The following is a 113,195-nucleotide window of genomic DNA, read 5'->3' as shown; positions in this document are numbered from 1 at the left end:
CCGACGGACAATACAACAAGCCTTTAAAAGGACTTTAATAAGACTGGCGGATGTGATGGGATTCCCGCGGGGGTGAAAGCGGGGGTCTTGTCTTGACAGAACAAGAGAGGAGGCGGGGCGGGCTACAGTTCTGCTTCTTGTCCCGAGTCTGAGGAGGCTCAGTTAGGCTGTAGCAGCTGAGAAAACATTTCACCGGGAGACAGACGACGCAAAGTAAAACCAATCTTTTTCAACCCCCGGCCAGCAGCTGGAACAATAAACGCTGTGATTTAGGACGGGTTGAATCTACCTCCGTCGAACACAAATAATCTGGAGGCTATAAAAGTAAAACAGCGGCGTAAAACCCCGGATTAGCCGGCCCGCCGTTTGGTTTTTAGCAGACGTCTTTTGACGATATATTAACCGACATTTTTATTCATTCGCCCGCTCCTGTTACACGGCGATTCTTCAGTGGCAGCTGCCTCCTCCATCGCGCGCCGTCTGTACTCCGAGGTCATTACGTCCACATTTCTGTGCGTCAGCTGTGGGAAGTAATAAAGTCCAAATACATTGAAGCACATTTTCCAGGTATCTCCAGTGCATCAATAACTAAATCCCAATTTTTGGATTTCATCTCCCCCCCTCACCTCAAATCCTTAGAGCTTTCCATTTCCTCACCTTTGTTTGGCTAATGAGGCTAATGCACAACAGCTAAATCCTGCTGACAAAAACTAATACAAATTTCATCGGAGAACGTTTTACTCGTGCGTAACTTAAATGAAACCTTACACTGACATTTTTTTGCAAAGGCCATCATATTATCCTGAGGTAATTGCAATATTAACCTTATTTATTCCTGCTGCCGCACTGTACACAAAAGCTATCCCGCTAGGCTATTTTCGTACATGCAGCGAGCTCCCAAAATATTTTTTCGGGCAGCCACAAGTAGAAAAAGCACATTAGTCAGCTGTAAAATTGACACGGAACTCTCATCAAGTCCCTCGGTGGAGGAAAATGACTTCCACATTACGTTCATTTTCATCGGAATGTGCCAAAAGTGCCACAGGCTGTTTAAATCACAACGTATGGGCTCGTGGGCGGGACATTATGGAAGTCCATGCCGTTCTGGAGCTGAAAAGACCTTAAATGCGGTCTGGGAGAAAACGGCCAGGCTTTTAATTAGTTTCCACGCCAAATACAGCATTGGGAACACAGACCCCGGCTAAGGTCACGGGGAGTTTGCGAGTTATTAAAATCTAGACGTGCAGAGCCAGCAAACGCTACGGAGGAATAAATAGAAGTTTTTCAACTCCATTTTGGATGCACTGTTAAAAAAATCAAGACCCCTGCCGGGAAGCCAAAGGCTACGCTGTCGTATCGTGGCTCCTTCCAGCGGGTTTACTGGAGCGTTTTTGTGCCAGATTTCCCTCAGCCTGGGACCAGTGACAGCTTAATCTCCCGAGAAACATAAATCCATCTCAAGATTTCCTCCTCCCAGCGGTTTAGGATAATCACCAGCAGCGTCTGCGCTGGGTCGCAGACAAATCAGTGATTATCAGCGCCGGCGTTGAAGTGGAGAAAAGACACATAGAGAACGGCGAGCCGGCGTTACGAGCCCAACGGAGCCGAGGGAAATCTCCATTGTACGCACAAACTGCACTGAGTCATCCGTCAGATGTTGGTCAACTTGTAATGAAATAGTCCACTCGTGTTAATAAGAATTACTTGTCATTTCCTGAGGCGCTCCGCATTACATTTCCTGCCATAAAGCCTTCTCGGAGGTTTCATTGATTTCACGTCCACAGCCGGCCGGCCGGCGTGTTATTAGACTCCCGGCAATTCAATTCTGGTTATTAAAGGCCAATCGCTGTGGCTGTAAACAGATTATGATTGTTTGCCATGTTTGGACAAGGCAAAAAATACTGTGGTTGTACTTTCTTCCTTCCGCCATGCATTGCTATAGCGCAACATTAAGAGTGTGGCGCATTCTGATATTTCCTGTTCGAGGCCTTAAATTCCCCGAGAAACCCACAAGGGGCTCACAGTTGTATGTTTGCAATCCCGCCTGCCGCTCTTAAACTTCATCTGCAAAGTAATTGGATATTTTTGAACGTCCGCGTATGAACGGAAAGTTGAGAAGTGTCAAGCTTTGCGTGGCCCGTCGCCACAAACGGACGCCAGGTCTGCGCTCACAACGCTCCGTTTACACGTCACGGTGAAACAGCGCCAGGAAGTCCTCGCCAGTCCAGCGCCGTTTGGTAACATGAGGAACGGGGATATTTCTGCACGGACAGAATGTCAAGCGTCAGGAATGTAATGAGCTTCACCGCCATAAAAAAAATACACACAAGATACTAAAGGAAAACAATGCTTTAAAATTCCTGTTACATTTTAAAGATTGGGAATTTCAAAATGTAAATAGTATAACTTATTTGGCTTTAAATATAATCATCCAAATATAAAATCGTATTTTTATTATTAAACATTTATCAGATAATTGTTTTTTTTTTATAATTTTTTGCACATATTACCGTATTTGTGTTCCTGTATTTTTTTTAAATTTATAAAACCATCAAGTTTCCGCCCTTAAATAATAAATAAGAATGAACTCCGATGGTATGTCGTTCTTTGTCTTTCTAAATCAGATTCTAAAAAAGGAAGATGTCAAGTGAAATCAATTCATCTCTGATTAGCGGCGACAACGGAGGAGGGCAGATTGGCGCGACGGCCTTAATTGGAGTCCCGGCACCCCGGGAGATGCTGCGACCTTGCTCTTATCTCTGCCACCTCATGCATGATTGATAAATAAAGAAGAAACGCAAGATGCTTCCCAAAGCCGAGCTATCTAAGCTCATTACGGGTCGGGCCCGGCCGTTTAATTTGCCGGGGACGGCTCAATAAACATTTCATCTCACCAAATCCCATATTTGCTCGCTGTGCCGCCGCCCAGTTCAAAATAAAACAAAAAGACAGCCGTTGGTTCCACCTTGAGAATGGCCTTTATTACACTCATGAATTATTGAAATTGAAAACGTCGTGTTTACCTCCCGATATCAGCGGGACCATCCCGAGCTTTACTTGCACATTGCGCAACATAAGTAGCACAGGCGCCTCTCCAAAGACTCCCGCTTTTACAGCCTTGTCACTGGCTGCGCGCGGCGAAATAAAACAAGCGGCGAGCTTTTTCTTTAGATCTTTTCTTCAGGCAAAATAAACAAATTTAATGCGGCTCCGGCGATAACAGCCGCTTGACGTTATCCCTCAACTCCTTTGGATTGTTTCCTTTATTTGTCAAGGACCGTGAACGGGGAAAAAATATAAATAACTTGGCTTTACAGATTCTTTGTATCAGATTATTACTTTGTAACAAATTTTTGTCTGCACTTTCCCATGGCAGGTAAATAAAGAAAATTAAAAGAGATTAGCATACGCAAAGGTAACGAGTGTTTACGCACGGCCCGGATGTTCACGTCATAAACCGTTGCAAAGACGCTTGCCGACAGTTTGATTGGTCACAAAAAAACTTTTCTTGCCACCAGGTATTTTTGAGTATATGTATATGAATTATTCATGTTACTGTGACATACTTTAGTCTGCTACACACTTGTTAGATAATTCAGATCAGAACAGTTGAGAAAAATAATAGGTTGTCACGTCAACTTCAAGATGAAAACGTTTAGGCATCCCATACTCGTCGAACGCGTCTGGTATAAAGAGAGATGCGTCACGCTCGGTATTAGAAAGTGTGTGTCGTGATCATGATAAATGATGCGGGTGATACAGTGAATGAGGATTGACATTTGAAATAATGAGTACCAGCGTGCATTAGTCACACAGTATACACAAATACCAATCGCACCACTCGCTCACAAATCGTGCCTTGAAAAATAAACTGTAGTTAAAAGGAGTCGATGCTGGCAGGCTTGCTTTCTTGAGCTGGCTTTCCAACCGTTAATCAATAAAGCCCCCCCCCCCCCCCCCCCCGGGCCAATGAGACTGTCTGGAAATGTTTATTCCAATGTGCTCATATTACCTGGAAAGCCAGCTGATAACTTCAAGATGAATTGCGCCCGCAAACGGGCTATTAGCAGTCGGCCCGCGTGCGCTAGCCCGCCCGGGCGAGGGCCTGTGCCGGTCAGCGTGTAAGGCGACACCACGCGAGGTGGCTTTGCTGTTCCCGGGAGCGATGATTGCGCGTGTAATTGCTTCCATGAACCAGTTCGCCATGTGTGCCGCATTATCTCAGCCAAAGAGAAATGAAAATACACGCAGGTGAGCATGTCGGTTGTTGTTTGAAATGATTCGCTATTATGTCATGGGATCTTGCCGGAGCCGAACCTGTGTGATGTTTTTAAATGCGGGGGGGAGTTTGTTCAACCTTTATATAATTGCAAGCCCCTGCAAACAAGATGGGACCACATGGAATTTGGGGGTCCACAGAGGGTTCTTGTTCTGGCTAAATCAAACACCTGAGGATTGTTGTTGCACGTCAACGCGAGGAGCACCTAAGTTTGGAATGTCTGACACGAGCTGCTGATGTAAATGAAGTCTAAAAACACGTCAAGAATCTTTGCGCCAGATGTAGCAAAGCGACCCCAGAACATAACGGGGTCCATTCAAACTTGCCGACATTTTACTAAAAGAATAGTGGTGAGGTTTTAGTTGCAACCTGCATAGATTCGAGACAGCTGGGTAGAGCGAAATAATAAAAAATAAATTCTTTTCCTCGGCCACCCCGTGGTAAAATAAAATCCTAGCTCCGCCAGTGGTCCAGCCTGAGCTGTTCAAATGAAACTTATATTTTTGTTTTAGCCAACATGAAAAAAAAGTGTTAACATTTCACACAGCAGGAGGTCTCACTCCCGCGGCATGGCAGGATATATATGTAAAAAAAAAAGTGTTTCGTGGGGAGGGTCACATGGCCACACTCCCCCCGACACCTGCGTGGATAACCTTTTGCAGCTGCAGCTCATGAATACATATCAGTTCAATTTAACACTTGGCTGCCTGTTTCAGTGAACTTTTGTATTATCTGCCCGCTGCGCACGCACGTGTCACGTCGTATATGTCAAACACAGAAAGGAAACTGCACAAAATGGAAAGCACTGAGAAGGCATTCCAATAGTTTGGCTAACTACATCGGGGAGAATTCTGAAGAGCTGACACTGAACCGCAACGATATGAAATAGAATGCCACGTGTACGTTGCCTTTACGACATTTACAAATAGCAGTTGTCAAGCGATAACGAGGAGATTGAAAATCTTGAGGATCCCCCCCAAAAGAGTCTCCAGCTCAGATGGTTTGAGAGAGGAACATAATGCAGTCAGTGCACGCGTTACAAGGACAACAGGACCTTCCACGGCAAAGCCCCGCCCCTTCACGTTCTGCGACCATATTAGCGACTCAACATTCAATCAGCCGGTGCGTTCGGGCGCCATGACATTTACCAACAAAGAGGGGGCTGGGACCCTCGTGTCACAGGCTAATTAAGGACCAGGCGCTCTCTGACGCAATTAAAAGCACAGTATGAGCCAGCAGAGCGGGCTTTGTGGATGACGCTACCGCCAAGGCGAGCTTCTCATTTGATCATCAATGAGAAAATCATACTGACGGGAAACATGATGATTTATTTGTCGAGCTGTGCAAAAAAGTAGCGACACAATGAACAGTTGCAGAAATACACATTCATATAGTAAAGATAACGTGTAAACTTTTTTCAAATGAATCGTTTTCGTTTCTAGGTGAAGTTCAACAGCAGCCGAAAGCCTTCGTTTGCCGCCTCGACTTTCAAAGCGGCAGCTATCGACACCGCCTGGTATGATTTACGATATTTCCCCCCCGCGCTCTAACTGCAAGCAGATCTGAACAACATCAATTCCTCCAGATGCTGATGAGACGGAATTTTAAAGCGTCCGCGGCGGTTCGATACTGATAAACTGCGTTGGCGCACACTCGCTCGGGTAAAAAAAAAAAAATAATAATAATGTTATACGCAGATTTATCGCGCAAATCTTTCGAGCTGTGCTATGGCACGTAGTAAATTTGGCAAATAAAACAGCATCTGCCGCATTTAAGCTGCATTTTAATGCCCAGACGACAAACGAGGTTGTGAGGGATAATGCGTTCATTAAGTCGTGCGCAAGTAGCACAAAAAAAAAAGGGGGGTAGGATGTTTTTCATAAACATTCATTTTGATACACAAGCACGGAAATTGAGCTTTTAGACAGTCAGTCGCGTGTCAATGACAATTTGCCAATTTCACAAAGACAACAAAAAGACACTCCAAGGTTTATTTTAACGATCGAGGCAACCAAACCAAAGGTGCCGCAACACGTGTAGATAGACAATTGAATAATATTCACGGGCATATCCTTTCCTAAGAAGATCAACGGCGCTGACTGCTCTTATGTGAAAACCGCTTTTAGACTAACAAGATTGTTTGGTGTAAACACTTTGGCCATTACGAGCATATTACGTCCCGTCGGCGTGCAACGGTTTATCACGGGAAGCCATTGCAAAAGGCTGGTTTGTCCTGCGTAAATTTGCCGCCGCACTTGTTTTAGGTTCATCCAAACAGATGCTTTTGTAAAAAAAAAAAAATAAAACAAGGCAGATCCAATAAGTGTCTAGCGGAGCGCAGCGAGCGGCAACAAACTTCCCCTTAACGCTTGTCGTTTGCAATTACGTACTCAATGCGAGTAGGCGGCAGGTGATTGACCCCGACGTGTTGATTTTTGGGGGTTTTGTTTTGTTGTGTGTGGGAACACAGCCAAAAACAACACCAATGATTCAACTGCATTGCTGCACATACTAATTGTTGCCTTCCCACACTTTCTGATATTGGCAATGATGGGGAATTTGGGAAAAGAAAAAAAAAAGAAAAAGCCCGGCCTTGGAAGTCGACTTTGATTTGCAGATTGTAGACATGACACAATGCTTTTGCTTTTCATAATAGCCTTCGGGATGATTGATGGAGGCTCATTTGGATCCGATTCAGCGTTACCGAAAAAAGGAAATTAAGCACACGCTTGATTTATTGACATAATTAACGGTAAGATGTGACGACGTACAAAGAGCAAGCCGGACAACTCTGCTATTATTAGATTCAAATGCTTGTTTATCAGTGGAATCCCTTTAAGTGGCCATTAATGTCACGTACAATTGGTTGAATCAAAGCCGGGATGTTTGGCGAGATGCCTTTTTGATGAATATTTAATCATTAATTATAGTTCCGTCTTCGCCTTTTCCGTCAAGCTGTTAAGGATTTTGTCGGACGAGATGGTTCGCGGCGTCGGTTTTCATCAAGTATTCATGATATACTGCCAGTTTGAAGGAAGTCACGGCATCGGGATAAGAATCGGCGGATTTTACCAACGCACGGAGTGAAAAATTTACAGTCAATTTCCATGGTAAGTTGATGGCAAATATTGAGGCTCATTTCATAGAAAGATTAGATTTCAGTCAAGATTTTGAACCTGACGTGAATTGCGAAAATATATTGAAGTTCGCAATTAAGAGCCAAACTTCAGATCATGACATTTTGACTTCAATGCAAAAAATGTTGTTTGTTTGTTTGTTTAGTTTGGTCGGGGTATCTCCGTGGCACCCGAAATCCCCGGTTATAGCTCAAGCGTCGCTGACTAGAACCTCCCACGCGGCCGCTTTGGCTCGTAAGGACGCCAGCGAGGAAGACGTACGCGTAATGGCATCCATTACAGGCCGGGCAGATCCAAATTGCAACGCGGAAGCCGAGCGCCGTCGACGCTGCTGACCTTGAAGAAGATGAGAAGAGGGCGTAATGGATCACACCGCTTGCACGCAATCATCTGTGAAATGCCAGCCAACGTGCAAAGGGCGAAAATGCTTCGGCGTTGATGACAAAGCGAACAAATCGTCGATGATCTGTTCCCGTGTGGCTTTTTCTCGCAGCGGTAATGAAGCTAGCTTAACAACGGTAATGAAGCTAGCTTATCGTCACCATTCATTGGACATGAATTTATACATTCCGTATTTTAAAAATCAATTCTGATTCGAGGCGAGCGTAAACTGGACTAATGCTGTGATCTCTCGGAGCTGCGGCTGTTTGATGCTCTTTACGATCATGGAGTTTCTTTTTCCCCCAAAAGTCATCTGGGAGAGACTCCATCGGTGGACGGACGACCCGCTGACCTGCCGTGTTTCAGGCTTATCTTTGATACCTTCCAAAACGATACATTCTATCTATCGTCATAAAAAACGGTGAGGAAAGACAGCGTGAAATAGCATAAAGCCCTCCAGCCGTGACACGTCTCCCCCCCCCCCCCCACCACTACCACGGTTCCCTCCCTCTACGCAAACGCGACTACATTATTAATTATATTGTTGACGGGAGAAGTCAATTGAGGCGCTAATGAAAAGATACAAAAGGCGCTCTTTGAGAATTCCAGCGTAAATCTCATTACATGTGCCTTTTTCAATTTGCTAGCATGCTCTGGGGGGCAGGGGGGTCTATGCTCTGAAGTCGGCGCCAGTAGACACGGGGACACACGCAGAAGGTTAAACACGCACTCGGATTAACGCCCGTCACTCACCGACCGCACATGCTGATACAAACCGGCTGACACTTGGAGACAACGACTCGTCTCCATTTTTTAAAATGTTTTTTTTACCTTGACAGTCCGTCTGCCTAATCGGGTCAAAGTTAGCGGGAGAACTCTCTTGGTAATTGGCGGTGATTTTTAATTGCACAAGACCAACAACATGCTTTCTTGACAATTCTGTGCGCTGACTGACAGAAAAAACGGTCATAAAAAAACTGTCGGCTGATAAAAGTTAAGTCAAAAAAGTTCTAAAAGAATAACTAACTCTATGTACTATTAAAGTTATCAAAAAAATTCAACTTAATCTAAAGTTTTAAAAAAGTACAGGTTTATTTGAAATCAGACACAAATCAACCATTAAAATAAAATACATAATAATAATAATAATATATTCAATACAAAATGTTCTCAGCAAAGCTGATGTGCCCGTAAATAAAGTTGTATTGTGTTTATCTAATCTGTATTTACACTAGGGGCAAATATGTGCATTCCATGAAAAAAAAAAAATAAACTCCTGATGATTTTGGATAGGATTTGACTCAGCTGGTCAAACACAAAGTGATTCACGTAAGCGTCCGTGTTTGTTAACCGTGATCGTCGGCGGCGACGATAGGCCGCTCTCCGCCCCGTCGCTCACGCCGCACGGCTAAGCATCGCAGACACTCGGCGCCGCATCTCGCTTTTAAAATAAAAATGCAAATATCATCATCATCGCCGCGATTGTCCGCATGCGAGCGTGAGATTAAAGAATTAACGGATTGTTCTTGTCATATGACGGCCAAGATGTATTTTGGTGCCAGTGAAATAATTATAAACACAAAGTGGCGGCTTGCCGATGAAAGGTGATTTAATACCGAGATTTAATGGTTGTAATTAGTTGGAGGGGGGGGGGCGAACCCCCCCCCCCATCCTTTTATGGCGGCTCGGATGTGTGCGCCGATAAGGAACTTGTGCATAAAGGACTCCCTCAAGCATGTAAACAGCATCCAGTAAGCCACTTTTGCCACTAGAAAGTACTTTTAATTAACTTGCTTTCCTTTTTTTTTTTTTTTCATCTGCTCACGAAGGCCACAAGGAGAGTCAAAGTCTTTCTTGTTTACCCAGCAAAAAGCAAGACGCGGGAGAATATTCGATGTAAATAAAGCTACCAAACACTTAATCCCGCAGGAAGATGAAAAGTGACTAAGCCGTTGTGGGCGACTAAGAGACGGCGGCGCTCCTGTTGTGACTCGGCGCGATTATCGAGTCGGGACGACATCGGGACGCTTCTCGATGCTACGCGAGGACACCGCCGAGCCGTCTTTCCAAATACGAGCAGGAATATAAATGAACGCTTTCTCGGGATAACGATATTTCTCAACGTGTGCCTTTCCGAGGCCGGATTTGGGTGGCAAACGTGTGTCCTCGGCGACTTGATTACGATTTGCATGCTAAGATGTCGCTTTGGGCGTAAAGTGTGTTTGATGAAAAGTGGTCTTAATAAGGACACGGAAGGTGCCATTGCTGCTCAAACTGATGGATGAGCTGCCGGCTGCGATGTGAAAGTGGCCCCGGCCTCCTCCTCCTCCTCCTCCCTCCTTGGCGGGTTCAACAAAGTGCTATTTTCTCCAGGGGAGACGCGGCGTGATTGAAGTCTTTTCGACAAGGCAGAAATGCGATGGCACGCACAACGCTGGTGACAGTGACACACGAGCGGACAGATTAGCGTGTACGGACGGACGGCGGCGGCGGCGGCGACGCTTTGCCTCGCTTTATTGTGGGAGGCCACATGGCTCACCCACTCTGGACAATCGCCTCCTTTTGATTGGCCGACCCAAAATACCTGTCCTATGTCATGATGCGTTTATGAAAACCTACATCGAAATGTATAGGTCTTAAGAGCTAATAGCGTCCGATTAAACAGGTTCGCCCATTAATCGGTCAGACCCTCATCGATAATTCATATTTATTATGAATTATTATTTATGACAGTATATCGCAGCACACTAACTCATTTTTGTCACGGGCCACATCGTAATCATAGTTTCCTTCTGTATCAACGGCATACATTGAAATCAGAGATGGGTGAAAATTGCACAAATATTTAAAAAAGGTGAAAGATCAAAATTGATTTATTTTTTGAACCCGTGAAGTCAATTTGCAATTTTAGCATTGACACATGAAGTCAATGCACAATTTGTCCTGATGATGCGACGGGCCATATCTGGCCCCCGAGCCTCGGGTTTGATATCTGACACTAACACCAAACGATGCCTATTGCTATTTTTGACCATTACTAACGTTTTATTCGAATGACTTGTGGTCGGTCGTGAGTTCCTTGAAGCTGCATCATCCATCCTTGAATGCGAGAAAGACGTAAGCGATATCCCGTCTCGAAGAATCAAAAGCGCGCTTCTTTCTGTCAGATGGATCTGATGCCGGCTGATGTACATATCAGTGTCGGCGTATAAATCCTACTTGTCACCGTCAGCTGCCGTGGCCGCTTTTTGTGTCGCGGGAAAATGAAACCATTACCTGTTAAGCCGACGCTACGGCCGCGGGGTCATTTTTCTTTTCCAATGAAAAGCAGACTTTTTGGACACTTGTGATTGAAAACACATGGCGGCCCGGCCCGTGAGTGACAGCTGCTGCGGATAATGTAGCTACACGAGGAATCTATATTTTTTTTCCCATGCAAAATGAGACAAATGCAAAAACTATTCTTAAAATCAAATATTTAAAATAGCGAAGATGATTTTCTTCGAGCGTCACTTTTTACGATCACGGAATGAGGCCGAGGCAATGTATCATGTTGGCCTGTCGCTATTGGCTCCTCCAGCCCTACCAAAAAGGGCCCCAGCCCCGCCCATCCTCATCATTTCTCAGCTTTTGACAAGCGGACGATATTTCGGGATCTGAAAGATATCTGCAGGTAATTGGTTCGGCACTTGGAGACCAGCGGGAGACGGCGCTGCTTTTTATTTTTTAAAGGTGGAATTGAATTTCGGTTGCTGTGGGAAATGGAGGGAGTGTGGGTCGGGTACTTTTGTATTTAATTTGACTCTGTTCCATTTGCTTACTTCTTTGTCGACTATTTCTTTGCATTTTTGAAAAGCGCGGGTTTTTTTTTTTTCCATTTGCACCTTGCAGCTGTTTGTATGTTTCCCCAAAGTTCCTGCCCCCTTAATTCACCTGTGAGGATGTTTTGCCAATAGCTGCCATTGATTTTGACTCGGAGGCAAGCGAAGCCTCCATCTGAAAACTTTGATACTTATTTTTAAAAGGCTTTTGGACAACTCCGAGACAGGCCACGACGCAGGGGAGATGCATCACAAGCCAGTGGTGATGTTTTGCTGTTTTTATTTTTATATTTTCAGACAGACAGTGTACGGTGTTAGGGGAAATAACCTCAAACATTTTTTCTTTGGCGGTGATATTTTGAGAATCTCGGTTGCGTTGAACACCGACGGACGGAGGAACCGCGCCCACTCTTGCATCTTGTGCCGCTAATCCCTTAACATGCGTGGCCTTGTAATGACATACGCTGACCCACTTAGTTCCACTCTCACTCCCCTCAGACACACTGACATTTACATTGCCGCATACCAGCCGTCCGCACTTTGGCCTTGCTTTCACCTTGCTGGGTTTAAGTGCGCGTTGTCGTATAGCTTTTAGTCACGGAGTAGAATACGCAATTTAAAGTGGAGTCCTTAAGTCTGAATTACGATAAGTTGGAGCTTTGTTCAGTCAAACCTTAGCTTTGTCAAATGGAAAACTTTGCTTTGGCACCATCTTGTGGCACACATAGGCAACTACAAATATGTTTTCCCGAGAATCGCTATTCATGGCAGGAATTGGTCGTGATCTGAAATGCTTTTTGCCACCGATGCCTCTTTAAATGGGTTTTAAATAAAACAAAAGAAAGCATGTCTAATTTAAGCTGTTTTAACTGGTGACCGCTGTACACAAATAAAACAAAGCCGGGCGGTGTACGTGGCACGTACGTAGTGGAATGAATTTTGAATGAAAGCTTCTTTTATCGGTCAATTCCGCAATTTCAAGCGGCTGTGATAACACAGGGGCAAACACCGGCGGGGCCTTGAAGGAATTTTGTCTCCCCCAGCATCCTGCCAGTTTTGTTCCGCTGCCCATTTGTCAACAGGATGTCCAATCGCTCAGTGCCAGGCGGGCAAATCAGCACCTTGTCACTTTTGACATGACAATCGCCGCGCTCAGACAAGTCGGCGTGGCTGGCGTGTGTCTCGCGGCAACGGGGCTCCATAAAAAAAATAAAGCAGGCACCCAGAATAAAGCCAGGCCCCAGCGAGCATGCCATCTGCCAAAGCAGACATATTAGAGTGGCGAGGTGCCTTTGAGATGGAGGACGTTTCTTTTATCACGGGAATCAGAATCCTGATTGAGCGGCGTGACCAAACCTTATTGGGTCTTATCGCGAAATGACAAAGACTTATGTGGCTTGGCATATGTGTGATATATGCAAGACGACTCGCATGTGACATTTACTTCGAGAGATCATGTGACGCCTTTCTGTGGGAGAAAGAACTTCAAATGGATCACTGGGAAAATGAGTCATCATTTGACCATGATTAAGAATTTCATCACTCTGTCATTTTGTGCTACGGTAATTCCTTGCTTTGACTTGCAAGCGCGACCTTGAGATACGAGCACGGCTAAAAAAAAAATTGATTTTGAACGCTATGCTAATCTAACATTATTTTCTATGCTACTGTATATCGACTTAATTATTATTATTGTTGTTTGTCAATAATTCAAATGATTTTCCCTTTCAGGGTTTATGTAGCTCATGGAAGTGCAAATGAATTGGACATGGAGAAAGTCTCACAGCGACGGTGGAAGCCTGGAGGCAAACATTGATAGCAGACCTATTTAGTGGCGACTTCACAGAAAGATAATTAGTCCCCCCCCCCACAAACACACACACACACTACTAAGTAATTGGCTTCACTAGTGTCCGAGTGAGCAGGAGGACTGCGCTCACACATAGGAGGGTGTCATTTCCACGGCGGCCCGGCGTGTTCTCGTATTTTTATGACACCCTCCCACATCTGCTTTCACATGTTGTGCACTTAGCAGAAAGATTCACATATGTTGCTCACACAATAAATCACAGAGCCCATAAAAGAAGCGCCGCAGATTCATAGTCCAGTGATTTAGTATCAAATTTCTCCTTGGTTATGAATGTGGGAAAATGTAGCAATATTTCAAAGAGCTGGAGTCTCTTATTAATTTCATGTGGAGATATATTTTTTTAAAGGGTCATTTTGTGAACAGGTGGATTACAGTATGTTGTTCTCTACTATACTGTTGTATGTCAAACAATGTATACAAAACAATGCTCCAATATTTTATCACGCAAATTTATACTATGCTACGTTGTGTCGTTATGCTACGTCATGCTATGCTAGAGGTTTCACCAGGGAGTTTTGTCGTCAAGCCGAAATACAGCAATTTTATGCCAAGATATTTTATGGTAACCTTGAGAAACAAATGTAATTTTTTTTTAATAACAGAAAACACTTTGCTGCCACCTGAGCACGGTACAAGACGGACAGATGACATTGGAGAACTTAAGTTGACCGCAATCACAGTTTGAATGTGTATTCTTCAAGTAGCTGGGGCAAAAGCATATGTGGCCAGCTGTACACAATTGGGCAACACAAACCGGTTGAAATGTGTGTGAATGGGGTTCCGCTGGATGCCACTTTCATTTCCGTGATGTGTTTTTAATGGTGCTTCAGGAAGGGGCTATTAAGGTTATGATGGCCTCTCTCGTTGGATGGCAATTTGTAATGCGCTTTTGCGCCTAATGTAAGCACACGTGTTATTAGCTAGGCAGCTAAATATGAGCCGTCGTTGTTATGATGTAATTAATGACTTGGCCATTTGTGCTCTGAAGACTGAACCAATGGAATAAAAATGAAAAAAAAAGTAAAGTAAAGCAACCTTCAGCTTTAACCTTGATGTTTATCGTGCTCCACCCTGGCAAACGCGTTGCGCTGGGGTGATTCATTGACGCCGAGTAAAGTCTGCAAACTCTAAGTGTGGGTGTGCGTGACGAGAATCTCCTCGGGGTGCCATTACCCTGACATTCCACGCGGCAGCCTACTTTTTTTTGCCGGTACGATGAACCCGCTTTTTCCTCCTTTAACATATTAAAGGTGTGGTCTCCAACCTGCCATCTTGTAGAATTCCCCCAACGCGGGCGAGGCCAGTCATTATCATGCAATGACTTGTTGTCCAGCCTTTTGTTTTCCCTGCCAAAGCGTTCACAGCACAAAAGCGACGGATACTCATTAAAACATCACTCTGCTCAATCTACTCGTGGCCTGCCAGACGGTTCTGCGCCAACGCCGTGGGCCCGTGCCACCTGCCTGCCACGCGGAGGCTCGCTCACCTCAATTTAAAAACAAACAAAAGACGCCTGCTAAAGTGCCTCCTATTCGTTTGAAATTCAGCTCTCGTTCCCAGAACGACAACGCGGCCCGACGCCCACCGAGGGACATTAAGTATTTACCTGCAAAGCCACCGCAGTTATTTCAGATCAATTTGCCCGACGGTGTTCCTTTAATACAAAGTGCCGGTGTGAGGAGGAGGTTCGCAAAATAGCCCGCGCGAGGTATAATCAACGTGCCTTTGATCTGCCAAATTAGTGGCGAGGAAAGATGTTTACGTTATAATCATTCCCCAATTAGCCCTTTTTGGAATAATTGCTACTTGCCACCATGTTGTGAAATGAAGCTACGCTACCTGTACCTGATTTAATAAGCTGCCTGCCAAGGTGTCAATGCGGCATACTTTATTTTTAAAAATGACAGTACCGTCATTTTTTGGAAAATTATCAAGTGAAGTCCGATAGGGGCCGAGCAACAGCACCCCCGAGGAGGCCGGGCCGCTCTCGGCTCAGTCGGCTATGTCGGCCCACCCTTGTCGATGAAGAACGGGTCGTTTGTATTAGCAAAATGAGCTTTTCTGCGCCTGACGGGACCTAATGACACCGAGAGGTGTACGTAATGTGCCGGAACCTCATTACGTCTTCATAATCAACTCGGGCCCCTCGCGGCCCGCTTGGCGAAAAGGACGTCACACCCTCGGCGCCCTTTGGAAGATGCGCCTATTAACCCGACATTTTCTGCCGCCGCGATCCCTTTTTTGGAAAAACTGTAAAGACGGAAAAGCCGTAAGACGCGGCAGCGATCTAATTAGCGTGCCGTCGTTTGCTGGTTTCCAAGGTCACCGTGAACTTTTCCCCTAAATCGGCGATGGTGATTTTCTAAATAAGCGGGCTGGGATTGCTTTAGCCCACTTTTGGCGAGGCCAACTCCCATCGGGGGGCGGGGGGGTTGCGGTTGCGAGTGTGTTTTTAATTAAAACCAAGTTACATTGTTGGCGTAATTAAAGTGGCTCCTAATAACGCATTGTTTAATTAGGAGGTTCCGTTGATTAGATGCCCAAATAAGGATGAAGCTTAACAAGATGTGACACGGGGAAAAAAAACAAAAAAAAACAGCAGCCACCACTCAAGTAAGGATTTTATGAGGGAGAATTTTCACCGCCCCTTTCCCGTGAAAATGGAAACATTCTATATGAAATTAATACAAAGCATATTTATTAATGACGCATGTGAATCATCCAGACGGGGGCGCGCAGGAATGCGAAATGATAAATAAAGCCGCTCAAATCCCAGCGCCTAAATCCAATTTGAGGATTCCATCAAAAGAATGCTGCCTCTATTACCTATTAATAATCAGCCTGGAACAAAAAGCAATTATCAGCCATTCAAGCACGCTGAGTTGTTTTTTTTCTCCCCTCAACATTGATTACGTAGGCAAAACGGGAAAGCGCTCTGTTGATTCCGCATCCTTCATTACGGCATTGGCAAAAAGGTCTCGCCTGCAGACAAGAGCTTGCTCGGATTGGGAAAGCACTCGTCGGCGCTCGTTTACCCGGCTGACCCTGAACGCGATTTACAATGCAATAAAGCCAAAAGCAAAATAATTGCGGCGTTGCGCCCGGAATAGAACTCGCGGGCCAAGTGTGGTCTGCCAGGCGACGGCAGGAAACAAAAGACCCGCAGGGGCTCGCCTTAATACGGTCCCATTACAGAACCCGGCCCGGATTTGCCTTCCACAAGTAGACAAGGAGCCCATTAAGGCTGCCGCAGATGTATTTCAGCACCTCAGAAAGTCTGGCGGAGACATCTTGAGAGGCATACTTTTGTGCGCTGGCCGCACGCTTTAAAGCAAATGACCTTCCGCTGGCCGAGTCCATACCGGACATTAGCTTTACATTTTGTATCGACGAGGCCTGTTTTATGGGGCTCGCAAAAGCTAGCTGGGTCAGCGTCATGTTTGCGTGAGGGCTGTAAAGCTCATGATGCCAAATAAAATATGTCCTTTAATGAACTTTTATAGAGGGGAGCGGAAGCTTTGGAGAGCCGACGTAAGCATGCGGCGTAATGCCAATTTCCACCGCTGTTCTGCAGAGAGAAATTTTAACGCACAGCGGCAATAAGAAAAAGGATCTCATTTGTAGTTACTGGTAAAAATTGTGATTTGGCTCATTTATTCATTTAGCAGCGCTGTGTGAAAGAGTGACGATACGTGGACGGGTTTTGTATGGAAAGCACCGGCGGACAAATGGCGGATATCTCCTGAGAAACGTCGCGGTATCTTTGAGAGGATGTTTGCTAGCTGGAAGGCAGAAAAGGTGTTCCATTAATGTGGCCCATTTACCATTCAGTCACTTTCTGGTGTTCACTCCAGTTTTTCCCTAATGAGGCGTTTAAATGTATGATCATTAAAAAGGTATGTCTTTTTTTATGAGGCCATTTACAGATTGCCTATTGGAGCAGATCTTCGAGCGAACCGGCGAGGGGGGGGGGGGGGGCGCGTCTGTTTTACACGGCGAATCCAGCCGGCGTTATGATGGATGATGGCGGCGAGGGAAGGGAAAGGACTGCTGGACAGGGCGCAGCCTTCCACCTCAGTAGCCGGGGATGGCCCGGCCACATGCTGCTTGCATCATTACACAGCCTCGGCCCGGACCTCGGGTGCCGCCCTGATTGATGGGCTCCGCCGGGCCAAATGGCCCAATGGAGGCATTTGGTCCAGACTACGGCCCGGCCCATCCGTCTTAGAAGAGGCCTTGCCGGCTTTATCCGGGCTGCTCCTCTTAATCCCGCCTACTGATTAAAAAGGCCCGCTGGGTGCCTTGATGAGTCAATATTGTGGCAATTGGGAAGAGGCTCGATGTCAAATTCATAAATCAGAAGCGTCACAGCCGGTGTGATCGGCACCGGCGCTATGTCATTAGTCATGTGACCGCGTCATGTGATGATTACCGAAAATCATCTGCCCGACGATGACAACAGATGGCGACGTGAGAGCGAGGCGCTCTTCGGTTTGTTTGCTTTATTTTTTAATTTTCGGTGGCCACGTTAAAGCACGCAAGAGTTTAGACGACAAAATTCAGCTGTCGCCCTCAGCGAGCACATTAACATGTTTCAAATGCCAAGTATGCCTTTGGTTACCATGACGACTAGAGTGTACCCAAGACGGTGGTCCTTGTTCAGTCCCCGAGTCTTCAGACCTAAGATCTCTTGACTGTGAGCCAGACGTGCTAACAATGACACAACTGTGCCGCACTGTTTACTAAAATGTAAAAAAAGAAACAACTCTCAGTTGATGCCAAAGTTTTGGTGCAATCGCTTCGGTAGAGTTTGCATAATCCGGCTAACAGTCACACAGACAACATAATCCCTGTGGTGGAGGTAATGACAGGATTAGGCTGTGGATTGTGGCCAAGAAAATTTTCATTGTGGGAAGAGAATTCAATAAAAAAAAAGCAGGACGCCAGGGAGCGACATACAATTGCAGCCAATCGACTCGATTGGCTCATTTTGCTCAGTCGAGGCCTCGGTCGGAATTCATTGCGCGTCGGCCAAGGCGACGTTCCCTGGCAAGCCGTTTGTGCGAGTGTAAACCAACGCGTCGCCGTCTGCCCGAATGGATAGCGTAGCCCCGTGCGGCCAGATGCGGCGAGCAGCTGCACGCAGCTTGCCTGCTACCTTAACGCCTCAATAACTCCCATTACGATAAGCGTCGCTTTATGTTTTCATCGTCTGCCGCTACCGGAAAAAACTGGACGGGAAACAAAAATGAAGCATATCAAACAAAATTTGGGGAGTTTTTGATTCCCAGTTGAATGAATGTATCTGTTATTATTTTAGAAAATCTGTGTGGTTTTTTTTTTTTTTTTTTGGTTTTAGTATTCAAAACCGTAATGAAGCAGGAAGCGTTCCAGCTGGCTGCTTCCCAGTTGCTGGTCGGAAAGCCGGGGCGCCGAGGCCGCCGCCCGCCTGGCTTAATGAGTCGCTCACGCGTCAACGCTGGCACCGGCTCCGGAACATCTGCCTCTCGGGTACACAATTTACTTACATTTCACCTGCGCCGTTACTCCCGATGAGCCATCGTCTACTTAGCTCTGGTCCGGGGCATTGCCCGATTGTCCGTCCTATAAGATGGCAGTTTTGCCAGGCCCGGGGGAGCTTCATCGGCAAGTCTTCATTGCTGAAGCTTCCCCCCCCAAAGCGATTATCGATCATTGTCTGCGATTCCAACAAAACGTTGCTAAAGAACAATTTGGGTAAAACTTGTATAACGATCTGTTAGCGTGTACTGGCTTTTCTACGGTAATGATGTGTGAGCACGGACGACGGCGTCCTCTAATTACATGGCACGCACGCGTAACCGGCCCGCCCGTGACATTTAGCGAGGGCTTCCTCCGCCGAGTCGCCGGGTGAGCCGAGAAGATGGCATTAGGTGATAAGCTTCATTTCCTGCCCACCTCTCATCAGCACTTTTTCCCCGCCGCCTTCAAGTGCGGACGATTAGCATCAGGAAGCGTATCAGGACGGACATAACAAATGCACTCTCAAGGTGAACCTATTCAGGCCGCAATCTTTACCCGACGTAGACGATCGATTTTTTATTTATTTATTTATTTTTAAGGTTTATCTGCGTTTTTGTGTCCCGAGTCCCTCGGTGCCCCCCCGCAAAAGGGAACGGCCTTGTTTATATTCGCACGTCGCTCCGAGTTGCTGTCATTCAATGAAGTCAAAGCGTGTCCTTCATAGTTTGGGCCGTGATGTAATGCCGCTGTCGAGGTTTATTAATTGATATAAAAGACGCCTCGGAATTAAGCCAGGGCCGTTTGTTCATCGGAACGACCCATTCTTTTGGCGGTCGCCCTTGGGAACGACGGCCGCAACGAGGTTGTTGCGGGAACGCCGCGAGCTTCCTCCGGCGGGGGTCCGCTCGGTTCCGACGCAAATAAGTTGATTATGTCAGCGAAAAGCACCTCCGGTCGTTGTTTAGCGCTTGTAACGCTTACGACGGCTAATTAGCCGGGTGGGTTGCCTTTGATTTATAGTCCCTCCTATCAGCTTTTAATCAGCCGGGAGCAACGATCCGTGTGCGGCCCCAAAACCCCGTTCAATTACTAAGCGTCTGATCGTGACGGAAATGCCAAAGACCGAGAAGATTGTCACATTTTCTGCATAGATAATTCAGATAATTGAGTCATAATTAGAGCCGACGTATCGTTCGCCGATTATGAAGATGACACGCCGGTCTATCATTTATTCAAGAGCGAGCACAACAATGTGGCCTCGCCGGAGCCGTAATACGAGATTTGGTATTTAGCCGCCTTCCCCCTTTTCACACACGAGCTGCTAAAGGTAGCGTACTTTGACTATTGTGTGTACTGGACTATTTCTGAAAATTGTTCAACAGTGTTGGTCCCATTTATACTGACCAGAAAATGCCGTTTTTACAAGTGGCATAAAAGGCCTCGTAAATGTAAACAAGTCGGCCATTGCTAGTCTAGCTCTCGAGTCTGCTCTCAAACAAACAGCGTCACGTGATCGCAGATTTAAAACAGGCGAGCCAATTCCTCGCCGAGCGCCGCGGCGGCCGTCGTGCGGAACGTTTACCGGATCCGCGAGATTATGAATGGTCATCATTACGCCGACGCTTCTGCAACGGCCGTGATAAACACAAAGCGGGAGGGACAAGTAGACGACTCATGAAACCTAAGAGACTCTCCTGAGAAAAAAAAACAAAAAAAAAATCAATCTGTGGAGGAAAAACAAGTCCAAAATGGCAGCTATGACTAAACGTTATGAGACAAGCAACAATCACCAATGTCGGTTTCCAGTACTTGTTTCTATTTTATAAGCAGTAACACGATGTTCTTTTCAAAACGCTGTCCTTCTCTCTGAGCTATTGGTACTCGAGAGAATTTTCCTCTTTTAAAAATCCAATAAAAAAAAAAGAGCTTGTCATTTTACCACTGAACAGGAGCACAGGATGGTAAAACAACATCATCTCAATGTCACGCTGCTTGTGATGAAGCTCCGAGCGTGGACTAATAATAGCAAAGGAGCGAAGCGAGCGCACCGACACGGTCTGCTGTGGCCCGCGTGAGGCTGCAGAACTCGATTGTGCTTCCATGTACACGTTCCTCCTCCGCCATGAGGCGTTAGCTCATGACCATTTTCATCTGTTACTCCTCAGTCCGACGTCTTTTTCGATTTTTTATTTTTTTTGGGGCGCTAACCTTGGCTGTGAACTTGTCAGTCATAGTTTGGAGTACAAATACACCGGCGTGGTGCTCGGCTACACACTGAGCCGAGTTGCCGAGGTCGATTTGCTCCCCCTTGCTCATCCACAAGCTATTGATTTTTCTCTTTGACGTCTCTGCTTTTTTTTTTTTTTTTTTGCCCAAAAACGAAGCGCACTTTTGTGTGAAGAAACGTATACCGTCGGCACAGCGGTTTCCCTCCCATGTTGTTATAGAGTAAGAAAAATAAACTAAAACGGCTGGCTGTGATTAGACGTGCCCTTGTATCGTAAGCGGCGGCAAGACGGGATTCTTCGTGGCCAAAGTCTGCCTCGGAACGATGATGATTATTATTCTGACGAGTGAATCGCTCTTTGAGGGTTTCGACATTACTAAAAAAAAAATTCAACAATTATTTGCAAGTATCCCGGTGAAAATGCATGCGACAGCTTCAGTGATGGACACATAGTTGGGTGAGCAGGACGCACTAAAGTGTCTCGAGGTGGCAAATTGAACAGGAATTCCATTTGGGTTTTAAGTGCTTTTCAGGTGAACCCCAGGGGTTTATTTTGATGAAGTTCTACTCAGGAATTTTCCTAGAGGAGCTCCAAATGAAAGCAGGTATCTTAAATGATCATTTGTCAAATTAATTCAACCATCATCATCAAATGCGGAGGACATTTTGTAATAATTCAATTAGAGAATCGTCTGTGCTTTTTTTTAGTTCTGACAAGATGCCAAGGATAACTGTAGCACTGACCGAATGGAAATGATTTTTTTTTTTCAGGGGGGGGGGGGGCTCTATTCACAATTTGATATTCATCCCCCCACTCTCCGAGAGTGGAGCTTTATGGGGCAATCTAAACCTACGTGACCCACACTTCCCCTTTGCGGCGGCAACGGCCCGCATGCTACAATTGTGTAATTTCTATCAATCACGGCGCGAGGGGATTGTCGGCGGGAACCGAGGAACTGAGAGACGCGAGGATCAGGCTGGATCCGGGGAGACTGAAGTGATATTTATTGGTTTGCGGCTGGCTCATCGCTACAACTCCTCAACCTGTGGCCAAACTCACGACTTAGGGGAACTCAACTGCAATGCAGATATGCAGCAGTGATAAACAGGACGAGGCTCCAAAAAGGCAGTTTACGAATCAAAATGTACAATTTGCGCCTGAATACAACACATTGAATAGTAAAAAAGCTAGCTAGCTTTGTCTGGCTAGCTTTTTAATGTCTTTTATGTCTTAAAGCTTTACAAATGTCAATGTAAAGTTGTCAAAGAAGTAAAGTGGAGTGATACATCTCCACCGATAATGTAAAAATGTGGGAAAAGTCACACTTGACATGTTAGAAAAATTCAGTTTTGACTTTGGAGGCTCCTCCGAACTCCTCCAGGTTTGATATTGTATGAATTAGCCCCGCCTCCACATTTGTGTATGTAATGCAGCAGTTCCCCCAATTTAATTCATAGGTGCCAATTTAAATATTATCAAAAGACAATGTACACCCAACAACAAAAGCCACAAAAGCGCCGTTGTGTTATCTCGCCAGCATTAAATGTCAAGTTCGCACGTACTACGAATACGCCAATCTATCTCATTATCACATTTGCAAGCGAGCGATAAGCCCCAGAAGAGAGAGAAAGAACATTCCCATGTGTTATTTAAGCATCGGGCTGTTAAAATATTTTCTGAAGCAGGTTTGACATTTCGCCAAATCTAATTGCAACCTCAAAAAACAAACGGCATTGAGGAAACATGTCAGACGTGGCCCTGGCAGCACATTTAAACATCCTTTTCATTCATGTCGGCTACTTAGTTCGCTCTCTGGCGATCTGGCTAAATCTCCGCCACATAAATGTCACGTTTTGCATCCAGGCATTGCTGAGGCGCCGAAGCTGCTTTTATTTGCATACGGGCGAGGAATGGGGACGGGGGGGAATGTCGCGTTATGAAAGTTCAGGTTCAAGTGGCGCACAGGCGACGTCACATGCGCGGCGGCCTCGTTTTAATTGGTCGCTGTGGCATTTTTTTTGGGATGGCACAGCTGTGCTTTATGGGGGTTCCTTCAAGGTTTATTCTGACATTTTTTTTTGCATCCATCACGTAACCCAGCAAGCTTCAGTTTGAGTCCAGCTGGCATAACGGTGTAAAATGTTACCACACGCATAATGGCCGAAGTCAATTTGACCATAAAAAGGGTTAGGGGGTTTTTTCTTTGTCTTAAATGTCTCGGGATGCAGCCACCTCTACTAAAATGAGCTATGTTGGTAATTACACAAATCATTCCATTTTAGCACACAAATATAATTCATGAATACAATCAGTGTTGAGTTCCATTTTTTTTGTTTTATGACAAAAAAAGTTCTACAAAATGACACGCCAATAATGTAGGAAGATGACAATATTAAAAAAATATATACAAATGTAGTGAGAGATTGCCACACTGTATGTACATGAGTGGTGGCCATTTTGCTTAAAGATTGAGTCTCAGAATTAAGATGCTGACCTTGAGTGAGGCTTGGCGAACAGATGAGTGATGGTCCTCCTCAAAATCACACTGTAGCATTTCCATCATGCCAGCGAGCTGTCAGGTTAGCTTAATTTCAGCTAGTGCTCCATTAGTTTTACCTGCAAATGCAAATGAGCGTCACATGCGGAAAGCTAACGGGAGAAATAAAACTTACTCCAGGTCGGAAGTCATTTAATAAATCCAAAACTACATGTAAATATGACACATATTTTGTCTGTTTACTTGTTCTCCGTAAAGTTAGCGCCATTACCAATTCCTTTTTGGTCAAGTGGCTTTTTAAAGTAAAACAGGGTGTGGCCGACTTCGAGTTCTAATGGGCGAAACCAAAGCGGCATGACATAATGGACCCTGATTACATTTAAATAAGATCAAATTTGACTTTGCAGATCACTCGGCTGTTATTGGTGACCACATCAGTCCGTCTCAGGATGTGGCTGGAGTCTTTTTAATTCACACCTGAAGAGGAGCAGCTCCCCATTGTGCCCTTCCTCCTCCTCGTCCTCCTCCTCATCTCGTGGTTGAATGGGTGACCTTCTCAGCACGCAGGCTATCATAATGTGTTGCGAAAAGGTCAGCGAGGAGCAGACTCTCACTCCTGATATTTGTGCCGACTGATAGAGCCTGCCCTGTGGTTACACACGTGCGCAGTGCCTTTCAGTCAATATTCATAAGAGGAGACTTTCTGGGGAAAAATAAAGGACTAGCATTCTAAGAACATGCGCTTCATGGAAGGCTCTTTTTAGATATGTTTTCTAATTATTTTGTATTGGTTTCCGTTATTTTCCCTTTTAGTTGTAGGGTTGTTTTATCATTTGTTTGTTTTTTCTGTAATGTTATAGTATTTTCTAAAATGTCTTTTTGTCATAATTATGAATTAGGATTTGTATGTATTAATTAAATTTAAATCATTTAGCTTTAAAGATGTTTGGGTTTCCCGTCAACTATTTTTGTCACTTTTGATGTATTTTTAACCTCTAATTATTTCGACTCTCATTGGTGCGCGAGTGTGCCTAATAATTTGACTTGTGCCACACCCATCAGCGAATCCCAAATGTATTCCTGACGGGTGATAATATTCGTAACAGAGTTTCATTCACTGTGAACGTGTGAATGTTTTTCGAGCGCCGTTTACTCTGGCTAGCAATCAGGAGTCTTTGTTGAGAGGAAAAAAAGAAAAAGGCTTTTGGTGCAAGGTGAAAAGCATGTGAGACAGATGTGCAACGTAACAGGTGAAATCCTCCCAACGGCCGCCATCAAATCGCTTCATTGACCAAACAAAGACAAATGGCTTACAGCTGTTCTACCAGCAGCCATCACATTCATACGAGGGGGGGTGCAATGATGCATTGAGATCGCAAGACCCCCCCATCCCCCCCCATCCACCACCACAGGCAAGCAAACAAACAAACCAACAAACTGCATTAAACATGAGATCACAGCGCAATTACTACAGTTAAATGCTTGAGTGCCTACATTTTAAACATGCATACCCAGCAATGGGTTCATTATGGTGCTTGGAGTTGACGCTCAGAATATTGCCTCAAAATAGGTATAAAAAAATCAAAAATAATACAAAGATTTTTTTTGGGGGGGGGAGAATACACACACTTGCATGTATTGATATGCACGAAGGCGTCACTATTGATACATCAATAAGACTCCATCGCAAATTGGCGGAAAGCTTCATCAAATCAAATCTCACACCAACAGTGTCTGATCCCCAACATGAGGGCGCATTAATGTCTTCCATTGACTCCAAACTCAAATGGTACAATCTGCATACAAATGCTGAAACATTACAGCCGGGTCACGCCCTGTTCGCTCGCGGGGAAAAATGTCCATTAAAGGACATTAAAGGTCAAGTCGACTGTAAGAACGCCGAAGCATTCTTCTCCGAAAAAATGTTATGCATCCATTGACTTCATTTTTAAAATGATCCAGAGAGTTTGCGCCACAACTTAGACCTGTTTCCATATTTTTTAAAAATGTGCGTTGACAAACCTATTTTCATCTAGTTCTGGTTAAGGAAGACAAATTTATCACTCCAAGAAAAATGAACCAGCCTCGAAATGTATCAAAGTGAATATTGAAATGATCATTTGTTCTGTGCGGCATCAAAGCAGTCACACATTCCATCAAACTTTGACTTTGGGGCAGAGCGACAGAAGGCGAACCTCACTGTGGGACGGGGGGCGACCAAAATAGACGTCCCCTAGATTCTTCCCCGTGATAAGGCGGATATCGCTGTGGCCGGCCGGTGTCCTTGACTCCCGGAGGAAACATTCCTGCAATTATGAAGCAGCCAATCTGAGGCCAGTCAGGATGTTTTTTTTCGTGTCTTCTTAGCTTGAAGCTTGTTATGCTTCTCTAGGGACGCTCAGGTTGTACTACAAAGTATTCTCCTTCCCATCACGGGGAGTACGGATTTCACTGCTAGCTACGCTTTAAAAATTCACTTTTTAAATGAATTCCAGATGCCAGAAAAAGATAAAGCAAAGCCTTTTTTTCCCAGAGTGCTGTAATATTTGTAGTTATTTCATATTTTGTTGTATTATTCAGGGCGGCATAAATGTCTTTGTGGTTAGCGATATCCGCACACATCGCACGAGAAGAACTGGACTGGATGTCTTGTCTGCAACGATAATTTGTTCCAGGAAGCGCGTTATTGCCATCGTTAACAGAAGACTAAATGAAAAACACATTTGATCGGCAGAGCTTCCAGCAAACTGAGCGTCCTGGAAATGTTAGCAGTTGAATGAAGAAAATAGAAAATTCATCAGCTGCCAACTTCAGATTCATCTTTTTTTTTTTCCAGCGAGGATTTGGAGGGTTAAGAGTAAACGCTAATGCCGAGTGGGTCGCTGACATTTTCAAAAGGAATGATTTAGCTCAACTAGAATGTTCCAGGGATAAATTAACATCCTGCCAAAAGCTTCTATTTGACTCCAGGGGCCCAGAATTCTTTTTTATTTCAAACTTCTTTGCTCTCATGGAGCGTGACCAACTACGTGGAGAGCAACCTTTGGAAACACGCCTTGTATCCTGACCCCATCCATGCGTGACCCAGACGTGACTGAACAGCTTTCAAGATGGACGGACGGACAGACAGACTCATTCATTCAGTGCTCAAAAAGCTAATTCATTTCAAGCAAATACTAAGAAGAAAAATCAACCCCCGCCTAGTCACACTTTGCAACAATTCCACAAGAGGGCATAAGCCAGCCAGGGTTTGCCAAAAAAGGAGGGTAGGAATTGGTGTCAAGGAAGTATTTCAACTGAAGGACTAAATATTCGCAAAACATAGTTTTGCCCAAAATTGCTAACCGTGAACTCTTCCTTGAAGAAGGAAGGAGCCCCCCCAGCTAACAAACAGACTTTGCCTTAGAATTGTGGCTGGCTTTTTCCGAGTCAAATCGTCAGCGTTATTACGCCCGGCGAAAGTGGTTAGCGTCTCCGCAAGACCTCAGAGGACCAAAATGAAAGGCAGCCACACATGAAATGCATACCAAAGAAATGGAGTGAAGCCACGAGCCACTTTCTACGTGCTGTGATAGCAGCCGGACGAAATCTAGAGAGGTCCGCGAAAGAAATATTAACGATGGCTAACTGTTGAGTATTGCGAGAGCTGAAGGCGTTTAAAGGGCAAGTGACAACCTGCGACCAAACCAACGTGAAATGACGGGACGCCATCTGCTGAACGTCGGAGAATCTTCAACTGACATAAAATTGAATTCAGCTGACAGAAAAATATAGCACAGACATATTGAATATTTACAGTTGATCCATTCCTGTGATTATGAATAAGGGACGCGAGGCCATGGGGAGTGGCTCAATTTTCTTATGGAATCTTACTGCCATCTTCTGGCCAATTCATCTTGGTTTGTCCAAGGACCCAGGGTAATTTCATGGAAATATGACAAATTATGATTTCTTTTTTTTCCAGTTTTTCCTATACCCTTGAGTTGAATTGTATCTGTTTATTTTCATCATTAAGACTTAAAAATATCAAATGTATATGCATAATTATTAGCAGTATATATAATTATATTTTTGATGTTTTAGCTCAAGATTCTTTGGGGTCTTTCAAAAGAGTTCATCTAAAGGTTGTATCTTTTTTAAACAATACCAAATATTACAAATATTCAACAAATAAAACATGACTACATGACAGATGCATACTTTCTATTTTTCATTATTCTGTTATTTTACTCATGATTAATACTCTTAACATGTTTTGAAACCAAGAAAAAAAAAAGAGGTTAAACATTGCAATACAGATTTATTGTATCGTATTTGAGTCTTTTGCTGTAGTTGCACAAAGCAAAAGGCAGTGGGCGCCATATTATTGGGTTTGATTAGAGCTGCTTTTTATGACAACTTTATGGGTGGACTTGGAGGTCTGTTTTTGGCTTCAATCTCATTGTACATTTGTTTTTAAGTTTACAAACCGCAGTTTGTTTATTCGGAGTGTACATTTCAAGTGCATTGAGTAATTATAAAATTATGGACCAATAACTGTGGTGTTTTTTTAATGTACTTAGATGAACCTCCATTTAACTGCGTATTAACTGTTGCAGGGAGTTAACAGTCCCTTCCTTTGTCCTTTTACATCCAAATTAGCATCATTACAAGACTATTTATCGTCTCAATTGGTTGTTTGGGGTCATTTACAGCTGGCTGTGGAAGATTAATCCACAAAAGCTGCCCGTAATGTCTATTTTGCGTACAGTATAAATGTCATAACAATTGAATTAATTCAATTCAGCGTTGGTTTAAATGTGTGCCAGCAACATTTTATAGTAATTGTGTTTCGCAGAACATTGATCTTATAAAATAAACGCAAATGTGGCTTTATGACTTGTGAACAGTGCCCAAAGTAGGTTGTGACTTATGTCAGCTGAGTGAGAGGGGATAAAATCAGTCAGTTTACACAGCAATAAAGACCAGCTTTATTTCATCTTGGTACAGCATTTAAAATTGATTAAAAATGAATTTAACACAATTCTTCCTGGGGTTTTTTTTATTTTATTTTTTTTAACTTTGATCATCACAACTTGAAGCAAAAAGTGCTCCGCATCAGTGCTTCAACAAAATGGCAGGCAGCCACAATTATGGTATTGTAATTTGATTGTGTCTGGCTTCTGCGACCTAATTATGAAATATCTTCCATTGAATTCAGAGTGTTAAAACTGTCAAGGGGCAACAAGCAAATATTTCCAGAATACTGTCAAACTTGCGACCAATTAAAGTCACAGTCGAGAATACTTTAGTTGGCATTTTGGGGGAAATGTTGAGACACAGGGAACAAAAACAATGTAGGCCTTCATTACCCATCAAAGCGCCAAAGCTAATCAAAAACTAAGCTCATGACTGTAGATGCTAACTGAATGTAGCCTCTTGAAAGGATTTGTAACTTTGTATCTGATCGTGTTGGCAAAGTTTGTACACCTAACTGTAATGCTGGCAGTGATGCTAAAGCTAACACTCCAAGTACATGATCCAACTAGGACATGACAAGCACCATCCTTGCTGGGCCTGGTTTAAGATCCGCCATGCCAACTCTTAAGCTAGAGGAGCGTCAACATCTTTTTGTTTTGTGCTATATTTTACGGTGACTGACTGTAATGCAACTTTACTACTGGGTTAGTGACAGGCTAAGGCACAGTTGCCTCACCACCCGAGGAAGAGACTCCATCGAAAAACGAGTCCACTACTTTTTTAATACCTTCGATCATTCCTGAGTTCTGCCGTTACAATGGCTCCTCCACATGCAACATTCCAAGGATAGAATAAGCCTGTGCTTACGGTTTTTATTTTTTATCGGATCTATGTCTTCATTCAAATGCTGACTAATTATATTCTGCGTCAGTGTATGTTAGTGACAGACTACAGTGCGTTCAGACTAATTCACCGCCATAAAATTCTGCCGAAAAAACAAGGACCACCTCTACCATAATACAGTCTTTTCTCAAAGAGATGAATATTGAGTCCTGTTGTAGTCATCGCCTAAATCGTAGTTGACCTGAGGTACAGCGCAGTCTGTGAAAAAGTTGGAGAAGGCTAACGAGCACAGCGCGTTATCCTCGATGCCCAATGGGGCGGCGGCCTCCGGGTGGCAGTAGAGTGGGGGCTGGACAGGCATTGGGAGCTTCCTGGCAAGCGGCGGCGAGCAGCTAGTCCACGACTCAGGGTAAAGGAGACCCCCGATGAAGTGGTGGCCATCGTAGGAGTTGGCGGCGACGCCGTCTGGGCCAGGCACGCTTTGGTAGAGTTCCTGTTCGGCCGCCGAGCTGATGTAATCGGGTCCCAGAAGTTCAAAGAAATCCGCCGCCTCTGGGTTGGCTCGCTCCAGGTCCCGTAGCGAGACTCCTGCCACGGGGTTGATCTTGGAGCAGTTGGCCGGCTCGGTGAAGAAGGAAGGCGGCAGGTTACGGTGGCGGAGGGGCGGCTTCCTGGCTTTCTCACTACGGATTTCCGTGGTGGGGCTGAAGAGGGCAGCCAGGCTACGGTTCTGCAGGCTGACCTGGACGCCATCGCGCTTGGGGACGGTCTTGCCCGCCGGGGGTGAGGACGCTGGGCCCTTCCCTCCCGCATCGGTGACGTTGATGATCCCGGTGCACCTCTTGATTTGCTTCTGCAGATACTTGCGGTGGTTGACTTTCCTCTTGGACTTGACCGGCTTGTCCAAGGCCAGCTTGATGTTACTGGAGGCTGAGTCCATGAAGCTCAGCAGCTCCTTAGTGGTCTCCTTGTAGTCCTCTTCCTTCTCCGGCTCACCAAGGAGACCCCCATCCATTCCCGAGCCAGGGAAGCAAAAATTCAGAAACTGCGGGTTCATGATGGCGGCCATTCCTCACCCACCGCAATCCAGACAAGTTCCTCAGATCATATTCACCACTATCCTGATGCTGCTCGACATTCCGGAGCACAAGTGAGGAGACGAAGAGCGGAGGGAGGGGTTCTTTCAGGGGGCCGGACCCCGTGATGTCAAGAGAGAGGGGGTGTTTCCCCCTTCAAAGAGCGCAGGACTTAACTCTTTGCTTGTCCCGGGGCCACCTGCATCCCCAGAAGGATTTTGTTTGAGATTCCATGCTGGGCAAAGGACAATAACCTCGCTGAGGAACACTCCTCTGTCGTTTGAGTTTGCCCAGTAAAAGTAAAAAGGAGACTGTGGAAAAAGACAACAAAGAACTTGACCACGCTCCCTCACTCTGGGGCCAATTAGAATTCCCGGGAAAAGTGGAAAAATATGCATAATTATTAAAGATAGCCTACTTTTTCATTCGCTGTTTTGACGACAAACTAGAATGTCATGCCAAAAGGAATTCAGAGGATAACTATTCCCACATGGCTCTTTATCCCAATCTGGGGATACAAGACTTCTGAAGAAATCAAGTATTACCACAGCCTTGTCATATTCAGGCCTACTTGCGTTTGTTGTGTTTGAGTGAAAAACCACAACATGAGATTTCTCTTTCTTCGAACAAAACACTCAATTTGTACTCATTAATACAATCGAGTATTTGCTACTGATACTCATTATCTGGTCAACTTCCCTTTTTACCGTTTGGACCTCAAACAAAGACACGAGACAACCCTTTGTCCCAAAGGACAACTACGGGACTGCGCATAAATAAAACCCATCCTTTTCATAGCCAGACAATCTTTCTGTTGGGTCGACCCAGAACTTGAGCGTCCCTCGCTCTGTCCAATACATCTCGTCATGGGAAAAGCCGATCGCCCAAACATATGCGAGGATTTTGGGACCAATTGGCTGCTTGTGTCTTAATCTGCCGGTGACATAAAGTTGATTTCTGGTGTATTCCCAGGCCAGTGGGAATTTGTGCCCCGGCCTGACAACTATTATGGGGCCGCCTTTGACATAAAGCCCTACAGGGTCTAAATAGCCCCCATTCTTCGTCTGGGCCAGTGAATGGGTGCTTTGTGCCAGAGATTCATTAAATTGCACCTCACAGCCCCTCGCTAAAATGCTCCTCCAATAATGGAACAGTCCATTTAACTGGAAAAGCTGCCGGAGCTGTTAAATAAAAAAATAAGAAAAAAGAAAAAGAGGAACGCAGGCCAGAAGAGTGTCGAGGCCGACTTTGAGAGAAATGCCGCGTATGAAGGCTCGGCGGGGGCGTCTTTACAGGAAGTCGCCTTGCCAGCCATTGAAAGGGGCCGCCGCCATGTTGCTTCCCAGTGGCAAAGGTTTTTGTTGTTGTTTTTTTTTTCCTGAGTCTGCTTTAACTATTTTGTGCCAGTCGCTCGTTGAATAATTCATCGGGCTACTCTTGGAAAGAGTGCATCTTGAGGTGAGGCGTTTTGGACTTGGAGTGAGGCTGTTAAAACATTCTTTCTCATGCTAATTGCGAGAGTGTGGAAAAAAAAGGACGACAGTGAAAGTGATGGCACTCATCTAATTTTGACAGACTTTTGAATGACTGCTCCACATTAAATATAAATTACATTACAGCCTTATTTGCACAACATGGTTTGCTAGCGATCATAAGAATTGTTTATTAGGGCAATCCTAAAATTGCGGTGACTGAAGTGTCACGCATGGCTAATTTAAATCTCTGACAGGATTATGTCAAAATGGCGTCATCGCAGTCACATGGTGGGGGGGGGCATTGACATCAGCAGAGCATGACGCACACATCCCGGAAACAAGCTGCCATTGTTGTGTCAAGGCCAAAAGGGCACAAGGTTAGGGTTCGGATTGGTTTTATTAAGGGAGGGTGGAATTTTTTCAAATATCCTTTGGGGATGTTAAAATGAGTTGCAACTGTTTTTTAAAGCACTTTTGGGATCTAGAAGTATCATGATTCATCCATAACCTAGAAACTTTTGAGCTGAGGTATACGCTTGCAATTTTCAAAAATAAAATTCAATTTTTAAAGCAAAACAAGAGCGCAGAAATTAGTATCATACATAACATGTAAATAAATAAATGCTTTTTTTTTTATTAAATAACAAGCTAATTATATTAATTATTGCTTATTATTTTGAGAATTACCCAGCTACAAGAAATTGTGAACCACTTGCATAGATCCCCCCCAAACAATAACACACTTTACACATGTTGAGGGCACACATCCATATTGTGGCAATATTGTTCCACATTGACACAATCCAAACACAAGAGAATTCACTTATTCAGCACCCCCCCCTTCCTTCATAGTGACACCCCCAAGCTTTAATCTCTTCCTATATAGTGTGTACGTGTTTGTGTGTGTGGTCCCCCCGGGACCTACTCCCGTGTTTGGCCTCCGGTGAATACTAAATAATGCCTTTGATTGATGGCCACTGTCAGACACTGACGGAATAAACGATCCCTTGGAGTCCTGAGAAAACTTTTTAAGGAGGGCCCTTGGGTGGCGCGGGACCCCGACGGTCCTCCCCTGCGCCGGGCAGTATATCTCGGTATCTGAAAAGTCAGCACAGCTCGCGACAAAGCAGCGACAAGTCCAGCTTTTCTTTTTTCTTTTAAAGGCAACATACCAGAGCTTGAGTTGTTGCCCATGTGCATAGTGTCAGCTTCTTCACTTTGAAGCAGGGGTCTCAAACTGCAGTCCTTGAGGGTGGTGTGTTGCAAGAGGGACATTTGGAAAACATGCAGGAATGCCACACACCGCCAGGACTGGACTTTTGAGACCCCTGCTGTAATGTGAATGAATGCATAAGCTAAATGTTAACAGACTAACTCACCTGTCTTGGTTGAAAGTAAACAAGGATCATTTACACACTGTAAATGGGTAGAGTGGGGGGGGGGGATGAAAAAACAGTTTCACATCTTACGGGCATAGAGTGTCATCAACCTTTACATAATTGTGGTTAATGTTACAGCACGGCAGATATTGAAGATTAGACGCTACAGAATCTAAGTCAGGACTGTCATCTTTCTGTTTGCATGGTTTAACTGTCATCTTTCTGTTTGCATGGTTTAAATGAGAGCGAACCAGTTATTCTGAGCTCGACCCAATGTTGGCATAATATAGATAAAAAGAGAGTTTACTGGTTTACTTACCTAATTCAAAACGGTGCGACACCAGCCTGAAGAGTCGCCGACGAAGTGAGGCAGGACTGAAAAGTCGAAGACACTGCACACGGCACGCAATCAACGAGTCTTAAATAAATAAATTTAATTTAATTAATAAATAACTATCAAATAATGCTTCAGGTACTTAAAGCATGATAATGAACTCCCAATTATGAATTAACCTAGTGTTACTTTTCTATAGAAAGAAAAAAAATGCATTTGAGAAGGAAAACGTATCTAATTGAGGCATACGCACGTGTGTGGCCTATGCTAAGCTAAATAGTAGCTGGCCGTTTACATTTGTATTGACCCACTGTTTCACTTCTAGTTTTACTTATCCAGTCAATGTTGGCATAAAAGAGATAAAAAGACATTTTACTGGTTTACTTACCCAATTCTTAACGGTATAACGCCTACCTGAAGGGCTGCCTTGAAGTATGTGAGGCCGGGAATTCGAAGACGCTGCACACGGCACAAGCAATCAACACGGTCCTAAAAAAAAAAAATCAAATAAAAAAAAAATCGTGAACCCGGAAGTGAACTGCAACCTCATTTCATGACATCATCTTATTTTATGACACCTGTTATTTTATGATTCTCTTTTTTTTTTTTACAAAATTTACAAAAGCCTAACTTGTCCTTAAACTATTGACAGAGGGATAAATGCCTTATTTTGTGTTGTTGCATATATCATATTGGTAAACAAGGTTAGAAGCTAAAAGATAAACTAATGACCTTAACACTACTGAATAAGCTAAACTGTTTGAATTAAGAATCGAAATAAATTAATGTTGTTGTTTTTCAATGGAAATACTGATAATATTTCTTAAAAAGTTGTGAAGCAGCTGAGTGACAAAAAGGTTGGTGGAATAATACCGGTATTTCTTTATTTGGGTGTTGAATACCATGAGAGAGGATTTCACAACAGTGAACCGGCTTCACTTTTACCCTTCACTCGCCCCCCTCAGGAGCTGTATTCATAATATTGCTAGCAAGCGGAACAAACAGCCGGAGAGTGAGTGAATAGTCACCGGGGAGAGGGATCCCGCAGGAAGAGGTCACATGGCAATAACCTCCCGCCACTGGCCTTATTGGCCTCCTCCGACTGTGGACTCTTATTAAATTTCCGTGCCATTGTTCGCGCTCGCTGTGGATGCTTCAAACGTGATAAAGATCTCCCCAGGTTGACTCTTAAAAGGCCACAATCCATATTAAAGAACACAGACCCAACCTGGTCGTCATCATTATCAGGGTAGTTGTGAGAAAAGCCTGATTTTAAACGCTCATAACTGTCTTGGGGAAAAAAATTGTTATTAAGCTAATTTGATGATGCAATTCGGTCCGCATCGGGTGGGCAAAACATCTCAGACAGTTACACAATAACAAAAGAGGCTGCAGCTCCCCCGTGACCCACATAAGGACAAATGCTATTGAAGATTTAAAAGATGAATCCCAATTCTGATTTCATAAAAGTTTTAGTCAGATTTGTAAAAAAAACAAAAAAACACAACAAATTACATCAAAAGCATTTGATTCAAAAACAGAATAAAAAAATCATCTCGGAGTGTTTCATCCGGACTCTGATGCCCTTTGGTGTTTTTTAGTGGCTTGTCTGATCCACTTCCAAAAATAACTCAGCTCCAACATGCGGGCCTCCCTTACGGATGGCGGGTCCAGATCGTTGGCGTAGCGCAGGTCCAGGTGATGCGCGCCGTCCGGAATCATAATGGACACCAGGGAGTCGGACAAGTTCTGCATCACCCCGCCGGACGACCAGGGGTCCAGTCCTCCATTACTGCGAAGTAAAGAAATGTTTCAAATCTTAATTTTCAAGATTCTTCTCAGCTTACCTGAAGATGATGTTGCTGTGCGCAGCGATGTCCTTCCCGCCGAAAACCACGCCCGCCCAGTCGGCTCGCGGCCTGACGCCGAACATGGCGTAGCACTCGTCCGAGAAGGCCTGGAAGTTCCACTCGCCGGGCTCAAACATGTCCATGACTCCATCGGTGCACATGGGCATCACCATCTCGGTGCAGGCCTGAGGAGGAGGAGGAGCTTATTATTGAACAGGAAAATGCGTGACTCGAAGAACTGGGGCGCACCTGATAGTCCCAGCCGAGTATTCCGAGGTTGCTGGTGGCCGTCTCGGAGGTGTTGAGGCAGGAGGCGCTTCCCGTGTAGTTGTAGTAGACCTTGGCCGCTTGGGACACGCCGTGAAGGAGCTGCTTGACGGAAGCGGACGAATCCAAGGCCAGATATTTGCACGCGACCTGGAGCACACAAAAACATGGACGTGAAGAGATGGCCCGATGAGTATGCAGGAATTTTTTTTACATTTCCACCAGTGTGGATCTTTATCAGCATTTTCTGAAGAATTTGGGGGGGGGGGGGGGGTAAAATAATTTATTTGCGGACCCCTTGCGCTATTCCCCCCGCAAGAAAAAAAACCGCTCCACTGCAAATAGCTCACTGTTGTTTTCCTTGCCAAAGTTGGTACTTGTTTTTTTTCCTCCGCATTGACCTCGGCACCTCGTGTTTCTACCTGACCTGGTCACGTGCTGCCCTCCCTGTTGACCCCCCTGACGTCCAACTCGGCAGGCATTATCTACTTTCCCTCTGGCTTCGTGTCTCCACAAGGAAGGCTAAACGGTCATCGGGAGTTTCCTCTAATGTTATGCGACCCCGATGGGCAGCGTAAGCGCTTTAGGCTGAGAAGCTTTTTTTTTTTTTTTTTAATGACAAAACTAATGTGATTATGTGAGCCAGTGTGAGAAAGGCCCATTGAGGGCTTAGAGGTGTTGGCAGAGATGAATGTATAAAGCTAATCCTGGCTGAAAAGTAAGGAGAAGATGGCACCCCCCAGCCCCACACCCGCTCACCCCTTTCCGCTGCTCTTTTTTTTTTTTTTTTTTTTTCTCTTCCACGGTGTAAATCTTCGCTTGGACGTGTCCTAGGCCGTCCTCATCCATCGACCACCACCGAGTCCTCACACAAAAGCCTCAGTAACAAAACTCGTGGGGTTACAAAAACAACAGGGCCCAGTTTTCTTTCTTTTTATTATATATGGGGGGTGTCAATTGGCATAAAGTAACAAAAAATGACAAAAAAGCTCATGCTGAAATGCAAGTTGGCACTTTTTAACTTGCCACAGCTCTGAAGGTTTGCATATTTGCATTTCTAGATTTGGAAGATTCTGTTTTGTTTCCTTGAGTTGCGAGCAAAACAATTGGAGTTACGAGCACTAGATGGCGACGGCGACATTTACCTTTGGCAGGTAGTGCGTGAATTCAATACTTTCAAAAAGAAGCTTTTTACTGCTAGAATTAAAACACCACAAACAAATCTGCTCGCATAATGCTAACACCCAATGCAAAATGCTAGGCTAACAAAACTAGCATGAATGTTGCTATCATAAGTACACCAAAACATCCCTCCGGTTAACGTGGGAGTATTTTTGGTGGGGCGTACACTGGGAGTGCAAGCGGTGATGGATGGAAAGCAAAGCGCTTTTTTGGCATTCTAATCGGGTCGGGACGCTAAAGCCAACAGCGGTCCCTCCTCTTGTTCCGACATGGCTGCCATAAATCCCGGCGAATTTCACATGCAAATCAGGCGCCAGCGCGTTTTATGTGACAAAAGCATTTACAGGCCGCCACAGAGCGAGTCTGCTGAACAACAAGGAGGCATTTGGACGCCTCCTTGTAACAACACACACACACACAACACACACACACACACACACACACACTAGTGGCTGGTCCAGCAGCACTTTAGCATGGGTACCTGGATGGGCCAGCGGGGCAGAGGCTGTAGAAAGTCGGCCTTGTAGGGGTAGTCCACCATGGCCAAGTTCACCCACGTCTCTTGGAGCCAACTCTTGAAGGCCAACACGTCCTTGTCGCTCTTCAGCGGCGCGCACAAGCTGAACTCTTCGGACAGCCACTGCAGACCCGACGCTGCACGACAAAAGACCAAAAGACAATTTTGCCCGTGTGTCGCTTGAACCGAGCCATCCTGCAATGTCTTACCAGTGGCGGAGAGATTATTGATTGCCCTCCAGGACGCGCGGATGTTTGCGTCGCAGTTGGGTCCGCTTTTGGCAAAGTCCCGTGTGACCACCTTGAAGAAGTCCCCGCATGGCACCATACCTGAGAACTGCCAGATTGGCGCAGAGGAGGCCAGAGCACTGATGGAGGGGGGAAAAAAAAAAAAAAATCATGCTTACTGATGTCGGGACACGTTTGTGTCAGTCCTTACCCGACAACCACGTTGGGGTACTTCATCCTGAACCAGGCGGCCAGCATCCCCCCGTAGGATCCCCCGATGCTGATGACCGGGCTGCGCTGGGCTCCGGCTCTGTTGACCTTCACGTGTTGGATGAGGACGGCAAAATCCGCCAGGGCCTGCTCTGCTGTCAAGTAGTTGAGGTGTTTGCTGTCCTGCAGACAAACGGTGGACATTTTCACCGAGGGAGGGGGGAGTGAGGGGGAACTCACTTCCAAAACGTAACACGATCAACCAACTGAGGACTTTGGTAGTCATACCCTACAATTAATTCCGAATCAGCATCTTTGACTTACACTGTAAGACTCCGCTCCAAAAGGCATGGACTCTCCGTAGTAGCGGTGTTCTGCAAAGATCAACATGGCGCCCAGCTCCCCGGCAACATCCCACATGAAGCCCTGGACCAGAATCGAGACTTGTACATGACATGACAAATTCAAAATGGAAACAGTTGCAAGGAACAGCCAATTTGGGGGAGGAGCCCAAATGGATCAAGGCTTACGGTGTTGTTGCAGAACCAGGCGATGTCACCTTCGTTGCCGGTGTAGAACAAAATGGGTCCACCCGGCGAGCGCCACTGCTTGTCGGCCACAAGGTAGCGCTGTTTGAAAGTGCCGTCTTCGACAAAGCCAAAATGATCAATCTGGGGGGGGGCAAAAAAAAATTCAGGTTACATCACACAGCATGTCAAAACATCCTTGACACTTCTCAAATGATTTGTTTATGTTTATTTTGCCCCCAACTACCATCCAAAGTTCCTCCCTCCGTAGTTACAAAAGGAGGCAGTAACTTTAGCAGGCGACAGCAGAAAGATTCAAAGCACGCATTCAGTCTCGCCTTGGCAGCGTGTGGGCGTTCCATAAGAGCGGACGGCCGGGGGGGGGGGGGGAGTCGCTTTGGCAGGTCGGCATGCTCCCGTGGGGTCATGTGCAGTGTAATTGTGAGAACAAAGCACTTAAATGCGGATGCGTGTCCTTTAAAAGGTCACCTTTTTTCTTTTTTTGCTTTTGATGTGAAGCTTAATCAAATGATGTCTCACTATTGTCTCTTAAAAAGGTCACACTATTTCATATCTGCCATGAGTTATGTAGCTGGATTTATTTTAAAACATGGAATCGACAAGCTGCTGCGCTCAGTGTTTTTTTCTGTTGCCTTTTTCTTGCTTTTATTTTGTTTGATCCTCGTATGCAATTGGGCAAATTCCTTAGTGAGATTTGCAATTGTTTTAAAATGGCCTCTTCAAACCAAAACAGCCAAATTCCTATTCAATTTTGGGCTTCAGACTTTTTCTGTGCGTCCAAATCATTTCATGTCACATCTGGTTGCCTGCGAAATAGTGCCACCGTGTGGTCATTTTGAGAATGACTGCTTCGCAGACATCTGTCTATTTGCTTGAAAGCGATGAAAGAGGATTTCCTGTTGAGATGAGCGTGGTGACATTATGCCTTGATTGCACGCAGACAGTGTGGGAAGAAGAAGGCGGCGTGACCCATGACCCTTTAGGGCTCCTGATAATGGAAACTCCTTCTGAGGGGGGAGAAGACAATCGGCCTCGGGATGGAGGAAGGATGCTGGAGAAAGGATGCTGGCTGGGGGTGACTGGAGCGGCCGCGGTAGTAGTTAGTAGCCAGTAGTTAGTGAAAAATGAAGCTTCTCTGTTATACATTTGTAGGTCATGTGCTACTGTTGTTTGCTTACGCCCATTTTTCCTCCTGCTCTGATTCAATCAAAACAGCAACCACAAACACGTGACGTGAATCTGTTGGACGACTTCACAACTGATTTGAAACTCATCAAAGACTAAATTGGCTTTTTTTTTTTCGTCTATTTTGGTCAAGAGAAGAATTCGGGGTACATTGAAAAAAAGTTCAACTCACCTTCTGGTCAAGGTAAAAAGTTTCATAGCTGACGGGGATGTCAGGAGAGTGAAAGGAGGAGGCTCCATGTCTGCGGAACAGTTGCGTTTTGAAGGCGTGCGAAGAGCCAACGAGCAACAAGAGCACCCAGGTGAAGGTAACAATGTCCAAACGTGCCTTCCCGGCCTCTAACGTCATCTTTCTGCAGCGCTGTCAAGACTCCCTCCCGTCGTCAGCACATTGTAGGGAAAGAAGACCGGATGATCCTCACTCCCTCCCTCCAGGAAGTGAATCTGTGCAGTCAGCCATTCTGCAAGTTGTTCTAAATAAAGCAAGATTCATTCTCACGGGAGCAATGTGGATGTGAAGTTCCAATCCTGCATTTGGGTCACATTTCATCATGAATTATTTGCTTAGCCGTCAACATATTGCAAAAGTCAGCAACCGCAAGGTGCTCCTGGGAGTTGTAGTTCTTAACGTGTCCTCAGTGTTCCGGTTCCCAAAATCCGGTCCGGGGGGCATTTTGCAAATACAGCACAGTAGAATATAAACTTGTATTATTTATTTAAATTGACTGGCAACTTCATAGAGGAAGTGGAGACTTCTTCATGGACCATTTTATTTTAATACTAAATAAATAATTGATTATCTTGCTGTCAATCAGTTACACTTCATTTAATAAGAAAATGCATCATTTTAGGCAAAACTGCTCAGATTAATACAATGAGGAAAAATATTTTAGTAATGCATACTCATTTTTAAATGTCATTCATTTAAATGTACATGTAACATTATTAATGGTACCTTTTACTTTTAACATGGGTCATAATGGTAGAACTTGGTTTCAAAGTTTTGAGAACATAAAGCCGTTTAGAGAAACATGACCACCATATTTAGTTGGATTATTTAATATTATACGTACAGAGTACTTAATGGTATGTTTTATACAGAGAAATCTCCCCGTAGTGTTTTCCTACTGCGTTAGCAACAATCCATTAGATTAACAATAAGTAACGGCAAATAAGAATTTAAAAAAAGTATAAGTATCAAAAACAAAGTGCTAAATTTGTAAAAGAACAAAAACTGTCAAAAGAAAAACAATGATGTGTGCAGTTATCTGGCATGTGTGTGTGTGTGTGTGTGTGTGTGCAATACAGTACGTTACACTTATGATAAATACATGAGCACGACATTGCAGCTGTGGAGAAAAACATGCCGGCAAGCGCATGAAACACACATCCAGACACAAACGACACCACAGGGAGGCCTTGTTAGCAAAAGAAGCGCCAAACACCAGTACGCCCCCCCCCCCCCAAAAAAAAAAAAAACTAAAAAAAGGGCATCAAATGCTGATTCACACTGTCTAAAACCAAACGGTAGCAGCAAGTCGGAGGCAAAATATTTCACAGTTTGTCGAGGGGCGCGAGGACGTCGGGAAAAGCCGTTAAGCGCTTTGCTGACGAGTCACGCACTTGTCGTAGCGCTTTTCCACGACTGTCTGACATCTTTGCGTACATCTGAAAAGTAGTCTTACTAGTACGCTAGATGTTAAGAAAAAAAAAAAGGTGCAGAGACGTCACGCGGTCGTGGAAAAGGAGCGGCGGTTCTACCCGAATACGGGCCGGAGGAAAAGGACAAAGCGCTCGAGACAATTGTGCAACATATTGGGAAAGAAAGCACATTCCCCGACGGAAAACGGCGACAGAGCGCCAATAACACTGCTGGTGAATACCGAGACGCGCCGGCGGCTTGATGGCGGGCGCTAGTTGAGGCTGCAGCAGCTCAGGTAGCTGATGGTTTTGCCCTCGCCGGGCGCCGGCGCCGCCTCGTTGTCGTCCAGCTTGTTGCGCTTGGCCTCGCGGATGAGCTGGCAGGCCAAATCCAGGAAGAGCTTCTCCACGTTGTCCGACTCCTTGGCCGAGGTCTCCAGGTACAGCATGCGCTGCGCCTCGGCAAAGTCCTCGGCGCGCTGCCGCGTCACCTCGCGCTTCTCCGACAGGTCGATCTTGTTACCTGAAAAACATCATTCCAATTGAAAAATAAACATCTCAGCTCATCTTTTTCTCGGACGTCGAAGGGCACTCACCCACTAATACGGTGACCACCTGGTTGTTGGCGTACTGCTCGATCTCGCGCAGCCACTCGGGAAGGCACCGGAAGGAGTCCTCGCAGGTGATGTCGTAGGTGAGAATGAGGGCGTTGGCACTGCGGTAGTAACTCTGAGTGATGGAGCGGAACCTCTCCTGGCCCGCCGTGTCCCATATCTGCAGCTTTACCTTCTGCCCCTTAATCTCCACCGTCTTAATCATGAAGTCCACCCCGATGGTTGCACCCTGCCCGGGCGGGAAAAGGCCCTGAGAGAAGAGCAGAACAAGTTGAGGTGAGCTCCCGCCACTTGCTCATCAATGACATCACCCCCCCCCTTTTTTTAAATCCCACCGACCTGAGTGAAGCGCCGCACCAGACATGTCTTCCCGACTCCGGCGTTCCCGATTAGAACGATTTTGAACAGGTAGTCATAATCCTCCATACTCATGCTCAACTAGACAAACACAAACAAAATGGAAAGATCATCACCACATATGTCAGAAGATTCCCAGGTCAGCTGCAGCCACGTTCGCAAATCAATCGCCAATGTGACACTCGGCAATAATCAATCGTTTCTCCATTTAAATAGGGAAGTGACTAGCAAATAATTGCTGTCGTGCTAATTCTATGTTCTTTCTCTCCGTGAGTCGCGTCGGCCGATAGCTTTCCGATTCGAACGTAAATGCGTTCAAGACATTTTCTAAAATGTCACTTTTCTGCAATCAGCGTATCATGATGATGATGATGATAGAACTTTATCCATCCTTCTGTAGTTCCTTGCAAGATGCCACAAGAGCTATGCTTTGATTGCTTTAGCCTGAGCACAAAAAAAGGCGAATCTACTTTGCAAATGCTAAACCACAAAGATTGAATTAAGCTACGAGCTTGGCCACGCAACGAATCAAACTCGCATGTCAAGGCACTACTGTATCATCGTTATAAAGGAGCAAATGTTGCGCAATATATTGTGCAGCAGATGAAACTAACGGTGCACTCATCAAATGAACCACTCAGAGCGGTTTTCTGTTTTTTTTCTTTTTTTTACGCGTCATTGTTTCATTGCGTACCTATTTCTCCATTCGCCGAACCAAACGGAACCAGGTATAAAAGTGTCAAATGTGGATGGTTCTCATCTTGATTTTTTCGGCGAGGATGGCTAACGGGCAGCTAGCCACCGAGTGAAGCCATTTTGGCTTCATCCAGGCCATTTTGGCTCTTTTCCTTTGTGGAGGGAGATGAAGCCGAAGCCGAAGCCCGATGGAGTGACACTTACCTCACAAGAACAAACAGGGGATGGCCCCGCTTTTGACGGCTACTCGCGATGCATAGGTCACCTCATCAAGCGGCCATAGGCGCACGCATGGAACAAACAACAGGGCACGGCACGGCTTGCTGGTGAAGTAGCACAACTCCAGTGTGTGTATCTTCTGATGGACGACGAGGAGGAGCAGCAGAAGGAGGAGGAGGAGGCGGAGGAGGAGGAGAACTGCACTTCAATGACGTCTTCGCTAACGGAACACTGCATTGCAAACTCATCGGTTTCTTCTTCAGGTTTTAAAGTGTAAAAAAAAAAAAAAAAGGAAAACGTGCTTCATATAAAAGTGCTTCATCAAGAAAATACAAGTATATCGTTCCCGATGATAATGAGAAGCATTTTTATTTTTCGATTCCTCTTCATTAAAACATAATTTGCGTGTTTGAAAACACTTTAAAATACCATACCAAATAAAACTGATTGAAAATAAAACAGCAATATTAAATCATGTCATTTTTCAAATGTCATTCTTCTTGAAGAAATAAAAATCCAAACAAACGACTTGTTCCCGCCCGGACTTTTCTTCCGAGCACTACATGACGTCACAGCTTGACTTCCTCCGGAAAACGGAAGCTTAATGGACTGAGTGCTCATCACTGAGGTCAACACAAGAGTAGGGGACGTCTTTTCGATTTGGTGGGCCATGGGCTTCATACCGGACGAGGGCAAGGCGCTCCCTCCGCCCGGCATCGTCAACCGAAATTCCTTGTGGCTGGCCGGCGTGGGCTGGTGCACCGCTATGCTCCAAAACGGCCTTAACCACCGGCCGCCGCTCAAATCAGGTTAGCATGTTAGCTTGCAACCCTTTACACTTCTCATTTGCTTACTTGCATGGACCAATTTGTGCGAGTAAGATCATTTACAATTTTATTTTAAGTCATTTGCATGTCTAGTTTAAAATGCAATTGATTCGGGGTATTCTCAATTTAAATGCTGATAAACCAAAAGTGTGTTTGAACTTGGAATCTTTTTTTCTACAAATGTATAATTTGCCATTAAATTTTGTTTTTAACTGGTTATTTGATTGTTTTGCCAGTTTAAGAAGTAGGGGTTTTTTTTTTGGGGGGGGGGCATTTTCCACCTGTTTGCTGTATGCTGGAATGTAATAAAGGAACGTTCATGTACCATTTGTTGTTATCAGGAGCTCATCGCCAGGTCCTGATGGCGACTATCGGCTGGTTCATCGGCTACCACTTGACAAAATACGAAAATTACGTGCACGCCAAATTGGACCGAGACATGAGGGAGTACATGAAACTGCATCCGGACGACTTTGCCCCCAAGGGTGAGTTCAAATGTTGATTGGTATTGGACGGCTTTGGCAGCAATTTAAGGAGACCTATGATAAATGCTGTACACATTATATGCAATCATCAACATCTTTGTTTCCCCACCAGAAAAGAAGACTTTTGCTGAGATTGTGGAGCCTTTCATTCCTGTGCGCTGAGATGTCTGTCCTGTCACACCTGTCCAATATTCTGTACATAATTCAATAAAATGAACTCCAATATAATACCATCGTCATTTTTTTTCAATGTTTATTCACTCATACAGATTTCAGAATTCTGTCCCATCAAAAAAGGTAGGTGCCATCCATGCCAGGCAAAATGGCTGACTTTTGTGGACGTGTCCTTAAGACTTTTACATGCTTCCTGTAATCAAAATTCTAAACATAAGCGGTCTTATTAAGGCAACACTGTAGTGCAAGGAGATGACATTTGAAACAAACATCACATTACTCCCACCATTTGACGCAATACCCACATCCATATCGAATTAGATTTGACTTAAACCACTATGACAATCTTGTCTGCAAATTTTAGAGACAAGGGGAAAGAAAGTAGCACCTTAGTCCATTTACAGATTTGACTTCAACCACTTGAAAATTTGAAGACAAGCTGAACATGGTGCTTGTGCATTTGACTTTTTTTTTCTTTTTTTACAAGACTTCTTTGGCCATCTTGTGTCACACACCCTTCAAATCAACAAAGGTTCCAACAGCTGCCCCCGTGAGTTTGAAAAACGATTTCTCATCAATTGTGAGGAGTGGAGGAAAAAAAAAAAACCTAAGTTACCTGAGCCTTGCTCACAATCCACTGGATTCCTAACCTTCTGAGGCCTCTATTGATTACATTGTCGCAAAGCAGTCCAGCAAGCTGTCAGTGTTCTTGGTTCTATGCCGCCATGTTTTCTTTTTCCTGAAGAACTTTCAGGATTTCCCCAAAAAAAAGGCTTCTTCCTATGAGAGAAGTTGGGGCTGCCTCCACCAGGGGGCACCGCACGCTTTTCACATGGGCGGCATCCCGCCCGGCTCCTTATTAGGACTGCTTGCGTTGTCCCATAATGATGATTTCCAGGACGTGAGTCAGGTCCATCATCTTGGTGAGCATCTCCATGATGTCGGCGTGTTCCCGTGCGCCGGTGATGAACTCCTCCAGGGTCAGCTCGCCTGCAAGGAGCAGTTTAAGACGCCATCTGAAATTGCTGAGACTTATTTGCCATCTCACCTTCCCCGTTGACATCGATCTTCTCGTAGATGAGCGTGACGATCTCTTCGGGTGGAATTTCGTAGCTCCTCGTGATGTCCTGAATAGCCTGTCGGGAGACACGGACGCACACGGTGCCGATTTGAACTCTGAGTTGAATCACTTTTAGACTTTTCCTTACAACTCAGTGTTGGCTAGTTGGGCGTGTTTAAAAATAAGTCCTGGATTAGACCTCGTTTCGAGTTCATTCACTTAAACCCGCTTTCTCTAAGCCTTAATGCTCCTTGGACTCGTCAAACTGAGAGGAATTTAAAAAAAAAAAAAAAAGCTTACCTTGAAGATGGTCTCCATTTCATCTTTGTCGATTTTGCCGTTCCCGTCCTGGTCGAAGAGCTTGAAGTACCACTTGAGCTTCTGGTTGACTTCTCCCTTCAGGAGCAAGCTGATGGCGGCGATGTACTCCACAAAGTCGATGTAGCCGTCCTGAAAAATGTCCGACAGGTGAGCTCAGGCTACCGCCTCGCTATGAATCGAAAAGGGCTCCATCATCTCACCCCGTCCATGTCGAAGGTGAAGAAGACCTGGTCCACGTAGCTGCTGGCCTCCTCCGTCATGCCGTTCATCTCCAGCATGGTCTTGAGCTCGAAGAGCGTGATGAGGCCCGACGGCGACTCCCTCATGAACTTGGTGTACCAGTGGTGCATGTCCTCCTCCAGGATGTCGTCCAGGTTGGAGCCGTGGGCGCCCATGCTGGACGGCGGGCTCCTCGGGATGTGAATGAGCGACGACTTTGGCCGACGAGCCCAACCACTGAAAAGTGGCTGTGTGTCTGTGAGTGAACTTAATCTTCTTGATCTTGGCAGGAGCCAAAAGCAGACATAACCCTTTAATGGGATAAGGAGAAGAAGACTTCTTAGAAGTTCGCCACAGTTTTTGGAAGCCATAAGACGATGACCTTTTCTCCTCCTAAATGAGATTCTTTAAATGTGATACTTCCTTTTGTACGTCACTTGCAAGTTTGGAATAAAATTTCCTTTCCTTATCACCTTTTGTCTTCTGCGGTGAGAAAATAAAGGGCCCGAGAAAAAGCCAAGCACGCTCAGCACATTAGGTCTTTAATTAATGATAACCTCGATTGATCTGGGTAGCGATGAGGTAATAAGATTAATGAACACAAATAAGTGTTAGGATGTTTGTTCACCACAATTTGGCATCGACAGCTTTGATCCGGTTAGTGGCGCTGATAAACGCGCTGGCGGTAAACAAGAGGTTTCCAATTCATGAAATTTGTTTACATTATAAATTACAAGTGTTATTCGGTGACAGGAACTCGATTTATTAAAAATAATTGTGGACGTTTTTCCAATCCAATTCATGTAATCATGATTGAAAACAAGTTACTTGGGGCAGACACTTGGTCAATGGACAGTAAACATTGCACTCGTGCATTACATGTAAGTTTTGTGTGTGTGGGGGTTCAAATACATATCTTTTTTTTTTTTAAACAACACGCAAAATGTGAACCAATAATTTTACAAAAATATCACTTCCGTATTCATCAATCCTAGGACAGCAATGATCAAATTTGACAAAGATTGTACAGGAAAGCGTTCAGGAGGAACAAGTGCTCTCTCTAGTGTTCAAGCAGAAAAAAACACTGCAAGTTTAACACAATGTAAACAACAATCCTCCATTTTACAACAAAAAGAGGGATCATAATCAGTTTCCTCAAGTCAACACTTAATCTCCTAAAAAATAGGTAAAACATACACACAACTTGCCATTGCAAAGAATAATACTCTTTTGTTTGACAATGATCTCACATTTGTGATTTGCATACAATTTCTGCATCTTCTCATGAAATAATCATCTAGTATGTCCAAGCCTCAATCCATCTATTAATCATCAGTTCATCATATTTTGTCATTCGAATTAGCAGCACGACATAAAGCCTCGTAGTCAGGAGATGGAGTGGCCATACTTTGTTGGTTTGGATTTGCCCCGTGATTGTGGCAAGCACTGTGGGGAGCGCCTCATCACGTGACATTGTGCAGGCATTAGAAATATTTGGCCTCCAAAGATGATTTTGCGTGACTACGTGCGCTTCTGCGACGCACAAACCACGGCGTCAACGCACCTCATGACAACTTGAGGGAAACGGGGTCGATGTACAAAGCCGAAGAAGCGGCGCGGTCCTGCGCGTAGAGGAACTGCCGCAGCACGTTGTAAACCATCTTCCGGCTCAGCGTGAAGTTCCTCAGCTGCTCCTGGTGATCCTCGGGCATGAAGAACGTCAGCTGGTACTCGGCGATCACCGAACCGTTCCTGGCGAAGGAGAAGAGTGAGTTCCGCATTCCTCACAGGTGAGCGGAGAGGGCGCGCTTACCGGAGAGCGTGAATTTCCGCTTTGGAGAAGTAGCGTCCGAGCGCCGGGGAGGATGTGTATACGTCTGACAGCTTGAGAGGAGAGGAGGACATCAGGTTGGGACACGCCCAGGCACGTAGCTCACCATCGCATTCCGAGCATATTGGCGTGTTGGCGCTAAAGATAAGCAAGTCCCAACATTAAGAGATCTTTCCTTATCCGAAGCCTCTCACCTTGCCTCGCAGGTCGCCGGCGAGGTCTCGGCTCCGATGGGACGAAAGGCTGAGGAGGTCCTCGGTAAAGTTGAGGCCCGGCAGAGAGAAGCTGCCGTTGAAGAGGCGAGGAACTCGGAAGGTTGAGCGGTCGAACTTCTCGTCGGGGTCCCGGTACACCACTGCGCCACACGGGGTTATTGTTGGGATTTGGTCAAAGGGCCGCCGCCGCGTTCTGACTTTGAGAGCCTTACCCGAGCACAGGGCCAGAGAGAGCAGAATGACGGCCACGAGGACGACGGGGAGCAAGAGCAGCAGCATCCACAGACGCACTTTGCCGCCGCACACGGCCTCGTTCAGCTCCCGCTTCACCCTGCGCACGGCGCTCTCCTGATAAAAAGCACACACGCCAATCGGACCTCGACTCCAGAATCCAGAACCAGAATCAAAACATTGCTTGACGCTGCTCTACACTAGCAGATTCTTTTTTTACGATATCACAATTTCAGCAGTACTGACAGGAAAATGAAGTTTCAAGAGTTGAAAATTTTTGAAGGTATGAAAAAAAAAGTCAGACCTTAGCGCTTGAGCTTGCCTCGGTTGCTCGGCGTTCTGAAGGCATGGTCTCGCCGTTGCAACCGTTCCTCTGAAACAAAACGTACACAAACACACTTCCTCAAATCTACTCTGCTGCACAGAAATTTCACGGTGCACTGGATGCGTTGGACCACTTCCTTTTTTTATGGTGTGAAATTTCACAGCGTGGGGGAACACTGGATGTTTTGAACAACTTCCTGTTTATTTGTTGCGTCCAGCTCACCTGAGCGCTCAGGAGGCCCGACGTTTCCTCGCATACTTTGGGGTGATTGTCACCGTTACCAGTGGTCACCTGCCATTAAACACACACACACACACACACAAATTGAAGCATTTTGTTAAGATCATTTTAGACTTCAAATCACTGGAGCGTTTGAGATTCAATTCAAGATTAAAACCAAAGTCACACATTTTCGGAAAATCAAAGTTGCAATAATATGAGAATTCAGTTGTTTATTCTTTAGAGAAAAGTCTTTCATGGGCTATTGGGATTTGAATTGTAGTATTCTAACATTAAAATGGAATATTTTAAGGAAATATTGTTTGGGAGGGGGGTAGACTTCAGCTGAATTAAACCTATATGAAATGAATCTTATTGATTTATTTCTATAGCATTGGATTATCACACAGGACAGCAAAAGTCACACGAGAAGATGATTATCAAACGGCAATTAGCAACTTCTGGCTGGATCGACGATGACGTCATGAGATGGAATTTGTTTATTTGGTTGGAAAAAGAAATGCTCAATTACTCACCAAACCTTCCAGAGCGTCGCTCCCATTCCTTTTGAATTCTTGCAACTCGACGTCCACGATGTGCATGTTGCCCAAATAGCTAAGGCGGGGGGGCGTTGTTAAGAAACAAAAGAAGAAACAAATAAAAACCTGTCCCGACCCGGAAATATCTCGGCTACGACAAACGCGAACTTTCCGCGGGGAACCAACCGTAAACTTCTCAGACGAAAGATAAAAGATTCTGGGCTCGACGCCGACAGGTTTAAAACAGCACGCAGGACAAGCAACTTGTGTTGGTCGGGTCGGGTCGGCCGTCCGTCCGTCCGTCCGACCTCCACACAGGTGAGAGACAGGTAAAAACTGTCGGTTTCGATCAGTGACGTCACATGAAACGCCAACACCTGAGCGCTCCGATTGGTCACCTTTCCGGAAATGCTATGCAAAGCGTGAAATGACGATTTAATAACTCATTTGCTTGAATTAGAATATCAAATCTTTTGACTTCAGGCTTGTTTCCTGTTAAGTCCGTGATTTTAAAATTGAATCAGTCTCATCAACCCATTCAACTAAATACACGTGAAGAGACGAGAAACTTTATTATAGTGCACGACTTTTATAACCCATACCCGAGTCCAGCCTGATGAGTCATAAAAAAAAAGACAACCAGCAAACAACATACAGGTAAATCTATGCAAGCAAAGTATAAAGAATTGAAAGATTGTGCGTTCTTGTGAGGTGCTAATTGTTCCCAGATCAGAGGAGCGCGTCAGCCTCTGCTCCATGGGTCTGCTGAGCCCGCCGCACTTTCCCCTCCTGTGTCTCCCCTTCTTGGCCGGGGTCTTCTGCTCGCTCCCCCTGCTCCTCCTCACAGTCTCTGTCCTCCTCCTCCTCCTCTTCCTCACCTTCTTTCCTCGCGACCCGGTCCGGGCATTGTAACGCCACGTCCCCGTTGGCTTCGGACGAGTGCAGTAGACACGGCGACGGGACGCGGCCCAAGAGCGTGGCCTCCTCGCCCGCGGACCTCCTGTGCTGTCTGGTGGGCGGGCGTCTCTTGAAGGACAGCCTCACTCGGGTCTGACAGACGTGGGCAAAGGTTAGCTTGACTCCATTGCAGATGAATTGGGAATGAAATGGGAACCACAATGAACTCGCTCTCTTCACAAATTCTCTCAGGCAGAGTAACGCTGAACGCAAATCGGATTACGTCTTCAATGGTGCGGGCCTCTGCGGCTAATCTGGGGCGCGCGACACCTGCGGCGCTAACACGCTATGGGCGCTGTGTGACATCATCGCTCGCTCCGCAAATAGCCTTATGGGCACGCCCGTGTCAAGGTGACAGCGGAAAACACATGTGTGCGGTTAAAATACATTGAATGAAACGGTGGCAGGCCATGTTTTGGGCACCCGGGACACAACCCGGTCGTAAAGAGCAGAATCCTAGGTGACTAAGGATGGCACCGAAACACTACTTTTATATCAGACCACAAAAGAGCGACACTCCAGATCTGGAAGGCCCCGGCCAGATAAAACTGCCCTGGCGACACGGACCCTGAAATCTGATTGGACAGTAAAATGTATGCAGCCGCGAGAAAAAGCCTTTGGGTTTTTGTCACCTTGTGGAAGTTGGGCAGCGAGGTCCCTTCAGGAGGGCCGTCGAAGCCGACGGGTTCCCCCCGAGCCTCCTCGTCCTCCTCCGCGGACAGCTGGGCGGGCAGCAGGGTGGGGCTCAGCGGGGTCGTGGCGGCGGCGACGGGCGGCAGCGACGGCGAGTCGGGCTGCCGGTTGACCTCGGCAACTTTGGGCGACGGCAGCAGGGTGGAAGGCGACAACGCGAGATTGGCCTATGGGGGAAATTTTCGAATGATCTCCACTTGCTATTCAACGAGACTTGCCGACACGTAAAGTGCATCGTTGGAACTCGAGTTTTTTTTTTTTATCACACAGTACATGTCTATTTTTACAATGTTATAAGAATGATATCATATAATAAATATTATGAATAATGTTATCATATTTGTACGAGTCACAAAGGTCCTCAGAGGGAAACTGCCACCAAAATAAAGGCTGGAAAGGTCCGTCCTACCTGCACAGGCGAGAAGAAGAAGAGGGAAAAGCGGCAGCCCTTTTGTCCCATGGCTGCCACCACGCGTGTGACAAGGCTGGCGATTTGGAATCTTGCTAGAAACCCCGCGGGCCCGTCATCCCATTATTAGCTGCTTAAGCTGAGCTCAACGGGGACAACTGCTCCATCCTAAGCAATTCCCCACCCTCAAGCCCTCTACGCAAGCCTTACGTGGTGTAATAGCGGTGGTTGAACAGCAAGTGGCAGCATTGCGGTACCTGAAGTCTCTCGATGATGGACGAGGAGCTCTTTGTCCTGATTTTGATGGGACTCGGGACGGTTCCGTTGGTGTTTTTCTGGAAAACAAACGTTGAACATGACTATTTGACTGCAGATGTGTCATCTAATTGGCTCGACGTAATTAAGTTTTCAAATAGCAGCTCGTGAAAGGAATTGATCATTAAAGAAAAAAACACCTCACATTAGCTTCTCCATTGTCCCGGATGGGAAAGCTGAGTGAACACGGAGCTTTTCCTCGAAAGGGCGACTGCAAAACAAGAGCAAAAATATAACAATGCAAATGTGTGTGGCTTGTGTAACTCTCCTCCCAAAAAAATATTGAAGTGGTCCAACCTCATCGTGCGAGGCGGGCATGGGTCGTATCTGACCTTTGAACCTGCCAGCCAGCTCGGCCACCGATAGCTTGGATGGAGACTCCTTGATGCGCACAAGTTGAGAAGAAACATTGACTTGAAACAATCCCATTTGAAATTCCAGGTTAGAGGTGAGGTACAAGAAGAGCTTCTCTCTCCCTCCTTGGCCTCCCCTTGCTAGCACGCAGACTTTCGGGCGTAACCCGTGGCAACGCCCACACAAACGAACGCCTGAGCTAGGTACACACACATTTGAATCACAAGCTTTATTTTCTTGATTTTCCCCCCCAGTCATGTTGTCAGCATGAGCTCAGCGCTGCATGACATCAGAGCGTCAGCCGCCGACGCCCTGAACCGCGGCCCAGAAAAACGCCACGGGACCACCCACTCCTGCAAGCGAGCGCTTTAACGCTTTCCTGACCTCCCTGATCGAATCAATCAATATTTTTTCTTCAGGTTTTGTCACACTGAACAAAAAGTAGAGTTGGGAAAACAAATCTTGGGTCGCTATTGATCTGATTTAAGCTGAGCTGTGAGCATATTAGCTTGTGTGGGTGTTGTCGCAAGAAACATGTTTGATAACATACTTTGTCATTCTTAGTACATGCCAGCCCCCCCCCCCCCCCCCCTCAAATAAAACAACAGAGAGCCATATTTAGCAATCAGCTGCATGTACCGTAATGGAGCTTCAGTGGGAAATTGCGCTTGACTGCGGGAGAAAGCGGGACAAACTATTTCTGGCCTGGGAAAAAGTCTCCGTAACAAAGCCTGGATGGCTGCTCTGCTGCCTTGTCGGGCCCCTGGGACAGACCAGAGGCTCCCCGGATGGGCCCGAGCACATCTGGAACATACTCAAAATCCATCCAATCGCCTCTATGTATGTTTTGCTCCGTTTGGCCCTTTGCGGATGGGAAATGTTTCGGTAAGCATTGTTGGTCACCAGATAAGGTAGAATCCCCGGCGGGAAGCCTTCTCTTCGATCCACGAGCGCGTGACCCGGCAGAAGAGCGCACAAAGACGACTATTGTTTCTCGCCGCTGCTTTTCCGAGAAAGATCTCTTGCAGATCCATCTACATCAATGGGAACCATTTTTTTTTTAGAAATAATGAAAGTCAACAAACGCAAAAGGTTTTATGAGCAATTGATAAACGTGGCAACTTTGAGCCACCCGTGTTTGCGCTGGCTTGACTGCATCCTACCAAAAAAGGGCAAGAACTGGCGGCACATTTTGAGTAGCGGCTGCTGGAGGAGCCGCTGATAAAGTGGAGATAACAACGTTTCCTCTTCCTGGAGCTGCTTGTCAGCCCCATAACAAGCTGCGGCTCAACTTTTTCAAGCCAAGCGTGTCGTCGCTCCACGTTCCGAAATAGCGGCCTCTTTGAAGCTCCTCCTCTCGGGCCTCCTTATCCGCCAGCGACTCTCTGTGGTTCCCACCCCGGCTATCTCTAAACGCCATTGCGGCTTTTACACGGAAACTTTGCTGATAGCAGAGTAAGAAAACACATGACGTGCTCCTTTTGGGGTAAGCTAACATGACGACGGAGGAAAGCGGGGGCCCTCGTTCACACGGGCCTGCAAAGTTGAAAAAGTATGTCGTGCTTGGTCACAAACAAAGTGCTAGTTAGTTAACGCCAATGACGGTTGGCTAACCAACTATGCTGAAGTGAGTTGAGGAGCTTCATTGAGACAAAAGTCACCCTTTGCTGCCATCTTGTGGCATCTGTGTGTAATTATTAAAAGGGGACGTCAATGAAGTGAGTTGAGGAGCTTCATTTCGACAAAAGTCATCCTTTGCCGCCATCTTGCGTACGTCATTATAAAGCTTTTTAAATGGGACGTCAACAAAAGTTAGACTGGAATACCCGGCCTCAGAGAGCAAAATGTAGCCATGGCACATCTTGTAAAGGCAGCAGAGCACAAAAACAGCCCTATTAAAACCTCCAATGACATCATCAAAGTTTTTTGGAAAAGCTTCGCACGGAGCCAGAATGGGACTTGAGTAGTGCACCGGCAGGATCCGGCCGGGGTTCTCCTGCAGAAGATTTTAGCAGCCAGGAAGTAAGCAGCACTTTCCAAAGTTTGACTGTACGCACTGTTTTCCTTTTAATGATGCCACATCTGCCGCCAATCCAGAGCTCTACTACGACGTCACCTGATCCAAAACCAGTCAAATGACTTCTCGTTACATAAGGAATGTCAACGTGATTCGCTAACCCCAAGAATTTGGTATCCCAATCAGATCCTGTGTAGGGTGGTGCTGGCCGGCGGCCCCTCATGACACACATGAAACTATTTTTTTTTTCCAAATGGCTTGTTTTGCTGTTACAGGGAGGAGGCTGCTCAAAAGGCCGTCAGGGAAATACCACAGAGAAGTAGTCAAACAAAAATGAGGGGAAAGACTAATACTGTACTACAGTTTAACTGACTGAGCGCAATCCCAGGAAGTCCAGCTTAAACACTTGAAGTGTACTTTACGTATCAATAAATAAATACCTGGAGCAAGTAAGATGGCATAGAGATAACCTCTTTCATGTTTGTGGGGTTTTTTTATTCAAAAGAACTTTCATAAATGTGTGATCATTTAAAAAAAATAGACAAGTTTGTTTTGGCTAATGAGGCCTAAAAAGTTACAATTTTTAATCTGTTGACATGCTTTCTTACTTCTAATCTAAATCAACTTTTAAGCTTTCTGCATTGTAAAAAAAAGAAGCACAAATATTAAGGCTGAGCTAAAATCTTAAAAATAGAATAGGTGCCAATTCATATTGTTTACATTTTAGTTCACGTTTTACTGATCTACACTTCAGTCAAAATATTTAGAAACGTTTGGCATTGTAAAAAAACAAAAAAAAAACAAGAGAGAGAGAATAATAAGAAGAATGTCATGAAAGAAAATGGCATTAATACAAAAGAATGTTTCAAGACAGAAAAGTAAGTCAGTTATTACCTCCATCCTGGAGAATGTTCTTCCCACGTTCTTCTTTCTCTTCTTTTTGGTGACTTATGGTCATGCAGTTAAAATAAAGGAAATAAATAAAAGTGCATGTGACAGAGTGGGGCTGTGTGTTTATATCCGGACATAAATGGACCCCATGGAAGAGGAGGAGGAGGAATGCGACTTTTTACACCATCAAGTCAGCCATCTTGAGTACTACTACTTCTTTTTCATACCTTTCAAAACAAAAGAAATAAAAGCCTACGCTTCCGTGATTTTCGGACGCTCTCGTATTTGCCCATTTCTTCATTTGACGATTATTGCCCACTCATTATGAACCACGTTTGTTGTATTTACCTACAAAATACAGATAATTGTCATTCTTTTTGACTGATATTCCAACCGTGCACAGTAATTTCGTAATTTGAATGAAATTTCCCTTCCGGCATTCAAATGATGCTGATGAATTTCAGTGTTGACATCAATCTGAGGTGACACGCACCATCACAGAAGCGACAAATAAAAAAAATCACGTGTACTATTATTGTGAGCGCTTTTGTGCAGGGGCCAGCCGGCCACACGCGTCCAGCGTGCAAACAGGAAGCCAGCGACCCATTTCCTGTTCATGCAAAAAGCCTTCACACCACATTTACACCGACAGAAAATAATATTTCATGTTGTTAATGCTGTTGTACGTCATGACACGTTTGCCAATGACAGACTGTCAACTTGTGAAAACTGAGAGTAACTACTAGGACGCTGGCTCCCTCTAGCGGTGCGTTAAAGAATCATTGCCAAAGTGTATTTGACATTGATTTGGACACTTTTCAGGCGGGGGCAAGAGTAAATTGTGCTTTCTTGGCCAAAATGTGCTGGAGGGCTGGCTGGCTGGTCCTGCGCTGACAAGCTGCCATCATTTCACTGTTGCCCAAATGCACTTAGAGGGGCCATTACTTTGAATATGGTGATGCGGATGGGAGTCAGGTCCTCGGTAATGTAATCACCGTGTCACATTATGTGCCGGCCGGTGCAGACAATTACGTGGCGGGCCCACAAGGACCTCAGGGCTCAGCTGGCACTGGCACTGGCACTGGCACTAGCACACACACACTCACTTGATTTACACAAGTAGCTTTGTCGGATAGGGATTCGATTTTTCGGCTCCCTTTGCTAGCTTTTATTTGTTTTCTAATTGTAATCATTGAAAAGTTATATTCAATCTTTGATGTTAAGCCATGAATCGGGGGTTTAACTTTTATTGACTATGATAACACAACAATATGTTACCAGACAAAAACATGCACACAAACACACTTATCTTTGACCTGATTTATTCTAAAGCAAACCTATCACAACATGATCACATGGTCAGCCATCATTTCTCAAATATTGTCAATGCAGCCGCCATGAAGACAAAAAGCACGTACACTGAAATCATGTTAAAGCTTCTGATGGTAACATTAATCTTTCAAATGGAAAAGCTAAGTCGGTCGTTAAGTGCAGTGTAGCATTAAGTTGATCCATCAACACGGTATGCTAATTGGTAAACAACACATTTGATATATCATGCCGTAGATAGTTGATAGATTATTTGGTACAATATTTGACCTACTCATTTGGTAATCTACACATTTAACATTTGGCTAGCTATTTTCCCCTGATTTTAATACTCCATCAACTTTTTGTTGTGTTACAATGCATGTTGAGTGTTCTACATCTTACATTAGTGTTCAAGTACACGTTATTATTATTATTATTATTATGTTATTATTATTCATCCAAACATAGCACGTCGACTAAAATGTTTCACTATCATGACATTAAAGTTGTTTACAATTAATGGACACACCACAAAAACAGCACTGTATATTTCTAACCATCGAGACGCTTCTACTTGTTTTTTTTTTTTAGATTTGAAGTTATGATACTGCGTTTTTCTCAAGATACGAGTTGTCGTTTGACTGACTTTTTCTTTTCTTGGACAGACAAGTCACTTTACAATACGGAGCAGTTTGGCAAACAGTCAACGTCAAAGCAGTTTGTTGGCATTGCCAGCTGAAGCTTACTTGAAAACGAAACCTAAAAATGACATCAAAACAACCACTCAGTCTGCTAACTTAATGCTAATCAGCATCAATGTTGCTGCACGATAAACCTGCAACACATGTAGAAAGATGTTAACAGTACTCGCAGTCATGTTTATCCTCTGATTTTTTTTTTTTTTACGAATATCAGTGCCGTACTGATGAGTTGAGAGGAATCCAAACATCTCAGCAAATGTTATCTTATAATTACCTCAAGGTGTTAGTTCTATTTAATTCAATTTAAGTATGTCATGACTGTGTTTTTATCGATTTTAAAGAGGACAAATGATATCCGTAAGTGGTTTAACACCAAAGACAATGGTTAAACTCAACGCTATCCAGTTTCTCATGTAAACCGAAGTAAATCGCCACCGTAGGGGGCGCCGTATTAAATATCGCCACATCAGTTCAGCTTTCGTTTTTTTTTTTTTGTCCTAAGTTAAGCAGCAAACCTCGTGGTGCGGAATTTCCGTCGACGTCTCCTTCAACGCTCGATGACGGAGAGGCAGAGACGTTGGGCGGCGGACCCGGACAGGTTCTCCGCGGGGTCGGCCGTGCTCAGCTGACTCTGGCGTGCGCGGTGGCGGTCCAGGGGAGGGTCGGGCCCCCAGCGGAGGAGAAAGAGGCGTTTGGCGGCCGAGCGGTACTTGCGCGACATCAAGTTGTAGACCACCGGGTTGATGGAGGCGCTCAGATAGCACAGCACCATGGAGGCCATGTTGAAGTTCTGGCTCAGGATGGCCGTGTCGTAGTTGTCCACCTGGGCAAACAGGTTGCGGCCCACGTAGTAGGGAAGCCAGCAGATGATGAAGGCCAAGACCACCACCACTAGGGAAATGCCACAATATTAAGAGGTCTTGCTACCACTGAAATTATTGAATCAGTTTGGATTACCTCAACTTAAAAAAACTAATAATAACTCATTCAAATGACACGGAAGGGTTTTGTTGTTTTGTTTTGCCACCCGGACGTGTGAAACCATTTCCACGAGCCGCCGAGCTTCCTCCAAAAGAGATTTACTGCCTGCCCGCGGGGCAAAACGAGCGCCGGCAAATTAGACGAGAGTGAAAAGGGTCGTTAGCGCTGATGAATGATCATTCATCCGGGGACCATCCGATCGGATACCTCGTGGCCGTCGATATTGTCACGCGAGGCGATGACAATGAGAAGAACAAAACAAGATTGGAAAGGAATGCCGTCACGCTCGACAATTAGTGTGTGACAGGACAGCACAAAGTGAAAGCAGGGAGACAAAGCTTGACAATTGCAATTGGAACCCTCTTCAAATGTCCACTCACCAAGGATCTTGACGGTCTGCCTGTGCGAACGTTCTCTGGCGAGCGCGCCGGGCCCCTTCACGTCGGCCCGGCTCCTGCACAGCTTGAAGCCGATGGAACCGTAGAGGAAGACCAGGCAGAGCATGGGGCACAGGAAGTAGCCGGTGGACACCCACAGCATGATGTGCAGCCGGCCCGAGTGGATGGCGGCGTCCGTGTGTTTGCACTGACCGCCGCGAGTCCCCGTCACGTTGTCGTACTCCACGCCCACCAGGAAGAGGGTGGGCGTAGATGAGGCCAGGGCGAAGCCCCACAGGGCGGCGATGATGTAGTGGACGCGGCGTTTGGTCACTAAGACCTTGGTGCGAAGCGGGAAGCTGATGGCCAGGTAGCGCTCCACGCTCAAAGCGGCGATGTGCAAAATGGTGGCCGAGGTGCAGCCCTCGAAAATGTAGTGGTAGAGCAAACACACGGCCTCGCCGAACAGCCACGGGACGTACTTCCACAGGCGGTAGAGGTCAAAGGGCAGGCACAGGAAGATAAGCAGGTCGGAGACAGCCATGCTGGACAGGTACAGGTTGGTGGTGGTTTTCATGTCCTTGAAGTGCTGGATGATGAGGATGGTCATGGTGTTGCCCGCCACGCCCACCACTAAGATGGCCACGCAGATCACCGTCACCGGGATCAGCGTGGAGGTGGGGAACAGGGAGCCCTCGTAGTGGTGGTCGTCCACGACGCTGCCGCCGCCGCCGCCGGGAGGGTCGGCCGCCTCGGGTGACTGGAGCTCCACCTGGGGTCGGGTCCAGGGCATCTTCACTTCACTGATATGCTGGAAGAAATAGTTTAAAAATAGCATTCAGCCATGGCGAACCAGAAAAAAAAAAAGAGTGAATCTGAATGAATGTGAAATAGAACACAAAATAAGAATAAAATTCAATGAACATAAATACTAGAATCATCAAGCAATTCAATAAAATGTCCGAATTCTAATATTTCAAAAATATAGATGATGCAAAAATAAAAGAAAATAAGACAAAGAAATAGTATATACATATGCACAAATATAACTATTTGAGCTTCCAAATGAAAACCCAATCAATGAATCGATTAAAATATGCTGACATTCAAATAATTACACAAATTCAATATCGGAATAAAAGCAGCCACTATATTACAACCTGAGGAAAACAGGACACTAGATTAGGTACGTGTTCACACGAGATCCATCAATGCCAGCAATTCTGCCTTTTCCAATAAAATGAAGAAGGAGAAATGCGTGCTTTACCTGCAAAATGGAAGAGAGGATCTCCACCTGAGGCTCGGCGGCGACAAACAACGATATGGGTGATCTGGCGACAAGAGCGAAGAGCGGCTCCTCCTCCTCCTCGCCTCTTAATTGAATGATGACAACGGGAGGAAGTTAGCGTGCACGTGTAGGAGGGCACGATGCTAAATCACCTTATTAGTCGGGCTTTTCCACACTACTCGATGAATACGGAATAAATGCTCAAAAGCTACTTTTGCACTGAATTGTAAATGAATGCTGAAAATAGCGGAAAGAGGAAATTTAATATGGAATGGCTGAATCTGGTTTTGTTCTTTCAATGAAGAGTGAAAATCTTTTGACATTCTCGTCTAAACTAAGGTTTGGTTTCAAATTCTTGATTGCACTGGGCCAAGATGGCTGCAAACTTGAATTCACTTTCCTGCAAAATGAGGGGGAAACAAATATAAGTTAGCAGAAACCTTTGAAATTAAATCAACAAAAAAAGCCACATTTAAGAATAATAAATCTTTTATTGTGCATGGATTTTTTGTTGTAGATATCATGGCTATACATATACACGTTAAATACATTTCTATGATTCCATTCCATTTCCCCGCCCACATAATCAACATTTGGAAAGTGATATGTCTTGTTAGCTAAGTACGTATCGTATAACAAACCGCCATTTTTGGAATGCATGGTGAATATGAGGTATAACTGCAAAGATTCAAATGACATTTCTCATTTTTGTGCATATCTGGCTTTGTTTTGGTCACTTTTTTTTTTTCTATTCATCTCTTCAAACTGAACAGGTCACATTTAAATAGCACACGTTGCTATCCCAAGATAAAGAGCGAGACAATGTTGGAGGACCAAATCAAGACTTTTTTTTTTTTTTTTTGCAAAGTACCGAGAGAATCTTATTTCTAAATTTAGTCATTTACGGATTGAAGACAAGTCGGAACTGACTTGACTTCAACAAGGAAGTAGACAAAAGTCATGATCGGAATAATGTGACGATGGCGTGCGCGCGGCATATTGTTATTCTCTTCAACTTATATTATCACATATGATATAAAAAATAGATATATTTATATATACTTCACACGAAACCCTGGACGAGCCAAAAGTAAAAACAAAAACAAAGCAAACGAAACACGCATACACTAATACGGTGTTTCTTCTCTTTACTGACGAAATAAAAGGTAGCAAAAAAATAAAGAAGAAAGAAAAACACAACACAAAATTAAGATTGAACCCCAATTAAGGCCTCTGAAACAACAGCTTTTTTTTATGATTATTTTTTTGTCTCATATTTCTTACATTTGCTCAGTTGTTTCAGCGACGAAGACTTTTTTTTTTTTAAAAAGTGTGTTTGTGGCGTAAAATGCCGATCCGGACGTAGTCAGCCTACATTTCTTTTACTTTTGTTATATTGCAAAAAAAAAAAAAAAAAAAAAAAAAAAAAAAAAGACATCTAGTAAACAAAAGGGAAGCAGACATTTTTTTTTTTTTTTGTGCTGAACAAGATTTCCGGACTCAAGCAGCTGTCGTGTGATTGTAAAAACAAGCTACATCATCATCGTCATGGGAGTAAAAAATAGTTGGATTTGTTAGTTTGCGTTACATTTCCCCCCCAAGTTTGAAGCCCAAGCCATTTTTTTGTCACCCTCCTCCGCCGCTGTACAAAAATAGGATTTCTCCGCTCACGTTTTTTGCATCCTTCAACATTCCCTACATAAAAGAAAACAAAAGTGCTAAATTATTTTCCTACAGATTATTCTATTTGGGGGCGGGGACTTAGTTCATGTCCATTCATGTGGTTCTCAAGCTCTCACTGTGCAAACTCACCAGGCCGGCAGGCAGGTCCTGCAGATACTATGCGAAAAAAAAAAAAAAAAAAAAACCTTCATACTGGACTGCAAATATAAATAAGGGTTGTACACAAAAGAGTACTGGCAAGAAGTCCGGGATATTTGGCGGGTGAAATGCCAGGATGAGCCTAAAATGCACAACAGTGATTGTCAATTGACTTTAAAGATCACCAAACATTTCTTTTGGCGCAGTCTTGATAATGTCTGTCATGATGGTAATAATTGGAGGAGAAAAAAAAAAAGTCTGACAACCACTGTTACCTTTACAGGTCAACTTAATTTGAGCTTTGGTCATTTTGAAATTTGCGCTTGTTCAGTTCAGCTTTACTTTTGAAAACTGGTCAAATTTCTATCTAGACAGTGCTTTCTTAGTAAGAGCCAAATGTACTGACAAAAATTCTAAACAATTGAAGTAACTTGTAACGGTTTTGTGTATTTTACGTTCATCTTGTTATTTCACCCGACAGCCCTCATTTTTGGAGGAGTCGTGTACATACTCTGAGCGGAAGAGAAAGTGTCAAAGGAGAGGGGGGGAAAAAAAAAAGAATAAAGCTGTAATAACCGTGGTGCCCTGGCGGCGGCGCTCATTTGATGACAAAGTACTGGATGACGAACGCGATGAGGATGGCGATGACGGCAAACACCATGAGCAGCAGGAAGGCGCACTGCTCGTCCGTCAGGCTGCGGCCGGCCCGGCCCGACGTCGAGGAGGACGACGTGGACCTGGAGGAGGAGGAAGAAGAAGCGGGGGAGGATGCCGAGGCGGGGCCGTCGCCCCCCCGCTGCACGGCGAGCGTCACGGTGGGGCTGTAGGGCCCGCTCAGCTCCAGCGCGTCCTGGCACTGGCGGATGGCGCACACGCGGAAGCGGTAGTCGCTGTTGGGGTGGAGGTGCTGCACCGTGAAGCAGGTGGCGCCACCTTTGTACGCCTGCCCGGAAAAAAAAAAACAAAAAAACACAAGTTAGCGCTTATTCGATTGATCCCATCGGGCGCCTTTGCATAATGGACAATTTGAGCAGTGAGACGAACGCGAGGAGGAAGGAGCCTGCTGCCCTGCGCACCTGCTTGAAATCAGAGTTTCCCATCATGGACTGCAAAGTGTAGACGATGGGGTCGCCTTTCATGGGCGACAGCGCCTCCCAGCTGACCTCGCACGAACCCTCATCCACTCGCTCCACCTTGGGGGCTAGAAACGCAACAGACGCTCAGCGACTTTGGAAAGTGGCGTCCCAATGGCTCGACGAGAGAAAGGGTCGCACCTTTGAGCGGGGCCGGGGGGGAGCGCGGGGTGGTGAAGGTGTAAACAGCAGAGTAGGGCCCAGAGCCGGCCTCGTTCAAGGCCTGGATGCGGAACGCGTAGGAGGTAGACTCATTTAGCCTCTGCACTTTGTGGGTGTGGCATGTTCCTTCATATAAGGAGCTAAATCTGCAACGTGCACAAAGAGCATGAAAATGGCTGCCCGTGCGCGGTGCGAGAGAAGCGCAACCCTCGAAAGGTAACAGACCTGCCGCTCTTGTCGCCCATCTGCAGCCGATACTGGAGGGCGTCTGAGGCGGCGGCTTTGCCCGGACCGTCGCCCCACTTGAGCCTGAGAGTGTGGTGACTGAAGGCGGTGCACTCCAAGCGGGGCGGCTGGGGGGGCAAGGGTTTGGTCTTCAACTTAAAGGTGTGACTAAAGGGCCCTGCGCCCAAGCTGTTAAGCGCCTGGATTCGGATCCTGGAACATCAAAAGTACAGGCTCACCAACGGTGATGCGAATATAACGAGTGAATTGATTTATCGCAGGCCCGACCTGTAGCTGGTGTCGGGCTGCAGGTGCTGGATGACGTGCTTCGTGACGGGGCCGACCGAGACGGGCTGGCGTTCGCCGAGGTCGATCAGGTAGGATGTGATCTCCGAGCCGTGGTCGCGGGGGGGTTCCCAGCAGATCCCCGCGCAGGTGGAAGGAGAGTACAGAGGCGGCGGCCGGACGCATTCGTCCTCATCTTCCTCTTCCTCCTCCTCCGCCTCTTCCACCTCCTCGGGCGCGCCGAACCTGATGAGGTCGGACTCCTTCATGGCGCAGATGTTGCTGACGGCGGCGGGGACCGAGCAGGGGGTCAAGCACAAGACCGCCTCGCTGAAAGGACCCACGCCTGCCACATTCAAAGCCTGGGAAGATGCGAGACCACATTTATCCACAAGATGGGGGTACCGCTTAAGGGAAGCGCTTGACATGACACCTGATGAGCGAGCTCTCGTGTCACACAATGTCTCGTCAAAGCCACTTTCGTACCTGCACTCTGCAGAAGTAGTTGGTGGCGGGCAGGAGCCCCTTCATCTCGTGGCTGAGCGCCGGGCCACTGTAGCACACCTGCATGCTGCCCTCCGCTGCCCCCCACTCCAGACGAAAGTCGGTCACCGGAGCCCCATTGCAAGGTGGGGCCTGGGAGGGGGGGAAAAAAAAGATCATCATATCGGACGCAAGGGCCACGTTGGAGCCGATTCGTGTCGCCTTACCTCCCAGCTGACGACAACACAGCTGGGCGACTTGCACGTGATGGAAGGAGCCTTGCACTGCTCGGGTGCCCCGGGGCCGGTGGTGACGTCGTAGCGCTCGGACAGCGGCCCAAACTGGACGAATGGATAATAAAAATGATTGGGAGGACTGAGTGCACAGTGAACCCGTTTGTGAGTATGCTTTTCTTTCTCACCCCCGCCTTGTTTCCCGCCTTGAGCCTGAAGCCGTAGGTCCTGCCGGGCATCAAGCCTCCCACGGAGCAGTCCAATTCGGGACCCTGGTAAACCTCTCTGCTCTCCTCCGACTGCGGCCCGCTCAGCTCCACACTGTAGCACGACACTGGGCTGCCGCCGTCCACCGGCGGCGCAGCTGCAAAAATGACATGAGCACTTTTTTTTTTTTTTGGAAAGCATCTATTCCAGGGTCAAAGTATAGCAGCCATCAAAGTCCCGTTTGAAGTCGAACCAAAGTGTGAATTTGAGAAAAAATAAAAGCCTTATTCTTCTCTCCCTGAGAGATCCTTCAAATCCTTTTTAGGTGTTATTATGCCCACAAGTGAATCTCATCCACACTTTTACAGTCTGGACTTGGTAAGTCCATGAATCAACATTTGATATAGGCTAGCATTTTGGCTGCATCGATGCTATTACTTCTTGGCGATGAAACGAGTCACTCTCCACTTTACCTCTATTAATCACCGAGCGCGGTGCTAGCGTAGCGCCTGCTGTTGTCAGTTGCGCACATTCGTCACCGTGAAAAAGGTTGAAACCGTAGATAGTTTCCATTAAAACTGTAAAAGTCGCTTTTACCTTCTCTCGGCTCCGCTCCACAAGATCGTAATAACGTTACTAGAGCCTAATGCAATTTATGAAGAAAGTGCACAATATAACCCCCCCCGGGCAGCAAAATCAAATGACTCACCCCAGCGTAGTTGCACTTCACGCGCTTTGGGCTTGCCCACCAGACGCGGGGGTTGGCAGGGTCCCGGGGGTACTGCGGGAGTCTGGACCTGCAGGGTCTCCGACAGCTTGCGGAGAAAAACCATCGACGATTTGATTACGAGAACCTTCAAAATGCCAAACTAGCTTTTTCGGCACTCTCGGAGCGGCTTCGGGTAACAAATACAATCTTTAATGTATTTCTTCCACCCAGACAAAATGGCAAACATGTAAGCGTGATGTCACCCGCTTGCCACCGTGAGTCATCTTTGCTTGCGAGGCCACTCATGAATAAATGCACACGCACGCTAACGGCCGACGCGCAAATTAACGGGGAGCATCTGCGGAGGAGACTAATTAGGGAAAAACATCCTGGGAGGGTTCGTCAATTAGCAGACTCGGGTCTTGACGGGGAGGAGTCGTTGTGCTACTCAACAAAAACAGGCCACATGAATGGGCATTTTCATTACGCTGGTTTCTTTGAAATAGATTAAATAGATTGAATGCTAATGCAGACGACGTGTTCCTGCCATTTTCTATCAAATCAAAGCGTGTTTCAATTTGTTGCTTCCTTCTGCTGCCTGTTAGGCACTGGATTCCACTCTGACCATCAGTCGCTGGTAAAACATCGAGTGTGCGTTTTCAGGCCAGAGTCAAGCGTATACGTATTGACAAAAAAAAAAAAAAGCTTAAGACGGATTCAAATAACCCTGCCTGGCGTAAGCGGAAGCTACAAGCATCCAAAACTAATAACTTGCACGTCGAGGCCTTTTCCTTGCCGTGCCTCGGTCCGAAATAAAGCAGCCACGCAAAGCCGTGAGAGTGAAAATGTGTGCGTTTATGAATGACTCACCGGGCTCTGCCCCCCCTCGCTCATGCAGTACACTCTGGCCTGGTAGGAGCAGCCGGGCCTGAGGCCGTCGCACACATGCTCCGTGGCCGGGCCCGAATAGACCAGCTCCCACGACAGACCTGAGCATACATCAGAAGAGATAGAAAGTTGAATGCAACAGAATCCATGAAATAAAAAAAATAAAAAATGCAGCTTTTATTTCACTCACCACTTAAACCCTCCGATACTTCCACAACATACTTGGTGATGTCGGCGCCGCCATTTTCTTTTGGAGGTTCTAAAAGCAAAACAAGAAAAATGAAAGTTGTGCGACTGGGTTCGCGTTTTGCCAAGCTTTGCCCGTACCCCAGGCCAACTTGAAGCTGTTAGGCAGAACTTTGCCCTTGATGATGGGCTTGGCGGGATAGCTGGGTTTGTCTGGATTGGTGATGAACTCCACCACCGGGCTGGGGTTACTCTTGCCCTCAGAGTTGTACGCTGCCACCTGGAAAAGGACAGCAGGACGGGAAGTCGGGCATCAAGACAAAGACACAAATCTGCTAATCCCGCTGAGAGCGTCTCATCCCGCTTAGCATCCGGCAGCTGGATGATTCTGGGAAGGAAGCTCAAATTTTTAATCCAATTTTCCAATGCTGATTATTTTGTGAATATTGTGAGGAGAGCTAAGGTTTATTTTCAAGTTTCTTAATGTCAGAAATATTCCCATTCATTCATCATTTGCCTCCAACATAGTAATAAGTCAGCCCGAGAGAGTAGAAAGCATTCGACTGAAATCACGTGCTTTTGCTAACAAGGAGCGCAACAATGCACTCAAGTTCCTGGGATGCTAATAAAAAAATAAAAAAACACACAAAGACAAGCTGGTGATGAGCAGCAGGATGCTAGCCTTGAGGCAGAACTGCCATGACTCAGAAAGATGCTGCGGGCCTCAGCAGCTCTGGTGCCCAGGGCTTAGATGAAAAACAAAAACAAAAAAACAAACATCCACACACACAAACGCTGTCACTTTTCTCAGTCATTCTCCCCCCACACACACACATGCTTCCAACAAGGCATCACCAGAGTTGCACAGATGCCCCTTACCCGGAACTTGTACTTGGTGCTCCTGTGGAGGTTCCGGACCATGCAGGAGAGCTCGTCGCCGTCGTAGCTGGGCTGGAAACCGTAACCCTGGGGAGTCATTCAAGACGACATCGACCGTGAGTTAGATCAAAGATATGAGATGTGCGACGGGAGGGAAGGAGCTGTCTCCGTGTGTGTGGTTCCAGGAGGCTGCTCCGAGCTGTAAACGTCATGTGAATTTAGAACAAAACAACTTCTCTTTAGTGAGCGTGATAAATATATTGCTTGAATGGTGGACAGAGTCCAAAACTTATTAACTGCCTAATTCAATAGTTTGGATTGTGACTATACCAAATGATCTCCCACAATATTTTGCTTTTTTATCACGCACCTAGGAGAGCAGAAGACACATACTCCATCCCCCATTGACAGCTTTGCTAAATATAGCCAAAAACTGACTGCATTGTGGAAAACGTCATCGTACCGAGCCTTCCTCCTCCATCTCCAGGATGTAGCAGACGTCGTCCTCCTTGGGCGAGCTGCTGGGCCGCTGCCACTTGACACACAGCCAGGTGACGCCGGCCATCTCCAGCTCCGGAGGGAAGGGCGGCGATGGCACGCTGCACGAGGTGAAAAGCTCCACGGAGTCGCTGAACTCGCTGGGCGAAGAAAGAACGAGGCGGGGGCGGTCATTAAGACACAGCGCGCACGGGGAAACAAAATTGGCCTCAGCGGTGCTGTGAGCTGATAAAGAATGTTGACCTACCTGACGCCCATGTCATTTTTGGCCGCAAGACGGAAGGAGTATCTGGAGGCTGGTGAAAGCTTGCTGACTCGATACTGCTTCTGAGGTCCATAGTAGCACTGCTCATAGACGCCAGTGCCTTTCCCCTACACACAGAAATAGACGTAAGTAGGCTGCAGCTCAACAGCAACGTTAATGTAATGGACAAAATGTCCACAAAAAAAAACAAAAAAAACAATTGGCAGCAAAGTCCTAGCAAGCCTTTGAAGCAGCTCATTGTGAAACATGATTACCTCATCCCACTGAAGAATGTAGTTGTGGACCTTGGAACCATTGTCACATGGAGCCTAAAGAAAAAAATAGAATAAAACAACAATGTGGCAAGCCAGTCAAGATGCATCCAGCTGTGTGCACGTTCTTTTTCTTTTAATTAATCCACCAAAGGTTTGCTGATGACGTGTGCTTGTTTTCGCAAAGCCTGTAAAAGCCGCACACTTTGTGAACAACAAACACGAGCACACGTCTCAAAGTCTTTCACATACGGAAACGCCTCGTGCGCGCACACCCGGGCGGCCATCTTTTTTTTACAAGCGCTGCTTTTTTCCCGCTGGCGAAATGAGAGCGTGTAATTAAACACAGGAACAATACGGAAAGGGGGGCTCCGCCGCAACAACCGGGGCTGTTGCTCCACGCTGTTCACTTCCTCCTATAAACTATATAGTCGTGTGCGTGGCGGCGCCCATTTAACAAGCTACGTTGAGGGAGCGTGTGTATTTGCATTTCACAAATACAATAATAGCAATGTCACAAGAAGACTGAATTTGGAGCTGGGCATCACTTTCACAAAAGCTGGTACCTTCCACTGGAGCACGAGAGAGTTCTTGGTCCCGCTGGCCTTCTTGGGAGCATTGGGAGGTTCCGGCTCACAGCTTAGCGTGGTGAAGCTCACCGCCTCCGACGGACTTCCTTGTAAACAGTTGCACATGGCCTGGACCCTGAAACGCACCCAAACGAGGGTTAGCCCAAATCCATCCGCCATCTTTAAGACCGTGTTAGCGCTGACCTGACGTGATAGACTGTTGCTGGTCGAAGGTTCTCTAAAGTTGCACTTAGTTCCTCGCCGCTGCAATGAAAGGGAAACAAATAAGCCTGTAAAGGACATTTTGCAAGGTCCAAATAAAAGCGGTTTGAAGTGACTTCAAGGAGTGCGGAATATTCAGGCTGGTACATGACTTTGTGAGTGGTGAAGTGGGGCGTCGACGTCACTCACCAGTACATGGTGTTGTACTTCCCGTCCTTGCCGCTGAATGAGACAGACACCTCATAGCTGAGGGCCCCCCCCGCGGGGGTGCTGTCGTCCTCCGATCTGGGTGCGCTCCAGCTCGCCTCGGCCGCCCGGGCCTGGATGGCCGTCACCTGCCACGTGTACACGGACCATATCAGCCATAATGTGCTATCCGGCGAGCCGGCAGGTGTGTCAACAACGTCTGTTCCGAGCATTTACAGCTCGATGAGCTTCGCACAAAAGTGTGCAAGTAAGTAACGCGGTCGACAGATTCTAATGATGCCCCGAGGCCACCTTTCCGAGCAGAATTGAATAGTCACGAGATTACGTTGGGTCTCTTTTGAGGAGGCTTAAAAATAGCCTGTGCTCCACCAAGAAAGTATATATATCAGGTCAGGCCCCTTGGCCTCCCAGGGGGGCCCACCTTACTCCATTACACCCCACTGTTTCGCATCACGGTCCTTTGAGCAAACCTGCGTGGCTGCAAAAAGAGGAAAGGGGGGGAGAAAAAAAAAAAAAAATCCCCTTTTCCCATTTAAGCTCTTTGTATCCGGTCTTAAGACTTCACGGTTTATCCGGCCGCTTTGAAATGGACTCCCTTTTGCTCCGTTTACAAGGAGCTCAGAGGATTGTACTGCACATTTTATGAGGTCAAAAGAAATTCTATTTTGGTGCTAATCCTCGATTCCGCGTGGCCATTTTCTCTTTTGATTTTTGTTGCCCCCCAGATTCTCAAATTTCCTGGAAAAAAAAAAAAAAAAAGATCGTAGGTCATATGCTACTGTCGACACTTTTAAACTACAATACAAAGCAAAAGAGCAACAAATACGCCGTCCCGACATACTTTGTCAATACACAAGTAGCGACATTTTCACGCCTTTCTCTCGACAGGAAACCCCATTCCGTCTCAGCTCGACACACGGGCGAGCGGAAAATCCCCACGAGCGTGCTCGTCAGCAGCTCGGACTACATTAGCCGGGCGTCAGCGGGAATTCATCACCGCTGTTAATAGGACGTTTAATGACGCCACGCGTTTGCATCATTAGCCATCTCTCTCTCTCTCTCGCTGATGGTCACATAAAAAACATGCAAATCCAAGCAAATTGGGCGCAAAGAAAAACACGAGATAATAGAACGGGCCCATACGAACCACGGGTTGACTGATGGTGCTCAGCAGCGCTTGCAGGGCCTGTGCTGCGGGATCCAGCTCTGGGGAAACAAAAGAATTGTAAAAATTCTATACATTTGGCAGCTCACAGACGATCTGTGCACTGTAACATGCAACCAAAGTTTTTCCTTTAACCTTCACTGTAACATGCAACCAAAGTTTTTCCTTTAACCTTGTACAAAAATAAGCGAGCCAAGAGGCAATTTAATGGTAATGATTAATGAGCGCGCAATCAAGAAAAATGTCGGCCGCCTTGCTGCTCGCACCGCTAATGAGGCTCTATTTTCGGCGCTTAAACACAACAAACTCCCAAACATCCGCAAACACCACTGTCAGATGTAAACCGTTTCATCACTGGTAGGAAGGAACTGAGTACAAAGTCACTTGGGGAATTTTTTTTTTCAGTCAAAAATGACAGTGAAGATAATTTTTTCCTGTCTTTTGACACACTGACCTTTCGCCTCTCCGTTTTTGCCACGGCTCGCTTGCTTGTCGAGCGCATGGGCGGGCAGCTCCGCCTCGGGTCCTTTGCCTCCCACGCCGTTGTGGACGTCGGAGGCGTTGGGGCTGCTGCAGGTCTTCTGGGGTGAAGGGGGAGGGCTGTCTTTCACCTGCCCTCCTCCGCCGCCACCACCTCCCTGACGGTCCTTCAGTTTCTTCTGGAGGCGCTCGTACGTTTTGCTCGTTCTGTCGTCCCTGTGGACAAATGCTGGGCGTCCGTGTTGGCCGTGGGAATCTGCAGAGACTGATTTGAAAGGGGGGGAAAAAAATGGAGGCAGTCAACATTTTCAACAATGTTTATAGATTCAAAACATGAAAACTGGGAGCCAACTATTATTGTACTGAATTGTAATCGAATTGAAATTTATTGTCAAGTGAATCGTATTATAACGCAACTAAAGAATCGTACCGTAATAGTACCGAATCGGATTTTAATCCGAGCGAATCGTATCGTCATTGGACTGAGTCACATCTCTCGATCCGAGTGTGTTGTATCATAATTGAAATGAATCAGATTGTATCACATCATAAATGGAACCCTATCTTTGCAATCAATTGTAACTTTATTGTACTTTGTCGTATCGTATTTGGAGCAAATCGTTTGTGGCAAATGGAGAGACATTGGATCGGTACGGTAATTCGAGTGAATTGTAGCGTTATGTGGCGGAGATGCAAAGCCACATCCGGCTGCCGTCTCACCCTGCTCTGAGTAGATGTGAGCCGGATGATACTGGGAGATGTACTGCGAGCTCATGTCGCCCACCATGCCCGTGTACAGCTGAGGGGGCGGGGGCATCATGGCCGGGTGCGGGATAAAGGCAGGAAGGTGGGCGTGGGGCGGCGGCGGCGCATGGTGGAGAGGAGAATGGCCGCCCGGGTGGAACTCGGGTTGCTGTGGCAACACCAGGACCCGCCGCACTCCGTTTTCCTCAATGATCTGAAAGAAAGCAACACACTCGTTTTGTGTGTTCCAACACATGATGCAGAAATATTGTCGGTTTGAGGACATGATGGAGTTTTGTCTGTATTCATTGTGGAAAATATACCAACTAACGTTAAAAAAACATTTCCCACGGCACCCTTGACTTGAGCTTTCACTGCACCGGTGGTTGGGAATCACCGATCAGGGTGCTTACCTGTGAAATGTATCCAGGAGGCACATAGATTGGAGGCACTGAACCGTTTGGAGACATCATGGGAACCTGAGCAGGACCTACACAAAGGCAGAGAGGGGAAATAAAAGCAACATCAAGGACAGGCCTTAGCTTACATAAGAATATTAAAAAAGGAAAGTCACAGAGGGCTTTTTTTTTTTTTTTTTAAATCAATGCTTTTATCATTATGCTAAATAGTTTTAGCTTCTTGGCTAGCATTATTGTACACTGCTGAACCTAAATGAGACGGAAGGTGTGAACAGCAGAAGTGAACTATTCCAAGGGTTTTCAAAAGGTGCTCCAACCCTCGTGCGAGTGTGTGTTAGTGCAAAGCAACTGACCGCAAGAACAAAGCAGTGCAACTGAATCACCGTGACTGGCCTCCACACAAAGTGGATTGTTCATTTCTTGTAAGTGAGCAAATTCACAAATGTTTTGGGGGAAAGGAAATGCCTCTTTAGTCCTTCTGTATTCTTTCGTGACGCAGAAAAGCCAAAGATAGATAGGATTTTTTTTTCTCTTCACACAATTCCTGGCAGAAATGCAAACGGACCACTTAAGCAAAGTGCTGAGGAAACGACATCGTTCCCCGCATGGCCCTGGCCCGAGAGACAGCTCAGCAGAAAGCCGAGTCGGGGAGGAAAACCTCAGTGCCGAGTCACGCAGAAGGACACAAACACGACCCGAGTTCCACGTCTCATGTCCAAAACGAGCCAGCACATACTGACCTCGTGGCCACCTACTTGCGTCTGACTTTTTCCCCCTATTTCTCGGAATTGGCATATTTCACAGTGCAAATGGGCAACCAAACTGCAAGTCAAGAGGCTTGCCTTTAAAACGTCATCGCCAAGCCTCAGCACCGCCTCCCCCTCTTTGATGATGATCGGAGGGTTGTACGGTTTCAAATGAGGGATACTTCAATTGGACGGATTACGTCAAAATCAAATCAAAACCAGCAAAACGGCTTTGTAAGCGCTTGGCTTCCAAACATGAATGTTAAACGGCGCCGCACCAGATTATGTCTTGAAGGTATGAAGGCTAAGAAGTGTCATCTGACGAGCTGTGTGCTAAACCGGTCAGAGCAGAAGGTAAACAAAATAATAATAATAAAAACTTTTACGAGGGCACTGACTCAGCCCTCACCGACATCACATGACGAAACCATGAGTTGTTTTTTTTTTTAACACGACTTAATGATGCTCTCCGGTGCACTTGCCAGTGGATGAGAATATTCTAATTAGCCGATGCTGAGTAACAGAATGTACAATTTATGACAAATGTTGCTCTGTGAGGGCAAAATGGCGGCTTAATGGGAGTTTGTTGGCATTTGCTTAAGGTAACAAACACGGTGGGAGGTGCTTGTTTTGCATCAGTCTGACGCACAAATTTCTGACAGAGATCAGATAGAACGGACCACCCCCTCCTCCCCTTCCCGTCTTCCCCTCCCCCTAAATCAACTGGAACATTGGCTGTGCTGACGTGGCTGCGGAGTGCCAGGCTTCCAGAGAGAGGCGGAATCAAAGCTATCAGTCCTCCTCCGCAAAAGCGAGAGCCAAGACGGGGTCACCGTTTGACCCGTGGGAGACGGGTTCGGATAGTCGCCTTCCCCTCCCGACTTGCGGGTGTGAGCCAGGTCCAGATAGAGCCACTCTTACTGAACAGCTGATTTCTAAAACACTTTCCTTCTCATCCTTACGGGCTTGATAGAAGTCGGAACAGGTATCGAGCGGGATTCTTCAGAAATCGAGAGAGCCTTTATCAAAGCCACAATTGAACTGATTGTGGTGACGCGCCGCATCATGAGGCTAACAACAGGACTCAATAAGAAAAAAAGAACTAATTGCGGGGAAACGCTTCCTTCTTTGAATCACAGCTAAAGCAAAAAGCGAGAACCATCCCCCGACGGTCACCTCATTCATTCATTTCCAAACCGGACTCGCCCTTTTAGAGCATTTGACTGACAATATTAGAATTGATTTAGCTGACATTGACAACAACGCAATCGGCTTTGTAAAAAAAAAAAAAAAAATCCCTCTACAGAACTAGTTGAAAGGCAGCTTTTGTCTGGGATATTTCATAGAGACTCCTGCGGTGGATGACGTTAACGGTAACCTTCATGCCTGCGCGTATTGCCGTGCGGGAGCACTCCAAGCCAGACAGCGAGCGCTGCGCTACAATGCCAGGCCAGGCCAGGCCAGGCCAGGCGAGGCGAGGAGGGATGTCGCCGTGGGGACCAGGGTTTATTTTGCCCTCCTACTTGTTTGTTGTTGATGTTTAGAAGCCCACGCAAAAAATAAAGTGGACACTCCTGCTTGATTAAACTTAGATGTGAAGACATGATGGCTTTCTTGGCCATTTCTGCCTCCCCCTCGCGCTGACGGACGCAGCAGTGGGAGAATGAGTCACGAGCTCAGTCATCCTTAGAGCTACTCGTCGTGGAAGCTGTGAATGAACGCCAGCGTCTCCTTGAAATCCAAGGCGGGGGAGGCGGCGAGCACGCAAACAACGTATTAATGCGGCTAATGCCGTGTTTGCGGGGTCAATTACGCCAAGCGTACGCGACGGGCTGAGCATGAGAGGTGTTGTTACAGTTGCGCTTTCATCTAAAATGGCCGTGGCCATGACAGCCCGGGCCGTCTTACGCAACACAAACGCTGAGCGAGCCGCATCGAGAAATGAGGTTGGTTTTCGTGGGGGTTTTTTTTGTCATCATGAAAATGTTGACTTTTAGATTGGTAAAGTATCGGGTACTTGCGGAGGCTACCGATACCAGTCCCTGATACTTCAAATTAAAAACGCACATTAAGTTAGTCCTCCTTCTGCAGTATATGGCACATTGCCTACGGATACGATATGGAATTATAACTACGCAAAAAAAAAAAAAAAAAGTCCCACAGAAAGAAAATAACTATGGTGTTCTGGACACTCAGTACTATACGTGGCACACTAGGAGCCTTTGTGCCTCGTGACGTCTTGTCAGCTACAATGTCAACTCGGTGTCAAGGCTGGGAAGAAAAGTTGTCGACGTACAATACTGATTTCTTTTACTTTTAATATTTATCGTTGTGGAGGCAGCGTTAGCCGTCGACGATTATTTTTGCGGTGACAAATTCTGGCACAATGGGTCTTATTTCTTTTCTTTGTTTCTATAAGCTTTGTGAAAGCGGGCGATGTGGGTTCAGGGTCTGGCTCAAAAGGAAGGGCCTCAAACAATGGACCGAATCACAGTTTGGAGTAATTGTGCGGCAAGAGCAGCTGCAAGTCGACTCAACCAGACGAGACCTTAATTGACATGCTGCTACATCTCATCAAAATGCAAAACGCCAGACGGCACGGCGGCGGCAGATATGCCGAGGCCTAGGATGATGCAGATTAGGGTGAGGTGGGGGTGATGTTACGCAACCGGTGGAAAGGTGGGAAAAAAAAAGTCGCCTGCAAGTATTTTGCAGGGTTGAGATTGAAAACAGCAAAAGAGATCAGACAAAATTGCCTGACACAAACAAAACATGGATTTGTTCTTTCCACATTCAACTGTCAATCAGAGCAGACACTTTAACAAACACACAGACTCCCAAAAATAATACATCCATTTTTTTTTTTTTACTTGAATTCAAATTTAGAGTTATCAAAAGCCAACCGGGAAATATCACACCGTGGATTCTAAAGGCTCGGGCTGCTATCAGACACTCGACTGTGTACGCCTGGCTGATCTCTGCCAGCCACCGGGGGGCGGCTTCAAAACACTCCGACAAAAAAAAAAAACAAGACTCATCGCATCTGCAGCGCCATCAGGACCCACACCGAGTGTCTCTCGGCTTTGGCACCAGCGCAAACACACACACTAGTGGGTAAAACCAGGACACGGACGCCGCGCATCTGTATCCAGCTGGACGGGACCAGCCGTGAACAGACAAGGCATCAATCCAAATGGTGCGAAAGACAGCTCCATCAACAAGAGGCTCCCGAGGAACGCTATCAACCCAAACAACTCGTCTGTCAGCGCATTGATTGGACAGCTGATCTGTGCTTTCAAGCGGGTCGATTCATCGAGTCATTGTGACACCTGGAGAATAAAGTACCCGGCGCGGTTGTGCAACTTTCGGTCTCTGCACACACAAATACAGTTCCAACTGGTGGGGAGTCCAAACTCCCACGAGACAAATCTCCATAAATGGGTTGCTGTACCATTCGAGGACGGTACGTTTTTTTTTTTTTTTTTAAATTCCTTTTGGATCGAAATCGATTTCCCGACTCGTATCAACTTTAGTATCGACGTGCAGTTTTAGTAAATATGTTATCACGCGAGTGTGGCGAGGACACGGCAAAACAAACGACGCACGCACGCACGCACACACACACTCTCCTCTTCTGCCTTCCTGCGACGCAAGCGGTGAGTCATCCTTCTATTCGCGTCACAGAGATGAGTGCACCCTGTGACAGACCAGTTAGTAGCAGCCACACTGATCTACAATAGTCACCTCTTTCGTTCTTTTTTTTTTTTTCTTCCCCCCCCTCTGACAGAGACACTATGTACGCTCATCCCCTATTAGGCCGCTTTATGCGTCTCGCGAGGGGCGGCGGCGGGGGCACCGGCGCACTCGGGCATGAAGTGGAGAGAAGAGAGGCACGGATAGTTTTTTTTTTTTTTTTTTATCCCTTCCGCCGCCACATCATTTTAGATGACTGCTTCAAGACCTTTGTCATCCAAACCCAGCACGCCCGTGGCCTCCTGTACGGGCTTTTGGGTCTCGTCTTTATTCCTTTGTGTGGCGAGGAATAGGCGAAAAAGAAATGGCGTCGCCAGTCAACAATGAGATCAGAGGCACCGATGTGCAAAAGCTGGTGCCGAAGCTCGCGGCGTATGATTTCATCACCTGATATGTTTCAAATCCATCTTAGCGGGGCTGGGCCAAATATGCTTCGCATACTGCGCACATTCTCCCAGACGCTCAGGCATCTTTTCTTTTTTGTTACCAGGGGGGAATGCGCAAAGTCTAGCGCCCCTTAAAGGCCAAACCTCATATTGCAAGTTTTGAACCGATGAACGGCTTTCGTGCTCGGCCGCCGAGTGGCGCATTCAATCGTGAGCATAGTCGTCTGATGATATTCATTTTATTGGATGGATTAAATATAGAACGCAAATGTTCACGCTTCTTTAAAGACGCCGGTTCGATGAAGCGCGCGCACGTCAGCGGCGACGACCAGCGTGGCGACTTAATTTCATATTTCAAGTGTAACGGAATGGGGTCGCTTCAAAGTTGAAGATGGTCGTTACAGATGCACGGGAAGTTGCTTACCTGTGATACACTGGAACTGACCATCCTCTCGTCGAATAGTGAAGGCCTCACCTGGGTTTACCTGCACCAGGATTACCTGCCAAACGAAGAACATTCAGCAAAACAGCAAATAAATACACAGCAGCTCAACTCTTGGCAGGGTTAACAAGGGAGGACTTGTTTGACGTCCCAAAAAAAAACCCAGGCCATTTGCTTGTACAAGTGAGTCTTAGAGTAGTGGGCAGAAGTTCCTTCAGCAGTATAATGTGGAAAAGAAAATTCGATGTACCTTGCCTTACACGACTTTAATAGTGTCGTTGTTGTGTCGAATTTGTGGAAAGCCGAAAAGCTGGAGCGGGTTACGTGGCGTGCGAGCCTCTTGGGGCGAGTTGTGGCATACAGCAGCTCCTTGCGAATGCGTTCCCAGCTAGCCGCTAACGTGCGATCGGCCGTCGACACTCATTGGCCACGTACTAGGTCCCGCTTTTTAAAGCCCAAAACATTCCAAGTCAAAGATATTACGAAAGACGGCGAACTCTAGTGAACAATAACAAAGCCTGCAATTTTTTATTTTGTTGATTCCAAACGCAAAATCAATTTGACCCGGTTCCATCATTCATAGCTCATAGCTGCAAAACACTTTCAAAACCTTGTACAAATAGAATATGACCAGATGATTAAGTCTATCCCAGTTGACTTCAGAAACTCTACAGTGGATTGGTCGCCAGTCAACCACCGAGCATACGCAGACAGACGAGCATTCGGCGCTGTCAGGCGAGTAAAGCACGACACGGCGGGGCCTTCACAAACAATAACAAAGCTTAATACGCTCTTCACCGCCACCTCCGGCACAGACAAATAACAGAGCGATAAATCCGATTTAAACTCAAACTATCCCTCATAAAAACCCTCGCCGGGTCGTCACTCTCTCCACTTTGAAAGTCCCCCGAAGGAACGCAAGCAGCTTTTTTTTTTATTTTTGTTTTTTTTTGTTACCTCGCTCTTGTGGAAGACGTTGTCATAGAAGCGACAGTCGCCCAGCACGGGGCTCGGGCAGCGGTTCTCGTGCCGCTCGGGAATCATCAGCACCTCCAACGCCAACATGGCTTTCCATTCACGTGCTCCGCAGAGACGGACGGGGGAACGAGTCCTTTGACTGCCACACGCATCCACGCGCACACAGACCGTCTCGTAGCTTCACACACACCCGCACGTCAGCGAGGAGGAGGAGAAGGAAGGGGGGCGGACTTAAAGGGGAGGTGGGCGAGTGGCTTGGGAAGGTCTAATTGAGTCAAAGTGGGCCGGCGCGTCACAGTCGGGTGCCGGCGGCCCGACGTACACAAAAAAACGGCTACTTACTGTCGCCCGCATCGCTTTTTCCTCATCCAGGCGTTGCTTTTTGGCGCAGCCGAGAGAGTGAAAAAAATAAATAAAAACAAAAACCCTGCACCGGGGGGTCCCCTAGCAGCGAGCGATCCCGGTGACACTTGTAGCAAGTCCCTCAGTGTGCAACATCCAGGAGGAGGCGAGCAAAAGAGGGGTTTGGCTTTCACAAGAGGAGTGGCGTAAATCTCGCTGTCGCTAAGACCTGGCGCTTCAGTCTGGCTCCTGCCTCCCTGCTGTCCGTATCACAGCAACCCCCTTCAACAAATAAGCACTCGCCCGCGGCGGACCCTCAGACAATGGCTGGGAAACCTTATCAGCGTGTATAGGGGGGGGGGGGGGGGGGGGGGCGTTCGAGGCCGGATTAACTAGTGTGAAGATGCCAGCACACTTGAAGCCCAGCTGTGCCCGCTAATGGGCTTCATTTCAATTGCGCAAACTGGAACAATACAGTTTATTTTTTATTTTGGGGGAGGGTTTAATAAATCCACCACAACAGCGACAACAACGGCGTGAAGGAAAACGAGCGGCTCCCGAGGCTGATTTATATATGACTGCACAGGCTCTCTCTCTTTCTCCATCCTTCCTTCCCTTCATCCTCCCACGCCCCCCCCCCCCCCAAAAAAAAAAAACCCCTCCAATATTTTTGTGTGACACTTCATTTTGGCCACAATAAAGCGGAGCTCGAAATTGTTTCCGAATCGGAAGGCCTCGGAAGTCAAGCGCGGTCAGGGAGGGGGACGTATCGATCAACTTTGGATGCGAACGGAATGGCGGCACTTGAATGAGACGGCACATCGAGCGTTACATGAAAGCGAGCTTCTTGCGTAGCGACATCTGCCCTCGTTCATCCTGATCGCGTCGTTCCTTAAAGCGGCAGGCAGGAGTAGTCCGTGCCAAGTTGACACACACACAACACACACACACATTGCACACACTGCACGCTCATGGAGGCTGCTGGCCCCACGAGTGGCTCATTCACAAAATCTAAAAGCAATCCTGCTGTTTATTTCACTTCGTGTGAAGTGATCAAAGCCGGATTTAAAGGAATTAAACCAAAATAGCTGCCGCGCTACATCGAGGAGCATCCCAGCACAATGAGCTTAATGGCGTCAGATGACTTGGAGTGGGGGGGGGGGGGGGGGGGGGCGTAATTAATTTTGTTAGTAGCGGCGTATTAATATGCGCTTACACTTGAACACAAATCGAATTAGGGAAGCGTTCCACCTGTCTGGTTTCGAACTCCTTCCGTCACCTCAAGCTAAGGAGGAGCCCAAAGTGGATCTATTAGTGTCCCCAAAGTTTTGATTTTTAGTGTCGGCTCAGTAATTACAAAGCCATTTAAGAATCTGAGCACCGTTGCATGATTTTGACAGACTCGGAAAAAGGTAAAGTGAAAGAGAGAGCGAGAAACTGCAGATGGCTGAGCAGCGATGGGCGCTAGCTTCCTGCTCTCATTTTCGGGCCGTTATAATTATATTATGGGGAGCAGATGCGCGGTGACTCGTCGGAACAATACGGCGACCAGGCTTCCAAAACGACAAACACGATGACCCGAGAATGAATTGGGCGACGCCGCTTGCTTTGGCATTTTAAATTGCGGCCGAAGCGACGGGCGCATCTGCATTCTTTCCTATTCTTCAGTGAAATAAGAGTTGCCTTCTGATTTTGTCTAACTTTTCACATTTACATTCTGGAACACCTAAAGTTGACCCAAGTAAACAATCTAAAAATATGATTAAGTAGATCTCAGCGCGCTGCCAACTGACAAACTAGAGTAGCTCGTGATAACGGGAAAAGGACAAATTCCCCTTACCTGTATTTCCTTATGCCGATTGGACGCATAAGTATCGCGTGGCGCACGCTGGTGATTTTTAGGCATTCGCAACCAATCGTTAGTGTAGCTAACAACACCCAATAATTCTTCTAAATACGACCACGGATGGTGAATATCCTCCAGAACTGTTGCGCTATTGTCAGTGATGCTCCCCGGGTCACCGTCCTCCATGTTGCTCGGTGCTGTCCCTCTTTCTAAGCTCTATTTTTTTTTTTTTTTAAATGACGTCATGACTTACAGAGGTTGGACAAAGTAACGAGGCCATTTTGTCACGAGTAGAAAAGGACAATTGTCCGTGTTCAGCAAGAACACTTGGGTGGAGATATTGGAACAATCTACTCAAGTAGAGTACATATGTACTCTTGATACTTCCTAGCGATCCTACAACACTTACCGCTGGTTGGCGAGAGTGACACGGATAGGATTTACAACCACCGCTGCATAATTTCATGGTTCAGGGCGCTGACGTGTCGCTGCCGCCTGTGACTCAGAGTTCAGGTTTCTCACTATTTGTTCCTCTTTAATTGTTTACCGTGTGGCGCTGAGACAACGGCAGCTGGAGGACAGGAAGCAAGCCAAATGCCACGGTTGAGGTAAGGGAGGGGTGGGGGGGGGGGGGCGCTCTGGGTTTAAAAAAAAAAAATAAAAAAAAATCCCACCGGGCTCGGAACAAACGCGCGTGTGTGTGTGTGTGTGTGACGATTGATGATTGAAAAGGCTTTCGATCGTGCTTAGAAAACATGGCACGATTGGATAACGTAGAAAAGGAAAGGAGGAATCTTCCCGAGATGCACTATGAAGCCCGAGATTAGAGATATTATTAGCAACAAACCACGGAGGAGCGAGCGCCATCACGGAGCCTCGTAGGGATGGATGTCAAAGCGTGTCAGGCGGAATCACTCGCTTTCGTGCGATGTCGTTAGACAAAACAGACTTGGTATTAACCTAAAAGGACAGTGACGCACGTTTGCGCTTTGCTTTCATTGAATTCACATCGTCATGTTTCCGATCCTGTGGCACCCTGAGCTCACTTATTTGAATGAGGGAGGGCGGGGTGCAATTAGTAACAAAAGGAAAACATTTGTTCCATCTCAGTCACCGCCGATTGTTTTGACATTTGTGTCTTTGGGTTTTCTCCGAATAAATATCCGAAATGCGATGGAGGAAAATGTCTGGTCTTGTCTCTGGCCCGGGAAGGGGAACGTCCCCCTAAACACTGCTGAGTCACATTTCCTCCAAAAAGATGACGTATACAAAAAGCTCTTTGTATTAATTGCCATTTCCATATCAACCAAAGCAATCCTGCTTCCTTTTTCCATAACAGCCAAGTCCGACTCACACGCTCGCATTCTCTTCACTCTCTCTCCCTTTGCTGACGCACACACTTTCACACACACGCTTTACTTTCTCAAACACACACACACACACACGCTGCCTCTCTCTCACACACACACAGCAAATTGATCGGCAGTGCACCAGACGGCATGTTTGCGGCTTCTCAAACACACGGGCACCTTGTCCACTCCCGTCTGGACCTCGTAGCGGTTCAGAGGGAGGTCTCGTTCGTTTTTAGTAACATGAGCCCACACGGGGTCGCGAACCTCAGATCAGACCACACACATTCATGCCTATTCACTGCCTGTTTCATGGATCAACTTATTGGTATTAATTAGTTGAGCTACCCACAAGGCTGGCTATTTCATTAACTATCAGCGCATGTCTAAGATGTTTTGACAAATAATGTCAAGCAAATATCTTTGCTTCTGCTTCCCGTCATCTCAGTTTTGCTTTTCAAATTTCAAAAAGCGCAACATGCTAATTGTGCCTCGCAAATTGCACGGCAAAATGTGCTCGTCTCGAGGCGCGGACGTGACGAGAAGCTGTAGGCGCTTCGAAAACATGCCCAACTGCACTCCATCAACTCAATCCACGAGCCATTAGCTAGGTTTAAAAATTTACAGACAAGAGCGTCATGTGTTGCCACTTTTACTGGCAACTGCAGGAAGACCTTTCAGGGATGGGCGAGGGGGGGCGGGGGTTACAGTTAATGGACGGAAGCAGTGAATCACGCTGTAAACAAAGCGATCTCTAATCATCTCAGGTAATGACCCCGTGACAGCGGCTTTGTCTCCCGACTCACAAGAACTGCTCCAGCCGAGCGCAAATTTGCAGCAGCCCAGACTGGACGCGGGAGAAAGGAGGAGGAAGTGTCCTTGCAGCTTGTCAAACTAAAAGGTCAGCGACGGTGGGGAGAGTGGTGGAAGGGTTGAGGCTTTTGGGGGGGGGGATTCAGCAGTCACTGATTTTCACCGTCACAACAGCCCTGGCCGACTTTGTCAAGACCAAACCGCTCCTCGGGGTTCAGTACACACCTGAGACAGCTCCCAAAAGACAGAATGTGATGGCTGCTTTTTTTGTTTTTTTAATATCTTATCAAAGAAATGCAACTGATGACAGAAATTCTCCCAGGCCACTGTTAGTGGAATCAAAAAAAAATAAAAAAAAGGTGTTTTGTTTATCATACTGTAAATCATTGATTGAAAGATTGACGCATCTGGGGGGAGAAACCCATCTGTATATTAAGGCAAACAGAGCCGTGTTATCAGATACGTGTTATTACGCCACATTTCAGTGCCCTTCAGCAGTCATGCACACGCAGCGGCTCAAATTGGCCCGAACAGGAGGCGCGGCGGCAATGACGTCAAGCGGGAAGGTAGAGTCGTATTTTTATTCCTCTGACTGGCTGGCATAAAATGCTAAGCACACGGATGCGTGACGCGCGCAGGTAATCGGGCGACCTCTTATTTTTCGCCGTCAACAAGGCAACCGAATTCCGTGAGATCACCCTCGCGGCACGGCATGAGGCGTTTTTTTTTTTTTTTTTTCTTCCCCCCTTTTCTTTCCACTGTGGAAAATGACAGGACGGCTGGAAGGCCACGTGAACCGTGGCTAATATTAGAGAGTCTTATCTGAACAAATTGCACAAGATGGAAGAGACGATGGAAAAAGACAGTAGGCTACGAGAGCTGCGGGCTATTTGGCAAGTCGCAGAAATCAAAGCGCTCCAAAAAAACAGCCCTCACATCACGGCCACTCTGTCTCACTTACGCCGACATTAAATAATTGCTCCATTACACAATGGCTACTCGGGGAGCTGTGCTTGCTATCGCACGCACATCTGCTTCTCGAGAAATTTGTCATCAAAACGATCGAGGTGTTTCAAGATCGTAGCGACTGCGTGTTTTGAGGATCCGAAACAATTGGCCCGGCGCTTCGGGTTTCACGAGGCGACAAATGGAGCGGCTCTCATCTGATTATATGAGATGATGATACGACTTCAATATCAGACTTGTGTGATGAAGCTTCATCTAATCGAAAGAATTTCCAGCCCGATAAACTCAATTACTACGCATAGCCGAGACCCGTTTTGGAATAAAGCACGCTTATTGACGCATTTCCTGATATTGTAGAATGTGTCGACCGCTTCAGTAAATCAGCGCGGCACCTCAAACGGGCTTCTCGCGTGCACTCTCCAGAACTTCGATTGACAACTCGGGCTGACGTCCATGATACAAAGGAAAGATGGAAAGTGCGATGCTGGGAAAGCCCTCGGCAACTGCGTACCTGCTGGGGGCCCTCCCCGTTGACCATGGCTGGAGGCGGTGGTGACGCCAGGATGGGGAGTTCAGGGCTGAGAAGCTGGCTGGACTCCAGAGGTGGGGTGTGGTCTGCCATGTCTCCCTCATTCACACCACTAGAGGGGGTCTCCTACAACAAAGGGGCAGCTTTTACTTTGGGACAACTTGCTGTTGGCCCATACACGATCCAACTTTGAATTTTGGTGTCGACACAAATTGGTAAAAACAAAGGAGCGGATCACTCACCCTGTAAAATGTACCTAAAGAAATGTACACGTGCTATACGGAGCGGGATTATACAGCGGCCCAAGCCCGGTAAATTGGAGTAATTGAATGGAGGCTAATTAAACGTGATCCATTCTATAAAATAAGTGGGCTTTCAGTGGAGAACAGATGATGTGTAACTTATCCCAAAAATGCCAGTAGGCCTCAAGCGAGATGTATCGTATGTCCTTGAACCTAATTACAGCGCCGTACGCCTGCGCTGCTAAAGCTCACAGTGATCTGGCTTATCTGTTAGCTTTAGCCCCTCCCCATCTTAAGCTGAAACAACAAGGCCGGCTGCGTTTACAATGCGACGGTCAATGAACTGAAGTACGAGGGGTGAACGGGCGGCACGCAGAGCGTCTCTTTAGCCCAGATGCCCTCGGGCAGCTGGTCGGCGGACTTGCCGACCTTACGCAACAGTCCCAAAATCAATACAATACCTGATGCCTAACGTGGACATTTTGACATGCTTTGACATTGCTGTGATTTGAAATTTGAATACCGGGTAAATAGCAACCAAGCCGTCCGGGTATGTTGCTTTGTGAGAACACTTCGGTCGAGTGATGCCTTCGGATATGAGGCTATTTGTTCTGTGCTCATGCTGGAAAATCAAAACACACATTTCAAATCATCTTTACCCAGTGAAATGAATGGAAATGCCTGAACTCTCCTAGACTGCAGAAAAGTAAATAAATAAATCATAAAAATAGCACTAATATTACTGTAAATAAACATACAGTTATCACATAAATAGCTTGGAATGAGTTTTGTGTCAGTTCAACAATGCATCTCTTGATATGTGTGACTAGTAATATTAGTCATTCTGCAAAGAGGATAAATAATATGTGACTAAGTTGTATTTTGTCTGTCTACAAGTGGTGCTCCACCATTTGTGTTCAAACATTAATTGTTTGAAGGTTATTACGCCGCAAAACCAATGTTATTTATTAGCCTGTCTATGCCATATTCCATTGTTTGTTAGCATTACGCTAAGTAGATGGCATCCAAGCCGTCAGACACGGAACCATAGAATAAGTACAGCCAACGCAACACTTTTGAATCTGTTGTAAGAAGAATCGGACATCGAGCACAAGCCCCTGTACAGCCTGGCAACCATCAGGAATTTCTCAGAGGATTCCTGAACCGACGATCCATTCCAAAATATTGTAGCTTTGCAGTTTAGTGTGTTACACGCGTTTAAACAACTAATTTGTATTGTTGCACGTGCATTTTCAGTCAAGAAGCCAAGATATTCTTTTTTTTTTTTTTTTTACATAATATAAGAACCCATAATGGAATTAATATACATTTTAAAACATCAGATAGTGACAAATTCTGAAACTAGGTGAATATGGTGAACGAACAAAACAGAAACAATGAATCATTAGTCAAACATTAATCTCAGAATTATCAGACCATTGATCTCAAAATAACGTTAATTGTTCTTCTTAAGTGTAGCTCGAGTGACACTCCCCCCCCCCCTCCCCTTTTTTGTGTGCAATTTCTATTCCTCATCCCTGTTTCATTTTAACCAATATTATTTTAGCTGTCGTGCTTCTATACCAACAACTACTACTAAGCCTTGTGGTTATTCTAGCTACAGGTGTCATAATATTATTAGCAGGCTGCGGGAGCCATTAGCAGGTGCAAACCGTTTCAAAATGTCACTTAATTTCCGAATGGTTCTTTAAACGATGACTCATAGCGAACGAGGGAAGCATATTTATGTTATATCAAAATACAGCCGCTAATGTTACTCACTCAATCAGACGCTATTGGACGACAAACGGTGTACCGCACTCAAATTTGTCGCCTTTTTTTCTCTCCTTCAGTCGTCCACGTCAGCGGGCTGCGAAGAGGAGCAGCTTCCCCCTAGGTGCGAGCCCCCCACACCACCTGGAAGAAAGAAAAATATAACAGTTGTGTAAGTGTTAGCTCGCCATGACAAAACAACAACAAGCCAAAAAAGAGAGCACGCTAACGTTAGCCGCCTGATGCTACGTTGCTAATAGTGAGCGAGACGAAGCTTCTTTTTATTTTTTAAACCATTTTCTCCCTCTTTGGCCTCAAAAGGCTTCCGAGAGGAGACGAAAAGCGGTATAATAGGGTCAAGGCTTACCTAAGTGTTCTATTCTATCGAGATAACTTTGCTTCCCAGGCTGGTCCTCCTTGCATAAAAAGCAGGAATTTCGCCATCGCTTACGGTCCGTCTGTTTGCGCATGCGCAGTACAGGAAATCATGGCGAAGCTCCAATTTATCGAAAGTAAATTGAAACCTTTTCGACACCGTTCCAAAAGAGTTGAGCGATCAAATCTGCTCGATTATTATTCCGACGTTTTACATGCTACATGCTTTTCTTGGAAGATCGTTTTGTGGACGTGTAGACTAGTCTTTGGTGACAAGTGTCGAGCGAATGAAACTGTGCTGGGAAAAAACCTTTGACGTCAATGGGAATCCCAGCCAGTTGACAATTCAACGAAACGGACATCGATTAAAGTAAAATACATGCAGAAAGTACACATTAAAAAAAAAGATTCCCCCTTCTGTTTTGTTTCGTTTTCATATGAAGTGAAAGCCCCAAATCATTAGAACATATGCAAACTTTGTACGTGTCATAATTTAAGCAATGCATTTTAGTGTTATTCCAAAAAATGCATATTAAGGTAAAAAAACATTTATCTTTTTAAAAAGTGACAGAATTCTTAATTCATAGACCATAGCATTATGGTGATAGCGCCATCTGCTGGAAAGTAACTAGACCCCAGGGCTAAATACAATACAGTATTTGTACATTCTCATATACCTGTATACTGCACAATACGTAACAAATAGTAAATTACTGTTACTATGACGGTATTGAATGACGTACTTCTACAAACTGTAAAAAATAACGTCAATTTAATTTGAAAAATAACGTATATTAATTCAAACAATTTCATGGATATGCACATCACCGTTGTGTTCGGAATCCATACATTTTGAGAAACCATTGATGTTTGAACATACCATCAATATGCCGGAAGTAGTAGCATTGGCAGCATCCATCCAGAAGTAAAATCATGACACTTACGTAAATTAAGAAAATCGTCACATTAATAACTGTTTTTTTTTATTTCATTTTGAGGTGTGCATTTGTATACTGCAAATGGACGTGAATATGTTTTACAGTCCATTCTTGAAATGAAATATGTGTTTCAACGCAGCGTCAAGATACCGGAAGTTCCGCTACCTGTCATATGCTAAGCTAACGGAGCTACTAGCGGAGTTGTGTAGCAGCACCAGGTTGCGCCGTTTTGCCAAGTTGCCTTTACGATGAACCAGACGCCCACTTGACCTGTTCAACTTGTTTCCAGGATAATTTTACAAACCAAGCGACCAGCTTGTAGACGGCGTCTCTGAAATACGAAAGAGTTGCTCTGTGTATCAACAAGCAAGGTAATCATCCGTTCAAGTAAAACACGACAGCTTATCGCTTTTGATTAGGATGGTCGTTGTTTTTAGCCTAGCCTCTCGAGCTAACGTGGTGACTACTGCTACTTTTAACAAGTGCATTGTGACTGCTTTATACGTTTTCGTTTTTTTGTCAAATCAAGTTCAGCTGGTGTTGTTAATTGTCGCTTGAAAACAAAAATCATTTTTGGTGATGTCAGACCAACGCGATGGCGTCAACACCCTATGTAACGTTTCAATGTGTGATCTTTATTGTACAAAATAAGTTTCGTCAAAAGACTGTTGTTAGCTGTCCAGACTATATATAGATAATTGATGACTTCCCATGACGGATAAATATACAATTACAATTAAGTTATTTCAGCTACTATGCAAAACAATAGGTATGATGATTTGAAAACTACAATGAAATTTAGATTTACATTTTCAACCCAAAATCTGACAAAGCAATTTACATTTTTGCTTTGGTGCCATCTGGTGACAAGATCTCAACCAAGTATGGGGAAGGGAGGAGTTTCATTTAGACATCATTTGTAATTTGCCACTGTCCATCAGCATCTTTAACCTGTAGATGTTTCTATTGGGGGAATCCTCCTGGGTTTGTTCTATTACAATTTGGGTTTTATAAGACTCCAAATATTTCACATCTGATCATTTTGAACACATTTCTTTGTGGTTGACAACCCTTCTTGTGCCGCAGTGAGTGATCGAGTGGCATGCTGGACGTGGGGAAGTGGCCAGTGTTTGCCCTCCTCCCGCCTGAGGAACTCCGCCTCATCCGGCAGGCGTGCGTTTTCGGTAGCGGCGCCAACGAAGCCCTTTATGTCACCGTCAATGACGAGGTAACCGCGGCGAGTCTCCGCCTCGTGCGTTCCAGGTCGAGCCAGGTTTCAGATGCATGCGACGTGCTGTGGAGGGGGGGGGGGGGGGGGGGTGTGAGCAGATGGAATGGCGCTATCTTTAGCCGTCAGGACTTAATTCTAGACAGTGAGGGCGGAGATTCAACCGCCTCATTCTTGCTCATTTGTTTTCTTCTGCAATGCCCCTTAAAGAACCACAATCTGCAACTTTGTTTGTTCAAGTCCTCAATTTGCAAAGATGTTTGCTCCCGATACCACCTGACATGTCAACGCATGAAGTCCGCTTGATTATTTTGTCTGCGTGCAGGTCTTCGGTCTAGGCACCAACTGTAGCAGCTGCTTGGGCCTCGGCGACCTGCAGAGCACCATCGAGCCGCGCAGGATCGATGTCCTCTGCGGCAAGAAGATTGTGTCGCTTAGCTACGGAACCGGACCGCACGTGGTGGTTGCCACTTCGGGTAACATAAAGCTGGCGATAGTTTGCAGCTTATTTCAAGGAAACTTGAATGACTTTCTGCGCAGATGGCGAGGTGTATGCATGGGGCCACAACGGCTACAGTCAACTGGGCAACGGGACCACCATCCACGGGCTGACCCCCGCCCTGGTCTCCACCAACCTGCAGAACAAGAAGGTTATCGAAGTGGCCTGTGGCTCCCACCACACCATTGCCCTTACCACAGAAGGAGAAGTACTGATGCTTACGTGTCTTTCCCACCTCATCTTATATACAATTTTTTTTATTTAAGCCAGCAAACGTGTCACCCCTGCCTTCAGGTGTACGCCTGGGGCTACAACAACTCGGGCCAGGTGGGATCGGGGTCCAGCGCCAACCAACCCTCGCCGCGCCGAGTCAGCAGTTGCCTGCAGAGCAAAGTGGTGGTCAACATCGCTTGTGGGCAACTGTGCTCCATGGCCGTGCTGGACAACGGCGAGGTAACGAGTTATTTCACTTGCAAATCCACTCGCAATCGGACCTCGTAATTGCTCAGAGGATCATTAAAGGTGATTGAAATTCCTTTCAGGAGACATATTACGATGCCTTGGTTAAAACACAAAATTAAGATATGTTCAATGTGGGCGCTGGCGGTGCGATGATGTCAGAAGATGCATCCAATAGGGGAGGGGCTGGCAAAGTGAGCTTATGTCACCCCCGTGTTTCAGATCTACGGTTGGGGCTACAACTGCAACGGTCAGTTGGGTTTGGGCAATACCGGCAACCAGCAGACGCCGTGCAGGGTGGCGGCTCTTCAGGGAATCAAGGTCGTCCAGGTAAGAGCGAGACCGTTTGCCTTTGAATGACATCAGCAAGCGCACCCAGGCCCTTTTCTCTCCCGCCTTGCAGGTGGCTTGCGGCTACGCGCACACGCTGGCGCTCTCCGACGACGGCTTTGTTTACAGCTGGGGGGCCAACTCGTACGGCCAGCTGGGCACGGGCAACAAGAACAATTACTCTCTGGCCACGCTCATCAGCACCGACAAGGAGAGGTGCATAAACAGCCGCACGACACGCTAAGTAGAAGCGCTTGAGTGAGTTAAAGGCACGGCCGTATCCCCGCAGCATCGTGGAGGTGGCCGCATGCCACACCAGTCACACGTCTGCCGCCAAGACGCAGAGCGGCCAGGTGCTGATGTGGGGCCAGTGTCGCGGTCAGGTGGTGACCAACCCGCACCTCACGCACTTCACCTGCACCGACGACGTTTTTGCCTGCTTCGCCACACCCGCCGTCTCGTGGCAACTTCTCACCGTCGGTGAGCCCGTTGTTGCAACCCTTTCACACTTCACTTTGTTTTCCATATTTTTTTACGAGCGTATTGTTTGCAAGCGGCCTCTTTTATGGGACTGTGGAAGCATTCGAAGAAATGGAAAAACAGGAAAGTCTGTTTCCTGCTCATTCCGTCTGACTCGACTGCAAACATGTCACGCGCACTGTGCCCATTTTTCGTTCTTTTTTTATTTTGTTCTATTATTAACTAGATTTCAAAAACCTTAAGAGACTTTTTTTTTTTTTTTTCCTCTCCCACGTGCCGCAGACAGTGACGACTACCTGACGGTGGCACAATCCCTCAAAAAAGAGTTCGACAGCCCCGAGATCTCGGATCTGAAGTTCCTAGTGGACGGAAAGTCCATCCATGTGCACAAAGCCCTGCTAAAAATAAGGTAAGTTTAATCCTTGCACGTCTACACGGCGACAACCAGAGGGAGCAACCGATTGAGCAAAACATCCCTCGTCGCGTAGGGAAGGGCGAACTTTTCCCAGCGTGCTGCGGTGAAAGAACGCCGCGTGTCCGCGGCGGCGTTTCCCCTCCATGTCAAAAGGGGAAGCCCAGGCAGACGTATTGTTTCCGCGTTGGTCTTTTTATAACGGCGTTCCCCGGACACGGAGCATCTACATTCTTGTTAGTCGGAAGGAGACAGACAGTCTGCTTGCTGCGTCGGCAGCGGCGTTAACCTCAGTCCGCGGATATGCAGCACTTCAAAAACGCCTGCCTGCCCGCCTGCCTGCCTGCCTGTGGCGCAAGGATCGCGTGTCCACTGAGGTGCTGGAGTTGCACTTTAACTGAGGAAGTCTATGTTTGTTCAGCTCCGTATGTTGTACAGATAAGGCGGCTGGAAAAAGCACACACAGGACGCAGCCTCTATACGATGATGGAGCTCTTCAGCTCATATTTGATCAAAGTATGACTTTGCTTTCAGTTGTCTCTTTTTCTCTTTTAACACAGGCATGAAATAGTACTTCCCCCTTTTTTATGGAGGCAACATATTTTTATGCTGCCATTACATTGTAGTTTGGACATTTTTATGCTGGCATTAGCAATTACCACTCCCCCCCCCCCCCCTCCTTTGCGTTCAGGCTTGGCAGATTCCTTTGATTCCAAATGTTTATTTTTGCATTATTCCTCCGCAGGTGTGAATATTTCCGCGTGCTGCTGAACGAAACGGACGAGGACACCATTGAAATCCAGCAATTCCCCTTCCTGGTGTACCGAGCCTTCCTGGAGTACCTCTACACCGATTCCATAACTCTGCCACCAGAGGACGCCGTGGGTAAGGACACTCGATAACACGACCAACGGCACGGAGCGCTCTCCTTCCTCTGCGCCTCGTCGGCTTTTTCAGGCCTGCTGGACCTGGCCACCTTCTACCGGGAGAGCAGGCTCAAGAGGCTGTGCCAGGACACCATCAAGAGGGGTATCTCGGAGGAGAACGCCATCACTCTGCTCTCGGCTGCCGTCAAGTACGAAGCCCGGGTAAGCTGCTGGGAAAACGCGCTCTCGCTTTCGAGGTCGTTTTTTTTTTTTTAATCCCCCCCCACCTCCAAGTATGGATTTGTACTTTTAAAGACGCCTGAGATTCGCTTTCCTTCCTGCTGACCAGACTGGGCCGTCTTGATCCTTTTTAGGACCTGGAGGAGTTCTGTTTCAAGTTCTGCGTCAACCACCTGACATCGGTCACACAGACGCAGGCCTTCGCCGAGATGGACCACGATCTGCTCAAAAACTTTATCGGCAAAGCCAGTCGCCACGGGGCCTTCAGAAACTGACAGAGAAAAAAAAAACAACAAAAAAACACATCTCCGCCCTTATTCGTGATAACGTCGCTACTGTTCAATGTTTGGGAGTCCAACACATCCTAAGGTAAATGAAGCCCTATCGTTCTTTTCAAAGATGAAGACCACAAAGACCAAAGGTTCTGCTTGTTTCGTTATTTTTTTTCTTCACTATGATTACGTTCTTCTGGGTGGTAGAAAACGAGGACAAGAACTTCCCCTTCGTGGTTTTGTTTACAGCTTTTTCTGGCGTAGTGTACGCCGCCTGTGTTTTGGGGGTATGCAGTCTTAAAAAAAAAAAAAAAAAAAAAAAAGAAAGCGATTGCCTGCGAGTACTACAAATGTTACTGAACATTTACACTTTTATACCAGTTGCACTATGTTACATTATGTAATCTGTATTTTAAAAAAAGAAACATAGCAAAGACTCAAACTTGTCTTGTCTTCTTAGTCGCTGTCGAAGGCAGTTGCGGTTAGGTAGAACGATATGATGTGGCCATTCCCCAAAGAAAAAATGACAATCACACAAAAATAAGGGTGTGTAGAATTTTTATAAGCACTCCCAAGTATCGATTGTGACCTTTCGTCTCACCTTCCTTTGCTGTTATCATGTATGATACTCACTGATAGTCATTTAATCTTGTTGTTGCCAGTGTACGGTCACAAAATAATACCGCCACCTACTGGCGTGGCATACATAGGACACCATATCCTGTTAGTGTTTTCAGTTATTGTTTGGTTGTGTGACCTTCAAAAACCCACGCAAGAAATGTTTCCGTTGTTACAGTTTGACACTGTTAGTGTGGTTGTTTGCACAGGTGCGCCGTTGTGGGGGGGCCGTTTGCTTTACAAGGCAAGCCAAACACGGAGCTGCACGCTAACTCGCTCAAAGTGGGAACGCTTCAATCCCTGCGTGTTGTTCGCAGGAATTCCAACGTGATGCCGTCGAAGCGTGATGTCACCTGACATCGCTCGCCATTCAAGGCCTCAAGGAGGGAGGGGGGGCAACATACTTCCTGGTATTGTGAGAACTTCAGCAGTCTTGGGAATTGGAGCACGTCTTGTGCTGTTTTTCTTCAGCCTGTGCTTGTTTGAATGTCAGGGGATTGTTTTTAGGCTAAAGACAATCGCGGAGGTTGCACGGCACGCATGTGTGTTTTCTGGAATGTTCACTCGGCTGTTTATTTTCTTGCCTATAATAGACAAGCAACTTTTGTGTTTCAATTCAGAGCTGGGATAGGAACACAATCCCGCTGGCAATGAGGGAGAAAAAAATGGCCTTAACACTCAAAAATAGTTTCAAATTTGCAGTAACAGTGCAGATTTTTTTATCCCCAGAAAACCCATCCAAAAAAATGCACGCATCTACCAAAAGTTAATTTTTATTTTTTTTTTAATTTTAAAACAAAAACTAACAAATATTTGATTTTTTTTCTTTTTCTGGAGTAAATATATTTTTGTGTTTGGAAATACAAATTGCGAGCTCACTGTCAACTGAATTGTGAAAAAAAGACAAGTATGCAGCATTTGTGAGTCCTCCTGGGACCAGACAAAGGGAGAGGGGGGGAGGGTCCGGGGGGGGCGGGGAAGTGGACCGAGTCCCAGCCCAGTCAAAGTACAAAAAGTGGTGTGTGACTGAGTGAGAGAGCAATAGAGGGAGAGGGGGGAGCCAGTCAGTGAGCAAGCCAACGGGCACAAAGGAGAAGTAGGCAGCTGCTCCTCACTCAGATAACCCAGCCAAGTGAAGACTGATCGTGACTTGCTCCTACTTTTGGTTTTGCGAGGGAAGAAGAGGACGAGCGTACGGGGGAGGTCCAAGCCAGGACTTTGGTGCTCTCCGTTCTCCTCATCTCGTGGATGTGCCCGGCTTCCCTTTGTGCAACTTCTCAGTCTAGAGCCGCACGGTGGCGGGGGAGGAAGGGGCACGCCGGTTCCCCCCCTCGGCTCTCTACACCATGAGCTAACTCCTGGACTTCCGCGAGGATATCAAAGATGGCCATCAAGCTGGGGACGAGTCAAGAGGTTTGAATCCTTGGGTCCAGGACTTTGGGGGTATCTTCAGACCCACGCATCAGAGATGACCTCGATAGATCCCCACCAATGTCCGGAATAAAAGCGGATACTCGCTAAGCAGAGCCGTTGGCCCCCCCGACCAAGAGCTTCCTAAGATGTTCAACGGCATCCCGCCGCCGGGACCCGGTAACGTCTCCGCGGGCAACTGCAGCCAGAACGACGGCTTCAAGTACCCACTGTACAGCACGGTGTTCAGCGTGGTGTTTGTGGTGGGCCTGGTCACCAACGTGGTGGCCATCTACATCTTCACCTGTACGCTCAAGCTGCGCAACGAGACCACCACGTACATGATGAACCTGGTGGCGTCCGACCTGCTCTTCGTCTTCACGCTGCCGCTGCGCGTCTTCTACTTCATCAACCGCAGCTGGCCCTTCGGCAGCATTCTCTGCAAGGTCTCCGTCTCGTTATTCTACACCAACATGTACGGCAGCATCCTCTTCCTCACCTGCATCAGCGTGGACCGCTTCCTGGCCATCGTGCACCCCTTCCGCTCTCGGACGCTGCGCACCAAGCGTAACGCCAAGTTGGTGTGCGGCGCCGTGTGGGTACTGGTGCTGTCGGGCAGCCTGCCCACGGGCTTCCTGTTGGACACCACCTCGCGGCAGCGCCAGCGCGCCAACGCCACCTTCTGCTTCGAGAACTTCTCCTCCAGCCAGTGGAAGTTGCACCTGTCCAAGGTGGTCATCTTCATCGAGACGGTGGGCTTCGTCCTGCCGCTGCTCCTCAACGTGGGCTGCTCGGTCAGGGTGCTGCAGACCCTGCGGCGCCCCCACAAGGTGAGCCGGGGCGGCGGCGCAAAGCTGAACAAAACCAAGATCCTACGCATGATCGCCGTGCACCTCAGCACCTTCTGCTTCTGCTTCATCCCGTACAACGTCAACCTGGTTTTCTACTCGCTGGTGCGCACCAAGACGCTGAAGGGCTGCGTGGCCGAGTCGGTGGTGCGCACCATCTACCCGGTGGCGCTGTGCCTCGCCGTCTCCAACTGCTGCTTCGACCCCATCGTCTACTACTTCACCTCGGAGACCATTCAGAACTCCATTAAGAGGAAGTCCCTGGCGGGGCGACCGTGCGACGCCAAGTTCTCCGAGGCCCTGCAATCGGAATCCAGCTCCAACCTGCAGTGCGGCCTGAGGAACCTCAAATCCAAGATGCTGCTCAACGAGTCCTCAGTGTAACGCTCTCTTGGACCTTGTTTTTTTTTTTTTTTTTATGAGCTCTAAATTCCGACTCTGTGGATTTATGAGGCCCCGATGTCCTCCCACTGGGGATTATCCTGAAATTACGCAACCACCTGGAAAGGAGTGAACACTTTTGGAAGTGCTTGTGTATCTGTCGCTACTTTTAGTACACTTAAATTAACATGTGGGGTTAAAGGTCAGATGGATTCTTTTTTTTGTGACACAGCAGTAGTAGATGAAAATCTTAAAATAAAACCATTTGCACCAGAAAACAAACCAGTTTCTTTGAACAACATCCTTCACATGGTGATGTGGTACCAGTTTGGGATGACACATACTTTACGACGTTTGCTCCCAGCGTTCAGGCTGCAGCCAGATTGAGGAAGCGAGCGTCTAGCTTCGCTCTGGCAGGCAGGGAGTGCCAAGTTCCTGTACGGAAGTTTTGCGCAACCGTTGACAGAAATCATACACGCAAGCGGGCAATTTTTTTTTTTGGGTACAGCCGATCGTATCTGAGAATAGAAACCGCTCAAAATTGAAAAGCAGCCACGCTTTCTTTGGGGGGAGGTTTAGTAGAGCGTTTGCGGGGAAATCTCACAAATAGAAAAAAAATAAGGGCAACATTTGAAGTTTTCTTTGAAAACACTTAAACATGGGTCCACTTGAGCTACAACATAAAAACAGCTTTTAGGGTTATTTGCAAATTTAAATCTTTCCCCCACTTTAGGAAGAACATTCAAACTGGTTTTGCTTCCAACAGTGCAAAACAGATGGCTGGGCGTGACGTCAATTCCCACACCACGCCACCTTTCGGTTGAGTCAAGGGCATGGGCGGGACTCCGTTGCTGTTGTGAAAACAGATCCCGCTTTAAGATGCACCGTGATAGAAAATCCAAATATTTGCTGTTTCACACTTTCAAAATAGCGGCTGGGGGGAAAAAAAGGTCACGATGCACCCACGACTGGTACTGTAGCTTCTTCCTTGGGGGAGGTAATAAACAAAGCTACGTTTGCATATACAAAGCTTATCTAATCAAGCTGACCTCTGCCCCTGATGAGACGCAGACATGCATTCTGCCCGCTCTTGTTTTATTTTTAAGTTTTGCATGGAGGCTATCGCGCTCGCACACGGCAGCTGTGTTAAGGCTGACAAGCTCCATCGGGGTCATGCCAGCCCGGACCATCTAACGGTCCACTTCCTGTCGGCCGAAGGCGGCCATTTCCACACGTGTAGAAGCGTCTCGGTTAAACTAATCATAGGGACCGGAAGATTTCTGCATCAAAGATTGTTCTTGTCACCTCAAAGAAATAACTTTCATGCCCCATTGAAGATATCCTGCAAAAAAAAAAAAAGAGTGACTCCGCCAAATTTCTGAAACCAAAACATTGTTTTTATCAGGCAAAATAGCTGCATCAAAGACGTTTCTTTCATTCCTTGCAAATTCCTGCTTTAAAGATGTCGGAAGAGGAGGAGGATGACAACGATGGTGGGGGAAGATGGGGGGGGGGGGGGGGGGGTGTCTCCGCTTGGGATAATGAAGCATTTCCCGCCCTTGAATGCTTGGCGTGCCTTTTCAAGTTACATTGGGAGGAAATGTCTGCTATTAAGCTGATATCAGCTGCGTCCATTTGACATGTCCGAGATACTGCGCTCTCCTACCTTGTCTTCACTCTTCTTATAACCGCACAAGTCGACTCGAGCGCCAACACCGAGCCATTGTGGAGACCAAAAATGAGAAGCAGCACTGGGCTAATCAACAACAACATCAACAGGACAAAGAGGTATGAGAGCCCCCCCGGCCCCCCCACACACGCACACACACAAACAAACCTTATCAAGCTGTGAGTGCCTTAGCATTAGCATGATGAAACATTTTACACCTCAAGTTGTGTAAAGATGAAATTGAGGAAAGAAAAGTCGCAATGTTTCACAATACAACCAAGTCTTGATTCAACTCGCTTTATTTCCCCTTTCACCTTTGCTTTCCATACAGCTCACAAGGCCAAATTCAGGAGAAAAAAAGGCAAACTTGCTGCTAGATTACACTTTCACAAAAGGCAGCTGTCTCAGTACTTTAGTCCAGAAATTGGCCAAGCTTTTCATGTGGCAAGACAAAGCAAGGAAGTTCCTACTGCCTTCTCTTCTCTTGAGGGATGCTGACAAACATAAAAACATGACTGTCGTAATTCGCAATGTGGCTCCCTCTAGTGGCACACAAAAGAATCACTACCTAAAAAAAAAAAAAAACTAAGTTCATGTAATTCTCAATGTGGCTCCCTCTAGTGGTACACAAAATAATCCTTCCCCTGAGGCTATAAGGTTTTGATGCAATGTTTCATATGGCCTGCAGGGGGGGCCGCGCCCCCTCCGGCTACCATAGCAGGGTAGCTTGTCCCTCCTTGCGCGAGGGTGTGGACGTGGGCAGACGACTCGGCGCGGTTCAGTCTCTCCGAGACGGAAAGGAGCACCGCTATCAACTTCTCCCGAGGCCTCCAGTTACTCCTTTACATCTGGTAAGTCTTGGTGGCCGCCCGTCCCGTCGTGTTTGTCAAAGGGCGAAGCGACGCCGACTTTTTTTTCGTCGCTGACCTGCAATTGGCGATGAGAGACCGTCAAGAATGGACGTTAGCTTGCTAGGCTGCAGCTGCCAAAGTACCCCCGGGCCCTCTCTCCCTCTTTTTTTTTTTGCTTCCTCTTCCTTTTCCTCGAGTATGATGTCGGCTGAGCGCTCCGTGTTCTGGCCTGTTGAGTGGAAATCAACAAGTTTGCTTTTTCCACCACGTTAGCGCGATGGCAGGCAGGCGCTGCTAGCCCGACCAAATGCTCATCAAATTTCGCCTTCCTCTCGAAAATACTTTGACGAACATTTCTACGTCGTATCTAGTTTATAATCGCCTCGCAAAGTGTTGTTCAAAACAAATCAATCATGAACGCATTTGAGTGCAATTCCAACTAAATCAACTTTGAGCAATATTACGAGCAATGTTGGTTATTTTTCTTGACGAGATCGTCAAGCTGGACACATTGAAGTTCCCGTCACAGGCAAACAACAGCAATTCCTCCATTTGAGGAAGCAACAGCTTGCAAATATTTGGTTGAATTTATTGCCAAATCTTCCCAACAAACAATCGAAAAGGTTCTTATGGAGGTGATTGAAAATGCATTTTGCTGAAAGTGCAAATAACTTCAAAATGAAATCCAAAAGTGATTCTTTTTGAAGAATCTCTCCTCATTATTCTTTGTTACTTTAACTGCATACTCTGTATACACTATATATGATTTTGATTATATGTACCTGTACTATGTAGTTATTGAGTCTAAAACAATTAGAAAATATGAATTACGTTCGATCTCGGAACAATAAGCATGTACAGGATTGCTCGAATTTCTCCAATACTGTCAATTTGGGATGAAAAGAAACATACAGCATTAAGAAAGTGACGATCACCTAGAAACTGTCCTTTGCCCTCTCGAGGGTGAAATTGAAAATATTCTTTGAAAGCCGTACGGCCCGCCTCAACGTTTTCCAACACGCTTTTCCCATTTCAGGCTGCTGCGAGCGCCCTCCTCACCCCCCCGAGAGGCTCAGCGACCGTGTCCCTCGCTGGCTTCGGTGAGGGACGGATGAAAGCTCCGTCTCGCCGCTTCAGCGCAGTGTCGTGCCGCTCGGGCTAACGTCGGGCGTCCCAAAATGGACGACATCTTCACGCAGTGTCGGGAAGGCAACGCGGTGGCCGTGCGCCTCTGGCTGGACAACACGGAAAATGACCTCAACCAAGGGTGAGACATGAATCTAAAAAAAAAAAAAAAAAAAAGCTTTCATTGGCATTAAAAGTCAATCAGTCACTGCATCCAAATGAATTTGTGCATTTTTGCCACTGTCAATTTGAAATACAGTTCTGTCCTGTTTTTAAATAAAAGGATAGAAAAAATTGGAGACTTGGCAAAAAGGGTCGCCTCGTGCCCAAGTTCAAAATTTGCCGGGGTGACTCGGCCCTTTGGCTGCCTCGGCCGACTTCCACTAGCAGTTTGTCCCCCGAGGACGCCGACCCAGAATTGAACCCGCTTTTTCGGAAGCGCGTGTTTATGGGTCGGCGATCGCCCGACGCCAGCGCAGGAAGCCAAGCCGCGATGCAGAAGCCAAGCCAAAGCTTGCCGACGCCTCTCTCGACCCGCTCGACGGCGTCGGCAGCGCTCCCCGACTCTTCCATTAGCCGATGAGCGCGTCGAACTCATCGCTCCCGCAGGCTGACTGATTTATTGCCTTTGACGGGAAGAAGAGGAGCACGGCTCACCCCCTCCGAGAGGAAAATTGGGATTGTGTTTGACCTTCAACTCTCAGCGTGAAATACTTTGCGTCCTCCCGGATTGTTTACGCCGCCACGTTTCCCGCAAAGTAAATCTCCTTACAAGGAATAACACGCGGGCAGCCGCAGTCGCGCTCCCGACTGCGCTGTAGCGGCTCCGCTGTCCAAGTCGTGTTTGGCCAGACAGACAAGTGCGCGCGGAATGCGCATCTCGCCCCCGTCTGGCTCGCTCGCTCGCTCGGCCGACCCATTCCCTTTTTGACATTCCTCTTTATTCAGCTCAAATCTTCAGCCGCTGCGCTTGAAACTCCGCCGCCTCCATTTCCAAACGCCTTGTCCCCAAACAAGCGCTCGCTCGGCTTTCCTCGGGCTTACCGCTTCAGTCCGTCGTCTTTATTTAGCTACGCCGCTAGCTGCGGCGCTGGCTTAGCTCTGCCGAGTAAAAGCTCCTTGTTTGGGAAGGCGAGGCGGGAGCTTTACGGGGTGTTTGCTGATTTTATATATAACTCCCTTTGTCAGCGCGGCGGGAAGCGGACATTTAGTGGTCGCCGTAACTCCCGCTGACACTTTTTATGAATGAAAGACCGTAGAAATCGCTGCGTCCGCTCATTAGTCGATTGTAAAACGGAATGAATCGCGTTTGGTCGGCAAGCGACGCTCCTTTCCTCAGATTTCGGCTTTCCTTGTGACGCATCTGTCGGACTGAGGGCCTTTGGCAGGTGCGAGCGCCTGAAATAAATGACGGCAGCCGGCCACGAGGGGCCTACAGCGGGAGGGGGAAGAAATGTCCAGCGAAAATCGAGCTCCGCCGCAAACACGAGAATCCGGAGAACTTCAAAGTGCCACGCTAATGCTAACAGGAGCGGCGACGTCAATATTCAGATGCTGTTTTTGGCTGGTCAATGAGCAACATTTAGCCACAAATGGCCCAAGAAGGTTGCGGATCACGGCCCCTCCACATTTTGTTAGCAGTTAAGATCTCATTCCCAGATGCATCCGACTTCCTTCCGGGGACTTGACTTAATTGGTTTTTGGGGTTTGGCCTTCTACTCAGACGGGAAATGAGCCTCCTCCCGCCCGATGCACAGATAGACGTGTGTAGTGAGACTGACTGGGTCTGCGCGGGACGTGTTAGCACAAGCCGGGGAAAACGGGAGGCCGGGGCGGAAGCTTGACTTGCCTTCATAATGCTCTTTCAGTTCTCTCCGCTCTGATTATCGTGTGTCTGTGTGGGGACTTGAATTTGAGGCGAGACAGAACTGCCAGAGGAATGAAAAAAAAGAAACAAATGGACATAGAACAGATGGAATTCTCGCTGCCCTTAGAAGGTCTGCGTCGGCTTTTGACTGAATGGATTGTGTCATTCTGCTGACGCCCGTGTGCCAGAGAACATCTGAAGGCCCACTGTGTCGCCCACAATGCTGCTCAGAGCAGATTGGGATGTAATCAAATCAAGACAACAACAAAAAAAAAGGCCGTTACGACACACGACTTGACTCTTAAGTGAACTTAAGTCCTTTGCAGGGACGACCACGGCTTCAGCCCTCTGCACTGGGCGTGTCGGGAGGGCCGCTCCGGCGTGGTGGACATGCTCATCATGCGAGGCGCCCGCATCAACGTCATGAACCGCGGGGATGACACGCCCCTCCACCTGGCCGCCAGCCACGGACATCGGGACATTGTGGGCAAGGTACTGGGGAAAAAGTGGCCGACTCATCCCGCTAACGTTGTGACGAATATGAAATGCCTCAAAATGGTCTCCATTCGTTGCATCCAAACTGGCGCCATCTGCTGGACAAAATCTCTCTCCAAATGTTTTTACAATCTTTTTTATGGTTTGGAACGAATGGCTTGATGTGGGGGCTTTGTCATTTTCGGTTAGTCTCGCAAAAACCTTTTGAAGGCCTCATTTTGATTTGAGAAAGCTCGGACACTAGGAAAAATCTAAACGTTGGCGATACCTCGGGTGAGTCCGTAATTGGCCGGCCCGGCCTTCTCTGACGTTTGGTCCTCTGTGTTTGCCGGCAGCTGATTCAGTGCAAAGCGGACAGCAACTCCGCCAACGAACACGGCAACACGCCGCTGCATTACGCCTGCTTCTGGGGACAAGACTTGGTGGCAGAGGTTAGTGGAGGCCCCTTTTGCTCAGCGCTCAGTTGCCGCAAGCTTTTGCTTCTTGTCCGCCTGGCAGGACCTGGTGACCAACGGGGCCCAAGTGAGCATCTGTAACAAATATGGCGAGACCCCCCTGGACAAAGCCAAGCCTCACCTGCAAGAGCTTCTCAGAGGTATCAGCCCTGTTTTCTGGGTTGTGACTATTTGTTATTATTCACTGCTCATTCGGCCCCTTTGCCGTGCAGAGAAAGCTGAAAAAATGGGACAAAACTTGAACAAAATCCCCTTCAAGGACACATTTTGGAAAGGCACCACCAGAACACGACCTCGTGAGTACACAACTTGGTCAAATTTTGTCTGGAAAGTGCCACATGACTCTTATTTATTTATTTTTCCCCCGATCGCTTCTGTTTCTAGGCAACGGTACTTTGAACAAACACGCAGGCGTGGACTACAAGCAGCTCTCTCTGCTGGCTCGAATAAACGAAAACCAATCCGGAGAGGTACGTTAATGACCGCTTGGCCAACCCTCGCCGTTCTCGACGCCAATATCTTTGCAGTAGTCTCACATGTGTATATTTTTTTTTCTCCATTTCACGTAGTTGTGGCAAGGGCGCTGGCAAGGCAACGAGATCGTAGTCAAAGTGCTGAAGGTCCGCGACTGGACCACCAGGAAAAGCAGGGACTTCAACGAGGAGTATCCCAAACTCAGGTGCCATTTATTTTTGCCGTTCCTCCCGTCGACTGCGACGTCACGCTCTTCCTCTGTCGCAGGATCTTTTCCCATCCCAATGTGCTCCCCATGTTGGGAGCGTGTCAGTCCCCCCCGGCCCCTCACCCCATCATCATCACGCACTTGATGCCGTACGGCTCCCTCTACAACGTGCTGCACGAGGGCACCAGTGAGTACTTTGCCGGCGAGATCCCACCCACCTCGTAGTGACCTCGCTCGCCGTGTCGTCCCGCTCTCAGCCTTCGTGGTGGACCAGACGCAAGCGGTCAAGTTTGCTCTGGACATCGCCTGCGGGATGGCCTTTTTGCACACGCTGGAGCCCATGATCCCCCGACACTATCTCAACAGCAAGAGCATCATGGTGAGGGCACGTCACCCAGGCTACATCGTGCGCCGGGCCGGGCGTGACCTCTCGCTCTCGGTTTGATCAACAGATCGACGAAGACATGACAGCCAGGATCAGCATGGCCGACGTCAAGTTCTCCTTTCAGTGTCCCGGCAGGATGTACTCGCCCGCCTGGGTGGCTCCCGAAGGTGCGTGATGAAACTGTCAACATTGCCAGAAAGAAAAATCAAGTCACTCAAGACCGGCCGTTCTGATTCCTTGGCCCGCTTGATCGTTTGTTTTTTTTTGCAGCCCTGCAGAAGAAGCCGGAGGAGATCAACCGGCGGTCGGCCGACATGTGGAGCTTTGCCGTGCTGCTGTGGGAGCTGGTGACCAGGGAGGTGCCCTTCGCGGACCTCTCCAACATGGAAATCGGCATGAAGGTCAGAAGGAGAAGAAAAGTTGGCAGGTTCCCCGCGATAGATTTGTTAAGCAGTCAGCACATGCTCTTGGTTTTGCCTTCAGGTGGCCTTGGAGGGCTTGAGGCCCACCATTCCGCCCGGCATCTCGCCGCACATCTGCAAGCTGATGAAAATCTGCATGAACGAGGATCCGGCCAAGAGGCCCAAATTTGACATGATTGTGCCTATTCTGGAGAAAATGCAGGACAAGTAAAAAAAAAAAAGAAACTTTTGTACAGACATTGTACACCCAGCTCCCCCTGATGTTGCCTTAAAGTGCTCACCCTCAGCAGCCGTATATTTTTCTGGAAGAGTTTTTTTTTTTTTGTTGAAATGTTGCACATGTTGGCTGAATAACCTGTGGAGGGCATCGACGCGTTTTGGTTGGATGTGAAAGATGTTCCTATATACCGCTGGCCTTGGGCTGAATCCCAAGACCCCGAAAGGCGCACGTTTGCTCGACCCGAGCAGCACGAGTCAGCATTTTGCAAAGCATGACAAAGCATTTCTTTGTAATGACTAAAGCTATTTTTAAAACCTTTTCCCACATACCAAAAATAAGACTGATGGTTTATTTTTTGGGCTCTCTTTTGAAAATCTAGACCAAAAGTGCTTTTAGTGTCAAAAAAATCCTCGAGAGGACGCGTGAGTGTTTGATTGTGGCCATCAAACGAAGAACAAATAGTGTACTTATTCGAAATCATTGTGGGTGTGTCTCTCTTTTTTTTTTTTTTTTTTGTCATTGCATCCTGCATGCCATTATCTTTTCTTTTGTCTTCTATCTTGTCGTTTCTGTGCCTACATGGCTTTCTTCTTTGCATCCGAGCCAAAATCAAATGCAACCTATACAAATGTATTTATATCTACAGTATATGTATTAAATTGAAAATGATGACTAGTTTGGTGTGTTCATTTTCTATGCGATTGACAAAACGCTTGCGTGTGGCCCACAGTTGGCACTTTCCATCTGTACTGTGTATCAAATTGTATTTTATAAGCCACAGATTGATTTGATGTTGCGAATGATTTTTTTTGTTGTGTCTTTGAATTTAATTGACACGGACAGTTTGGACTTTGGAGCTTTTACATGTTATTGTAAATTTAATCAACATGACGAAAAGCGTCACATGGAATCGTAGTCCCACAGAATCTAATCGAATCAAATGGTTGTAAATGTTGCGTCCTTGAATCATATTGAATTTAATTGTATTTATTTTTTTTGTCTGTGGAGGGAAGACACGCCCCTCATGCTTAGGCTGCCTACCCGGGGAGAGCATCCAAGAGCTCCGCTGCCCTCCTCCGCACCTCACCTCACCCCATCCCGTTTGGAGAGACCGTCGCCGTGGGCACGGTAGCAGTTACGCTTGCGTAATCATGGAATCATGTAGCTAACTCGCTCAACTTCACGTCTTTCGAAGCCAAGGAGGGTCCACCGGTAAGTGAAAAGGACAGATTGCGCTTTAATTCGACGGCTCCGGAGCTCATTCGTCAAGCTAACGTTAGCTTAGCCAAAATGACGGACGGCAGTGATGGCGGATGAACGGTGCCCGACTGGCCGTTATTGTGATACGGCGGCAGGCCGAGGCATCGGGAAAAAAAAATCAGGCCGATTTGGCAGGATTTTATACAGCCTATTTAATTTAATCTCATACTATTTGCTTCCACCGCGATGCCATGGTGACATTTCGGGCAACGTTATTATTTGACATGAACTGGAGCCAAAGTACGCTTCGGATCGGAAAGATTAAAACGTCATAGCCAAATGTCAGGCTTAGCTAGCTGCTTGAAAGAAATGATATGATTGATTAGGTTGTGTAGTTTGAGCCGTGCGACTCAATTGGCGACGAAAACACTACTCTCTCGCTAGCTTTGCGAGCTAGCATGCTAACAACAGCGAAGCTCCTCTTGTTTTGCATTTCGATATCGTCATATCAAATAAGTGTTCGGACATCCACCCCCGCTTAGCTATCGATTTGTCTATCAAATAAGTACACCTCTGCATCAAATTGTATCCTAATTCAAATACATACTGAGGTCACGAGCATCCCCTATTTGAGAAAGACTCCAAATGATTTCATCTCACTAAACCTAAATGCTAATGTATTGAGTGATATGGAATCCTAGAAATCAGAGAATCCGGGAGTATATCGTCTCCCCTATGTGGGTCCCCAGCTACGTGGAACGTGAAGCAGCGATGGGCGGCCACGACGACGACGACGATGTCAGGCCGTACGTGGCCAACAAGCAGCGCGACGAGGAGCTGAGAAAGAACAAGCTGAACGACTGGTGCGAGCACGAGTCGACGGGCAACAAGGCCAAGTGGCACAAGGAGGGTCAGAACCAGCTGCGCAAGGTCAGCGAGAACCAGCAGGAGCAGGACCACAACTGCAACATCAGCCACAATGGCAACCCGGACGGGGGGCGGGACGAGTCCCCCAAAGCGGCCACCCGGGAAGAGGCCAACAACATCCTCAACGAGCCGCTCCTCATCCACGCCGTGGATGAGGATGAGAAGGAGAAGGAGAGGGAAGAGGAGGACAAGGGGGAGAAGTCGGAGGAAGCTCCTCCAGATGAAGAGGGTGCCCCCAAAGGACAAGAGGGAGGCGTCCCCGGCAGGAGCGCCTGCCTCCTGTTCGCCAACGGGATACCGAGCGACGACGAGGCCGACTGGTCCGCCGCCAGCCCCGACAACGCCGCCGACGCTTCTTCTCCCAACGGCAACCGAGGTAAGCGCCGTCGAGCACCGGAGAACTCGAAGCGCCCGTGGCTTCTTGTTCACGCGGAAGCCAAGCTTGCATTTGTCTTCATCCGGCCCCCCCTAGACTCCTTCTGGGACTCGAGCGCCTTCCAGACGGACACGGACCTGCCGGCCGGCTGGATGCGTGTGCGCGACACGTCGGGCACCTACTACTGGCACATCCCCACCGGCACCACCCAGTGGGAGCCCCCCTCGCCCCTGGGGCAGGTGGGCGACTCCACGCTGCCCTCCGCCGTGTCTCCGGAGAGGACGCCGTGCGACGAGTCAGAGGTCAGATCCCGTCTGGAAGATCCGTGCGAGCCAGCGAGGGAACTTTGTCGCATGGTCCAATGTCGTGCGTGTTCTCAGGAATCCTGGCCTCAGTTTTCCAGCACGGAGGAAGGCGGCGCCGACGGACAGCTGTGGAAGGTAACCCAAAGCGAGCTTTGCAAAGGCAAGAGTCCACCTGGTCTCTAAGCCGCTACGTCCGCAGGAAGAAGGAGAGGCCGCGTCCGATCGAAGCCTGCGAGAGTTTGAGGGGGCCACTCTCCGCTATGCTTCCATCAACCTCAAGTAAGTTCTCTTCGCGTCACGTCAACAGGCTTTGAAAGGGAAAACTGACTCAATCTCTCGTCGCTCGCTCTGAAGCTACAACTGCTCCCAGTCCGAGGATGAAGAGAACCCGGTCCCACTCTGCACCGATTTAGAGAGCAAGGTACTCCGTCCCCTTGTGATATTTCGGCTATCCCTCACGATGGATGGACTGTCGCTTGACCGTCCGTCTCCCTTGCGCCGGTGGCAGTGCTTTGCAGTGCGTTCCTTGGGCTGGGTGGAGATGTCGGAGGACGACGTGGCGCCGGGCAAGAGCAGCGTGGCCGTCAACAACTGCATCCGCCAGCTGTCCTACCACAAGCACAACCTGGACGACACGGCCGGCATCTGGGGAGAGGTGACGCGCGCGTGCTCGCTCTGAGAACTCCAATCCATTTGAGTTGAAGGTCCAGCCAGCCTTCTACTCTACTGACGCACGTCTTTTTTTCTCCCGCAGGGCAAAGACATGCTGATGGTGCTGGAGAAGGACACCATGAACCTGATCGACCCGCTGGGACAGACGCTGCTTCACGCGCAGCCCATCGGCAGCATCCGCGTGTGGGGCGTCGGCAGGGACAACGGCAGGTGCGTTTTCCACGCCCGGCTCGGCCGAACGTTGTTGCGGAACCCGTGTTTTTCCAGAATCATTTCGATTCAACCTTTCAACTCCGAGTTGCGCTTTGAGAGCCTCTGCTGGATATTCGAGGGTATTACAGCCATTGTTCTAACGCTTGTGTTTTTCTTCCATGCTGCTTTTTGCCCAATGCCAACAGGGAAAGGTATACTCGAGGCCTTTTTTTTTTTTTTTTTTTTTTGGCTCTCTGTGATGCGCGCAACCTTTCCGCCTCATCACGGTGAATTTCAAATTGGTGCGCTTTGCCCCGCAGGGATTTTGCCTACGTGGCCCGAGACAATCTGACCCTGGTCCTAAAGTGTCACGTGTTTCGCTGCGACTCGCCCGCCAAGAACATCGCCACCACTCTGCACGAGATGTGCTCCAAGGTGGGACTCGCCTCGTGCGATACGCTTTCAACACCGGGGGTCAACGCCGTTTTCCTCTCGACACTTTACCCCCCCCCATAGATCATGACGGAAAGAAAGGCGTCCAAGCCTGGCCTGAGTCGCCTCAGCTCAGACACGGGCAAGCCGTTGTCCGTTGAAGGTAAACAAAAAACACCTCTTGAAGATGTCCGCTTGCTCACATGGAGCGTTTTCTTCTTTTGCCAGAGTTTCCGGCTCCCAAGAACGAACTTTTCCAGCGCTTCCAAGTGTATTACCTTGGCTGCGAGCCCGTGCTCAAGCCAGTAGGTAAGGAAAGACTCCACCCCCCGGGTTGTCACGCTTTCCTCTCGCACGTATCTGACACGAGGACACCTTTGGCAGGCATGGACGTGATCAACGAGGTTCTGGAGGCGGCCGTGGAGGGCAAAGACAAAAACGACTGGACTCCGGTGTCTGTCAACGTGGCGCCCGCGACGCTCACCATACTCGCGAAACAGGTTCGAGAACATTTTTTTGGGTCAATGTGATTTCATTTGTTTAACTTAACAAGGAATGTAAAATGTCGTCGAAAAGCGGCGAGGTCCAAGAAGCCTCCGCTGACCAAACTTGCTTCTTTCAGACGGACGAGGTGGTGTCGGAGTGCCGCGTGCGCTTCCTGTCTTTCATGGGCGTGGGCAAGGACGTGCGCACCTTCGCCTTCATCATGGCCGACGGCCCGCGAGACTTCACCTGCCACAAGTTTTGGTGCGAGCCCAACGCCGCCAGCCTCAGCGAGGCCGTCCAGGCCGCCTGCATGGTCAGTCGTTACATTTGAGTTTGTCCACCATATCCTCATTGCCGTTTTAACGCCATGGTACTTTTTGTTTTGAAGCTACGCTACCAGAAGTGTCTGGACGCGCGTCCGCCCAGCCTGGCGTCTTGCTTGCCCACCCCGCCCGCCGACTCTGTGGCCCGCCGCGTCAAGAAAGGAGTGCAGAGCCTGCTGGGCAGCTTCAAGGGTTACCGCTCGGGCTCCCAGTCGCCTTGATGGGCCGCCGTTCCGCGCCGCGTCGCCAAGGTCCATGCAAAACAGCTCCAGTTTTTTTCCCCTCACACTTTTTGACACCTTACACACTCGTCCTGGCGTGCTCAAGAGGCAAAAGGCGACCTGAATAGTTTTTTTTTTTAGGAAACTTTCCTCTCCTAATAGATGGCATTCCAGCCTTACTGGGATTCTTTGATGTGATTCTCAACTATTTTTGTGTTTTAACAGAAACAACGCTCGGAATGTTGGGACATGCGTCACGTTATGAGCGCTGTAGATTGTCTCTCACACACAAACACACACACACACACATACACACTACGTTGTTCCCTATTAGGCGTCGGCGCAATGTGTGCGTCAAAAGAGTATGCAAAGTGGCACTGGAAGTTGTGGAACCTAAATTGTCATTCACTTGAATCTCCTCATGGCAATCTGCCACCATGTACAGTAGAACATGACTTCATCGAAGATTGTTTAAAAAAAAAAAAAAAAAAAAACTCAGTCGCACGCTCAGCCCAATGCGTCATTTATTGTTTTATCAGTCCAACTTCAACTTAGTTGCCGGACACCAAGACGCCACTAGGTGGTGCCAAAGCACGGTGGCCATTGCTGCGGCAACCTAGTCAAGTTTATTGATATAGCCCTAAATCACAAACAACCTCAAGTTTGGAGGGCCAATTGCCAAGGGCGCCGCACTCGACATGTTTTTCCATGAACTTTTCATGTTGAGCCTAAGCTGAGTGTGCCACATACACGCGACACCCACACATCCACGTACGCGAGTCTTCCAAAGAGGTGGTCATCGTTCTTTTTGTTGATTAGCATGCAAGTTGAGTGTGCAATAAGGACCTTGTCGGAGACGTCAACCAATGTTGCCAACGCACACACACGTGCTCACATACACCCGCTCGGTAGTGCTGTAACATGCATGTTTACCTTTTTGGTGTATCCTCTGCGTCCTGTTCTCTCTCTTTCTCTCTCTCTCTTTCTCTCTCTCTGTGCGTGCGTCACCGTAGTCGCTGCGTGTGGAATTAGAAAGTAGCCGTAGAAAGCGGCCACGCAGCCGCTTTTTAATTTTTCTTTGGACACCTAACCATGAGCTTAAACCTCTCCACGCTTTTGCTGTGGATGTACGCAACAAGTGAATGATCTCATCGATGATGTGTCGTAGCACCCTCGCGATGATCGGGGGAAAAAAAAAAAAAAGGATGTATAAGTCATGTATAGATTTGTATCTTAGCAACACTAACCCACGTGGATCACGTTTGCCCATGGTGTCCCCCCCGCGCCCGTTCCCGGCTAGTGGCATTAAGTTATTATTTCTTCCCATGTACATTTTAGGTGTTCAAAAATGGATGTATATACAGTATATATATATATAAATATATACATACATAAGAGGTCAGCGCACAATAAATGTCAACATATCATTGCTGTCGTTGTTGATGTTACCATGATTGTAGTTTTTGATTTTAGTTGCAGTGCACACTGAAGCCACACGGGGGAGCCCTCTATCTTGTATCTCGCTAGCTCTCTTTTCCTTTTCTCTTACCTTTCCTTCCCTCCTTCCTTTTTAACTTGCGCTTTGATTTTTTTCTTGACATCAACACTATTTTTTTGCTCTCTTTTCCTCGTGCATGTTCTTTTTCTGTTTTGTCACAATTTCTTTTTCCATTATTTCTTGTTCCCTTTTCTCTGACCTTTCCTCTGTCCTTTTCCCCCTCCTTTCCCTTCCCTTCCATCCTCCCCCCAAGCATTCCCTGGATGAGCACCTCTTCCCATTTGTTTTGTCTCAAAGCTTTGGAGATGAAAGCTAGCGGCAAGCAAAGGACCAAGCCCGAAATCAGCCAACGTTTGAAGCGTCCTGATGCAGTCGGGAGCCTTTGTTGGAGATCTTTGCTCCACTTGAGCGCCTCCGGCGTTTGCGCTTTTCAATCTCCCCCGAAGCAGCTAGTGGCTCATCGGGTTTCCTCTGACTTTCCAAAATCAGATTGAACACTCGAAATTGTCCTCTAGGTGTGAATGGTTGCCTTTGTGTTCGAACAGCGACCAGTCTCGGGCGTAACCCGCATCTCGCCCGACTTCAGCTGTTTCAATGGCACGATTGCAGGCTACTAGGAAATCAATTAATCAGCTTTTTGATGGTTCGTGAACAGTATTTATCTTTTTAATTTGAATAATTTTGAATCTAGTTATGTAAAATTAATTTAAAAACATGTATTGAATGACTTTATTTCATGGCGTCCGCACCTGTGCAATCTGTATATTCAGGTTACTTGTTTGAGGGGGGGAGTCCAAATATGAAGTAGCGTGGTTCTTCCGAGTCCTCGTTGTTCCGCTCTGGCAATTGCGCGGGTGTCACTTCCAATTTTGTGGGGGGGGGAAACTAATCGCAAGTGTCTAATTGTTCACGCAGCCTGATGATGCGACCGCCATTTGTCTTAATGGAGATTTATTTGCGCTAATGAATGTGTAGTCTTGTGGAACATTGCTTTTCCTCCCAGCTCCTTTTGCTTTCTCCATCTCATCAGCCAATCACGGAGCGGAGCGGATGAAAGAGGCTCCTCAAGGGTGTCCCGCTGGGATCCATCCTCTTATGGTATCGCCTTTAAAACAGATTTTTTTTTTTTTTTTTTAAAGAGTTAGTTCTAGTAAAATCAATTCAAAATTGAACATCTTTATTGAAGCACACTTTTTGTTGCATGGAAAAAAAAGAGAGACTCTGCTAACTGAAAAACAAAATCTGGTTTAGAATCCAATGGACTCGCTGCTGTTGCTGCATGTTGACCCCCACACTGCTTTTTCTTTTTTTTTTTTTTTCGCACAATCCCTCCATCCATTTGTTTGCTTGATGGAAAAGCAGCAGGCTCTCAATCATCACACCAATCAAAAGCGTGGCGTCTGATTCACTGTTTTATGATTTATTTATTTTTGTCCCCCTTCCCGGCCCAACGCCTCCTCCATCAACGTCCGCCGCCACGCTCCGTGTTACGAGTGACGGGGGGGGGGGGTCAGGATGAGAAAATGGAGGTCAGATGACAAGCAAACACGTGTTATTGCGGCACGCTCAAAAACCACCGGGGACCCGGCCCCCTCTTTTTGCTTCTTCACCTCTGGATGCTGCCCCAAAATGGTGGCAAATAATCCCGAGGAGATGATGTAACTAGACGACGTCGCTTGTGTTTGCCAAGGAAGATTGAAGCGTCGGACCCCGCGGCTACTCACTGTCAGGTGACCCGAGTGCGACCTTTTGACACCATTTTACATGGCGTCCTCCCCAATAGACTTTGGACACAAACACACCGTCCTAGAATGCTTCCATTCCGACCTCAAAGACCGCTCTCGGGTCATCCAGGAAAAGTTCTTCTCATCCGCCCCATCCCCAGTGACCTCAGCTGTCCCTTAGGGCTCTGTCCTAAGCCCATTTTGCTTTTCATCATCTACCTATCAACAAACATACACCGGACTTGGTCTGCCTCTTTGCTTTCGTGGCATCTTTCTGATTTGATGTACAGTGTCCTTGAGGGCCTTGAAATGTGCTTCCAAATCAAATGGTTATTTGATATTTTGTAGCTTTAAGATTGATTCCCTTGGTCACGTAATCATTGTCCAATTAGATGCGGACGCAACAGCCTTCATTAAAGCCCCCGCCCCCTTTACCGGATCCCCCCGTCACCAAAAACCATCTTGGCAGGAAAGGTCACACGAACAAGACAATGCCACTTTTTTTCCTCTTTTCCATATTAATGAGCAGAGCGCTGATGAATAATTTCAAGAGGAAATGAGCACCGAGGCTCCCGCGGGACTCGCCGTACGAATTGTTTGCCAGCGATTGTGCCTTCCTTACGCTCGCGTGGAAATATTGTCTCAGACGTATTGATCAGCCCAGAAAAACAGCAAAGAAATCCTCCGGCATTTCTGACGTTAACACAGATCATGTTGAAATTTCTTGTCAAAAGTGTTTTTTTGGAATTTATAATTTTTTACAGGCAATCATTTTTCATTTTGTCTACTTAGCATCTAGCTAGCGTGCAGTTTAGCGGCACGGAGGCTTTTAACGCGTGGTGGATGACAAGCCGAAGCTCCGCGACAGCCGTTTCCCATGACTACGCGCAAAAAAGACACTCATTGACTCGGTGGGCGCTCTGCTCTCTCCTCGGCCTCATTTGCCGAGAGATGAAGTGTGTCCGCTGCGTGCTCTGCCTGCGCCGACGGCGGGAAAAGGTCACAGATGTGTGTAGAGCAGGCGTTGTTTTTTCTTTTTTTTTCTTCCTCAAATAGAATGGCCGCCCGCCGCTCAGCTCGTC

At 46.9% G+C, this 113,195-nt stretch overlaps 13 protein-coding genes across 34 annotated transcripts; 5 read left to right on the top strand and 8 right to left on the bottom strand.

The window, feature by feature from the left end:
* Positions 1 to 2,066: 2,066 nt before the first annotated feature.
* prcp (prolylcarboxypeptidase (angiotensinase C)) lies at positions 2,067 to 40,348 on the bottom strand. Of its 13 annotated transcripts, none has more exons than XR_015066751.1 (13): positions 39,940 to 40,344; positions 38,565 to 38,705; positions 38,359 to 38,460; positions 38,036 to 38,217; positions 37,807 to 37,964; positions 37,562 to 37,734; positions 35,881 to 36,048; positions 35,629 to 35,816; positions 35,441 to 35,573; positions 34,196 to 34,270; positions 33,767 to 33,839; positions 23,713 to 23,834; positions 2,067 to 2,261 (listed from the first exon to the last, which is right to left on the bottom strand). XR_015066751.1 is itself a non-coding variant. In XM_085917085.1 (13 exons), the coding sequence occupies exons 1-13, from the start codon at positions 40,114 to 40,116 to the stop codon at positions 32,892 to 32,894; spliced, it is 2,004 nt and encodes a 667-aa protein (XP_085773211.1). In that variant the 5' UTR covers positions 40,117 to 40,348. The 13 variants fall into 13 exon arrangements, 12 of the variants coding, with proteins under 12 accessions (XP_085773216.1, XP_085773214.1, XP_085773220.1 ...); XM_085917085.1 differs by lacking the exons at positions 2,067 to 2,261; positions 23,713 to 23,834 and adding exons at positions 32,892 to 33,166; positions 33,241 to 33,399 and having other exon boundaries at positions 39,940 to 40,348; XM_085917090.1 differs by lacking the exon at positions 2,067 to 2,261 and having other exon boundaries at positions 23,703 to 23,834.
* On the bottom strand, positions 25,310 to 30,595 carry fam181b (family with sequence similarity 181 member B). The gene has a single exon (XM_085917097.1). The coding sequence runs from the start codon at positions 30,584 to 30,586 to the stop codon at positions 29,705 to 29,707; it is 882 nt and encodes a 293-aa protein (XP_085773223.1). The 5' UTR covers positions 30,587 to 30,595; the 3' UTR covers positions 25,310 to 29,704.
* Positions 40,349 to 41,226: 878 nt separating the features above from the next.
* Positions 41,227 to 43,670, bottom strand: rab30 (RAB30, member RAS oncogene family). The gene is made up of 4 exons (XM_085917098.1): positions 43,280 to 43,670; positions 42,362 to 42,460; positions 42,005 to 42,272; positions 41,227 to 41,931 (listed from the first exon to the last, which is right to left on the bottom strand). Exons 2-4 carry the CDS (start codon positions 42,452 to 42,454, stop codon positions 41,681 to 41,683), a joined length of 612 nt encoding a protein of 203 aa, XP_085773224.1. The 5' UTR covers positions 42,455 to 42,460; positions 43,280 to 43,670; the 3' UTR covers positions 41,227 to 41,680.
* Positions 43,671 to 43,857: 187 nt separating this feature from the next.
* Positions 43,858 to 44,834, top strand: ndufc2 (NADH:ubiquinone oxidoreductase subunit C2). Its single transcript, XM_085916456.1, has 3 exons — positions 43,858 to 44,103; positions 44,463 to 44,606; positions 44,719 to 44,834. Exons 1-3 carry the CDS (start codon positions 43,965 to 43,967, stop codon positions 44,766 to 44,768), a joined length of 333 nt encoding a protein of 110 aa, XP_085772582.1. The 5' UTR covers positions 43,858 to 43,964; the 3' UTR covers positions 44,769 to 44,834.
* A 37-nt stretch (positions 44,835 to 44,871) lies between these two features.
* Positions 44,872 to 46,556, bottom strand: guca1c (guanylate cyclase activator 1C). Its single transcript, XM_085916938.1, has 4 exons — positions 46,362 to 46,556; positions 46,141 to 46,290; positions 45,829 to 45,916; positions 44,872 to 45,770 (listed from the first exon to the last, which is right to left on the bottom strand). Exons 1-4 carry the CDS (start codon positions 46,554 to 46,556, stop codon positions 45,640 to 45,642), a joined length of 564 nt encoding a protein of 187 aa, XP_085773064.1. The 3' UTR covers positions 44,872 to 45,639.
* c15h3orf52 (chromosome 15 C3orf52 homolog) lies at positions 46,544 to 50,064 on the bottom strand. Of its 3 annotated transcripts, XM_085916937.1 has the most exons (9): positions 49,927 to 50,064; positions 49,738 to 49,816; positions 49,205 to 49,273; positions 48,962 to 49,030; positions 48,639 to 48,774; positions 48,406 to 48,566; positions 48,194 to 48,264; positions 47,945 to 48,132; positions 46,544 to 46,691 (listed from the first exon to the last, which is right to left on the bottom strand). In XM_085916937.1, the coding sequence occupies exons 2-8, from the start codon at positions 49,801 to 49,803 to the stop codon at positions 47,946 to 47,948; spliced, it is 759 nt and encodes a 252-aa protein (XP_085773063.1). In that variant the 5' UTR covers positions 49,804 to 49,816; positions 49,927 to 50,064; the 3' UTR covers positions 46,544 to 46,691; position 47,945. The 3 variants fall into 3 exon arrangements, with proteins under 3 accessions (XP_085773063.1, XP_085773061.1, XP_085773062.1); XM_085916935.1 differs by lacking the exon at positions 46,544 to 46,691 and having other exon boundaries at positions 47,120 to 48,132; XM_085916936.1 differs by lacking the exon at positions 46,544 to 46,691 and having other exon boundaries at positions 47,120 to 48,132; positions 49,738 to 50,064.
* A 237-nt stretch (positions 50,065 to 50,301) lies between these two features.
* On the bottom strand, positions 50,302 to 55,541 carry LOC147053998 (capZ-interacting protein). Of its 2 annotated transcripts, XM_085917281.1 has the most exons (6): positions 55,380 to 55,541; positions 52,412 to 52,495; positions 52,260 to 52,325; positions 52,057 to 52,134; positions 51,330 to 51,557; positions 50,302 to 50,790 (listed from the first exon to the last, which is right to left on the bottom strand). In XM_085917281.1, the coding sequence occupies exons 1-6, from the start codon at positions 55,383 to 55,385 to the stop codon at positions 50,470 to 50,472; spliced, it is 783 nt and encodes a 260-aa protein (XP_085773407.1). In that variant the 5' UTR covers positions 55,386 to 55,541; the 3' UTR covers positions 50,302 to 50,469. The 2 variants fall into 2 exon arrangements, with proteins under 2 accessions (XP_085773407.1, XP_085773408.1); XM_085917282.1 differs by lacking the exon at positions 52,412 to 52,495.
* A 2,394-nt stretch (positions 55,542 to 57,935) lies between these two features.
* mlnr (motilin receptor) lies at positions 57,936 to 59,539 on the bottom strand. The gene is made up of 2 exons (XM_085916433.1): positions 58,750 to 59,539; positions 57,936 to 58,279 (listed from the first exon to the last, which is right to left on the bottom strand). Exons 1-2 carry the CDS (start codon positions 59,537 to 59,539, stop codon positions 57,936 to 57,938), a joined length of 1,134 nt encoding a protein of 377 aa, XP_085772559.1.
* Positions 59,540 to 60,505: 966 nt separating this feature from the next.
* fndc3a (fibronectin type III domain containing 3A) lies at positions 60,506 to 86,872 on the bottom strand. 4 transcript variants are annotated; one of them, XM_085915812.1, is made up of 27 exons: positions 86,598 to 86,872; positions 86,240 to 86,374; positions 84,198 to 84,341; positions 77,375 to 77,450; positions 72,060 to 72,136; positions 71,623 to 71,860; positions 70,877 to 71,167; positions 70,405 to 70,463; positions 69,240 to 69,385; positions 69,033 to 69,092; positions 68,826 to 68,964; positions 68,263 to 68,316; positions 67,991 to 68,115; positions 67,709 to 67,883; positions 67,246 to 67,332; positions 66,508 to 66,646; positions 66,371 to 66,439; positions 66,163 to 66,281; positions 65,293 to 65,398; positions 64,565 to 64,740; positions 64,371 to 64,484; positions 64,147 to 64,296; positions 63,664 to 64,022; positions 63,376 to 63,588; positions 63,130 to 63,296; positions 62,932 to 63,056; positions 60,506 to 62,798 (listed from the first exon to the last, which is right to left on the bottom strand). In XM_085915812.1, exons 3-27 carry the CDS (start codon positions 84,306 to 84,308, stop codon positions 62,454 to 62,456), a joined length of 3,720 nt encoding a protein of 1,239 aa, XP_085771938.1. In that variant the 5' UTR covers positions 84,309 to 84,341; positions 86,240 to 86,374; positions 86,598 to 86,872; the 3' UTR covers positions 60,506 to 62,453. The 4 variants fall into 4 exon arrangements, with proteins under 4 accessions (XP_085771938.1, XP_085771936.1, XP_085771940.1 ...); XM_085915810.1 differs by lacking the exons at positions 84,198 to 84,341; positions 86,240 to 86,374; positions 86,598 to 86,872 and adding an exon at positions 80,553 to 84,176; XM_085915814.1 differs by lacking the exons at positions 84,198 to 84,341; positions 86,240 to 86,374; positions 86,598 to 86,872 and adding an exon at positions 78,350 to 79,038.
* A 729-nt stretch (positions 86,873 to 87,601) lies between these two features.
* rcbtb2 (regulator of chromosome condensation (RCC1) and BTB (POZ) domain containing protein 2) lies at positions 87,602 to 92,765 on the top strand. 3 transcript variants are annotated; one of them, XM_085916957.1, is made up of 12 exons: positions 87,602 to 87,914; positions 88,630 to 88,771; positions 89,097 to 89,247; positions 89,312 to 89,478; positions 89,565 to 89,723; positions 89,952 to 90,059; positions 90,133 to 90,275; positions 90,349 to 90,539; positions 90,822 to 90,948; positions 91,697 to 91,836; positions 91,909 to 92,039; positions 92,167 to 92,360. In XM_085916957.1, exons 2-12 carry the CDS (start codon positions 88,646 to 88,648, stop codon positions 92,179 to 92,181), a joined length of 1,458 nt encoding a protein of 485 aa, XP_085773083.1. In that variant the 5' UTR covers positions 87,602 to 87,914; positions 88,630 to 88,645; the 3' UTR covers positions 92,182 to 92,360. The 3 variants fall into 3 exon arrangements, with proteins under 3 accessions (XP_085773083.1, XP_085773081.1, XP_085773082.1); XM_085916955.1 differs by having other exon boundaries at positions 87,693 to 87,914; positions 92,192 to 92,765; XM_085916956.1 differs by lacking the exon at positions 87,602 to 87,914 and adding an exon at positions 88,293 to 88,312 and having other exon boundaries at positions 92,192 to 92,765.
* A 1,175-nt stretch (positions 92,766 to 93,940) lies between these two features.
* On the top strand, positions 93,941 to 95,855 carry lpar6a (lysophosphatidic acid receptor 6a). The gene has a single exon (XM_085916408.1). It carries the CDS (start codon positions 94,507 to 94,509, stop codon positions 95,587 to 95,589), a length of 1,083 nt encoding a protein of 360 aa, XP_085772534.1. The 5' UTR covers positions 93,941 to 94,506; the 3' UTR covers positions 95,590 to 95,855.
* A 1,378-nt stretch (positions 95,856 to 97,233) lies between these two features.
* Positions 97,234 to 104,434, top strand: LOC147053993 (scaffold protein ILK). The gene is made up of 14 exons (XM_085915985.1): positions 97,234 to 97,374; positions 97,944 to 98,106; positions 99,143 to 99,373; positions 101,425 to 101,590; positions 101,929 to 102,024; positions 102,092 to 102,188; positions 102,261 to 102,344; positions 102,433 to 102,518; positions 102,618 to 102,727; positions 102,790 to 102,917; positions 102,988 to 103,109; positions 103,183 to 103,282; positions 103,386 to 103,516; positions 103,599 to 104,434. Exons 3-14 carry the CDS (start codon positions 99,285 to 99,287, stop codon positions 103,746 to 103,748), a joined length of 1,359 nt encoding a protein of 452 aa, XP_085772111.1. The 5' UTR covers positions 97,234 to 97,374; positions 97,944 to 98,106; positions 99,143 to 99,284; the 3' UTR covers positions 103,749 to 104,434.
* Positions 104,435 to 104,799: 365 nt separating this feature from the next.
* apbb1 (amyloid beta (A4) precursor protein-binding, family B, member 1 (Fe65)) lies at positions 104,800 to 110,322 on the top strand. 2 transcript variants are annotated; one of them, XM_085915984.1, is made up of 14 exons: positions 104,804 to 104,969; positions 105,707 to 106,260; positions 106,357 to 106,562; positions 106,641 to 106,700; positions 106,765 to 106,844; positions 106,920 to 106,986; positions 107,074 to 107,220; positions 107,320 to 107,447; positions 107,750 to 107,864; positions 107,946 to 108,024; positions 108,090 to 108,170; positions 108,246 to 108,361; positions 108,484 to 108,660; positions 108,736 to 110,322. In XM_085915984.1, the coding sequence occupies exons 2-14, from the start codon at positions 105,729 to 105,731 to the stop codon at positions 108,889 to 108,891; spliced, it is 1,944 nt and encodes a 647-aa protein (XP_085772110.1). In that variant the 5' UTR covers positions 104,804 to 104,969; positions 105,707 to 105,728; the 3' UTR covers positions 108,892 to 110,322. The 2 variants fall into 2 exon arrangements, with proteins under 2 accessions (XP_085772108.1, XP_085772110.1); XM_085915982.1 differs by having other exon boundaries at positions 104,800 to 104,969; positions 108,090 to 108,361.
* Positions 110,323 to 113,195: the final 2,873 nt, after the last annotated feature.

The sequence above is a fragment of the Syngnathus leptorhynchus genome, chromosome 7 (genome assembly GCF_054491065.1).
Source record: "Syngnathus leptorhynchus isolate UIUO chromosome 7, UIUO_Slep, whole genome shotgun sequence".
Classification (NCBI taxonomy): domain Eukaryota; kingdom Metazoa; phylum Chordata; class Actinopteri; order Syngnathiformes; family Syngnathidae; genus Syngnathus; species Syngnathus leptorhynchus.
The sequence above is the reverse complement of the archived record's forward strand: the minus strand, read 5'-3'. Positions and strand labels throughout refer to the sequence as shown.

Coding starts and splice junctions, on each gene's coding strand:
- fam181b (XM_085917097.1), bottom strand. CDS start 30,586: ATGGCCGCCATCATGAACCCGCAGTTTCTGAATTTTTGCTTCCCTGGC.
- prcp (XM_085917085.1), bottom strand. CDS start 40,116: ATGACGTTAGAGGCCGGGAAGGCACGTTTGGACATTGTTACCTTCACC. Junction 38,706..39,939: donor CTTTTTACCTTGACCAGAAG/GTGAGTTGAACT, acceptor GCCCCCCCCCAG/ATTGATCATTTTGGCTTTGT. Junction 37,735..37,806: donor CAATAATCTCTCCGCCACTG/GTAAGACATTGC, acceptor TTTGTCGTGCAG/CGTCGGGTCTGCAGTGGCTG.
- rab30 (XM_085917098.1), bottom strand. CDS start 42,454: ATGAGTATGGAGGATTATGACTACCTGTTCAAAATCGTTCTAATCGGG. Junction 42,273..42,361: donor TGGTGCGGCGCTTCACTCAG/GTCGGTGGGATT, acceptor CTCTTCTCTCAG/GGCCTTTTCCCGCCCGGGCA. Junction 41,932..42,004: donor GGTGGTCACCGTATTAGTGG/GTGAGTGCCCTT, acceptor GATGTTTTTCAG/GTAACAAGATCGACCTGTCG.
- ndufc2 (XM_085916456.1), top strand. CDS start 43,965: ATGGGCTTCATACCGGACGAGGGCAAGGCGCTCCCTCCGCCCGGCATC. Junction 44,104..44,462: donor CCGGCCGCCGCTCAAATCAG/GTTAGCATGTTA, acceptor TGTTGTTATCAG/GAGCTCATCGCCAGGTCCTG. Junction 44,607..44,718: donor GGACGACTTTGCCCCCAAGG/GTGAGTTCAAAT, acceptor TTTCCCCACCAG/AAAAGAAGACTTTTGCTGAG.
- guca1c (XM_085916938.1), bottom strand. CDS start 46,556: ATGGGCGCCCACGGCTCCAACCTGGACGACATCCTGGAGGAGGACATG. Junction 46,291..46,361: donor TCACCTTCGACATGGACGGG/GTGAGATGATGG, acceptor GACATTTTTCAG/GACGGCTACATCGACTTTGT. Junction 45,917..46,140: donor AAATGGAGACCATCTTCAAG/GTAAGCTTTTTT, acceptor GTCTCCCGACAG/GCTATTCAGGACATCACGAG.
- c15h3orf52 (XM_085916937.1), bottom strand. CDS start 49,803: ATGCACATCGTGGACGTCGAGTTGCAAGAATTCAAAAGGAATGGGAGC. Junction 48,567..48,638: donor CTCTCTGGCCCTGTGCTCGG/GTAAGGCTCTCA, acceptor CGTGTGGCGCAG/TGGTGTACCGGGACCCCGAC. Junction 48,133..48,193: donor GCGGAAATTCACGCTCTCCG/GTAAGCGCGCCC, acceptor CTCCTTCGCCAG/GAACGGTTCGGTGATCGCCG.
- LOC147053998 (XM_085917281.1), bottom strand. Junction 52,135..52,259: donor GGGACAATGGAGAAGCTAAT/GTGAGGTGTTTT, acceptor TTTGTTTTCCAG/AAAAACACCAACGGAACCGT. Junction 51,558..52,056: donor CCATCATCGAGAGACTTCAG/GTACCGCAATGC, acceptor TTTCCCCCATAG/GCCAATCTCGCGTTGTCGCC.
- mlnr (XM_085916433.1), bottom strand. CDS start 59,539: ATGCCCTGGACCCGACCCCAGGTGGAGCTCCAGTCACCCGAGGCGGCC. Junction 58,280..58,749: donor GCAGACCGTCAAGATCCTTG/GTGAGTGGACAT, acceptor GCATTTCCCTAG/TGGTGGTGGTCTTGGCCTTC.
- fndc3a (XM_085915810.1), bottom strand. CDS start 80,744: ATGGAGGACGGTGACCCGGGGAGCATCACTGACAATAGCGCAACAGTT. Junction 67,884..67,990: donor AAAAATGACATGGGCGTCAG/GTAGGTCAACAT, acceptor TTCTTCGCCCAG/CGAGTTCAGCGACTCCGTGG. Junction 67,333..67,708: donor AGATGGAGGAGGAAGGCTCG/GTACGATGACGT, acceptor ATGACTCCCCAG/GGTTACGGTTTCCAGCCCAG.
- rcbtb2 (XM_085916955.1), top strand. CDS start 88,646: ATGCTGGACGTGGGGAAGTGGCCAGTGTTTGCCCTCCTCCCGCCTGAG. Junction 89,724..89,951: donor CCGTGCTGGACAACGGCGAG/GTAACGAGTTAT, acceptor CCCGTGTTTCAG/ATCTACGGTTGGGGCTACAA. Junction 90,060..90,132: donor AGGGAATCAAGGTCGTCCAG/GTAAGAGCGAGA, acceptor CCCGCCTTGCAG/GTGGCTTGCGGCTACGCGCA.
- lpar6a (XM_085916408.1), top strand. CDS start 94,507: ATGTTCAACGGCATCCCGCCGCCGGGACCCGGTAACGTCTCCGCGGGC.
- LOC147053993 (XM_085915985.1), top strand. CDS start 99,285: ATGGACGACATCTTCACGCAGTGTCGGGAAGGCAACGCGGTGGCCGTG. Junction 102,025..102,091: donor GACAAGACTTGGTGGCAGAG/GTTAGTGGAGGC, acceptor TCCGCCTGGCAG/GACCTGGTGACCAACGGGGC. Junction 103,110..103,182: donor TCAACAGCAAGAGCATCATG/GTGAGGGCACGT, acceptor TTTGATCAACAG/ATCGACGAAGACATGACAGC.
- apbb1 (XM_085915982.1), top strand. CDS start 105,729: ATGGGCGGCCACGACGACGACGACGATGTCAGGCCGTACGTGGCCAAC. Junction 106,563..106,640: donor CGCCGTGCGACGAGTCAGAG/GTCAGATCCCGT, acceptor GCGTGTTCTCAG/GAATCCTGGCCTCAGTTTTC. Junction 108,025..108,089: donor CAAGCCGTTGTCCGTTGAAG/GTAAACAAAAAA, acceptor TTCTTTTGCCAG/AGTTTCCGGCTCCCAAGAAC.